The 129077-nt window shown below is 35.1% G+C and overlaps 13 protein-coding genes, 2 long non-coding RNA genes, 1 other non-coding gene and 1 pseudogene across 21 annotated transcripts; 7 read left to right on the top strand and 10 right to left on the bottom strand.

The window, feature by feature from the left end:
- The first annotated feature begins 17790 nt into the window (after positions 1 to 17790).
- Positions 17791 to 30943, top strand: LOC108838969 (uncharacterized). Its single transcript, XM_057004264.1, is given in 12 exon segments — positions 17791 to 18218; positions 18604 to 21098; positions 22251 to 22688; positions 22902 to 24074; positions 24477 to 26171; positions 26208 to 26894; positions 27279 to 27671; positions 27708 to 28091; positions 28458 to 28778; positions 28980 to 29372; positions 29877 to 30095; positions 30549 to 30943. Coding segments are annotated over 12 exon segments (8961 nt in total). The 3' UTR covers positions 30884 to 30943.
- Positions 30944 to 46213: 15270 nt separating this feature from the next.
- LOC108841074 (oleosin-B2-like) lies at positions 46214 to 47526 on the top strand. The gene is made up of 2 exons (XM_018613858.2): positions 46214 to 46593; positions 46988 to 47526. Exons 1-2 carry the CDS (start codon positions 46337 to 46339, stop codon positions 47346 to 47348), a joined length of 618 nt encoding a protein of 205 aa, XP_018469360.1. The 5' UTR covers positions 46214 to 46336; the 3' UTR covers positions 47349 to 47526.
- Positions 47527 to 47735: 209 nt separating this feature from the next.
- Positions 47736 to 49892, bottom strand: LOC108838958 (flavanone 3-dioxygenase 3). Its single transcript, XM_018611812.2, has 4 exons — positions 49610 to 49892; positions 49187 to 49434; positions 48301 to 48616; positions 47736 to 48114 (listed from the first exon to the last, which is right to left on the bottom strand). The coding sequence occupies exons 1-4, from the start codon at positions 49853 to 49855 to the stop codon at positions 47839 to 47841; spliced, it is 1086 nt and encodes a 361-aa protein (XP_018467314.1). The 5' UTR covers positions 49856 to 49892; the 3' UTR covers positions 47736 to 47838.
- Positions 49893 to 53799: 3907 nt separating this feature from the next.
- Positions 53800 to 56168, bottom strand: LOC108843703 (glutamate dehydrogenase 2). Its single transcript, XM_018616959.2, has 7 exons — positions 55876 to 56168; positions 55393 to 55506; positions 55025 to 55321; positions 54818 to 54934; positions 54472 to 54722; positions 54304 to 54379; positions 53800 to 54222 (listed from the first exon to the last, which is right to left on the bottom strand). The coding sequence occupies exons 1-7, from the start codon at positions 55981 to 55983 to the stop codon at positions 53950 to 53952; spliced, it is 1236 nt and encodes a 411-aa protein (XP_018472461.1). The 5' UTR covers positions 55984 to 56168; the 3' UTR covers positions 53800 to 53949.
- A 1817-nt stretch (positions 56169 to 57985) lies between these two features.
- LOC108843704 (probable pectinesterase 50) lies at positions 57986 to 59668 on the bottom strand. Its single transcript, XM_018616960.2, has 5 exons — positions 59371 to 59668; positions 59016 to 59294; positions 58674 to 58877; positions 58334 to 58572; positions 57986 to 58239 (listed from the first exon to the last, which is right to left on the bottom strand). Exons 1-5 carry the CDS (start codon positions 59572 to 59574, stop codon positions 58080 to 58082), a joined length of 1086 nt encoding a protein of 361 aa, XP_018472462.1. The 5' UTR covers positions 59575 to 59668; the 3' UTR covers positions 57986 to 58079.
- Positions 59669 to 63703: 4035 nt separating this feature from the next.
- On the bottom strand, positions 63704 to 65530 carry LOC108840707 (pectinesterase PPME1-like). The gene is made up of 5 exons (XM_018613535.2): positions 65327 to 65530; positions 64945 to 65220; positions 64642 to 64848; positions 64073 to 64314; positions 63704 to 63996 (listed from the first exon to the last, which is right to left on the bottom strand). Exons 1-5 carry the CDS (start codon positions 65528 to 65530, stop codon positions 63831 to 63833), a joined length of 1095 nt encoding a protein of 364 aa, XP_018469037.1. The 3' UTR covers positions 63704 to 63830.
- Positions 65531 to 66178: 648 nt separating this feature from the next.
- Positions 66179 to 70639, bottom strand: LOC108817154 (uncharacterized). Its single transcript, XM_018589770.2, has 12 exons — positions 69301 to 70639; positions 69088 to 69222; positions 68860 to 69004; positions 68467 to 68766; positions 68093 to 68333; positions 67856 to 68022; positions 67656 to 67766; positions 67505 to 67556; positions 67303 to 67409; positions 67087 to 67215; positions 66889 to 66978; positions 66179 to 66813 (listed from the first exon to the last, which is right to left on the bottom strand). The coding sequence occupies exons 1-12, from the start codon at positions 70482 to 70484 to the stop codon at positions 66265 to 66267; spliced, it is 3210 nt and encodes a 1069-aa protein (XP_018445272.2). The 5' UTR covers positions 70485 to 70639; the 3' UTR covers positions 66179 to 66264.
- Positions 70640 to 73405: 2766 nt separating this feature from the next.
- Positions 73406 to 78608, top strand: LOC108842330 (ribonuclease TUDOR 1). Of its 2 annotated transcripts, none has more exons than XM_018615204.2 (15): positions 73406 to 73564; positions 73912 to 74070; positions 74163 to 74237; positions 74328 to 74444; positions 74540 to 74647; positions 74728 to 74934; positions 75032 to 75244; positions 75322 to 75429; positions 75514 to 75684; positions 75776 to 75973; positions 76197 to 76784; positions 76873 to 77061; positions 77135 to 77410; positions 77705 to 78082; positions 78162 to 78608. In XM_018615204.2, exons 2-15 carry the CDS (start codon positions 73918 to 73920, stop codon positions 78348 to 78350), a joined length of 2970 nt encoding a protein of 989 aa, XP_018470706.2. In that variant the 5' UTR covers positions 73406 to 73564; positions 73912 to 73917; the 3' UTR covers positions 78351 to 78608. The 2 variants fall into 2 exon arrangements, with proteins under 2 accessions (XP_018470706.2, XP_018470707.2); XM_018615205.2 differs by having other exon boundaries at positions 73414 to 73564; positions 73908 to 74070.
- Positions 78609 to 93425: 14817 nt separating this feature from the next.
- Positions 93426 to 95585, bottom strand: LOC108843621 (calcium-dependent mitochondrial ATP-magnesium/phosphate carrier protein 3). The gene is made up of 4 exons (XM_018616852.2): positions 94974 to 95585; positions 94059 to 94841; positions 93893 to 93983; positions 93426 to 93823 (listed from the first exon to the last, which is right to left on the bottom strand). The coding sequence occupies exons 1-4, from the start codon at positions 95353 to 95355 to the stop codon at positions 93646 to 93648; spliced, it is 1434 nt and encodes a 477-aa protein (XP_018472354.2). The 5' UTR covers positions 95356 to 95585; the 3' UTR covers positions 93426 to 93645.
- A 356-nt stretch (positions 95586 to 95941) lies between these two features.
- Positions 95942 to 96027, top strand: TRNAY-GUA (transfer RNA tyrosine (anticodon GUA)). The gene is given in 2 exon segments: positions 95942 to 95978; positions 95992 to 96027. It is a non-coding gene; the product is annotated as a tRNA-Tyr (tRNA).
- Positions 96028 to 98968: 2941 nt separating this feature from the next.
- LOC108840966 (ethylene-responsive transcription factor ERF115-like) lies at positions 98969 to 100038 on the bottom strand (annotated as a pseudogene).
- Positions 100039 to 102949: 2911 nt separating this feature from the next.
- Positions 102950 to 104563, top strand: LOC130507936 (uncharacterized). 2 transcript variants are annotated; one of them, XR_008942580.1, is made up of 4 exons: positions 102950 to 103252; positions 103377 to 103522; positions 103787 to 104153; positions 104294 to 104563. It is a non-coding gene; the product is annotated as an uncharacterized LOC130507936 (long non-coding RNA). The 2 variants fall into 2 exon arrangements; XR_008942579.1 differs by having other exon boundaries at positions 102952 to 103252; positions 103787 to 104563.
- Positions 104564 to 106054: 1491 nt separating this feature from the next.
- On the bottom strand, positions 106055 to 110622 carry LOC108838704 (protein MEI2-like 4). 2 transcript variants are annotated; one of them, XM_057002781.1, is made up of 14 exons: positions 110289 to 110622; positions 109928 to 110007; positions 109710 to 109824; positions 109126 to 109520; positions 108886 to 109044; positions 108692 to 108808; positions 108473 to 108609; positions 108284 to 108366; positions 107840 to 108187; positions 107164 to 107764; positions 106998 to 107082; positions 106860 to 106928; positions 106597 to 106776; positions 106055 to 106502 (listed from the first exon to the last, which is right to left on the bottom strand). In XM_057002781.1, the coding sequence occupies exons 2-14, from the start codon at positions 109976 to 109978 to the stop codon at positions 106380 to 106382; spliced, it is 2463 nt and encodes an 820-aa protein (XP_056858761.1). In that variant the 5' UTR covers positions 109979 to 110007; positions 110289 to 110622; the 3' UTR covers positions 106055 to 106379. The 2 variants fall into 2 exon arrangements, with proteins under 2 accessions (XP_056858761.1, XP_056858762.1); XM_057002782.1 differs by having other exon boundaries at positions 109710 to 109815; positions 110289 to 110621.
- Positions 110623 to 112617: 1995 nt separating this feature from the next.
- LOC130499491 (uncharacterized) lies at positions 112618 to 114260 on the top strand. Of its 3 annotated transcripts, none has more exons than XR_008938356.1 (5): positions 112618 to 112957; positions 113096 to 113183; positions 113271 to 113360; positions 113440 to 113864; positions 113961 to 114260. It is a non-coding gene; the product is annotated as an uncharacterized LOC130499491 (long non-coding RNA). The 3 variants fall into 3 exon arrangements; XR_008938357.1 differs by having other exon boundaries at positions 112628 to 113183; positions 113961 to 114092; positions 114201 to 114260; XR_008938355.1 differs by having other exon boundaries at positions 112626 to 113183.
- A 1572-nt stretch (positions 114261 to 115832) lies between these two features.
- Positions 115833 to 118704, bottom strand: LOC108822669 (E3 ubiquitin-protein ligase XBAT33). The gene is made up of 10 exons (XM_057002780.1): positions 118389 to 118704; positions 118229 to 118288; positions 117946 to 118017; positions 117684 to 117850; positions 117426 to 117586; positions 117260 to 117318; positions 117121 to 117167; positions 116902 to 117045; positions 116736 to 116824; positions 115833 to 116652 (listed from the first exon to the last, which is right to left on the bottom strand). Exons 1-10 carry the CDS (start codon positions 118563 to 118565, stop codon positions 116078 to 116080), a joined length of 1551 nt encoding a protein of 516 aa, XP_056858760.1. The 5' UTR covers positions 118566 to 118704; the 3' UTR covers positions 115833 to 116077.
- An 859-nt stretch (positions 118705 to 119563) lies between these two features.
- Positions 119564 to 120794, top strand: LOC108836867 (RING-H2 finger protein ATL57). The gene is made up of 5 exons (XM_057004263.1): positions 119564 to 119955; positions 120043 to 120080; positions 120183 to 120301; positions 120545 to 120653; positions 120753 to 120794. The coding sequence occupies exons 1-5, from the start codon at positions 119568 to 119570 to the stop codon at positions 120792 to 120794; spliced, it is 696 nt and encodes a 231-aa protein (XP_056860243.1). The 5' UTR covers positions 119564 to 119567.
- Positions 120795 to 121207: 413 nt separating this feature from the next.
- Positions 121208 to 126867, bottom strand: LOC108841305 (putative two-component response regulator ARR21). Its single transcript, XM_057004262.1, has 9 exons — positions 126744 to 126867; positions 125805 to 125981; positions 125084 to 125539; positions 124862 to 124938; positions 123417 to 124493; positions 123201 to 123320; positions 121663 to 121749; positions 121526 to 121570; positions 121208 to 121435 (listed from the first exon to the last, which is right to left on the bottom strand). Exons 1-9 carry the CDS (start codon positions 126865 to 126867, stop codon positions 121379 to 121381), a joined length of 2220 nt encoding a protein of 739 aa, XP_056860242.1. The 3' UTR covers positions 121208 to 121378.
- Between the last annotated feature and the right edge of the window lie 2210 nt (positions 126868 to 129077).

Below are 129077 nucleotides of genomic sequence, written 5' to 3'. Positions count from 1 at the left end.
TATCCTATTTGTCAGCCCTTTTTAGTTGACAAACAGAGAAAAACTGACAAAAGGTAGTAGGGACGGGTTATAAACTTGCGGGTAAGGACCAATATAGGAAGTAGTGCCTGGGAGAGAGTTCTGTCGATCTCCTTTCTAGATGATAGAATAAATAGTGAAACTCTCTTATGTTATATTCACCTAAGAAAAGAAAAGGTAACCTCATATCTTTCCAATGGCATAGTAAAAGAGACCATCATGAATAGACGAACATCCTGTCTAGCATATTTGATGCTGAAGGGCTGTGTTAAGAAACTATTATCTTTATCATCTATCTTCCACACTCCAGATGATTCGTTTGAGGTTGAAACAAGAGCTCTGATACAAAGGCATATTATGCAAAAAAAGAAAGAAAAAAGAGACTCCAAATACATAAACATGAGTAATAGTACAAAAGATAATGATACAAAACAAAAGGTGATTGAGAAGAGTACCTTCATACTGAACAACTAGTGAAGGAATCCCAGAGGAGTTGTTATTATCACCATCCTTCCATCTCAAGCTGATTTTTATTTGATACCATCTAACCAAGTAACATAATCGAAAATTTATACACATAATAGAAAAACTGCTTCAATATACACTCAAAGCACAAAATGTTACCCATGGACATAAACAGCAATTTCCTGAAACGTGTTGACCATGAGCACGTGCTAAACCCTGGCTACGCAAGTCTCTGCATCAAGCATCTTTGTTTGCCTACTTCTTGGGCTGAATCCAATATTAACCATTTGATATGAACCAAAAAGCTTACTTCCTCTTAACCTAATCTCTCTTAGAGATTAAGTTAATTCTTGGAAGCTTGTCTATTATTAATAACTAGATATGAGCCCATTGCATTGCAACGAGTTTTGTTTGATATTTTAATTTTATGAAAACCATAAAAATGAAAAATATTTTTAGTGAAATTGTATGATTTTGCATATATAATGTGAAAAACTATTATTTGCCATTTTTAATAGGTTCCATTTTCAAAATTCGTTTTTTTTAATATCACTAATATTTTTACAATTTTAAAGTAATGACAGATTTTTATTGACATATTCACAATCTAATTTTTTAATTGACACATTCACAATCTAATTTTGTTTAGACTTTTGAAAAAGTTAATATCATATATTTTAAAAATATAGAATTAAAATGTCATAAACCACAAAAAAGTAATTAAATCTTGGTTTTTCAAAGTTATTAATTTTTTTTTTGTCACTGAAATATTTCATTAGAAATAAAGATAGAGAATGAGCCTTAAACAGGCTCAATCAAAATGGTTCAATACATAAAGAAATGAGCTTGAAGAGCCCATTTTGCTAAAACGACGACGACAAAGTTTTCAAAACGAAGAAAATGCGAGAAAAGGATGTTTGCAAACTTAGAGGAGATCGATCGGATGTCTTTCACAATCCCCATGATTTCTTTGGACTGGGTGTTGCTGGATATAGCTCTGATGAGCGTTCGATGGTCGGAGAAGACCCTAAGGATAGGGAACTCCAAGGTTTGTGCCAAGCTCTCCTTTACTTCAATGATTTGGGGCTTTGAACTCTTCGCTGCGGAGGCAAGTAATAGGAGACTGTGTCGAAAATAGAGGCTGATGACAGGCCAGAGCAACTGAGAGATGACTGTAGAACCGTATCCAAGAGCTATAGAGAAAGACCTTAATTGTCTAGATTTGAATCCAAAACTCACGAGAAAAAGAGCAGAGACTGTGTAGACTCTACTGGCCTGTGATAGCTGAAAGGATAGTGAAACAAAATCAAGAGCAGCATCACGGTAATGGGCTAAGTGAACCCTGTAGACTGAAGCTGTGGGGCAGACTGGTTTGAAGATTGTGCAGCTGTATAAAGATACTCCAGACATGTCGCTCGTTATGGAGGCAAACCGAAATGCATCTGGTAACTCATCTCTAATCTTCCTCCATATCAGATGCAACCTGAGACAAGAACTCAAGAAAGGACGGTGATGCCATGGTGAGCCGGCGACACGTAACTGCGATCCGTGAAAGCACATTGGTAAGGACAGAACACCTACAAAGCAGAGCACCACCCATACTTTAACCATCAAAAGCCAGTCCTCATAGCTTTGATTTGTTGCGTATTGGAGAGAGATAAGCCTGGAGATGTTTCTTTCTTCAACCAAATTCCTCGCATCACTAAGCCAATCTTCAAGCTGGGTGTTGGTTGACGAAATGGTTTGGAAATAAAATTCAAAACCATCAACATTCATGGATCTGAAGAGATGAGAGGAAAGCCTGTTGGTTCGGAGCGGCGGCGAAGTCAGTAGATCTGGCGGGAGCGGTGGATCTGGTGGTTCTGGTGAACGGGGAGGAGGAGCAACGAGGTTCTCCGACAAGCTCTTCTTGTCGAGAACGGAACGTTGTTCTGTTGAGGCCATCAGACTCGAGGGGAGTAGCTTGAGCAGAGTCACATCTTCAGACGACATATGGAGCTAAACGGAGACGAGACGCAGAGGAACGAAGAGTCGCGGCGGTCAGGAATGGGAGGCGGAGGAGAGACACCGGAGGGAGAGGCTCATATTGAAATCTTCAATCTTGCGGCTGCTTCGTAAGTCGTGCCTGGGAGCGTCAAGCGCTAAGGCATTCACACGTTTTACAAAAAAAAAAAAAATTCTTTTCTAAATCTCTTTAAATCAACAAAAGAGAGTTGTATCATATTTTTCTACACATGTCACAATGTTTTTTTTAAATAACAAATAAAATTAACTTCCTTTTTACAATTAATTTTTGTTTAGATTTTTTTTTCAAATTGAAAATTACTATAAAGTGTTTTTAACAATATATAATGTAAAAGACTATTAGTAATTTTCCTTCTCCTATACCAAAATCAATTTTTACAATATTTAACACTAATTTTTATTTTCTAAAATCATAAAGAAATGATCATTGTAAAAAAATATTTGATTGTAATTATCCTTTTTAAAAATCTTAACCAAAAAATTGTAAAATAATGTTTAATGTAATTTTCCTTTATTCAAATCCTAATTAAAAGGTCATAAACCAAAAAAACTACAATCTTATTATGGACATATTAACACGATTTGTAAAACAAAGTTATAGTAATTTTCGTTTTTAAAAATGCTATATCAAAACCGATTTGTACAATAATATTAACATTTATTTTCCTTTTCTACAATAATAAAAAGATAAATTTTTAAAAATGTATCTTATGATAAAGCTAGTTACTATTATTTACAATACTTTTCTCAAAAAAGGAAAATTACTATTAAATAATTATTTATATGAAATTTTTTATTTAACATATGTCACAATCTTAAATATAAAATTGATATGTGTCACAATCATGTTTATTACTAACTTTAAAGAACCAAAAAACTATTTGATTGTAATTGTCTTTTTTTAAATCTTAAACCAAAAAGTTGTAAAAGAATGTTTAATGTTAATTCATTTATTCAAATCCTAATTAAAAGGTCATAAACTAAAAAAACTATAATCTTATTATTGACATATTAACACGATTTGTAAAACAAAGTTAAAGTAATTTTCGTTTTAAAAATTTCTATATCCAAACCGATTTTTACAATAATATTAACATTGTTTTTCCTTTTCTAAAATCATAAAAAGATAATTTTAAAAAAATATATCTCATGATAAAGCTAGTTACTATTATTTACAATACCTTTTCTCAAAAAAGAAAAATTACTATTAAATAATTATTTATATAAAAAAAATTATTTAACACATGTCACAATCTTAAATATAAAATTGACATGTGTCACAATCATGTTAATTTGTAACTTTGAAGAACCAAGCTTTATATAATAAGATATGAAACCCTTATATAGGGATACAACTTTGTAGAATATGGAAAACTCTTAACCTAACATAAAATTGCAAACTTCAAAACCAATTATTAAATAGAAAACTATAAAACTCTAATGGTAAAATATCATAATCTATCTAACCATAGTCACTTATCATTACATCCCTCTTCGACTCGGAACTTGCCCTCAAGCTCCAACTCTTCATATGCATATGACAGCCTTCATGTATCTTCCCACAAGTTATACTAATCTCCTTTTCTTTGTAGAACTTCATAACTTCATGTATGCCTCTTCCAACCATGTCGTTATTTTCCTTATGGTTAGGGTTTTCTTGTTCTGAAATTACCTTCAACGACATGTCTGATTTCAGAGTGATCGTCACATGATCCTTTCGAGGTTCCTCCATATTCTTCTCATGAACTTTCTCTAATGTTGCGTTGGTTTGCACGGGTGCTTCCTCATGCACAGCAGCGAAAGTTTCCATAGCTAACATGGCTTCTTCTTTTTTCTTCCTCTCTAGCTCCTTCAACGTTGCTTGAATGCTCTTTGCAATCTCCATTATCTCACCAAGTTGTGCTTTCATGCTGTTACAACTCACAGATAACGATTTCCAGTAATTCTTGTCTCCCATCGAATCGTTCGGCTCTGATACCAAATTGGTACGAGCCGACTGCGCTCGTGTAACTGGTGCCGTGATTAAAGGTAAGAACATAGATAACTTGATTGCAAAGCTTCCTTTAACCCTAGTCTCTCTTGAGAATAAAGTTAATGCTGGAAGATGATTCTTTATTGATAGTTAGGGCCTGACTGGTGTAACCGCAGCGGTTGCGGTTGCGGTTGCGGGAGTTTGCGGGTGTGGATGGTTACGGTTTTAAGCGTTTTCTAGAGATTTGTACGACTGGTACATCTGTTAGAAATTGTTGCGTTTGCGGAACTCTTATGACTGGTAAACTACCAAACGCAACATCTGTTAAATAATAATTTAACAATATTTACATTTTATGTAATTATAAAAAATATTAAAATCATAATAATATGATAAATATAAAATTTATATTTATAAAATCATATTATTCAATTTTAAAAATTTATAGAAAATATTTTAGTTTTGAATTTTTATAATATAAATTGAAATATAATATGAATACATTTTAAAATTTCTATTATTTCAATTGAAAATATTTATTGGATATTATTAGTATTATTTTTATTTATTCTGTTTTTAAAGAAAAAAAATTTACCCTCCCGCAACCGCCCGCAACCGCAAACGCTAGCTGGAACCAGCTTTTGATTTTAAGAGGTTCGGAGCGGTTTAAAGCGATTTGTAGCGTTTTCTGTGATTGTTTCGAAACGCCAACAACCGCTATGAACCGCAAAAGCTGCGTTTGCGGGTGGTAGCGGGAAAACCAGTCAGCCCCTTAGATGTCTTTATATAAGTCTATTACAAATCGTAGCCCTACTCAAGAATGGAAATTCACTTAAAACGTTTTAAAGGAAAAACACCAAAACTCTATTCTTCATGATCTGGTACCGAATCCACATCAAGGGTCCAAATCTGTTGAGAAATTCTAGGTTCCTGAGTAGACAAGGCAACGTCATACTCTCCTGGTGTCGTAAATACTTCGTCCATATCTTCTGAGAACCAATCCTCCAGCTGCCTAGTGTCGCAGCGAATGGCGTGCAGAGAAGCCTCCCCCTTCCCCCGAGTTATGGCTTCGCTGTGCCATGTTATCTTCTCCAGCCCGTGTTGAAACTCAACTGTTCTGTTCGGACCGTCCCATACAACTCTTCCCAAGGCGTTTAACCAGCGGATACCGAGAACCACATCAAACCCAGTCAAGGGAATAGCAAAACAGTCGGCTTTGAAACTGTGTCCTTGCACGTTCATTGATACTCCATGACACAGACCTGCAATTTGGCACTTGCCCCCATCGGGAAGCGATACAAACCACCATGGCCGTCGATTCATTGGGATGCCTAGCTTCTCCACCATACTACTCTTAATAAAATTATGGGTACTTCCTGTATCAAGTAAAATCCAACCAACATCTTTGTTTATGTCCGCTTGAACCTGAAACGTTCTCTCGGTGTTCTCCCCATTCATCACATTTAGTGAGATCTTAAGTTCCTCGTTGTCTATGAGTTCATCATCTTGGTTCTCTCCATCCAACACTATCACAATATGAAATAAAGCCGGACTACAGACGTGCCGGGGGTTGTAAAGGTCGTCACAATTGAAACAAAGCCCACTGGCTTTTCTTTCAGCCATCTCCGCAGCTGTCAATTTTTTCCAAAATTTCTTTGGTGGCGTAGCTGGTTTTGGAACCAATGGTCGGGTTGTTTTGATGTCACGATTCTCCTGCCTTGCTCCTTGCCCATAGTTTTTGGTTGGCGGAGCTAGATGGCCCCAAATGTCCTGGTCCTTTTGTCACTATCGATCTTATATTCGTTATCACGAGCGAACTCCATCGCCTCAAAAATCGTCTCTGGTCTCAAGTACTCAACCTACTTCCTTAGACTATCAGTTAATCCCGCACAGAACTGCCATAGTTGTTGATCACCTGAGAGCCTTGTTTGTCGGCTTAGACATTCTTCAAACTTACTGCAGTACTCATCCACTGTTCCGGTGTGTCTAAGATTTGACAATTCTCCGACGGGGTTTACTGCATCTGCCTTTCCAAATCGACTTTTGCAGGTCTTTTTAAACTCTTCCCAAGACAGCTTATGCGTTACCAATCGTCGCAAGTTGAGGTTCCAGTGGTACGCTTGCCCTGTTAAAACAAAGGTTGTGTGTCTCACTTTCGCATCATCACTGAATATCCTTTGATCAGCAAAGAAATCATCAAACTTTTGTAACCATTCCATAGCATCGGTGGTCCCATCATACGGTGGAAACTCTATTTTGGCTGCTTTCACACATCTTCTTTCGAAATTGTTGCTTCTGTCCTCATAGGTGTCGTGATACCTTCTCTCCATCAACCCTTCTGAGTTCCGATAGTCATGAAAATTTGGATATGAATCGTGTGGTGCAGCTCCAATTGGTCTGACATTCCAGTCTCCTCCTCCATCTTTTCTCCTATTCCCTCGTTCTCTTCCTACAGCTCGGTTTGGCCATGGTCCCCTGGAGAATCCAGATTGTTGGCCTCCTCCATAAGCAAGGGTGTTCTTACACGAGTGAATTGGTGCCTGGGGGATACCAGCTTCAACTGTTTGTAACAAGACCCCTTTACTTCCCTTGATCCCACTCAAATTTTCAACTTCGGACAGCTCCTCCGTTGAGAATTTGACTGCAGATCCTTGTTCCTGAAGAACTCCCTTCTTCTTGTCATCCAGCGCTTTTGGTGATGAAGGTCGTGCTTCAAGAATGGCGGTATGACTCTCCACTGTTTCCGTCAACGAACTCAACTTTGCATCGATCTTTTCCATCATGCTCGCGAGCTGCTTCAATATGTTGCTATCGTCTCCCATTGAATCGTTTGGCTCTGATACCAAATTGATATGAACCAAAAAGCTTACTTCCTCTTAACCTAATCTCTCTTATAGATTAAGTTAATTCTTGGAAGCTTGTCTATTATTAATAATATGAAACGCTTATATAGGGATACAACTTTGTAGAATATGGAAAACTCTTAAACTAACATAAAATGGAAAACTTCAAAACCAATTATTAAATAGAAAACTATCAAACTCTAATTGTAAAATATCCTAATCTATCTAACCATAGTCACTTATCACCATGCCTCAAGATATGGAGACACTCACATCACCATTGTTACAGCTCTGGATGTGTACGTATTTCAGGATGAAATCCTGAACCAGCTCTTCGAAATCTCATACTCTACAATATCACCCGGTGCAAACTCATTATGCTCACAAGCTAAACCGTGCAGATAAAGCCATAACAAAAAAAGGTTATGAGCATAATGAGTTTGCACCAGGGAACTTAAAAGGAAATGGCAAGGTTGTAGAACCCCCCTTATTTGGCCAAAATCTCTATAGAATCATGGCACCAACCAAAAAATGTATTTTGAAACAAAATATATTAGAAGTAGCCTTTATTATCAGAGTCAACTGTGTGAGAAGCTTATTATAAAAGATCAATAGGAGGGAAACAAAGCTAGAATTATGATTGCAGAGAGAAGAAGAGAGATCAAAGAGGAATCTGATTTCAAGTAGACGCCCAAATGATGGATGTATCACTGTCACACACATCGCATAACCTAAAGGCAAGCAAGCATGTTGTAACTCACAGTTTCAAAATTTATAGGATCCATTTTGCTTGAGCTTTTTCATGCAGCTGTTGCGGTGACCACCCTAAAATGAAAACTGAGAAATAGTCCCGCAATTGTTATACTGTGAATAGAGGGAGCTTGATTTACCTGTCTTATATCCTCAGAATCTGATTGTGTTCTTGAGCATGCCTTCTCGTCCACTAAGAATCCCAAGTTCATCTGCTGGTAGAATAATTTCGCTTAGGGAAAAGTAAACTCAATCATCCTTCGGTCTTGCAAGATCAGTTTAGCCGACACCATTTCGACTCACTTGAACTGCATATACACATTTATTTCTTTGATTCTCGGTAACTCAACTTTGATTCCGGTGGTGGTTTGAAAATATAGTTTGTTTATATATAGTGGAAAAAGGAGAAGATGAATGAGAGAATCGTTAGGTTGTTGTTCTTTTTCTCTGAAGAGGGGAATAATGGCTGCAATTAGTGTGGTAATGCAGAATCGTTTCAGTTGATGAATTGAAGATAATGGAGAAACTGGAAAGGGAGACGCATTTTACCTCTATTTTATAGAAAAAGAAATAACAATTTTATATATTTTTATAAAGAAAAAAAATAATAATCCTATATTTCTTATTTTATATTCAGAGACTGCTATTTTAAATAAATATTAGACCTTGATCCGCACGTCCGTGCGAATATTAGTTTTTATTTGATTTTTATAAGGATTTTAATTATACTTTTAAAAAAATTAGTTTTTAATGTTTTTTTTTAGGTTTTTATACATCAGAACTGAACTCATCCGAACCCAGAAAATCATGACTCTAGCTCCATCAGAAAATTTATAATATCCAAACGGGTATATAATTTCAAAACCCAAAAAAGACTTGATACCCGAAAGAACTCAATTATATCTGAATGGATACATAAATATTCATACCTAATTGATTATGTAAAAAAAAAATTCTCTGTTCAAATATCTGGAATTATTATGGTTAACGCATAATATGCTAAGACAATTAATAAAGTAGTTAATAAGTTTGAAAAAAATAAAAAGATAATAAAATAATTAAGATAGGTAAGTTATGTTTTGTAATTGTAAAATAAATGTTGTCAAATTATTTAAAAAATGTAATTAATAAGTAGTTAAGATGAATGAAAATAACGAAATAAAAAATGTAATATTTTTTTTGAAAATAAGGCTAGTTTTATTTTTACTTCAGTTTTAATAATATAGATAGATATTGTGTTTATTGTGTTTTTGGTGAAACCAACAAAATATGAAAGGGTAAGATTTTATAGTTGAAAGTTCGAATATTGTGTTTGTTGTTTAGTAGTTATATTTTGAATTTCATATATACTCTTCCTTGTTCCGAAATGGAATTCTAGTTTAGAAACAAATAAGTAGATTGTGTTATAATTTTTTTTCTCAAAAAAAAAAAACAAATTAGTAGATTGTGGGGTTATTGCAAATATTTCTAATTGATATTCGAAGTATAAGTAGAAGATTGTTTGGAGGCGGGAAAAATATTTTCAGTTCAAAATAATAAATTTTATGGTTATAATAATGATTATTAGTTATGTGTACATATGAAAGTACAAATAAGCTAAGGTTTGAACATAATTATCCAGTGGAATATAATAAGGTGGTTTACAAATAAGCTAACTATTGAATAAAATAAAATTTGAATTGAAATTATTCTAACTGTTATGAAGAATGGTTGTTAGTTTATATTTTTCTATGAATTGAATTATTTTTAAAGTTTATATAATTTGACGTCCGTGCAGGTTCAATGTGCTAAGGATGTGATTCTGAGAAGTAAAAGAAGTTTATGTTATACGCTTCTTATTCATATTATAATTTTTTTTTTGACGTTCATATTATAATCAATGTTTCAATGTTGCTAAGAAAGCAATGTTACATAATCGATGTTTTTAAGTTAATTAGTTTGGTGAGAAAGTGGAGTGTTATACGGTTCTCCTTTGTTAATGTAATATTTTGCAGTTGTAGTTATTTTTAGGAAATTATTTAATATTTAGAAAAGAAGAACATTATTTAATAATAGATTCATTTAATTTTTAGTGACATTTGATTGTAACTATTTTGCAAGTGTAAAGGTAAGTCTAAATTTGTACTTCTCTTTTAATAAAATAGTCACTGAAGCACAAATTATTTCTACGATTAAATTCTTTATTATTTCAGAGTTCAGAGCAACAAATACATTGAAAATCGTCTTATTAAAACATGGCCAAATACCTATATTATTTTTTTATCTGACTGGATGATTATTTTGGGTGACATTCATAGTTTAGAGTTGCCTCAATTTAGTTCTTTTTATTAGTATAGATCATATTTCTAAATTAAAATTAACTAGAATTTGATCTTCGTATATGCACCGATATGATATATATTTTTCATGATTAGTGTTATATACTTTAGATGTATCACTATATAACCTTGACTGAATCGGATAATACAATTATCTCGGTACAAATATCCAACTGCGTTTCAGATATAGTAGTTATATGGATATCTTAAATTCATATGCATAAGAACCGAATTCATCTAGATCCAAAAACTCGACTGGAAATTCACCCAGAAATTTATAGTATTTGAACAGGTCAAATTTAAAAATCCAAAAACTTGATACCCGAAAAAACGATCTATACATGAATGGCTGAATATCCATGCTTAACTAATTCTGTAAACAAATCAAAAAAATATTTATTAATTGTTTAGAATTTTTGTCACAAGTTAATTCATTTAAACCGGTCAATTTATTATGGTTTACATGTCAAATATATGCTGTTGAATTATTATGATTAATATAATAATGAAGTATTTAAAAAAGTGAAAACACAGATGTAAATAAATATATATATATATATATATAATAAAACACCTAAAAAGTTATTTCTACTTTTTAATTTTGTAATAAATGATATTAAATTATTTGGAAAAGACAGTAAATAAATTGGTTATAATGTGTTAGAAAAGAAAAGTGAAAGTTGTAAAAATCTTTATTTAGAAAAATATTTTTTTGTACTTCTGTTTTACATAGATAAATGAATTGGCTTTAATCTTTATATACTACTTTATCTCATATTTTAAGACATTTATATCTGGTGGAAAGGGTTTACTATGACAATTATATATAATGGGGAGAGTTATTATATCAGTTAGAGGTTTAGAATTTTTAAGATTTGAACTCTGATACCATATTAAATTAAAGCTTATTATCATGGGCTTCCATTTTTAAACCAATTGTCTATTAGTGATTTGCTCTAACAATTTATAAATTACTCTATTAGTTCTCCAACTACCTATATGGAGTTTTCATGCATTCAAACTATCCTTCACGCTCAATCACGAACAATTATGAGAATAATATTTACAGTGACCTAACATCGGATGGTTCAGATACCAACTAAAAGTCAATATACAACAAGTGAAATAGCTATAATCCTTGATACATATTACTTAAGGTTCTCTTAGCTAGGTTATAATATTTTATCCCTAGTAATTTAGGAAACCAAACCAACAAAAAGGAGAGGTACTGACGTTACATTGATCTATATATTCAATCACACCGTTCCGCATGGGATTATGCATGTCCACATCTTTTCATAAAAGTCCCACATTGAACCGATCAAACAAGATCGTTCTTTCTGTTCGGGCCATTGACAATGTTCCCTTGGAAGGAGATAATAACCTCTGAACATGTTGTTTTCAAGGCTTAGCATGTGCCGCGCACGCAGACGACATTCTCTTTTCATAAAATCTCACTGCAGTTGTTTATTGCAATATACATTGTTTATATAGGAAATTTATGCAAGAACGAAAGGGGAGTTTTCAGAAGAGTGACCCGTAAAATGTAAAAGTTTGTCAAGCTATGAGTTGTTTCAAAGTCCGTGAGTCAAAATGGTTGGAAGTGCTACTACACAACAAGTATATCTAGCATGGTAGCGAACATTAACAATGAAAACTGTCGATCTTGATTCATGACTAAGGTTTTCTTAAAAAGCTCAAGCTCTTACAAGAAAGAGAAACAAACCATCGGTACAGGACAACCCACACAAGATAATTAAGAATTTGCAAGCGTGGTTTAACGTAGATCTAAATTGCCGACAAAAGAAAACTAGATCTCTATTTACTCCCCAGTTTTGCATGGACGCATGAATGAGTACCCTACCGTGCACGATCTCACAACATAAAAACTTGTTAGCGATAATGATGTATATTATCTAGATAATCATGTAAATATTAGAGATAAGTACTCTAATATATTTGGTATATTCGGTTGTATAGATAAGGCCTATGTAATGTGTATATATTGAGCTTCAAGCTCACGATGAATCACACACAAATATTTTACCAACTCTTGTTCTACATGGTATCAGAGCATAGATCCGATTAAACGATCTACTCTCTTACTTTCTGATATTCTTTCATACGTTTTTTTATTCTTCTTCGTGAGTCACGAGTGCTGTAATGGGAGATGATAAAGCTGTTGTTACCGGCGTGTCCGGAGAGAAGGGAAAAATCACCCCTTACTCGATCTTCTCTTCTGACAATCCAGGAGCCTTGATCACCTCGGTTCAGTTGAAAGGTGAAAACTACAACGAGTGGGCAACCGAGATGATGAACGCACTACAAGCTAAAAGGAAGATGGGTTTTATTGATGGTACGTTGAAGAAACCAGGAGAAGGTCACGCCGATTTGGAGACCTGGCTTAGTGTAAACTCGATGATAGTGGGTTGGTTGAGGACGTCAATCGAGCCACGAGTAAGATCAACTGTGACGTTCATAACTGATGCACACAAGCTTTGGGAGAATCTCAAGGAGAGGTTCTCGGTAGGGAATAAAGTAAGAGTGCATCAATTGATGTCGAAGCTTGCCTCGTGTAGGCAGGATGGTCAAGCCGTAATAGATTACTACGGACGACTTGCAAAGATGTGGGAAGAATTGCAGACATATCGACCTCCACCGTCGTGTTCCTGTGATGCAGCGGCTCTGTATGAGAAAGAACGGGAGGATGAACGGGTTCATCAGTTCATAATGGGGCTGGACGAATCACGCTTTGGACATGTTGTCACTGCTATTATAGAAGCTGACGTTCTGCCTGATATTGGAAAGGTATACAACAAGATAGTCAGAGAAGAGGATCGTCTGAACTCAACTAAGGCACGAGAGCAGCAAGAGGAGGCTGTTGGTTTTGTTTCTCGACGAGAAAACAGCAACGAGTCCAACGATCGTCGTGGAGGGTCACGTGATGATCCGCAAAACAGAGGAAAAGACAGGAACTGCTCGAACTGTGGAAGGTCTGGTCACGATAAAGCTACTTGCTGGCAATTGATCGGGTATCCAGAGTGGTTCACAGAAAGAGGAGGTCGTGGAACTCGTGGTGCTAGCAGAGGAGGTGGACGTGGAGGACTGAGTAGAGGAAGAGGTCAGTCAAATGTAGCGTATGCTACCAGTGCCAATCCCGGTGGTTCTGTACCTGAGTTGACTCAAGAGCAGTGGAGAGCCATTACTCAGATCCTGCAAGACAGCAAATCCAATGGAGGGTCAGATAAAATGTCTGGTAAGGATATGGGAGATGTGATCCTTGATACAGGGGCTTCACATCATATGACTGGAGATATAACTCTTCTTACTAATCTCGAAGATATTTCTCCTTGTAAGATTGGGTTTGCAGATGGAAGTACAACCTTGGCAAAGAAGATAGGCGTGTTGCCTTTATCTGATCGGATTTCTTTATATGGAGTTTTATATGTTCCGAATTTGAATTGCTCATTGATCTCAGTCTCAAAGCTTCTCAAGCATTCAAATTGCTTCGCGTTCTTCACTGATACCTTATGTGTTTTGCAGGACCGATGTTCGAGGACGCTGATTGGAGCAGGTGAGGAGCGTGATGGGGTGTACTATTTTACGGATGTTAAAGTTGCTCGAGCAAGCAAGGCTGTGAAGGTTGAGGATTCAGTGTTGTGGCATCAGCGATTGGGACATCCGGGGTTTTCTGTTCTATCTTCATTATCTGTGTTTTCTGGTGTTAAAGTTTCTGAAAGTTTGGATTCTTGTGAAGTCTGTTTTAAGGCTAAGCAAGCTAGAGATTTGTTTCCTGAAAGTTCTAATAAAACTAAAGCATGTTTTGAGTTGATTCATGTTGACATATGGGGTCCATATCGTGAGAAAGCTTCAAGTGGAGCTTCTTATTTCTTGACTGTAGTGGACGATTTTTCTCGTACCGTTTGGACATACTTGCTTCTTGAGAAGTCGGAGGTGAAAGTAGTATTGCAAAATTTCTGTGCTTATGCTAAGACACAGTTTGGGAAACAAGTAAAGAAAGTGCAAAGTGATAACGGAACAGAGTTTCTATGCTTATCATCGTTTTTCAAGTCGCAAGGGATTATTCATCAAACCTCTTGTGTAGGAACACCGCAACAGAATGGTAGAGTAGAAAGAAAGCATCGGCATTTGTTGAATGTAGCACGATCTTTGATGTTTCAAGCAAAAATGCCAATCAAATTCTGGGGGGAGGCGGTTCTTACAGCCGCTCACGTGATTAATCTGACTCCAACCAGAGTACTGCACGGGAAGTGCCCTCATGAAGTGTTGTTTGGGTCAGCTCCAACATATTCACGGTTGAGAGTGTTTGGCTCTCTGTGCTTCGCGCATAAGCAGTTGAAAGACAAGAACAAGTTTGTTCCTAGAAGCAGGAGGTGTGCTTTTGTTGGCTACCCGTTTGGGAAGAAAGGCTGGAGGTTGTATGACATGGAGACGGGTGAGTTCTTTGTGTCTCGAGACGTTATATTTAGAGAAGGAGAGTTTCCATTCCCTGAAAAAGTTGCAGAGAACCCTCCTGCAGTTTTGGAAATGTTCGATGATGATCTTGTTACAAATGGACTAGAGGTTGTTGACGCCAGGGGGAGTAGTGGCGTGGAAACAGAGCCACCAGTTACTCAGGATCCTGCAATTATTGAGGTTGGGCCAGAAGTGTCGAATGTTCCCGATACTACTAGTGCAGAAAGTGGAGTTCCACTTAGTACTGCAACTGAAACAGAGAGTTCTCTAGGCAGGGGACAACGCGTCAAGATGCCTTCTGTTAGAATGAACGATTATGTTACCTACAAGGCAGCCTGCGCTAATAGTACCCCTCACGCCCTCGCCTCTGATCGCTCCTTCAGCGTCTATTTCGATCCGGTCTCAGGTAAAACATTGCTTCCACTCACTGAATACATTACTGATAAACATTTTTCGTGTGGGCACAAGGCTTTTCTTGCAGCGGTTTGTGCTGAGATTGAACCTAAAAACTTCAAAGAAGCTATGCGTGACAAGAGGTGGACAAAAGCTGTCTATAAAGAAGTTGATGCTCTTGAGGTTGCTAATACCTGGAGCGTTGTTGATCTCCCACCTGGACGAGTGGCTCTAGGCACGATGTGGGTGTTTAAAATAAAATACAATGCTGATGGGACAATAGAACGTTTCAAGGCAAGACTTGTAGTACTTGGAAATCGTCAAAAGGCCGGTTGCGATTATGATGAAACTTTTGCACCAGTTGCAAAGATGACTACAGTTCGGAGTCTTTTGAAGTTAGTAGCTACTCAAGACTGGGAAGTGCATCAAATGGACGTGCACAATGCTTTTCTCCATGGCGATTTGGATGAAGAAGTGTACATTAGGCTTCCGCAAGGTGTTTATAACTCAGACCCGACTAAAGTGTGCAAACTACATAAGTCCCTATATGGACTGAAGCAGGCTCCTAGGTGCTGGTTTGAGAAGCTTACAAAGGCACTAGTCAAAGCAGGTTTTGTTCAGTCTCTCTCAGACTATTCTCTGTTTGTGTACTCTCGAGGAAGTGTGGAGATTCGAGTTTTAATTTATGTGGATGATCTAATTATATGTGGGAATGATGGAGAGGCAATTAAGAAGTTTAAGGCATATCTTGGTGATTGCTTTCATATGAAAGATCTTGGACGTCTGAAGTATTTTCTTGGAATCGAAATTGCTAGGAACAAGGAAGGTTTCGTCTTGAGCCAGAGGAAGTATGCTTTAGACATTGTGAAAGAGACTGGTCTTGTCGATTCCAAGCCTGCTGCAACTCCGATGGAGCAGAACCATCACTTAGCTACCGATGACAGTCCGTTTACATCTGATCCAGCACGTTATAGAAGACTGATTGGAAGGCTTATTTATCTTACAAACACAAGGCCGGACATCTCTTACTCGGTTCATATATTATCTCAGTTTATGCAAAAACCAAGAGAAGGGCATTTGGAAGCTGCTTTGCGAGTCGTGAGATTTCTCAAAGGGACTGTGGGTCAAGGGATATTGCTTAAGTCAGAGACGGACTTGCAGCTATCTATTTACTGTGACGCAGATTGGGCGGCTTGCCCCTTAACAAGAAGATCGTTGACTGCGTACGTTGCTATGATTGGAGGTTCTCCGGTTTCATGGAAAACAAAGAAGCAAAAAGTGGTTTCACATTCTTCGGCAGAGGCAGAGTATCGCGCCATGTCTATTGCTACTCGTGAGGTTCAATGGTTGCGCCAGCTCTTGCGTGATTTGGGTTTTGCGCCGAAGACTCCAGCTCGTCTCTTTTGTGATAGTAAGTCAGCTATTTATATAGCTACGAACCCAGTGTTTCATGAACGAACTAAACACGTTGAGATCGATTGTCACCGGGTTCGTGATGCATTGAAGTCGGGTGTGATTGTTGCATCGCATGTTGGAACTAAAGAGCAACTGGCGGATGTACTAACCAAGGCCTTAGGGAAGGTTCAGTTCAACTATCTTATGTCCAAGTTGGGTCTTTGTCATACGCATCCTCCAACTTGAGGGGGAGTGTTAGCGATAATGATGTATATTATCTAGATAATCATGTAAATATTAGAGATAAGTACTCTAATATATTTGGTATATTCGGTTGTATAGATAAGGCCTATGTAATGTGTATATATTGAGCTTCAAGCTCACGATGAATCACACACAAATATTTTACCAACTCTTGTTCTACAACTCTATTCAGCCCGGCAACTACTAAAACACATTGAAATTGTTGCGTCAGTGTCACTATGTGATATCTTGAATCTTGCCACATAGAAATTGTTGTTTCTACTATAACCCTTTTAAAAACTCAAACCTACCTATTTAAGACTTTTATTCTTAATGAACCTGATATTATGTACGCCCTCCAGTAACCAATATATATTCTTGGATTTTTTTTTTTTCATAAAAATTGTCTTATAAACATGAAATTTTCATTTTCATCTTGCATCAGTTTTATTCTTGACAACCTTGCGAACAAACTATTATTTCCCATGTAGTTAACAAACCTTTAATTACCCTCTTAACTAATTGAGACTCGTTCATCGCACGTAACTCGATTTCGCATTCATTTTTAAAGCCTCTTAACGATCCCAATATTCCCAACACTTGAAGTTTGTTTCCCAGCTTAGACATATTGATTTCGTCGGATCCATGTCTACCAAAAATATAATCTTTCAATTAAGTAATCAGTTCATATGACATAACTTTTTTTAAAACAGTTCATATGACATTTAAAAAAAAAATCTTTCTTTGCGCTTTGATATTTCATACACAACGTAAGAAACAATTGCGATTTTACAAGAAAGAAAAAAGGTCCCAGAAACATGAAAAATAAACAAATGTGACGTGACGTGACGTAACGTAGGTCTCCATATACTCCAATCGTTTTGCATGGAGCATGGATGTGTACCGTGCAAGTTATTGACTACACAACTCCTTCATAAAACCCCCCTCCCTTCCCATCACCAAACCACAACCATCCAATCAGAAACACATGAAGGAAGAAGAACATCAAAACGAATTAGTTCAGACTCCCAAACAGAGAGCGGAAAATTGCTTCCGTTGCAATGTATTCGCGTTTCTCATCCCACTCTTGGAGGTTATCAAGGTGGTTGCTGCTCCCGTTGCCTCCGTGATCTTTATAGGCATCGCCGGGATAATACTCGCCGGTTCAGCCGTGGCATTAGCTGTATCCATGCCGCTTTTCATCATATTCAGTCCGGTTCTCTTACCTGCCACTATAGCCACTACTCTCGCATTCACTGGGATCGGCGCAATTATCGCATTCAAAGTGACTGCCGTGGGTCTCATCATATGGCTCATCAAGTAAATTTAATAAAACAAACTAAAATTGAATTAACATATCGACTCGAGAATTATGCTTATATATTATTCACATACGTGCTTAAAGTATAAAATATAGCTTTTCCTTATGTAAATCTCTCCTTTTTTCTTTCAAAGTTTCTGTTTACATTCTACCTCAACATTTTTCTTCTTCTTAAAGTTACAAATCAGTTACACCTCATTCTCATTGTTCTCATCGCTGTTCTACTTGAAGAAAATTTAACTTATTAGGTGTCTTTCTTCAGAAGTTTCTTTCCGTCTTTGGAAATATTTGTCATCGTAATTTATAAGAATACAGGTATCAGTTTGTTTTCTTGATCAATATCTAATGTAGACGTATATATGTATACTTATTTGTGTGATGTAGGCATAGGATGGGAGTAAAGCCAGAGCATAATCCACCTCCACGAGGAGCTCCGCCAACCGGAAGTGTACCTAGTGGTGGAATCTCACCAATTAGTGGAGGTTTACCAAGCGTTGGAATTTCATCTAATAGTAGAAATTCATCTAATGGTGTAAGTTCATCTAAAACTAGAAGTAAACACAAAGGTAAAAGCACAATTTTGGATAAAGTTAAATCCAAAATAAAAAATAAATTAAAAGGTAAAAATGGCTCCTCTAGAGGTGGAAGTGCACCTAGTGGTGGAATCTCACCAATTAGTGGAGGTTCACCAAACGGTGGAAATTCACCTAATAATGGAAATTCATCTAGCGGTGTAAGTTCATCTAAGGCTGGAAGTAAACACAAAGGTAAAAGAATAATTTTGGATAAAATTAAATCTAAGATTAAAAGCAAATTGAAAGATAAGAATGACTCTTCTAGTGGTGGAATTTCATCAATAAGTGGAGGTTCACCAAGCGGTAGAAGTTCACCTAGTAGTAGAAATTCATCAAGCGGTGTAAGTTCACCTAAGGCTAGAAGTAAACACAAGAGCAAAAACACAATTTTAGATAAAGTTAAATCCAAGATTAAAAGAAAATTGAAAGATAAAAGTAGCTCCTCTAGTGGTGGAAGCTCATCAATAAGTGGAGGTTCACCAAGCGGTGGAATTTCATCTAGTAGTGAAAATTCATCAAGCGGTGTAAGTTCACCTAAGGCTGAAAGAAAAGACAACAGCAAAAAAACAATTTTAGATAAAGTTAAATCAAAGATTAATAACAAATTGAAAGGTAAAAGTAGCTCTTCTAGTGGTGGAAGTTCACCAAATAGTGGAAGTTCACCAAATGGTGGAAATTCATCTAGCGGTGCAATTTCAACTAAGGCTGGAAGTAAACACAAGGGTAAAAGCACAATTTTGGATAAAGTTAAATCTAAGATTAAAAATAAATTAAAAGGTAAGAGTGGCTCTTCTAGTGGTGGAAGTGCACCTAGTGGTGGAAGCTCACCAATTAGTGGAGGTTCACCAAGCGGTGCAAGTTCACCTAGTAGTGGAAATTCATCTAGCGGTGCAAGTTTATCTAAGGCTGAAAGTAAACACAAAGGTCAAAAAACAATTTTGGATAAAGTTAAATCCAAGATTAAAAGCAAATTGAAAGGTAAGAGTAACTCTTCTAGTGGTGGAAGTTCACCAAATAGTGGAAGTTCACCAAGTAGTGGAAATTCATCTAGCGGTGCAATTTCACCGAATACTGGAAGTAAACACAAGGGTAAAAACACAATTTTGGATAAAGTTAAATCTAAGATTAAAAATAAATTAAAAGGTAAGAGTGGCTCTTCTAGCGGTGGAAGTGCACCTAGTGGTGGAAGCTCACCAATTAGTGGAGGTTCACCAAGTGGTGCAAGTTCACCTAGTAGTGGAAATTCATCTAGCAGTGCAAGTTCATCTAAGGCTGAAAGTAAACACAAAGGTCAAAAAACAATTTTGGATAAAGTTAAATCCAAAATTAAAAGCAAATTGAAAGGTAAGAGTGGATCTTCTAGTGGTGGAAATTCACCAATTAGTGGAAGTTCACAAAGAGGTGAAAGTTCACAGAGTAGTGGAAATTCATCTAGCGGTGCAAGTTCACCAAAAGGTGAAAGTAAACACAAAGGTAAAAGCTTAATTTTGGATAAAGTTAAATCCAAGATTAAAAATAAATTAAAACGTAAGAGTGGCTCAGCTAGTGGTAGAAGTGCACATAGTGGTGGAAGCTCGCCAATTAGTGGAGGTTCACCAAGCGATGAAAGTTCACCTAATAGTGAAAATTCATCTAGCGGTGCAAGTTCATCTAAGGCTGGAAGTAAACACAAAAGTAAAAGAATAATTTTGGATAAACTTAAATCCAAGATTAAAAGCAAATTGAAAGGTATGAGTGGCTCTTCTAGTGGTGGAAGTTCACCAAATAGTGGAAGTTTACCAAGTGGTGGAAATTCATCTAGCGGTGCAATTTCACCTAAGGCTAGAAGTAAACACAAGGGTAAAAGCACAATTTTGGATAAAGTTAAATCTAAGATTAAAAATAAATTAAAAGGTAAAAGTGGCTTTTCCAGTGGTGGAAGTGCACTTAGTGGTGGAAGCTCACCAATTAGTGGAAGTTCACCAAGCGGTGCAAGTTCACCTAGTAGTGGAAATTCATCTACCGGTGCACGTTCAGCTAAGGCCGGAAGTAAACACAAAGGTAAAAAAACAATTTTGGATAAAATTAAATCCAAAATTAAAAGCAAACTGAAAGGTAAAAGTGGCTCTTCTAGTGGTGGAAATTCACCAATTAGTGGAAGTTCACAAAGCGGTGAAAGTTCACATAATAGTGGAAATTCATCTAGCGGTGCAAGTTCACCTAAGGGTGGAAGTAAACACAAAGGTAAAAGCACAATTTTGGATAAAGTTAAATCCAAGATTAAAAATAAATTAAGAGGTAAGAGTGGCTCCTCTAGTGGTGGAAGTGCAACTATTGGTGGAAGCTCACCAATTAGTAGAGGTTCACCAAGCGGTGGAAGTTCACCTAGTAGTGGAAATTCATCTAGCAGTGCAAGTTCATCTAAGGCTGGAAGTAAACACAAAGGTAAAAGAACAATTTTGGATAAATTTAAATCCAAGATTAGAAGCAAATTGAAGGGTATGAGTGGCTCTTCTAGTGGTGGAAGCTCATCAATAAGTGGAGGTTCACCAAGCGGTGGAAGTTCACCTAATAGTGGAAATTCATCAAGCGGTTTAAGTTCACCTAAGGTTGGAAGTAAACACAAGAGCAAAAGCACAATTTTAGATAAAGTTAAATCCAAGATTAAAAACAAATTGAAAGGTAAGAGTGAGTCTTCTAGTGGTGCAAGTTCATCAAATAGTGGAAGTTCACCAAGTGGTGGAAGTTCACCTAGTGGTGGAAGTTCATCTATCGGTGCAAGTTCACATAAGGCTGGAAGTAAACACAAGGGTAAAAGCACAATTTTAGATAAAGTTAAAGCCAAAATTAAAAATAAATTAAAAGGTAAGAGTGACTCTTCTAGTGGTGGAAGTGCACCTAATAGTGGAAAATCACCAATTAGTGGAGGTTCACCAAGCGGTGCAACTTCACCTAGTAGTGGAAATTCATCTAGCGGTGCAAGTTCATCTAAGGCTAGAAGTAAACACAAAGGTAAAAAAACAATTTTGGATAAAGTTAAATCCAAGATTAAAAGCAAATTGAAAGGTAAGAGTGGCTCTTCTAGTGGTGGAAGCTCATCAATAAGTGGAGGTTCACCAAGCGGTGGAAATTCATCAAGCAGTGTAAGTTCATCTAAGGCTGAAAGAAAGCACAAGAGCAAAAACACAATTTTAGATAAAGTTAAATCCGAGATTAAAAGCAAATTGAAAGGTAAGAGTGACTCTTCTAGTGGTGGAAGTTCACCAATTAGTGGAAGTTCACCAAGTGGTGGAAGTTCACCTAGTAGTGAAAATTCATCTAGCGGTGCAATTTCACCTAAGACTGGAAGTAAACACAAGAATAAAAACAAAATTTTGGATAGAATTAAATCCAAGATTAAAAATAAATTAAAAGGTAAGAGTGATTCTTCTAGTGGTGGAAGTGCACCTAGTGGTGGAAGCTCACCAATTAGTGGAGGTTTACCAAGCGGTGCAAGTTCACCTAGTAGTGGAAATTCATCTAATGGTGCAAGTTCATCTAAGGCTGGAAGTAAACACAAAGGTAAAAAAACAATTTTGGATAAAGTTAAATCCAAGATTAAAAGCAAATTGAAAGGTAAGAGTGGCTCTTCTAGTGGTGGAAGCTCATCAATAAGTGGAGGTTCACCTAGCAGTGGAAGTTCACCTAATAGTGGAAATTCATCGAGTGGTGTAAGTTCACCTAAGGCTGGAAGTAAACACAAGAGCAAAAGCACAATTTTAGATAAAGTTAAATCCAAAATTAAAAGCAAATTGAAAGGTAAAAGTGGCTTCTCTAGTGGTGGAAGCTCATCAATAAGCGGAGGTTCACCAAGCGGTGGAAGTTCACCTAGTAGTGGAAATTCATCAAGCGGTGTAAGTTCACCTAAGGTTGGAAGTAAACACAAGGAGAAAAGCACAATTTTAGATAAAGTTAAATCAAAGATTAAAAGCAAATTAAAAGGTAAGAATGGTTCTTCTAGTGGTGGAAGTCCACCTAGTGGTGGAAGCTCTCAAATTAGTGGAGGTTCACCAAACGGTGCAAGTTCACCTAGTAGTGGAAATTCATCTACCGGTGCAAGTTCATCTAAGGCTGGAAGTAAACACAAAGGTAAAAAAACAATTTTGGATAAAGTTAAATCCAAGATTAAAAGCAAATTGAAAAGTAAGAGTGACTCTTCTAGTGGTGGAAATTCACCAATTAATGGAAGTTCACAAAGCGGTGAAAGTTCACATAGTAGTGGAAATTCATCTAGCGGTACAAGTTCACCTAAGGGTGGAAGTAAACACAAAGGTAAACGCACAATTTTGGATAAAGTTAAATCAAAGATTAAAAGCAAATTGAAAGGTAAGAGTGGCGCTTCTAGTGGTGGAAGCTCATCAATAAGTAGAGGTTCACCAAGCGGTGGAAGTTCACCTAGTAGTGGAAATTCATCAAGCGGTGTAAGTTCACCTAAGGCTGGAAGTAAACACAAGAGCAAAAGTACAATTTTAGATAAAGTTAAATCTAAAATTAAAAGCAAATTGAAAGGTAAGAATGGCTCCTCTAGTGGTGGAAGCTCATCAATAAGCGGAGGTTCACCAAGTGGTGGAAGTTCACCTACTAGTGAAAATTCATCAAGCGGTGTAAGTTCACCTAAGAATGGAAGTAAACACACGGGTAAAAGCACAATTTTGGATAAAGTTAAATCTAAGATTAAAAATAAATTAAAAGGTAAGAGTGGCTCTTCCAGTGGTGGAAGTGCACCTAGTGGTGAAAGCTCACCAATTAGTGGAGGTTCACCAAGCGGTTCAAGTTCACCTAGTAGTGGAAATTCATCTACCGGTGCAAGTTCATCTAAGGCTGGAAGTAAACACAAAGGTAAAAAAACAATTTTGGATAAAGTTAAATCCAAGATTAAAAGCAAATTGAAAGATAAGAGTGGCTCTTCTAGTGGTGGAAGCTCATCAATAAGTGGAGGTTCACCAAGCGGTGGAAATTCATCAAGCAGTGTAAGTTCACCTAAGGCTGAAAGAAAGCACAAGAGAAAAAACACAATTTTAGATAAAGTTAAATCCAAAATTAAAAGCAAATTGAAAGGTAAGAGTGGCTCTTCTAGTGGTGGAAGTTCACTAAATAGTGGAAGTTCACCAAGTGGTGGAAGTTCACCTAGTAGTGAAAATTCATCTAGCGGTGCATATTCACCTAAGACTGGAAGTAAACACAAGGATAAAAACAAAATTTTGGATAGAATTAAATCCAAGATTAAAAATAAATTAAAAGGTAAGAGTGGCTCTTCTAGTGGTGGAAGTGCACATAGTGGTGGAAGCTCACCAATTAGTGGAAGTTTACCAAGCGGAGCAAGTTCACCTAGTAGTGTAAATTCATCTAATGGTGCAAGTTCATCTAAGGCTGGAAGTAAACACAAAGATAAAAAAACAATTTTGGATAAAGTTAAATCCAAGATTAAAAGCAAACTGAAAGGTAAAAGTGGTTCTTCTAGTGGTGGAAATTCACCAATTAGTGGAAGTTCACAAAGCGGTGGAAGTTCACATAGTAGTGTAAATTCATCTAGCGGTACAAGTTCATTTAAGGGTGGAAGTAAACACAAAGGTAAAAGCACAATTTTGGATAAAGTTAAATCCAAGATTAAAAATAAATTAAAAGGTAAGCATGGCTCCTCTAGTGGTGAAAGTGCACCTAAAGGTGGAAGCTCACCAATTAGTGGAGGTTCACCAAGCGGTATAAGTTCACCTAGTAGTGGAAATTCATCTAGCGGTGTAAGTTCATCTAAGGCTGGAAGTAAACACAAAGGTAAAAGAACAATTTTGGATAAAGTTAAATCCAAGATTAAAAGCAAATTGAAAGGTAAGAGTGGCTCTTCTAGTGGTGGAAGCTCATCAATAAGTGGAGGTTCACCTAGCGGTGGAAGTTCACCTAATAGTGAAAATTCATCGAGCGGTGTAAATTCACCTAAAGCTGGAAGTAAACACAAGAGCAAAAGCACAATTTTAGATAAAGTTAAATCCAAAATTAAAAGTAAATTGAAAGGTAAGAGTGGCTCCTCTAGTGGTGGAAGCTCATCAATAAGCGGAGGTTCACCAAGCGGTGAAAGTTCACCTAGTAGTAGAAATTCATCAAGCGGTGTAAGTTCACCTAAGGTTGGAAGTAAACACAAGGGGAAAAGCACAATTTTAGATAAAGTTAAATCAAATATTAAAAGCAAATTAAAAGGTAAGAATGGTTCTTCTAGTGGTGGAAGTGCACCTAGTGGTGGAAGCTCTCAAATTAGTGGAGGTTCACCAAGCGGTGCAAGTTCACCTAGTAGTGGAAATTCATCTACCGATACCGATGCAAGTTCATCTAAGGCTGGAAGTAAACACAAAGGTAAAAAAACAATTTTGGATAAAGTTAAATCCAAGATTAAAAGCAAATTGAAAGGTAAGAGTGACTCTTCTAGTGGTGGAAATTCACCAATTAGTGGAAGTTCACAAAGCGGCGAAAGTTCACATAGTAGTGGAAATTCATCTAGCGGTACAAGTTCACCTAAGGGTGGAAGTAAACACAAAGGTAAACGCACAATTTTGGATAAAGTTAAATCAAAGATTAAAAGTAAATTGAAAGGTAAGAGTGGCTCTTCTAGTGGTGAAAGCTCATCAATAAGTGGAGGTTCACCAAGCGGAGGAATGTCACCTAGTAGTGGAAATTCATCAAGCGGTGTAAGTTCACCTAAGGTTGGAAGTAAACACAAGAGCAAAAGCACAATTTTAGATAAAGTTAAATCTAAAATTAAAAGCAAATTGAAAGGTAAGAGTGGCCCCTCTAGTGGTGGAAACTCATCAATAAGCGGAGGTTCACCAAGCGGTGGAAATTCACCTAGTAGTGGAAATTCATCAAGCGGTGTAAGTTCACTTATGAATGGAAGTAAACACAAGGGTAAAATCACAATTTTGGATAAAGTTAAATCTAAGATTAAAAATAGATTAAAAGGTAAGAGTGGCTCTTCCAGTGGTGGAAGTGCACCTAGTGGTGAAATCTCACCAATTAGTGAAGGTTCACAAAGCGGTGCAAGTTCACCTAGTAGTGGAAATTCATCTACCGGTGCAAGTTCATCTAAGGCTGGAAGTAAACACAAAGGTGAAAAAACAATTTTGGATAAAGTTAAATCCAAGATTAAAAGCAAATTGAAAGGTAAGAGTGGCTCTTCTAGTGGTGAAAATTCACCAATTAGTGAAAGTTCACAAAGCGGTGAAAGTTCACATAGTAGTGGAAATTCATCTAGTGGTACAAGTTCACCTAAGGATGGAAGTAAACACAAAGGTAAAAGCACAATTTTGGATAAAGTTAAATCCAAGATTAAAAATAAATTAAACGGTAAGAGTGGCTCCTCTAGTGGCGGAAGTGCACCTAGTGGTGGAAGCTCACCAATTAGTGGAGGTTCACCAAGCGGTGGAAATTCACCTAGTAGTGGAAATTCATCTAGCGGTGCAAGTTCATCTAAGGCTCGAAGTAAACACAAAGATAAAAGAACAATTTTGGATAAAGTTAAATCCAAGATTAGAAGCAAATTGAATGGTATGAGTGGCTCTTCTAGTGGTGGAAGCTCATCAATAACTGGAGGTTCACCAAGCGGTGAAACTTCACCTAGTAGTGGAAATTCATCAAGCGGTGTAAGTTCGCCTAAGGCTGGAAGTAAACACAAGAGCAAAATCACAATTTTAGATAAAGTTAAATCCAAGATTAAAAGCAAATTGAAAGGTAAGAGTGGTTCTTCTAGTGGTGGAAGCTCATCAATAAGTGGAGGTTTACCAAGCCGTGGAAGTTCACCTAATAGTGAAAATTCATCAAGCGGTGTAAGTTCACCTAAGGCTGGAAGTAAAAACAAGAGCAAAAGAACAATTTTAGATAAAGTTAAATCCAAGATTAAAAGCAAATTGAAAGGTAAGAGTGGCGCCTCTAGTGGTGGAAGCTCATCAATAAGTGGAGGTTCACCAAGCGGTGGAAGTTCATCTAGTAGTGGCAATTCATCAAGCGGTGTAAGTTCACCTAAGGTTGGAAGTAAACACAAGGGAAAAAGCACAATTTTAGATAAAGTTAAATCAAAGATTAAAAGCAAATTGAAAGGTAAGAGTGGTTCTTCTAGTGGTGGAAGTGCACCTAGTGGTGGAAGCGCACAAATTAGTGGAGGTTCACAAAGCGGAGCAAGTTCACCTAGTAGTGGAAATTCATCTAGCGGTGCAAGTTCATCTAAGGCTGGAAGTAAACACAAAGGTAAAAGAACAATTTTGGATAAAGTTAAATCCAAGATTAAAAGCAAATTGAAAGGTAAGGGTGGCTCTTCTAATGGTGGAAGTTCACAAAATAGTGGAAGTTCACCAAGCGGTGGAATTTCACCTAGTAGTGGAAATTCATCTAGCGGTGCAAATTCATCTAAGTCTGTAAGTAAACACAAAGGTAAAAGAACAATTTTGGATAAAATTAAATCCAAGATTAAAAGCAAATTGAAAGGTAAGAGTGGCTCTTCTAGTGGTGGAAGCTCATCAATAAGTGGAGGTTCACCAAGCGGTGAAAGTTCACCTAGTAGTGGAAATTCATCAAGTGGTGTAAGTTCACCTAAGGCTGGAAGTAAACACAAGAGAAAAAGCACAATTTTAGATAAAGTTAAATCCAAGATTAAAAGTAAATTGAAAGGTAAGAGTGGATCTTCTAGTGGTGGAAATTCACCAATTAGTGAAAGTTCACAAAACGGTGGAAGTTCACATAGTAGTGGAAATTCATCTAGCGGTACAAGTTCACCTAAGGGTGAAAGTAAACACAAAGGTAAAAGCACAATTTTGGATAAAGTTAAATCCAAGATTAAAAATAAATTAAAAGGTAAGAGTGGCTCCTCTAGTGGTGGAAGTGCATTTAGTGGTGGAAGCTCACCAATTAGTGGAGGTTCACCAAGCGGTGGAAGTACACCTAGTAGTGGAAATTCATCTAGCGGTGTAAGTTCATCTAAGGCTGGAAGTAAACACAAAGGTAAAAGAACAATTTTGGATAAAGTTAAATCCAAGATTAAAAGCAAATTGAAAGGTAAGAGTGGCTCTTCTAGTGGTGGAAGCTCATCAATAAGTGGAGGTTCACCAAGCGGTAGAAGTTCACCTAGTAGTGGAAATTCATCAAGCGGTGTAAGTTCACCTAAAGCTGGAAGTAAACACAAGAGCAAAAACACAATTTTAGATAAAGTTAAATCCAAGATTAAAAGCAAATTGAAAGAAAAAAGTGGCTCCTCTAGTGGTGGAAGCTCATCAATAAGTGGAGGTTCACCAAGCGGTGGAAGTTCACCTAGTAGTGGAAATTCATCAAGCGGTGTAAGTTCACCTAAGGTTGGAAGTAAACACAAGGGCGAAAGCACAATTTTAGATAAATTAAAATCAAAGATTAAAAGCAAATTGAATGGTAAGAGTGGTTCTTCTAGTGGTGGAAGTGCACCTAGTGGTGGAAGCTCACAAATTAGTAGAGGTTCACCAAGCGGTGCAAATTCACCTAGTAGTGGAAATTTATCTAGCGGTGCAAGTTCATCTAAGGCTGGAGGTAAACACAAAGATAAAAGAACAATTTTGGATAAAGTTAAATCCAAGATTAAAAGCAAATTGAAAGGTAATAGTGGCTCTTCTAGTGGTGGAAGCTCATCAATAAGTGGAGGTTCATCAAGCGGTAGAAGTTCACCTAGTAGTGGAAATTCATCAAGCGGTGTAAATTCACCTAAAGCTGAAAGTAAACACAAGAGCAAAAACACAATTTTAGATAAAGTTAAATCCAAAATTAAAAGCAAATTGAAAGGAAAAAGTGGCTCCTCTAGTGGTGGAAGCTCATCAATAAGTGGAGGTTCACCAAGCGGTGGAATTTCACCTAGTAGTGGAAATTCATCAAGCGGTGTAAGTTCACCTAAGGTTGGAAGTAAACACAAGGGCAAAAGCACAATTTTAGATAAATTAAAGTCAAAGATTAAAAGCAAATTGAAAGGTAAGAGTGGTTCTTCTAGTGGTGGAAGTGCACCTAGTGGTGGAAGCTCACAAATTAGTAGAGGTTCACCAAGCGGTGCAAGTTCACCTAGTAGTGGAAATTTATCTAGCGGTGCAAGTTCATCTAAGGCTGGAGGTAAACACAAAGATAAAAGAACAATTTTGGATAAAGTTAAATCCAAGATTAAAAGAAAATTGAAAGGTAAGAGTGGCTCTTCTAGTGGTGGAAGTTCACCAAGCGGTGGAATTTCACCTAGTAGTGGAAATTCTTCTAGCGGTGCAAGTTCATCTAAGGATGGAAGTAAACACAAAGGTAAAAGAACAATTTTGGATAAAATTAAATCCAAGATTAAAAGCAAATTGAAAGGTAATAGTGGCTCTTCTAGTGGTGGAAGCTCATCAATAAGTGGAGGTTCACCAAGCGGTGAAAGTTTACCTAGTAGTGGAAATTCATCAAGCGGTGTAAGTTCATCTAAGGCTGGAAGTAAACACAAGAGCAAAAGCAAAATTTTAGATAAAGTTAAATCCAAGATTAAAAGTAAATTGAAAGGTAAGAGTGGCTCTTCTAGTGATGGAAGTTCACCAAATAGTGGAAGTTCACCAAGTGGTGGAAGTTCACCTAGTAGTGGAAATTCATCTAGCGGTGCAAGTTCACCTGAGGCTGGAAGTAAACACAAAGGTAAAAGCACAATTTTGGATAAAATTAAATCCAAGATTAAAAATAAATTAAAAGGTAAGAGTGATTCTTCTAGCGGTGGAAGTGCACCTAGTGGTGGAAGCTCACCAATTAGTAGAGGTCCACCAAGCGGTGCAAGTTCACCTAGTAGTGGAAATTCATCTAGTGGTGTAAGTTCATCTAAGGCTGGTAGTAAACATAAAGGTAAAAGAACAATTTTCGATAAAGTTAAATCCAAGATTAAAAGCAAATTGAAAGGTAAGAGTGGCTCTTCTAGTGGTGGAAGTTCACAAAGCGGTGGAAGTTCACATAGTAGTGGAAATTCATCAAGTGTTGCAAGTTCACCTAAAGGTGGAAGTAAACACAAGGGTAAAAACACAATTTTGGATAAAGTTAAATCCAAAATTAAAAATAATTTAAAAGGTAAGAGTAGCTCCTCTAGTGGTGGAAGTGCACCTAGTGGTGGAAGCTCACCAATTAGTGGAGGTTCACCAAGCGGTGAAAGTTCACATAGTAGTGGAAATTCATCTAGAGGTGCAAGTTCGTCTAAGGCTGGAAGTAAACACAAAGGTAAAACAACAATTTTGGATAAAGTTAAATCGAAGATTAAAAGGAAATTGAAAGGGAAAAGTGGCTCTTCTAGTGGTGGAAGTTCACCAATTAGTGGAAGTTCACATAGTAGTAGAAATTCATCTAGCGGTGCAAGTTTACCTAAGGCTGGAAGTAAACACAAGGAAAAAAATACAATTTTGGATAAAGTTAAATCCAAGATTATAAATAAATTAAAAGGTAAAAGTGGATTTTCTAGTGGTGGAAGTGCACCTAGTGGTGGAAGCTCACCAATTAGTGGAGGTTCACCAAGCGGTGGAAGTTCACCTAGTAGTGGAAATTCATCTAGCGGTGCAAGTTCACCTAAGAGTGGAAATAAACACAAAGGTAAAAATAAATTAAAAGACAAGAGTGGATTTTCTAATGGTGAAAAATCATCAGTTAGTACAAGTTTACCAAGCGGTGAAAAATCACATGGCAGTAAAAAAGTATCTAGTGATACAAATTTACCTAGAGGTACAAATAAAAACATGGATAAAAGTAGAGATTTATTTGATGGTGAAAGTTCAGCGATGAGTACGAGCTCGCCAAGGAGAGAAAATTCATCTAGTGGTGGGACTTCAACTAAAAGTGAAAGTAAACACATGCGTAAAAGAAAATTCAGGGTCGAAAGCAAATCTAAGATTCAAAATGAGTTTGGGGATCAAAATGGTTCATCAATGAGTAAAACCTCATCAAAAGACGAAACAAGATCAGAAAGAGAATCATCTATGCGTTCATTTAGTGGCGAAAATTCACATGTAAGTAGAAGTTCATCAAGCGAAAGAAGTTCATCAAGCAAAAGAAGTTCATTTAGATATGAAAATAAACACAATGGATAAAAATAAACAAATAGTCTAAGATTAGAAGTAAACTTCGTTGTCATTGTGATTTGTCAATGGATAGAGATATACTAAATGGTGAAAGTAAACACAATGAAAAAATTCAATTAACGATCAAATTTACCTAAAATGTAAAATTGTGACTGCTTAGTACGATATAATATTGTCTATAATGTATTCCCTCCGTTTCTTAAAGAGTGTCGTTGTGACATTTTTCACACAGATTAAGAAAGTTGTTGAAATATATGTAAATTGTATTTAATTATACTTCTTTGACCAATAGTATTTTAGATAAATAAAATTATTTATAAAATCAATGCAGTTTGCAATTAATTTTCAGCTGAAAGTTAGTATAATTTACATTGGAATTGTAAAGTGACATTCTTTGTGTAACAAGAAAATGAGCTTAGAGTAACACTTATTATGAAACAGAGGGAGTAGTATAATATGTTAACATTTAGTTCATTCAAAAGATTGGATATTACCGAATCTGGCATGCCATATATTGTCGTCTAAAATAGATAATTTATACCCAACACATGTTTCAATCCAATACGAAAAATAATACAAGGATTAATAGTAACTAGGTGATGTCCAGTGGTCTGCACGGAGTGAGTAGACTAAAAAAAATTGTACTTTTATTCTATAGGTAGTGATAGGTAAAAGTGAAGGTAACATATTTTACATGTTATATTTTGACATATTGAACTGAATTGTTTGTGTTTATATTAGGTTAATTACAATTTCAAAAAAAATATTATTGATTAGGTGTAATTGAAGTTTAGTCTGTTTAATTTAATCTATAGAGTAAGCAAATATTTATATAAACTTAGTTGTGAATTTAAGAATTAACAAAAAATAGAATAGCTCTAGCCTCTATTATTGCTTTCATGAGATAAAATAAAACATTAGAAATTAAATGCATAGCTTATAAGGAAAAGTCTTTTTAAAAAATTAAAAAAACACAGCTGTCCTGAAAAGTATCTTCAGCCCTCTTCTTCTGCAATCCTATACGGACCAGTAAAAAAAAGGACATAAGTTTTCAAACTACACAGAATAATAAATAGAAAATCATTAAAGAAATGTATTACTTTTTTTTTTCTAAAAGCATCAATTTCTGGAACATTATTGGGCTCAAACACAACTTTGAAAAACTCATCATTATTAGTCAAGTTCTTGAATTGACCTTGTCATGATTAAAAAAAAATAATTTGAGCAAAAAATACAAATAATATCAGCTCTACAGTTTTGTAATAAATTAAAAAGTTTATTTTAGTACATTACCTACTCTCCAATTAATTTACCAAAACTGTAAAATACGGAGTACGACATTTGCATATGCCAAATTCTATAAATATTGGAAAACGTGAGCAAATGTTCCATAAGTAACAACTGTGACTTTCACATAGTCTTCTTTGGCTTTAAATCCGAGATGAAGTCCATGACATTCATTTTTAATATTTTTTTTGAATACGTTTAGATTGTGATGGCTATGTAAGAATAGTTTGGGAAGAAGATATATATATATATATATATTAATCGAGGATAGGGTTTTGGGGAGGCATGATTTTACATCATGATAATCAAATAAAGCCTATTATAAAAACAGAATATCAGTAGTTATGCATCTAAAATTTAGAATTTGGAAAGAATCAAGTTTGTGATTATTGACCATAAAGATTTGAAATCTTTGGTCACTAATCATATAATAACTTGATCAATTTTTGATTAAATGGCGAATATTTATTTCTAAAATTGGAAAGAAATAAATATTAGATTCCATAAATAAATATTAGAATCCATAAGTAATGTTACCACAAAACTAAGAGGGTGTTATTGGTTTATATATTTTAATAGATTTAAAAATACAAATCAAATCTAGTGTTATTGGTTCTCTTATTTTAAAATTTATAATCAAATTCACTGTTATTGGTTCTATGATTTTGAAATCTATAATCAAATTCACTGTTATTGGTTCTATGATTTAAAAATAGATTTTAAAATCATTTGTTATTTAATAATATTGATTTACTTAAAGATTTGATTTAAAATTGGATTTGGGTGGATTTATTAAGAATTTTAAGTTAAAAACTAGATCTTGACCCGTGCGACCGCACGGGTATTTATTTTCTGTTTTTAGTTTTTAGTTTGTATTAAATAATATATTTGTAATAATTGATCATAAATTTAGATCAAAAACTATTTTTCCAGTTAAAACAAAAATTAAAATTAAAATTTTAATAAGATATTCTTATATAAATTAAATTGTCCTTATTAAAATAGTATAGGTGTGGGTCATAATGCTTTCGAATTTCAAATATTTAGAATTTCTATTAATATAAATTTGTTAAAAAATAATCTCACTCGGTATTTAATTTTAAATTTTAATTTGTTTGTGTACTAAATGTTATATTTGTAAATGTAATCCTATTAAATTAAGTAATTTTATATTTTTGCATTTAACGTAAATTGTATCACCGACACTGGAGATCACCTAAACAAATCTAACATTTATATGATTAGATGTATGTGTAAATATATAGCAAACAAAGTTTTTGATGATAAATATAAAAATAGAAAATATTATTAGTATGCTATTGAACATGATACATTAGTTATAAAATTTGTAAGAAAAAATAATTGTTAGACTTTTAACAAATTTGTGACATATAAAATTAAGATTAAAATTGGTAAGAAAATGAAATGTAATATAATATATATATTTGATCTAACTGCTAATTTATTATAAATGGGCTTACGTGTTCAATAATTTTCAGATTGGATTTGACAATTAGTTTTCATAATTACTGTAGACTGATGAGAAAGTCAACGGAAAATAAATTTTCGAAAATAAATAAGGTGATTCAATTTCTATATATTGTAGTAGGGATGTACATTCGGATATCCATTCGGTTTGATTCATGTCTCTTTGGATTTTAGGTTTTCGGGCTGAAATGTTTTAGCCTCATTTGGGTATTTATAATTTCGGTTCATGTTCTGGTTCGGATAACTCATTTAAATTGTTTAAAAAAATTGAAACTCTTAAAATATAAAAGTAAAAATATATATAACAAATAAATTTGAATAATGTATGCCAAAAACTTAAACTTAACATAAAAATTGGTTTGGTTCGATACTAAAAGATAGTGAGTGCACAATAATTTTCCTACCATACCATATGTGATTTTTATTATCATTAAATGTGGTAAATTTAGAATTAGGAAATGTGTTTATTAAACTGAAAAGACATCATTAATAAAACTATAAATAATTTTGAAATTGATTTAATAGAGAAAGAAAGTTAAATTTTATATTAGGACAACACATTAACTCAACTTAAAAAGACAAACATTAAAATAGGTAACTTAATTTATATTAGGACAACACATTAACTCAACTGAAAAAGACAAGCATTAAATTATGTAATTTAATTTAATTCTCAGTGGCATAATAGTGTAAATAACTTTGAAAACTTAGGGGTAATTTATATGGGTACTTCTCTTTTAATAATATAGATACAAAGAAACAAATATTGAGTTGAACTTGGTTATTTTGATAGATTTGTATTACTGGTTACCTCGATATCTCTCTGCCCCCAAGTTTCACATACGTATTGAAGTTGAACACCTTTACCCTAAATAAAATTCTAAGTAAGCACTATGAGACAATCACCAAAGTTTCACCATCTCTATAATATATTGTGTACGTACAAAATTTAACCAACCAATCTCTAACCTAGCTAATTATGTACACCTTAACCAACCATCTCACAATACTAACGTGTATGTATAAGAACAAACTCCTGTTAACTTTTGAACATTTTCTATTTTAAAAATTTTCCGGTTTCTACAGTTTCCTAATTAATAATTCCCCATTTTCTATCATATGTATCCATCATAATATATAATATCTGTTATACATCAGTAAAGAAAAACTGCACAAAACGCAAATGGTGAAGAAATTCTAATCTCTCAAAATCAACAAAGAAAGCATACCAATCAAGTGAGAACGACACTAACAATAATTATGTGCGCAGATTTTATACAATCATAATAACATATGATAAAATATGTGTTGTAAGTTTTTTATATTTTATTTTGCTATAAACTTATTACAAATCCATTTGACTGATTTATAATAATCTAACTATTTTGATTTTGAAATCTATTTTATTGATTCTGAAATCTAATTGTTTGATTTTAAAATCAGTGAATTTATCAAATATTTCAAAATCCAAAAAAAATCTAAATCCATTAAAATACTAGAACCAATAACCCCCACTAATGAAAACATAAGTGTACTATTAAGATAACTAGAAAACAACCCCGTGCGTAAACGCCCGGGAATAGTGAATTTTTACTTTTCATTTTTTATTTCATATTTAACTTTTACTTTATTTAACTTTCTAATAACTGTTAAAAATTAAATTGATTTGTAATATTATAATTATTTTAGAAATAAATAATTATTCGTCAAACAAATACTTATATAATTTATGAATATTAAATAAATTATGTGCATGAGAAATGAAAAGAATTTAAGTTATGAGTAAGAAAATAAATAGTTGTGATGTGATATTGTAATATTAAATAATATATTTATCTTCAATTGTTTTTTTATTTTTCATTTTAGTCTTCTTATTTTTTTGATTGATTCTTTTATTGCATTGAGATTGGCATATGCCATTTGTTTTATGTTTGTAGCTATCAATGATAATTTAACTTTTCTTGTATGATTACCTTCTAAAGAATTTGCCATTGCACTTCTTGAAGCCTCGTGATTATTTCCATAGAATTTATTGATAATCTCTTTTGTATCATCCTTTATTATATTTTTTGTATGTCTTTAAAATTAAATACCAAAATTTTGTATATTAATCATTAATTAAAAGAATATTTTTCAATTGTAAAATTAAATACCAATTTTTTTTATTAATCATTAATTAAAAGCACAAAGTTTTTTTTCAATTGTATTGAACATCTTCCATATTAATTGGATTTCATGTGATTTATGTAACCATTAACCCAAATAAGTTGAATTATAATTAAAGAATGTGACTTTCACACTTAATTTGAAAACTTTACCAATATTTTTTCTGATATAAAGAAGATAATTGCCTTATCACTTGAATTATTTATTGATTGTTCATGCATTTAGGAGTTCTTTAAATATAGTCTTAGTTGATACACTATAAATTACAAATAATTATAAATAATAGACTTACCTAAAATAAAAATTTCTCTAGATGTTTATAAATTATTCTTAAATATTTATAAATTGTTTAGGGATTTAATTTAATATTTTTATCACAAATTTAAAGGATTTAATTTAATATTTTTATCACAAATTTAAAGAATTTATGATAATATTTAATCTTTAAAGATAATATGGTAAACTATATTAAACTCGTAGTGAAATTAAAAGTTTCTCTTCAATTTAGTAGTTTTTTCAAAACATAAATAACACTTCTGTTTGATAACGATTATAAAAACATCACTATAAAACATAGAAAATAACATCTCTATTATCTCCATGACGATTACATCAGGTTTTCATGGTAATTATTTCTAAAAGGCAAAATGGTTAAAAGGAATTCCTTGCGACTTGATTTTTTTATTTTGCACAAAGAAAAAGAGTAATCTATTTAGAAAAAGTTAAACACTTCCAAGAGCATACATAATATCATATATGCTGCTGAAAATTTAAGTCTTTAATTGAAAATTATTTATAATTCAGATATAAAAATAATGATAAATTAATTGAACAAAAACTAAAAATAGTACAGAAACGAAATCAATAAGCAATGAAATAAAGAAGGTTTAAGATCAAATTAAGAAATTTAACCTATATGAATTGTGTTGTGATTCAAGTGCGTAACAATATAGACAAAAGTAAACTAATTATATTCGTAAAGTATTTTGGAAAACAAATTGAAAATTAAATTGTTATATTATATATGTTAAAAGACACAAATAATAATATAATATGCGACTTCTAACAATCAATTATAAAATAAAGAAATTAAAAGATCGATGTATGAGGATAAAAAAGTAAGCTCCAAAAACAAAAAGTGGCGAGAAAGTGCAAATTATTGTAATCAAAAATATAAAAAATAACCTCTTAGAATAATTGTTTTTTTTTCTTCCATCTTTCCATTTATAGAATTCACAGCAATTTCTAAAACCATGACCATTTTAATCTAACATTCTATCAATGACATTTAGGATTAGTTGCTAAGCAAGACGCAATAGGTTGTTTACTATGATGTTAAAGAAAGAACAATGAGTTGGTTATAAATCTGCTGAATGAAAAATTCATCTTGCTAAGATTTTCTAACACATTTATATTTTGATGGATTTGAAATACTGCAAGTGAATTAATATTGAAAAATAAGCACACACCTGTTGTTGTATATAGCAAAACGATGCTACTTTATTACTCCCTCTGTACCATTTTAAGTGATGTTTAAGGTTTTTACATAATTATTAAGAAAATACAAAATTTTATGCACTTTACCTTGATTATATAAAAATCACATTAAATAAAACAAGTTTAACCAATAACAAAATAGTACATAATTTTGTAATTGGTCATAAAATTTGAATGACATTTAATTTTACCTAGAATAGTGAGAACATCACATATTATAAACCAAAATAAAAATCTTAAAACTTCACTTAAAATGGAACGGAGGGAGTATATCTTACATCTTTTATCTCCTTCTAATAAACTATTTGCAACAAATACATCTTTAAAAAGAAAAATTGGCTTTTGGTGAGGGAGATAATCTCAGGCGGCTCTTTGGACCTAAACCTACACACACAACTCTAAATAACATTGAATTAAAAGATAAACACACATTCATTGTTGTATAATCAAAACGATGCTACTTTATTATATATTTACATTTCTTATCTCCTTCTAATAAACTATTTGCAACACATACATCTTAAAACAAAAAATTTGGCTTTTGGTGAGGGAGATCTCATATAAGTAACATAAAATACCTTTCAACATTAGTTACGTAGATCTCATATACGGTAAAACCTCTATAAATTAATAATGTTGGGACTTTAAAATTTTATTAGTTTATAGAGATATTAATTTACACAAGTTTCATTTTAAGATTTTTTTCTATTTATGAATATTTTATTTATAAAATAGGAAAATATTTGATTTTAGTGTATATATTATTTCAATTTTAGAAATTTAACTTTCGTATTTTCTATCATCTTATTTGGTGTCTATTTTTTATGTTTCATAGAATGTTTATGTGGTTTTCGATATAATTTCACTAAATATTATCAAAATATATTGAAATGTTAAGAAAAATATAAGGATATTAATTGTGAATATAAAACTAACAATATAATATTTACTTTGTACTTATATAAAAAATATATAGATAGATTAGTAATTTATGATATAATGAGATTATATATTTACATAAAAGTTTTAAAAATATTATTATCTTATTATTTTCTCGATTTATATTATATTTTACACCGGCTCAAACTGGGACCGACAAAATTTATTAATTTATAGAGATTATTAATTTATAAAATATTAATTTATAGAGGTTGTACTATATGTGACTTTTTTGCTGGATTTTACTTAAACCAGTTTTCTTGATTGGTACAGATATTTTAGTTGGGTAAACAATTTATTACGCAAACTATTATTGTATCAAAATGTTAATTCTGTCTTCTAATTTTTTATACAAAAATAATATTATTGCTATGACAGGGTTAGTACAAGAAATGTTTTATTCATTTATTTAAGCATAGTAGAATAACTTTTGAATTAAAATATCATGAGATACATTTGCAAATTTAATATGTGCAATCAGTTGAACAGCATCTCAATCTAACATGCAAAAAAATGATTCAGAATATAAAACAGACAAAGGAGGTTAGTCAGTTTCGAATATTCATATGAACAAAAAATCAAAATTTTCGGTTGGAAACTTTTGTTAAATGGAACAATTTTAGAATACTAAGTTCAAAAAAAAACAATTTTAGAATATTAAGTTAAAACAATTCTAGAATATTAAAGATTGCGCTCGGCACAAGACATTCGGTTGGCCTGAGCATATCATTTAATCAATTAGGCGAAGTTTACTCTGAGACTAATGGAAATTTGATAATATATATTAAATAATTGCAACATCAGAAGTATGTATGTTGTCTAGTTGTTTCACGTGTCCTAACTGTCCCATGGTCTCGAGGGTTCGAAGCCATTAACGTTTTTATTTTTATTTTTACTTTTTTTTGGCTTTTGTTTAATGAATTAAGAATTTACCAAATTGCTTCCATCTCCTATCTAGATCCTGCGATTTCCTAACCTAATTTTCTGTAGTCTCTGCGTTTTTTTTCCATTGATTCTTACCAATTATTTTTGATTTTTACACAGTTTAAAAAAATGCATAATCAAACACTCGATTCCAAACTACCAAAACCTAAAACATGGAAATGGATTACACTGATATTCCTTATTTGTTGGCCGGATAGGTCAAAAACGCCACGAACCCACCGGACATCGCTTCTCCACCGCATGGCCGTCTTAACCGCGTTTTAGAATATACTGTAAATTTTATTTCTGCTAACTGGTGTTTAGACGGTGATTTAATCTAGAAAGGTACATTTTTGATTTGGTGACTCTGAAAAAAAAATTATAGGAAACTTTACCAGAGGAGATTGAAGAGTTTTTGAGAAAGAAAATATGTTCTCCGCAATTGAGTACTCAACACAAGCAGTAAATTTAGTAATCAATGAGTTGAGAGGCAGAACAAGAGTGGAAGTTATAAAAAAACAGAATATTAAGAGATAGATCAAGAGCATCAGAAAGTTCACATGGAGATCAGCTTCTAAAGCCATCTGTATTAAAGTGTCTTATATGAGGTTCACACGTGAATCGAGAAAAAAAAATGATTATAATATAAAACAATGAAGACCTCGTTTTGGCGCGTTCCTTCCGCGTGAACCCGGATCGTTACTGTTTAGCGGGCACCATGTCACGTGGCGGTCCGCTATTGGTCAGTATTTTTTATTAAAAATCAAACGAAAAAAAAATAATAATAAAAAATTCAAATTATGAACCCCAACCGGGGATTCATTAATGCGCTTGCCCTAAAAACAAAAGTACTCAAGTAGGTGTAGTGGTGGTGAAATGGCGGAAGGGATTATTCCATAATAAAAAAAAAATCCACAGAGCACTAGAGAAAATTGAAGAAATGATGATAACTTGAACAGAAGTAGGAAGAATGATACTGTGATGGATAAAAAACAAAATATATATAAGAAGTGAAAGGTTGTGTCTCGTAAAAAAAAGTGAAAGGTTGTGTCTCGTAAAAAAAGAAGCTAAAGATTGTGTCTTGTAAAAAAAAGAAGCGAAAGGTTGTGCCGTTTGTATAATATGATGATGTAAGACTTTTAAATAAAACTAAAATTTCAACCGTTAGATTGCATAGCAGCAGCAATCTCAACCATACAATCTTATTTTTATTTTACTATAAAAAAATAATGACGTCATGGAAGACAAAATTTTAGTTTGCTATTATATATAGATATGGCAATGACATTAAATCAGATTCTTTCAAAAATACATGGACTGATATAAAAAAGTTATTCCATTAACATTTATGGAGATTTCTTAATTACAAAGATAATGGTCATTAAGTATATGGATTGCATGAACATTTATTAAGAGAATAATTTTCTGTCTGTCAGTCAATAATTTTCGGCTATGTGTATTGTCATGAACGTAGTATGGACTGTCTCAATATAAACATTTTTTTCATTACAAAACATTCATCTGTTTAAACATAAAATATAAACACTTTTTCATTACACGTAAAAATATTATGTTTAATATGTTCACATTCATTTTTTCTATCTGATGCAAAACAATGATCATGTAAGAATGCAGTTTGTGAGATTTGACCATAAAGATTTAAAATCTTTGGTTACTAATCTTATAATAACTCGATTAATCTTTGATTAAACGGCAAATATTTATTTCAAAAATTGGAAAGAAAGAAGTATTACATTCCATAAGTAATATATTACCACAAAACTAATGAAAACATAAGTGTACTATTAAGGTAATATGACAATGGCGTTAAATCAGATTCTTTCGGAAATACATGAACTGGTATAAAAAATATTCCGTTAACATTTATGAAGATCTCTCAATTACAAAGATAGTGGTCATTAATTAGATGGATTGCATGAAATTTTATTAAGGGAATAATTTTCTGTCTGTCAGTCAATAATTTTAGGTGCATTGTCATTAACGTAGTATAGACTCCCTTAATATAAACACTTTTTCATTACAAATCATTCATCAATTTAAACATAAAATATAAACACTTTTTTCATTATAAATAAAATATTATGTTTTATATGTTCGCATCCATTATATTTCTCTTTATGCATAACATTGATCAGTTTTAAACATCTAAAACAATACACATTTATGTTAGTAATCACTTTTTAGTTTTATTTCTGTACTGTCATGAACAATATCTTGGTATACCGGTCACTAATAATTTCCTATATTACAATATCATTACAAATATTATATACTCTATAATATATCTAGTTGCGCGGAGTAAGCAAAACATTATTTTTGTTAAGTTTGGTTTTATCCACTTGGAGTAAGGAAAGATAATGGTTATGTCAAAATGTGGATTCTCGAAACATTTCACAGTAAACCAAAATATAATTAGAATATACATATAAGAAACAGTTATCAAACTATGGTTACTCCGGGTTAACATGAGAAGCAAGAAAATGCACATATATAATACTATAAAGAAGACCATTCTCTCAATTTCCAGCTGCCACGTCAGATAATGGCCTTTTCTGAAGGCGACACATGTCCTTTATGTTGTTAAACACGGCGTGTTGTTGCTTTTGTTTTTACCGGACGTCTCAAACCCTAAGAATACATACAATATTACAACATATGTTGCCGAACCCTAAACCAAATAATATCATGATTCACTACTTTCACTCATTAATGTCGAAGATAGTTCAATTTTATTATATCTTATTTATATCACTTAAGACTGTTTATAATTACATGATTTTAGTTTTTCACTTATCAAAATATTTTTTACAAAATTTATAAATTATTTTTAAGATCAGCTATACCAGACGATTTCCATGGACATCGTCTGGATGACTTCCGTGGACGTCGTCTGGACGACGTCCTTTATGTTGTTATATAATGGCCTTTTCTGAAGGCGACACGTGTCCTTTATGTTGTTAAACACGGCGTCTTGTTGCTTTTGTTTTTACCGGGGCTCTCAAACCTTAAGAATACATACAATACTACAACATATGTTGCCGAACCCTAAACCAAAGAATATCATGATTCACTACTTTCATTCATTAATGTCGAAGATAGTTCAATTTTATTATATCTTATTTATATCACTTAAGACTGTTTATAATTACATGATTTTAGTTTTTCATTTATCAAAATATTTTTTACAAAATTTATAAATTATTTTTAAGATCAGCTATACCAGACGATTTTTATGGACATCGTCTGGATGACTTCCGTGGACGTCGTTTGGACGACTTCCATGGACGTCGTCTGGACGACTTACAATATCTCAGACGACTCAGAAGACTTTCTGGGACTATATTCGTAAAAATGAGTTCTGGTTTTTTGTTTGGTCACAAGGGGCTGGCTGTAATTTCACAAGACTTTAAGGTTACTTTACATTTGATTCAAGTTTGGGTATATTTTTGCATTTATACTCAAATTTTAAGTCATATTTAGAAAATTCCCCTAGAATGTTTTTGCAACAAGAAATCATTTAATCAAATTAAATTGTTTTAGTGTGACTTTGAAAGACAGAGCCCTCAAAACCTACTAGAGTCCTTGTATCGTCCTTTCTCAAGAACGACATGTTACTTCCTATAAAATATCAAAATTAAACTGAATTATTCAAAACCTATTTAAATATAATTGTAATTCATTTTTTTGCAAAAAGCTGCTCCACTGTGGTAAAGTTTCATCTTGTGTGTTGGCCGAAGTGACAATAGTCACATTGAACCCTCTAATATGTTCGAAGATCTTGAAATGATCTTCCAGTTCTGGGGAGAATTCGCAAAACTCTGTTTCCTGCGAGTTAGCTGCGAATGCTGCGAGTAAATACATGAACAAGACGAGTGAGTTAGTCTCCGAGCGAACCCGACGGGTCTTGTCAAGTACCTAGATCCAAGATCACAATATCCGCTGTTGTGGTAATATCCGGCATAAAAGAAAGACACCGATGTTAAAACAAACTAAAGCATAAAACGGAGAAGATAAAGAGAGCTTCTCACTCATGGAATGAGATGCAAGTTCTTGCTCAACTTCCGGATACTACCATCGATCGACAAAGCGGAACGACCAGAAAAATAAGTGATGTTGGAAAGCCGTCTTCGTCATGTGCTATTACTACTCTTGCTTGTAAAGTTCTCTAAATGAGTGTTGAGTCTACTAACGTACGTCAACAGTCTCTTTCTTCATATACTATACCGTCCAATCCATCGTACTGGATCTGCGAAGAACGATTAGGATCATATTCTATACTCTCTACAATGCCCATGGGATAATGAACGACCCTTAACTATGAAATGTTACGCCTTTCCTCGTTTACTCACATTTGAAGAGTAAGAAGCGGAACTACAAGAAAGCTTTCGCCCTTTATGAGTCTGATTCCGATGCTAATTATCCACTTGATGAGGAATTGACGGCCCTTTCATTGACAAGTAGTTCATTCCACTGAAGAGGGAATATGTTCAACATGAAAGTCCTTTCGATCTAATCCATTCTTGGGGTCAAATAAAAAGGGCCGCTCTACGTAGCGATGGCTACCTTCCGTCCTTTATTTTGGAACAAAGTGCTAGCTTCGGTGCTCACCAAAGGACGGAGCTGTCGAGTAAGGATTGGGCGAAGTCAGTTACCTGGGAATCAGCAAAAAAAAAGACAAATAAAGCATGATCTGAGTTGGCAAAGCTACTAGTAGACACGGGGAGGGAAAGAAGACTGGAACCGTTCATCTTTGCTTAGCAGTCCCATACATCTAACCAGCTCGTGTGGTTTCACCGGTTCCACCGAAAACTCTCATTTGTTAAAACGGATCATAGTGCGCTTTAGGTGCCGAGCGAGAAACCAGCAAGAAGCAGCCCCGCCTACAAATGAAATCCAGTACTTATTGGTCGTGAATATCTGAAGAATGGTGAACCACTCTGTGGATATCTGACCTCGACCCGCCTACTCGGGTCTTGTATGGATATGCAAATCACTAAAACAAGAGCAAGTTGAGAGTAAAGTGTCTTTTTCAGTCGAGTTCCGTTGGATCTCCTTGGTACATGTTTCCTCTTCTATCGAGAACGGTGTGGTACTTCTGGTAAAACATCAAAATTAAACTGAGCTATTAAAAACAGAACTAAATATCAAACCTTTTAATAAAATAAATCCAAAATAAAATGAATTTTAATTTAAGATCAAGTACATCAAATCAAAAAGTTAATTAAACCCGAAATAAATTACATTTATCCCAATACATCAAACTGTTCAGATATCAAAATACTTGTCTTACTCACCTGCGATGGAGAAAAAAATGGGATGAGTAATATGAGAGTCACTCAGTGAAATATTAGATGCTAAACACGTAAACCACTGACTAAATTAAAAAACTCCAGTATAAAAGTTTAACTCTAACATGAACAAACAAGATGTTTATCCAATCACACAAAATAAATAATACGCTGATGGTACATAGCCAGTTTACACACCCAACCCTCTTCATACGTATATACGATATTATAATATGTGTCGCTAGTCTAGACATCTCAGCACCCCCGCACTCCGACACTATCCATCGATATGCATCCCACATCATACAATATACGTCGCTAGCTTAGACGTCTATGGACCTATGTACTCATCCACTATGCGTCGCTAGCTCAGATGTCTCTGTCCATGCACTGTATATGTCAGTAGCTCAGATTTCTCTAGCCTCCGAACTCATATGCGTTGCTAGCACAGATCTCTCGGGGTCCCCGCACTCACCACATAGTCTCTATTATACAGCTACATATATATATATATGTGTGGATTAACATCAAACAATGCAAAAAACAGTTGAATCCTCTAGATCATTAATTCTAGTTAACATCGAATATCCTAATTACCATGCAGAACTCAATTCAAATAGACGGAACATGCTCCAAATCTAAACAAACATAGAAAGTCTTCTATAGAAAGACAAATTTCTGACACAATTTAACCAATTTCAAAACTACAATGTTTATCAGAGAAGACTTCTCTGAAAGTCTATTCATTTTTTGTTAACAAGAAAAAGTTGTCATTTTCTAGAACAGTCTTTTCTATTAAATATACGGAAATTCAATTGCAAAACTAACATATAAATTGACAACAACATCTGGAAGTAGAAAAGACTTTCAGATGTCTTCTTCGCAAAACATATCTGGAAAAAATCCAAAATCACTCTTTGATCCGGTGAGATTCATGTTTAGTTTTTCCAAGCATACAAAACTTCTTAATGAAAGTTACTCACTTGTTCTTGACCAAAAAAATCGTGAAATTGAGTAACTTTAATAAGTTTATAAATTTTGAAATCAAAAGTTGAGGTTTTGGGATGAAACAAGAGAAAAAGTGAAAGAGAAATGGTTTTGTGTGTGCAAGAAATAAGAATATGAAACTGTAAATATTGATTTTAGATGCATTTAAAACTTGAAATTGATTGTTTATGGTGGTTAGTGTATTGATGATAATAGTATTGTTGTAAATGAAAGAGGAAGATGAGGATGATTGAGTAAAACATACATTTTCGAAAAGAAAAAAAAATATAATATTTTCGTGAATAATCCAAACTTCTAGAATTAATAAGGCAAATGAAAGTTTTTAAGAAAATCATGAATTATTTTTTCATTTAACTTTTTCAGTCATTTTTGAAAAAACCGATTATATAAATTAAGGTGAAAGTTTTTTAATATATTTAAATTTAGGGTTTTCTAAACACATTTAAATTTAGGGTTTGTTATTTCAAAAAACATTATATATAGTGTTGCTAACTTTTAAATTTAAATTATTATGTCGTATATATATTATTTATATGATATGAACATGACTTCAAAATATTTTGAGAAGACATAATTCCAATTAATGTTTGAGCTTTAACAAGAAAGAAAAAAAGGCTAGAAACATGACAACCCCCTCCCCACCCCACACACACACACACAAAGAAGGGCATGTGGCGTGACGTAATGTAACATAGATCTCTATTACTCACGTTATTGTGCATGTAGAATACACAACTCCATAAAAATCCATTTCTTCCCAACCATCCAATCTCAGAGTAAGAGTGAAGAACTCCTTTAAAACGAATCTCATTCCCAGTCATCAAAATTTAACATATTTTTCAAAATGGTCTCTTTTCTCATCTCATTGTTGGACATTATCAAGCTTGTTATTGCTTCCGTGACCTCCTTAGTCTTCTTAGCCTTTTCCGGTCTAACATTCGCTGGTTTAGCCGTGGCATTATTTGTATCCACACCGCTTTTCATCATATTCAGCCCGATTCTCGTACCCGCGACTATATCCACTACTCTCCTAGCCTCCGGGCTTGTGGCCGGTACCAGCCTCGGACTGACCGCCATTGGACTCATCATGAGGCTCATTAAGTAATATTAAATAAATTCTTTTGAAATCACTCAAGATTTTTGCTCATATTTTATTCATATACGCGCCAAGGTTTTGGATGTCAGATTTAATAAATATCTAATTAGAAGTCGCACATTATAATTAAGCGCTCGTAGCTTGTGATTTCTCAATTTTAAGTTCGATAAGCTCGCGCCAAATATCTCTTTCTCAAACGTTTCGACAATTTTAGTTGACTAGTTTTAATCTCTTACTCTCCTTTATCTTTTCGTTTTGAAATACACTTACTTTATTGTCTATGATTCTTTTTACATGCTACCTCTTTTTGGAATTAGTTACACCTTATTGTTGTTATTACCTCTGTTTATAGTTTAACTGATTAGTTGTCTTTTTGTTCAAACCATGTGTGTGTGGTAGGCCTGCGGGAAGAACTTCGTTGCTTTTTTCATCCCCAACACCGTTGAATTTGGTAAAATATTCAGGTCAATTTGAGGGATCGGTGTTAGGAAAAACATATACTGGAACATTCGATAACCAATCGGGAGGTGGAATTAAGTGGACTGTGACTTGGGGTAGTCGAACTTTTTCTGGAACAATCCCATTACCAGCGGCTGCTGCACCTGCGGCTGAAGCTGCACCTGCGGCTGAAGCTGCACCTGCGGCTGGAGCTGCACCTGCTGCTGGAGCTGCACCTGCGGCTGGAGCTGCACCGGCTGGAGCTGCACCTGCACCGGCTGGAGCTGCACCTGCGGCTGGAGCTGCACCACACGCGTGGTAAGGAACATTGTTCGAGCTGTTCCAGCATTCATGTAGCATACGTAAATTAATTGCGTGAAAAATTAATGATTTGTGACTCAAAAACAAAAGAAAACAAGCCTACGTAATGGTGAGTAAAAGTAAAAGACTTTTATAATATAAAGTTTATTGGAAAAACAATGAGGCAACACTTAATTGCATTTTGTCTGGAAAAGAAGTAACGATTTGTAGTAGATTTTGCGTGAGGCTGCGAAAAGAAGAAAAAATGTAATAAATATTTTTGGGTCGAAATTTTATTAATTAACAAATCGGTTTGGATTTGTTGTTGATAGTTTCATGTAATCGTTTGAGAGACAAGCTATTTAAGACCATGTGATAGTTTTGTATGAATAGTTTCCAAATGGTACTGTTTTATGGAGACATTTTCTTTTTAATTAAAGGTGGTCATACGCTAAAGCTGATGAAATATTACTCTTACACCAGTAACCACTGACCAACGTGTTAGAACTCGATCAGTACTTAATTTTAAGAGTGTCAATGAACCTAAACCCTTGAGAGATGTCATTCTTGACAAGAAAATCAAGAAAATCATTAAAGCTGCTCTCTCTATACCGAACCGGGTTTTCATCGTTAACCAATTGGCACGGTACGCTCATCTTATCGTCCATACCCAAGCTATGCAAACTAGCGAGGGAGATTCTCGTCTTCTCTTCGTTCAGATTAACTTTATGAATGACGCTCTTGTATAATCCATTGCTTAGCACCTCGACATGGTCACCAATATGGACCTATTATTAACTTATTATCAAAACAACTTTAAAACAATAAAATAAATAAAATCAGTCTGCTCAATATGGGATTAGGTTTAAAGTTTAAACCGATATTAGTGAAATACGTGAACCGGGCTGCCGGTTGATGTATAATTATTGTGATTTCCTCCGGCTTAGATGTAAACCGGAACAGTTGGAACGTACCATGAGTACACCTTTGACTTCTGGGACATGAACCCAGCGGCCAGAGCCATCGTGAGCCGTCAGATCAAAGATCTCGAGACCGGTCAAGTTCTGTAGAAGGATGGTGATGCAACTGTAGTCTGAATGCGGCGGCAGGCCTAGCGCCGTCTTAGGGTCCGGACACGGTGGATAACAGTTAACGGCCATGACTTGCATGCCGTTTTCGTCCATCCGAGACGACAGGTAGTCTCTTCCTAGTCCTAGGCTCTCCGTTATTGCTCCCATTATCTCGAGAGATAGAATCCTCATTTCCTGGCAAAACTTCCCCATTTTTTCCCTAAAACACGCAAGCGTGTTTATTCACACACACAAACACGATGACTGATCAATATATATACGAACGATGTGAAAGACATGGTAAAATTTTCTACATCAAATTACTATAGAAAATAGCAAATTTTGTATATTTTTCACTTCTTTATCAAAATTAATCGAATGTTTGTCTTAAACCAAAATAATAGTACTGATCAAAACTCATGTTTATTAATCTAAAGTACTTTTAAACACATGTTCAGTAACTGTTATTTTTATGCATAACGACAAAAATATGAAATTATATTTAATTTAACTTAGAAAATTATAAATTACTAAAATAACAAGAGAAAAAAAATATTGATGGTTCTTCGACCTTGATAAAGTTAGAGCAATCCAGTTGATAAAGTCCATTATGCCAACAAGAAAAGGAACAAAAAGCGCCGCTACATGTAAGCAGAAACTCTACATTGTTTTGCTTTATAGATGCAATGTATGATGACCTCCTAATTAGTGACATACTGACATATATATGGACAGTGGACTATATAAATAAATATGATAATGAATACGTATGTACAGTATATAATAATACCTGTATTCAGGTGGGTTTTGAGGCCAGAGGTGAATCCATCGATGGAGAGGATGTGCATAGTGCTTTAGAAATATCCTCCAGAACTGGATCTTGTCCATACCATCCTTGAGACTGGTAGTGTACCGAACCGGTGCATACACATCGTTCGACATAAATTTATTTTTCTCCTTCGCTGGCAGCTCAAAGAATCCTTCCGCAACCGCCAATGCATCGTCCAGTGTGCTCTGGTCAATTCCGTGGTTCACTATCTATATATATTTAGCGAGCCAAAGAAAACACGATAGTAACGTCACTTGTCACGTGTTAAAACTAAAATGAGTAAGAGAGCTGTTTGACCGACTAAATAGAAATATATAATAACAAAAGCTATGCTGGCTAGACAATAACCAATGGGTGGAATATTATTACATATAAAATACTTACCTGAAAAAACCCGAAAGATTGACATGCCAGTCTCATCTCTTGAATAACCCTTCGACGCTCATCATCGCTGTCTTTCAAGCGAGAAATATCGATCGTGGGTACGCTTTCAGATGTTGAATCGAGCGCATCACGTGGCTCGTATGAAGGCGGGACAGCGTAACAATCAGGCACATACGGCAAACTCCTCTCTTGTGCAGAATTGCCCATTTTGAATGTACTTGAACTCGCACTTTTCTCATTCTCCATCGTTGAAGTTTGAAACGAGCGTTGAGAAATCGTTTAATGTTATGATATGGAGAACTGAAAAATGAAAGTCGAGTAATTGCTCTATATATATGGGTTTAGACCGTCTAACAAAGAATAATGACATTCATAGTTGCAATGAAAATTTGACGGCCGAATTCTAAACTATTATTGTTCGCTTTTGGATGATCTAGATCATGTGTAACTGTCAAATGTTTGTGTACCAACAACGATGGCAGGATGAATATACATAGGTTGTAATAACTATATAAGAGTGACCAAATACATATATGACGGGGGACATTAATAAGATGTTGGGATATAGTAAAAACATATATATGATTTATTTAATTGATATTTCAGTCCCATTCGTAGTACCATATACAAAAGAACAAAGAAAAACTTTCCGCAAAAAAGCATCCTCTTGTCCGGATTTTAAGCTTTAGTAATCCAGTGTCGATATGAATTTGTTTTGAAGAAAACAAATTAGTCATGTTACAAAAAAAAAAACAAATTAGTTATAGTAAAATGTTTATTGCGTCGGTTTCTTCATGCAAGGGGAAACTATTTCCTTATTCTAAGATAGGCCTGCACATTTTAACCTGAACCCGAAACTCGATCCAGAACCAACCTGAAAATACTAGATCCGAAACCGAACCAAAGATTTATAAATATTTTTTGGGTCTAAATTTTTTATCCGAAAAAATCGGAACCGAAAATAACCGATTCGAATAAACCCGGATCCGAAAAGTACCGACCCAAATTGACCAAACCCGATAAAAACCGATTTATACCCGACTTAAAAACATATATATTCAAAACTATGCTATTTTATATATTTTTTTCTTTTATGATTTAGTTGAAATATCTTTTGCTAACAATATTTATTATTATTTGTAACATTTTAAATAATATGAATTTTAAAATTTAGAGTTTAAAAATGCTTTATTTTAATTATTAATAGTTTAATTTAAATTATATTGTAAAATTTTAGATATATATATATATATATGAAAATATTGACTAAATATAATATGTCATATCTTTTTCAGATCCTAAATACTCGAATACGATCTGGACTCGACTCGATATGGACCCAATATAGTCCCAAAATTTACGGGTATTTTACAGATATTAGAATTATAGACCCGAACCAATCATGACACGGCAAGACCCGGTCCTGAATCGATTCGGAAAATTATAGATACCTATAAAGATCCAAATTTTCAGTACTCGAACAACAGGACCTGATCTGAGGACCCGAATGTCCATACATATTACAATAGTTAACTTTATGAATCTAGAAACTTAAAGACAAACAATAACTTGTCTGATGTCACAGACATCAAAAGGACCATGATATCATATACATGAAATTTCGTGAATCATTAAAATATAATTAACATAACTAAAATTAAATATTCTTTCCATTTCTAAATAAATATCATTTTAAATTTTTTCACACAGATTAAAAAAGTGACGGAAATATATGTAAGTTGTTATTAATTAGACATCTTTGACCAATAGTATTTGAAATAAATAAAATTATTTATAAAATCAATACAATTTACAACTAATTTTTAGCTGAAGATAAATATAGTTTGTATTGAAATTATAAAATGACATATTTTTTATGTAACGAAAAAAGAGTAGAATAGCCCTTATTATAAAACAGAAAAAGTAAATAATACGACAAAAAATCCTATTTGGTATGATATTGTAACAGTACTGAATTACTGATGCAGTTATCTTTTATATCATTACGTTTAGTAGTTGGAATGATATTAATTTCTAAAGTTAAAGTCTAAATAAAACTTGCAAGTACAAAAGTTGTTTATAAGTTAAAAACAGAAACTATATTTTCAGTATAAAACAATTGTTTTCTTAACATCGACTGTATTTTCACTCTTTGTATTAAAAATATGCACTTTCAAAATGAGGAGTTACAAACAAGGGCAATTCTCGGAAAAAGGCAATTTTCTAGAAGCCGGTTAGGTGGATTTGGTGAAGAGAATACTCCCAATTAGTCGAATAGTTGAACACCTCTTCGATGCCAATACCAAGCCCAAGCTAGTATCTTCGCAAGATTAGTAATCCTGTCGCAATAGCCTAATTAATAGCTGCATTAGTAATCCTGTCACAGTAGTCTAATAGCTGCATCTTGTTTACAAAATCAGTTGATGGTTTTTTTCTTTATTTTTAATTAAAAATTACACAATAATCACAATTTTTTTTTAAATCTTTGTACGATTAGTAATCCTGTCAAAATAGACTCCAAATTGATTCAGCCCAAAACAGTGATAGAGTGACACACAAGTTGAAAATCGAGTAAAATAGATGTCATACAACTGGTTAGTTAGAGAATGGTTTGACTATACAGATAAGTCGCGCTAGCAACTTTGGGTGTTACATCGTAATCGCTTTTTGGTTGCTGTTAATCTAGGAAGGAACCGGAACGTCCTCACTCTTACTAACACTTGAAGTCTAGAAAGATTTGAATCTGAGATGAGCCTAGTACATTTGACCAATGGATAAGAGAACTGAGCTGGCCCAAAAAGCGCTGGGACGCTCTACGTACGATGTAGGCTCCATTAGATACATATCGATTTCTTTCTGATGGATCAAGAATAGATAATTGTCTCATCAATAGATAGAAATAAGCTCAAAGACCTTGTTATCGATTCCTTTTTTATTATCTCTCTATTTCTGTCAGTCCCGCATTTTTTCAAAGAATCATGCACCCATGAGCATATGGCTTGGCAGGCTTTCTCTTTCCTCCAGAGCTTCATGGGTATTGTCTCGTTCCCCAATCAGATATGATATTTGGATGTGAGCTATACTCCGCGAGGAGCCAAACGACACTTAAAAGGAAACAAGCAACCCCACCACCATTTAACAAGTGCAAAATGATGGAGCTGGGAAGAGTTACCCGAACCATTGGAGCCACTGACAAACACACTGCAATCAGAGACAACCAGACCACTTGCTTCCAATGTCAAACGCCCAGACTTCGAGAACCGTAGGTGGGTCCAAGATGTGATTGTAAGAACTATTCTGATGGCTAAACGAAGGAAGCACCAAATATTGAAGACCACGAAACCATATACTTCCTGAAAAAACCGTCATGTTTCGAAGAGAGAGAAGACAACAAATCTCGGGTAAGGCAAATGAAAGATAAAGAGAATGTGAGGCCACAATACATCATAGCCATAGACAACTAAATGGTGCAGCTTTACAAAACCTCCACACGTAGAGCTCAGAAAAACAATCACCACAACACAGCAGAAGCTGGTATATATATGTGACATTGAGTAGAGGAATCTCTCAGGATATTTAGCGAAGATGATCACAGCTTCTGAACCAAGATGCCTTGAGACAGACCACTACAACATCACCCACCGTTACATTGTAACATATCAGCTACTAAAACACTTCAAAAACCCAGAAAGAAAAAATAAGGAGAAACAATCAACGAGATAGAGCATTGTAACTCCGCCATCTTCTAGAACCAGAAATCCAGATCTGAAATCTGGAGACCAAACTCTAAAAGCTGATCTCTTCATGTACATTGGGGGTTACAAGAGGGTTAGCATGGAAAATTTTGTACTACTTTCGTTTCAGAAAGATAAAAGTTTTGGAAAAATTGTTCTACAAAAATAAAAATTTCCTGTTGTCTATAAATTTTCTGTTGTTTTATAATTATATAGTTAAGTTTATTAAAATTATATTGCTTTAACTGTATTGAAAATGATAATCATAGAAATTGATACGTTCATGATATAAATCTATGTGTTTTTAATACGTGTGAACAAATGAAAATTATTATCTTCGTGAAATGGAGAGAATATATTTAATTGTTTTTTAAATTTTACTTTTCCATTGATGTGCTCTTATATAAAGTAACAAGTTAACAAATAAAATGAGAGTTTTCATATACAGAAAATAAAAATCGGTAAAAATATTTTATTCATTTTTAAGTTATTCATTTGTTTTGTTTTCCATTTCGGAACATCAATGATCAAGAACAATGAAACCAAAGAAAAAAAACAGGGCAAAACAGAGAAAAACAGAGTACAAGAGGGGAAAATTTAATAGAATCAAGCTTCCCAACCACGCAACTGAGTGGCTCTAGCAACACGGTTAACTCCAAGAGTGAAAGCTCCCATACGGAGGTTACAGGAATGAGTATGGCACATTGACTTGATGTTGTGAAAGGCTCGAGTCATGTACTTCTGCAGCTCCAGGTTCACTTTTTCCTCTTCCCACATGAACCCTTGAATGTTCTGCACCCACTCAAAGTAACTCACCGTCACTCCTCCTGCGTTTGCGTATATATCTGGTAGTATAATCACTCCTTTCTTCGACAGAATCTGCCATAAATCAAAACACATTAGGATTACATATTAAGAGATGGCTTATTTGTTATCATGCTGCTGCTGCTGCTGCATTACCTCATCAGCATCTGGATCAGTTGGATGGTTTGCAGCCTCTATTATGAACTTTGCCTTCACATCTCCAGCATTTTCCCTAAACCAAAAGACATAAACAATTACGAATCAGAAAGTTGAATCTCTATAGTTAGTGTTGCTCTGAAGAGAGAAAAAGTTTTTTTTTTTTACTTGTTCAAGACACCACCAAGAGCACAAGGAATGAGAACATCACACTCATGGATAAGCAGTTCGTTTGAGTCCATAGCGTCTCCACCACTGAAATCAACTAGACTTCCAGTTGCCTCTTTGTGACTCAGAAGGGCGTCAATGTCTAGACCTCCAGGGTTTCTCACTGCACCTGTAATGTCGCTTACCGCAACCACTTTCCCACCTTTCTCATGGATCAGCTTGGCTGCCCATGTTCCAACATTCCCAAAACCCTGTCACACACCAACGAAATCTCTCTCAGCTTTTTCATTCCCATTCTCACATAAACACAAACATTAAGCTTCAGATGTGAAGTAAGCTTTTTTACCTGAACAACAAATGTCAACCCCTTAATCGATTTGCCGTATTCAGCAAGAAGAGCTTCGGTGGCATAGACTACACCACGTCCTGTGGCAGCTTCCCTACCAAGCGAACCACCAAGATCCTACACCAAAGTGATCAAAACAGTTATACACCAATAAAAAAAAAACTCAAAACTTTTGGCAACCACACAATCGTAATCAAGAAGCCTTACAATGGGCTTGCCGGTGACAACAGCAGGGGAATGACCATGGAACTTGGAGTACTCATCAAGAATCCAAGCCATGGTCTGAGCGTTTGTACCCATATCAGGAGCAGGGACATCGGTGTGAATACCGATGAGATCATGGATCTTCTGAGTGAAGACACGGGTGAGTCTCTCGAGCTCGCTCAAGCTCAAGTCACGTGGGCTGCATCCGATCCCACCTTTGGCTCCACCGTATGGAATGTCAGCAACAGCTGTCTTCCAAGTCATGAGCTGAGCCAATGCGTTGACTTCATCGGGATCAACCTTACAAGAACCAAAAAGTTTAAAAACTATAAGAATCTCAAGATCCATGGAGATTGAAAGAGAGTAAAAACCTCGGGGTGATATCTGATTCCTCCTTTCATGGGTCCACGAGCATTGTCGTGTTGAACCCTAAACCCGACGTAGGAAACAAGAGTTCCGTCGTCTTTGGGGATCGTGCACTCCACCTGAATATCAAACTCTGAGGTTAGTACACGAAACAGAGACGAGAAGCAAAAAAAAAACAGAGTGTTTGAGATCAAGTTAAAACCCGAAACAGAGACGAGAAGCAAAAAAACAGAGTGTTTGAGATTTAAAACCCAAAAACAGAGACGAGAAGCAGAAAACAGAGTTTGAGATCGAGTTCAAACCCAAAACAGAGACGAGAAGCAAAAAGCAGAGTGTTTGAGATCAAGTTAAAACCCGAAACAGAGACGTGAAGCAAAAAACAGAGTTTGAGATCGAGTTCAAACCCAAAACAGAGTGTTTGAGATCAAGTTAAAACCCCGAAACAGAGATGAAAAGCAAAAACAGAGAGCTTGAGATCAAGTTCGAACCTTGATTTCTCTGAATGGGATCATGAGACTCTTCTCGATCTTCGAATCCAAACCGAGGATCCGAGATGCGTGACGGAAGTTCCTGTTCGTTGCGGCTAAAGCATTCATGGCTCACTATCGAATCAAAAGTGTGGTCGGAAGGAAGAAAGATCCAAACTTTAAGAACACAAAAAGAAATCGAGAAAAGGGTTTTAAATCACTTTGATCTGATAGTTTTAAGGGTAATGAGATGAGATGATGGGAGGAAGAAGACGAAGAATGGAGTATTTGTAGGGAAAGAAACGGAGACAGCGTTTTTTGAATGGAAGATTATTTTCTGACCAAGACCAAAGAGAAACTCTCCTCTATCTTTGTAATGACCATTTTGTCCCTAGCTATCTAATTTGGCTTTCTCTTTCTTTTTTAAAGTCAAACATATCTCCAACTCATTAACATGTCACAGTCAATATAAAAAAAAAATATATGCGTGTCACAGAAAAGTTCAAAAAACTAATGACAGAAAATGAGGAAACAAATAAAAATTTAATAAAATATCTATTTTTTTGTACGTGGAACCCCCAAAAAGTTTGGGGGTGTGACAGATTGTTTATTTTTGACTAGTAGTATTTTTCTTTTTATCTTGCTTGTTAACAACTAGGGACGGCCTTATTTGATCACTTCTAAGATTTTGTTTCAATGTTAAAAGACATTTTGATGACTTCTCTTTTTACCAAATGTTACGTGACATTTAATTATATTAGATACTAGATATTGACTGATGAAGCTTGGATAGAGATCTCACATAAGGTCCACGTTGGAACTAACACAAATATGCATCAAATCAACGGAGTCCCACTCTTCATTCTTCATTTATCACAATATCAATAATGCATATACCATCATCCTCATAATGAAATACATGTGACTCATGCCCATTATATTTATAGATAATATAATAAAAGAGAAATTTTATTTATTTTAATAACTGAAAATTAAAATGTATATTCTTTTGATGAAACAATAAAAAATTCCTCGTGATTATATGAATAGGATGAATCATATTAAACTGAATATAAAACAATTATTATGCCAAGGGCATTTTAGGAATATCTCACCAAAGTTGTGAATTTGGTTTTAAATTTAATACGACAATTGGTGAAATTATATAAACGATTTAAATACGAATATACTCTAGAATATGACAAATTGGTAAAAATATAAATTTATAATTAAAAAAGCGTTGTGTAATTTATTTCAACAAAACGTGAAACAAATAAAAATTGACCGTCAATTTGTATCGTGTGTAAGATGCGGAAAACAAGGAGTGGGTCGACTTTCAGGGAGCGATTCGCTGCGGACGTGACAATGTCGTACCAATGCTGCTACACAATCTGAGCCGTAAAAATCGGATGGTCTTAAAATCGTAGGAACCAGATTCGGAATCATAAGTCGGGCCGAATCACGTTACTTACTATCCTCTGTCCTTTTGTTTAATTGGATGGCGACTATTTGCTTACCTGGCTGTGACGCGGCTACTCGGCGGCTTTGTCGTCCCTATCCCAAATTTTAATTTTCTTTTGACCTTGTGGTCTTTACTCAATTTAATGTTAGTGCATGAATCTCGTTCTGATTAATCATACAACCTAAATTAGAAAATTGTATCAGTTGAGGTATATGAATATATGATTAACGACAAAGAGTTTATCAAAACATAACATTTGCATTTTAATTGAAAGCAATTTTTCAAAAAAAAAAATTGCAACTAGAACTACAAAGAAAAAGATGACAGTTTGCAAGCTATACGTAATTTATGACAAATGATATTGGTTTTACAATTTTTTTGTTAAACCAATCAAAATTCTTGTATCCAAATTAAAATAAAATAATAACAATTAAAATCCTTATTAAAACATATCATGGGCCGATGGACCGACTCTTATCTTTTTGTTGGGTACGTCAAACTTATCATGAACTCAATGGTATGTGTGTCTGTGAGGTTTGATAAATTTTACAATCACAATCAAGTTTTACATATTAAAATATCGTTTCAAGATATATTCTCAGTTACATTATATCATTGACTTATAGGATTTTGTAGATAAATAGCGAATAATACCACGGGCAACGAAACTGAAAGGAATGAATTGAATTTTTATAAAAGATGGGGAACATTTCGCCAAAAGGACTGTTTTACAAATCAATATTTTATCTTTAAAGAAAATTTCTCAGTATTTAGGAGGAGGAAGTAGCCACTTGGAGCCCTTAATGTAACCAAGAGTGAGGAAAGGCCTAACTTCGTTTTGGTCAACATCTTGTGTGTAAGGCACTCTCTTCTCTTGGTGTGACCCTGGTCCAAAACACTTGTACTCTCCATAGAAGACCGTCCTGCGTTAATTTAGACAACATAATAATATCACACTTGTGTAACTGACATATGACTAAATTATATATATGTTGATGAGATATTATGAAATGTTACTTGTCATATCCGCGGTTGAAGTTTTCCCTCCAGCCAGCTGGGTTGACCACGCTGGTCATCTCTGTGAAAGCATAAATGACTTTGGGGTGGCTCATCCAAGACCGGCCCAAATAAATTCCGGTTCCGGTTCCAGTGATTTTGCAGTGCACGAATGTGTATCCATTTTGTTCGGTGTTACTTGTTCTGCTTTGTGCCGTAATCACTCTTAATCCGTCTCCAACAGCGTGTAATTTCGTGTTCTGATTGATTTATATACGAATACATATTCATTATGCATGTTATATATATACATATAAATTTATAAATTTATAAATTTATGTATGTAATAGTATAAGCTTACCAAGTACAAGGAAGCTCCTCTTCCGAAGATAAAATCATAGGTTCCTTCGATGTAACAGTCCTTGAAAAAATGGTTGCCTTTGTCGTCGCATAGAGTATCTTGAAAACCGTAGAAACTACAAGTGTAGAAAGCTGCATAATCACCGTTGATCCTCATAGCTAGAGCTTGTCCTTGTGAGCCTGGTTTCGGCATAGGAGAAGTATTCTATAGGATAACAAAAATCAAATATATAAACATACATTAGATTTTTTTTTTTGATCAAAATAAACATACATTAGATTAGTATAGCAAGTAATCTTTAATGTAGTGCACTAGCATACGTATATCGAATATATTACGTACTTTAATGATGAGGTTAGCTGCCATGAAATAATCAGACCAGACAATAAGAGTTGCACTCTCTACGGTTCCGTACTTAGCGGCCGTCCCGTGGTAAGTTAAGACCGTTTGTGAACCAGGTTGAGCAAGCAATGTAACGAATGGTCGACCTATGTCGATCGTGACCTTTTCATAGTATATACCTGGAGCCAACTTGATGATCATACGCTTCTTGTTTCCTATCGGAATGCTCTTAATCGCTTCGTTTATTGACTTAAAGTTGGCACCTCCTTTTGGATTAACCTACAATGAAATTTTTCATTTTCACATTAGAAATAACACACAATGAAATATACCTTGTGAAGATTAAGTAGCTTACGGTGATAATTTGTCGTGCAGCTTCAGCAGCATCGAGTGCAGGGTCTAGAGTTCCCTTTCTTTGGGAATAGGGTGCAACGTTGGTCTTGAACCATTGGGGAATTTGGGATCTGACTTCTGGAATCGGTGCTGTATCGGTGGCTAGAACCACGGGTAAGGCAAATGCGACTAGAAATGCAACTATAGACGGCGAAATGTAACCCATCTTTTATTGTTATAATATTTTACACTTTTTTAATTATTTTCTTTTATTTCATAAAATAAAAGAAAATAATGAAAAAGAAAACAGGAGAAAAAAGGTTCACCCTTTTATTTACTATTGAAGAAGCATCGAAGGGGTTTATATACTTGTCTTGCTCGTCGATGTCTAACCGAACAGATCTACTTTTTACTATTCTCGTTTGTGGTTTATATTTCTTGGAGTATTTCTGACAATCTGACTAAAATAGTAAATTTAGCTATCGTCATCTAACTTTTCCAATAAGGGGAAAATTATACAGGTAACAAAGTCAGCATGTTGATTGACCCTTCCAGCAAGAACTCTATTATTATATACTAGAAAACAGTCCCGTGCGTTAACGCCCGGGAATAGTAAACTTTTACTTTTTACTTTTTTATTTTTTGTTTCATATTTAATTTTGCTTTTCATTACCATCGTGTTTTACACAGCTTTATAATTCTAATGGTAAAAGGACAAAGGCAAATTGGCGTAAGAGACAGTAGAACTCACTCACGACGTTCCAAATCTATTAGTAATTATATTTCTTTCAGGTCATAAATTGTCTAAATTAATTCCGAGCTACGCATCAAAAAAATCATAATGGTAAAGTTCGGGTTGTTAGCCCAATTAGTCTGATGCCTCTGTTGATGTGTGTCCACATCAGTATCAATCACATTACAACAAAATATTTGTGGAAAAAACTATTTCATTTATTTGTGCTCTCATCCCAGTTTACTTGAAGATTCACTGAGAATTGAAAAATATTGCTTCAAAGTTCAAATTAATTAAGATAAGATTGTTTATACCAAATGTCATATATAGAATGTACAAGTCAAAAATATATCTAGTAGGTGGACAAGAACCAAAAAGGAGTAACACATGAGTGCACATATACTCTAAAATGCTCATGAAAGGTTATTAAAATCTTGAAAACAAGCTTATGGGGCTCCATTCCTTGTGCAATGAAAACTTTGTACCAAATCAAGTATTCAACTTTGAAACTGCCTCAATTGCTTTGATCAAAGCTCCGTCCACAACCTTCTGGCCGTCTTTTTCCCTTGTGTAAACACTTTCTGAGAATGAAGAGAGGAGCTGTATTATGTTTTTCATCAGAAAAGTTGATATATTTCCCAACGAAGATTGTTACCTTTCTCTCTGCCTCAAAGACTGATAGACCTTGGAGTGTATACGTAAGGACACGAGAGGAAGGCAACACGTAGATCAAGAGGACAGAAGTGAAGAAGTACAAGGGAGAGCTTGAGATTGAAGCGTAACAGAAAACAATAAACTTGAGTAATATAAATAGCAGACTTATTTGTATTTTGCTTTTGGGTTTTTATGGAGTTCGTTTTGGATATTTAAGCAATTTGCTTAGGATTTGTGCTCAATATTGTACTGTTTACAATCTGAGAGTAATAAAAGGAAAGTATTATTCAGATAAAATACGTCCAGGGCTCCATCAGAGTCTCCTCTCTTGCCTTGAACCTACCAGCAAGGATGATCAGCACTGTCCCAGGGTGATGCTAGACCTGCGATACAATCATATTCACAAGAACAAGCCTACTCAGACTACAGCGTATAAATATTCAATATCTTGATTCTCTGTGGAACCAGCCTAATAACATGTAACCGAAGTTGAGAACATGCAAGAGATTAAAAAAAGACAACATGTTAAATAAGGAGTAGATAATTAATTTGAAGCAGTATTAACCGCCTTCTCCTGAGCATACATTTACCATCTATGCAATCTATTCACTGACATCTAGAAACATCGCATCTCTACGTTCATAAGCTTTATAAACGTAATTTAGAAAGAAAAACATATGTTATTAGAGAAAGACATGCATTGACGTCTGCCCCCTGTAGCTTCCGACCCTAGAAACAGCGAAGCTTTAACAGACGAAGCTTCCAAGTTGCGTAGTTGAGGCTCAACATCGGATGACATGATCTATCCTCCGTATCTTATTTTCTCTGACTTTGAGATTTTCAATTCCTTCCATGGCAGCGTTGTCACCACCACAACTTTCTTCTTCTTCTTCTTGCTCTTCTCTCTGATCAACTTTATGATGTTGGTTTCTCCTCTCCGTGAACGGTGACAGCGGTGGTGGTTTAGACTCGTGGCGAGATCTATTAGAAATCAACTGTAGGTCTGTAGCATCGAATTGGCCGGTTGTGGCAGATTATGATTATGATCCAAAGCTTTTCCTTGGGACTTGGATTAAGAAGCGTTCTTAGAACACAACGACTCAAATCAGTAATCAGTTTAAAAAGGTACCAAAAGAGGTCACCATAAAGGATGCATCAATTAGAGAAAGGGTGCGTCGATTATAGAAGAGGTGCGTCGATTTGTTGAAACAGTTAGATGACGTAAGATTTGTGATTATAAAAAAATCTTGTCCGTCGGATTAGAAGCAGTGATAAACTCAAACGTATGATCAAACTTTTTTTTTCCTATAAAAAAATGCTGATGTCATAAGAGAACAAAATTAGGTTTGCTATTATATATAGATATCCCTATTAATAAATTTAATTATATAATTCGATAATTTTCCTCTACAACGTATTCACAATTTTCACCAAAGTTGCGATTTCATAATTTCCAACCAATGATATAGTTTCACAAAAATAGTGTTATTACGTTATAATTCCAAACAAGATTGCATGTACATCTGCTAACCATAACGTGGCTTCTAGTTTTTGTCAAAAAAAAGTAAGTTAAAATGGTGTTCTACGGCAAACTGAAAACTAATGTGTTAAAGGAAAAATCAATGAAATTTCATTTTGCTGAAAAGATTGCAGAATCACATTTCTTACTTTGGAAATAAAAATTAACCAGTGAAAAAAATATAATTATAAAAGTAGGGTCTATTTGATAATTTTACTTGCAAATTACAATAACCTCTAAATAATTTACCATTTACTATTTTCTAGTTGATCAGTCACAAATATATGTGCATTTATAATATATACCAGTCACATCTTTCCGCATTCGAATCACATTTCAGACCCGTCGTATGTAGGTTTTGCAGGTCCAACGAACCCAATTTAGAAAAGAATTAATGATTTGGTTGTTAATATAGGCATGGGCAAAAAAGCCGGAACCAAATAACCTAATCGGAATCGAATCGGAACGGAACCGAAGATTTTCAAATACCTGAATAATTCTTATATTTTTATATCTGAAATACCGAACCGAGAACTGAACAGGTATCCGAATATATAAAAATATTAATTATATATACATATAACATAATTAAATATATATTTATAACTAAAAGTTTTCTTAAAAGAACCCAAAAATATTTGAAGATAACTACATTATTATAAAATATCCGAACTATCGAACTATCCGAAAATATCCGAATAATTTTGTCCGAAATATTCAAAGTAATTCAAAATATCCATTTTATCTAAATCATAACCAATATTTTATCCGAACTATCCGAACTCAATCTGGAACCAAATGAAAGCCAAAATTATTTCACGTATTTTCCGATTCTTAATTTTACTATCTGAATCGAACCGAACCCGAAACTATCCGAACCGAACCAAAAATAGATTAAATAGTCAGTGGATCCTCTAAGCCCCTATCCAAACTACATAAAATCCTAAATACCCGAACCGAACCAAACTGATACCTGAAATAGCCAAGCCTATTATGTATTTGTATTTACTCATATCCGCCTCTACGTTATGAACCTTGAAGTATTTTATTATACTCTAACCAAACTACAGAAGTCTCGACTCTTCCATATCAGACATGTATTTTCAATGGATTCCTCATAAAATCATTCAATGGATTCCTCACAAAAGCATAAAAGATTTAGAAAAGTACTAACATCAATATATGTGCACAATATTTTGAACTACTTATATAGACGTCTTATGACTAGTAATAGATCCGATTTGTTTAGCAGATTTGTGTGAGTATGGGTATAGCCTATACGGTATAGGATGTATGGTATCTGTATAAGACCGCATGTTCGTGATAATAATGGCGTAAACATACAATTCTGAAAACGTGAAATAAGAATAAAATTGATGATATTATCTTATGTTCCTGTAAAGCTGTATATCAATATATTAACAAATAATTCTCGAGACAACTAATAAATTATACAGAACCCGGACCGCCCTTTTATTGTCATGAAACCAAAATTACACAAGCCTCTCAACTAAGAAGAGAGGACTGTTGGAAAAGAAAATACACCGCTATACATACAGTTTTGAATAGCTTAATATTAAGCCTTAAAGCCGGAAGGTGGGAGAAGCCACGAGGATCCTTGGATGTAGCCGAGGGAAAGGAAACGTTTAGCTTCATTGTCGTCAATGTCTTGTGTGAATGGAACTCTCTTGGCTGTATGTGATCCTGGTCCTATGCACTTGTACTCTCCGTAGAACACGGTCCTGTCCCAAAAAAAAAAAACAATTAAGACCAGACCATATGGATCATCAAGATAAGTAAAGTGAGAATCAGACTTACTTGTCATGTGCGGCCACCTTGTTTGCTTGCCATCCGGTTGGGTTGACGACGCTGCTCATCTCGGTGTAGGCGTAGACAACCTTGGGGTGACTCTTCCATGATCTACCTAAATAGATTCCACCACCATCACTTCCAGTTACCTTGCAGTGCACGAAAGTGTATCCGCTCTTCTCTTCTGCGCTCTTTCCCGCATGCGCTGAAATCACTTTAATACCATCTCCCACCGCGTGTAATTGTGTTTCCTTTTGAAATAAACATCATATATATGAAAAAACAAACAAACAAACAAACATCATATATATCAAGAGGTTTCAGAAACTATGTATAAGATGAGGTAAGTTCGGGCCGGTTTTGGACACATCCGGATGAAACATTTACATTTGGCCCCTAAGTTTTAAAAAGTTATTATACATATATAGTCGCATGGCCTTCGAATTTTTGAAATTTTTATTTATTAAAACTAACCTAAAAATGTTTTTATAAACCTTAAAATGTTTATTGCCTCTTATCGTAAGGTTTCAGAATCTATGTATTAAGAATGTATAAGATGGGATATAAGGTAGACGTACCAAATACATAGAGGTTCCACTTCCGAAGATGAAATCAAATGTCCCTTCAATGTAACAATCCTTAAAGAAATGGTTTCCAGCATCGTCACAAAGTGTATCTTGGAAACCGTGGAATTTGCAGTTGTAGAAAGCCGCCTTGTCTCCAGAGATTCTCATAGCTAAGGCCTGTGCTCCCTTCCTCTTACCATCTGGTTCCGGCGCAGAGTTCTATATACGTATGTAACAGAATATATATAAAGATTACACATTTTGACGACTACTTGGACACTCGTACCATTTGCATTAAGTTGTAAATATATATACCTTAACGATGATGTTTTCGGCAATGAAATAATCGGATAAGATAATGAGAGAGGCGCTATTTACGGTTCCATACTGGGCGGCAGTACCGTCGAATGTCAGAACGGGCATGGCCTTGGGATCACCCATCAATGTAATAAAGGGTTTCTTTTTGTCGATAGTGACCTTCTCTTTGTATTCACCAGGAGCCATCTTGATGATCACACGCTTTGTGTTCTTTGTAGGAATGCTCTTTAGTGCGTCGGTTAGTGTTTTGAATTCACCTCCCTTTGGATTCACCTGTGTGATTAATCACATCGTTTCAAATTTTGTAAATTAATATCTGTATTTATTTAAGATTTGTTTCACTTTTGGGGAGACAAAGTTAGGTTAACTTGTTTCATACGTTGATGGTACGTGGTGAAGCCTCAGCTGCTACGAGAGCAGGATCTAAACCTTTACGCGAAGACAAAGGAGCTACGTTGGTTTTGAACCACTGCTCCACTTGAGGTTTGGTCTCTGGAATTAGTGCATTATCATCTGCCAACACCATCGGTGTAACAAACACCCCAACCAGGGCAAATAATACGGACACATTTATGTATCCCATTTTTTATTTTTTATTTTTTAAAAACTAAAAAGTTTTTTTTTTTGTTGTTGTCTTATTATTCCTTTTTACTGTTTTTTTTTTTTAATTTTCTGGATGGTTTAGTGAGAAGATGGCATTGGGGTGTGTATATATATAGTGTTACAAAAATTGGAGATTTTTGAGTTTCATTTCTTCGTTTGCTATTATTATTTGTGGTTATCCATTTTTATATCTCGCTATTATTTCTCTTGAAATGTTGTTTGTTTTGTCTGATTTTTTTTTGAAATATATTTAATTTGTCAACGAGATTTATTCTACACATTACACATACAATGATTAGCAGAAAAAAATAAAAGTCGAATTACTCAAGTTTACTTTTCTCTCTATTTTTAAAATATAAATGTTTTAAAAATAAAATTATATTTCAAAAAGATAGTATATGTTTTATATTTCTATGCAAATTTATTCGTTAATAATGGTAAATTATATATTTTATAAAGAATAGTTATATTTATTCAAATACTATTAGTTTAAAGTTATGGAAAAGGGCAACACAAAAATGCATCATTTATTGGAGGGAGCGTCTTTTATGTACTGTATGGTTTGCTTCTTCACTATTGACTAATGTAGTTACCGTTTTAGCTTAAAGAATCAGTTTCATTTGACAAAAAGACGACAAAAAAAATCTCATTTTTATTTCTTACCCTTTATAATTTCAACAAATGATTATACAGGTTTCATACAATAAGTAGTTTTCAGGGGCTGGGGGAGGAGGACTCGACCTGGCTCCACAACGCCTCAGCGTAAGCCTTCTCTTCTTGCTTCTCCTCTTCTGCAACAAACTCTCCTCTTCCTTCAGCTTCAGCTGCAGCCTCTTCTTCCTCTTCCTCTTTCTCTTCTACTTCTTCCTCAGCTTCACTTTCTCCAAAGAAACTGCTAGAGCCTTCCCTGAACTCGGCCAAAGCTTCCCTCAAAGCCAAACCTGTAGCCGGTCTATCACTCCATCCATATTTTGGAGCCGGTACAACGAACGGCAACACAATATCATCAATCTTAGACCCATCACATGAGTCAGTTCCTTCACGAGGTGGAGGGAAAACAAATACAATCCCGAGCTCGTAGTTGCATACACGAAGCTTATTAACTGATCTCATGGCATTGTGGAACTGGTCCTGGTTGTTCCTGGAGGATCTGGAAATGGTCTGTCCCCAAGCAGCTGCACTGAAATTATGTGAGCCGCAGTAAACCCAACCAAATGAAGAAGACCGTAAACCTCTAGTGGAGGTGAAGCGTCTTCTAGCCACCTGTTCATAGTATAAAGACATTCTACTACAGTGTAAGAGTCAGTTTTGGCCAATGCAATTCTAATTAGCTCTTACCTTGATATGCATAGGGTGCCCAACTCTGTCCTGAGGATTAGGAACTGCATCGTGAAGCACGTTGTTATATCTCAACTTTTGCCAGGTTTTCTGCACAAGATATTCAGAAAAAAAAAACAATTTACAAAGTTCATATTTTCAATCACACTACTGCTGAATCATATTCCAAAGGCTTGATTATGCAAAGTTAGCAAGTACCTCGGAGAAGCAGAGCAGACGTCTTGAAGACAGAACACCATGCTGGCCATTCTTCACCCTTTCAATGGTAGGGAAGATGATTTTAATGGAAGGAGCTTCCCGTTCTTCCCTAGCACTCCAGCATCCCCACTGATACAGAACATGGACCAAAACGTTTCATGCACACTATAGACTTGTAGTGAGAGCTTTTAAGGGTGTTTCGAAACAAAACCGTACCTCAGGATCAGACTCCTGGGAGTCAAAATCTTGAACTTTTTTACCTGCAGCTGATGCAAAATCAGCTTGAAAACCTGCAGTTACTGAGCCTCCAACCGAAGATGCACCTATAGTAAATTAAAAAAAAGGAAAAAAACCTTATTACCCTGCAGTATTACTGCTAAAGGTATTTGTCTACCATAGCTATTGGAAATGCACTTACTGTAGACGAAATCAGATTCTTGAGATTCAGGCCACTTGTAGCAGCCTAACACCTTTTGATGAACAATAAAGAGAACCGCATAGTTAAAGTTTGTTGATACACTATTGTTAAAACTCAAGGGTTTGAAAGCACAACTAGTCATCAAACTTACCTCTTGTAGCCTCCAAATGCCAGTACATCTCTGAAGTGAAGCAATCAACGAGCTCAGCGCAACGACATGATGTGGTTGAATTAGCTTTGACATATCTGAAATGGATACTCCCTGAAAAAGTAAAGAGAGATTTTGAGATGTATACATGGCCTATTTATGCAAAGTATCTCGTTAACCTATGATGAGAGTTACCAGCATACCTGTAATACATGCAGCATCAGTTGCACCTTCTGGTTGCTCCTACAAGAAGCAGCTGCAAGGACTTCATCCCGATACACATACCCCACAAATTTAAAGAACCCAATATCCCACAGAGGAGAAACCCATTTTGCAATATTCCGCGGCAAAAAGCCTAGTTGGACAAACTCTGTCACAAAGCACTTTGAATGAGTCACAGAATGAAAAATTTCATGTTAAGGACACATGAAACCACTTACCGTCTCTCGAATCATCATCAGGGTTAGGGACAAGGACGCTCACCGCATTCACGTCAGCAGGCACATTAGTATTCCTTCTCATAACAAGTTCCAACATTCCGAGAGAGTTTTCACGGGTTCTGCTAATATATGAAGCCAGCCGTTTCAGTTGTGCTCCTGTAGAATCACTAGTAGATCGGAAAAGGTAACTGAGGCCAACGACAGACGCTTCAACAGATCCTAGAAACTCTTCATTGAAATACTGAAACAAGGATCATATGGATTAGTCAGGACACAATCAAACTAAGTGAAGCAGTAAAAGATGAGTTCGAGATATTGATACTAATCAGAGAGAATCCAAACAAAATAAAAAGACGGAAAGTGAAGCTACTCACGGTGCTTGAGCGAACAGATTCTGTAAGATAAGACGGCTTATAAGAATGAATTCCAGGCACCGAAGCGACAAGATGACCTGCTGAGTGTTCAAAGTTGTATTTTGTGAGCTCGAGAATCCAATGGGCTTGGCTTGGAACATCAGCCAAAAGTGTCGCAGCAAATCCAGCCAGCTGAGCACCAAAATCTGATCTTAAACCACCATTGGTTTCCTTTTTGAAATGGCTGAAAAGAGATAAGAAATCAGGGTTTGCTCTTCGTGGAAAGTCTTGCCACCAAACTGTGTTGGTCACGTCATCCCACTGGAATTAGAAAACGAAAAGTGATTAAAGTCTCTGAATATATCTAAAACTTTCTAGCCATATGTGATGCCCCAGACCCATATACATTCTTACCTGTCTTGCTACTAAGTTTGCAGACGTAATAATTACACGAATACTATCTTCTCTTTGCAAAATAAACAGCTTGGGGTGATGACAAGCAATGCCTCGGTTCTTTCGGTCTTTCCCAAATGCTATTTCCTCAGGAAATGGTGGAAACCTAAGACAAGATAAAAACTCGTTAGGAAAAAAGTAGTGAAGCAAATAGTAACAAACAAGAAAATATAATCCGGTAGTACGTACACCATAGCTACATTTGGGTAATTTGGCAAAGGAGTAGTTGTTCTTGCATCAGGGCTTGCGCTCCAACATCTCTCAGCATGGTGACATGCAACAGTCACAGGCAAACGACTCGGTATCTCACAACCGGTAAGAAACCTGCTGATACAGCTTAGTCAGACTCTTGAATCCAATTCTTCTGTTTAAACTAATAGAGGGAAAAAAAAGTCGACATACCATAAGATATCACTTGTAAATGTTGCAACGAAGATTTGTGAGATGCTTTCCACAGGGTAAAGAAGTTCTGGCAAAGAAACCACACGTTGACTACCAGCTAGGTCTTGTTCAATATACTGAAGGCGATTCAGATAAAAGTTCTTCCCAGGTGATTGTAGAGAACATTGATAGCTTTTATCCTTATTGATGTAACTATTACCAGGAGTGTTTTCTTTCTCCTCTTCCAAAGGAAGCATTGTCCTCGTCTTATCGCTAGCAGAAATACAAGCAACACCGTCACTTTCTACTTGGCTAACCAACTCTGAGACAACTAAATTTGTACCTATATTTAATTCTGGGCTTGGTCCCTCATCCCTCACCTTTAAACCAGACATACCATGACCCATCTCATTATTTTTCTCATCTCTCTCGACTTCTCTGCCTACTTTCGACCTTAACATTGTACAACAGGATATACATTCTTTTCCCGAATCTGATAGCCTAAGGCAAGATACAGGATCATCACTATTCAACACATGTCTACAATAGCTTACAAGAGAGTTCAATCTCTCAACAACACCAACAGCTTTAGCAGGAAGATAAAACCCAGAAACCAGAGAACTGACTTCATTTTCCATCGGAGCAAAAACCCTTCTGCTCCTCTTCCCACCGGAAAAACTCCCCCTAGAATGTCCTGAAGAGACCGAAACTCCAACCCCTTCAAAACCAATCTCCTGAACCACAAACCCAACTCGTCCATCTTTATAACACAGCCCTCCCTTCCCACAAACAAACAACACCTCGTCACCAGCCAAAACCTCTCGAACTCTACCTCTCCTAACCCTAACACGATTAACATACACACCGTTCAAAGAAACCCTAAATCTCAAACTTTCTTTCTCCACTCTATCAACGCCAATCAATCTCTTCCTGAACTCATCGAAATTTTGACTGAACACACCGTCGAAGATATAAAGTTTGCTACTTTGTGAATCGAATAGAATCTGGCAGTGGTTTCTACTGATTCCGCCATGATCGAGGACGAAATGGCACGACGACCCGTTGTCGATGCTTCGACCAATCGTGTAGGGTCGATCTGAATCGATGTGGAGTGACTCTACGGGTGAACCGGAAGACGTGGAGATCAACGGTGTGCCGATGCTGTGGATACGAATCGAAACTTTATCGCTATGTCTTCTCTTCATAGCGCATTAAGTTTTTGACGAATGAACTCTCGAAAGAATCAAGATGAGGAAAGGAGTTTCCCCCTTCCTAAATTGATTTTCCCTCTCAAATCGATGTGCTTAGGACAGCTTCGCTTTCTGTTTGGACGGCAAGATAAGGCCGCACTTCGGCTGAATAGTATAACTTTCCCGCTTTTGTTAAACTTTTTTTTGTGGTTTTGTTTCTTAAGAAGGGGCCTTGCTAAAAAATAAAATTGTCATTTAGACACTTTTACAAATATTAAGAAAATCGTTAAAACACATTTGTATCTTATTTACTCCATCTGTATAACCAATAGTATTTTAGATAAATAAATATATTTTTAAGATCAACGTATTTTATAATTAATATTAAGTTGAAAGTAATTATAAATTATAATATTATGAATGACATTTTTATGAAAACGAGAAAAAAATATTAAAATAATATTTATTTAGAAAGAGTGAGTATTATTTTTCCACATCCATAGACACAAGAGATCAGGGGCTGAAAAAAAAGACACAAGAGATTAATTGGGCTCAATCGTGTTTTGGACCCTGTGCAGATATTAGTTTCATAAGAACAATACACACATACTTTGTTCAGAAAAGAGCCCCAATTTTTTCTTTTGAAAAAAATCATAACTCAACTAAAAACTGCAAAATAAGACTTGGACGGAACTTAGGCACATGAGAATGAGAAGAGCCGGGTCCAAGTAATTTCCTTCTGACCTTTCTCTATATGAAGCATTGATGCATTTCAACTTAAACATTGTGTAGAAATCCGAAAAGAATCGTAAGGAAACACAATCTCTGATCAGTGTTCCTGATGAGAAACCAGCGCAAGCATTAATATAAAGCCAAAAAACTGGCAAGAAAAGTACATGAAATGGGGCGGAGACGTCGATAAATCAAATTATTGAATTGACAAAATGCCGTCCATTGAATACTTATGAGAATGTGGACAAAACCAAACCATAACCAAACCCACAAGTTGACAACTATCAGAGATTGTGAAAATATGTTACTATTCAGTAACTTGGAAATCAAGTTCGTTTGGTAAAAAAAAAAGAAGAAGTTGGTTTGGTACTTTCTGAACTATCAAAAAGTATTTATCGTCATTGATACAATCTTCAATGAGTTTTGTTCCAAACCTTTGCGTGTGTGTTACATTACTACATTAGGAGATAGTTAACTCAATGTTGTGTGTTTGTTATTACAAGAGTTAGGAATACGTGTACAAAGCTGCGTTGACATATTTGTATCAAGTCGATGCGAATGTGTTTCTATTCGGTAATGTAGTGAACATTAAGAAAAGCATTTTTGAAGGGCAAGCGAGTGACATATTGCGATCATGCTTCGTAGTGGACAAAACCGGATCGTATATTTAATGATATAAAATAATTCTTATCAGGATTTTCCTTTCGTGTCATGATTTATCTGTGTGAAGGAAAGGGTTTTGTTTCCATATCGAACGTGACGGACGGTGATTGGAATTTTGGAATAGCTAGTGGTACTATAAAGAAATATACATGCACGTGTTATTTATCTAGTTGTTTGTTTTTGTCGCTGTCGTGTATCGGTGTGTGTGTGTGAAATTTTGCATTATTTGCTTTCCCAGAAGAGGAAAATGGAAAATGCGTGTGTATATAATTTGGTACGTTAGTATTAGTTAAGTACTCGTATATAGACACTTATTTCACCTTGATGGGCTTTGCGTTCTATATTCTAAAAATCAGTAAGTATGCGAAAACAATAAAGTTTGATCCGTAATGAATTTAGTTTTTCTTTTTGTATAAATGTTAAGATTTTTACTTTATAGTTTCCCCGTGAATGTTAATCATTCATTTTCTACGATATTCCATTAAAAAGATATTTAAGTTATCATCTGTAGACTGTAGTCACATGCATTTTAGTTCCTATCTTACAGATTAATTGCCCTATAACGTAACCTTCAGAAGATAGCTGATGATACAAGTATAAAACTCCAAATCATTAATGGAAATTCGGAAAATGGAGTAAAGATTAAGCACAAAAGAATCGAGATCTGTTTTAAGTACTTAACCCTATCTCCCGTTTATACCATCAAACCAAACGTTGTTAATTTTTAAATTAAGTTAATATCAGAGGCAAATCTAGAAAATTTTATTATAGCGGCAAAGTTTTCAAACTTTACAGATGAGTATACTTAACCCTATGTTTGAAATTTATGAGGGGCAGATTTATCAAATATCTCCAAAAATTATTATAAATAGTAAAGAAAAACTTATCTCTTAAAAAATCCATAGGGGGCAGATACCCCACCCTTGTACATCAGCCATTGGTTAATATTTGAAAGGAGAAGAGTTTTTGGGCACAAAAGAATCATCCTTATCTAAAAGAACTCTATTTCATTTTCTAGCAAAAAGAAAAAAAATTCTACCAAATCTGTACTTGTCAGAGTAGGTGAACATGTTAAAAGCATAGGATATACATGAATGACCTTTTGATAATTATCTTCTTCTTTTTTTTGCTATGGTATCAGCCATTCCCAAAATACTTATTTATTACTATTTTGATAGTTAACAACAAAACTATTTTGTCAAATCTGAATGTGGTGGTGGTATATTGAACAGAGAGTATATAAATATAACGTCCAAATTTATAAATGAAAATAATCAGAAGGACTAGGTATGCAAAATCAGGAAAAGTAGGCTTTTTAGGGCAGATCTCTAGTAGTTAACTCCAAAGTGAAACAGACAATGTGATTTTCACTTTTCTCTGTACGACCTCAAACCCAACTCTTTTCTGCAAACAAAATCTAATCAAAAGTCATTTTAAAACGGTATCACACGTAATATATCCATAACAACGAGGGTAAAATAGTCAAATCATTATTACCTCCCTCCGTAACTCTGTTATTTATTTGACCTTCTCTGCACAGATCCCCCTGAGCTCTTCACCTCTCTAATCTCGAGATCCGCCGTTAGAGCTTTGTGTCCTAAACTCAGAGCTTCTGTCTTTTTCTCCTTTTCTTCTCATCTGTGGAACCAGATAAGGGATCTGCAGATCTAGTTCGTGTTCCTCTCATTTGGTTAATCAAGGTATATGTGCTTCTTAACAAATTCATGTAGATCTATACGTTCGTTGACTCAATTACTCGTTTCTGATTGTTACAAGATCTGATCGAACGTTAACGCTTATCATCTAGCTGGTTAGAAACGTTTTTCTGTTAATGGTGATTAGTGCAGATCTAGACAAATGTACATTTTCATGATTCATTTTGGTTAAATCAGACGCATGCAGCTCTGTGCATTAATCCGATGGGGACAAAACGAGCCTTGATCATATTAGTAGTAGTCATAAAAGCAGCATTGAATAATTATTATTAAGATGTCTTTGAATTGTTTTTATGTCTGATATGGTGTCTTTGTCTTTTGGTGCAAGCTAGTGAACAATGGCAACATCAACTGAGAACCAATGGCTCAAAGGAAGAGTGAAGGCTGTAACCTCCGGAGACTGTTTGGTGATCACCGCTTTGACCCACAACAGACCTGGAGCTCCACCGGAAAAGACTATCACTCTTTCTTCTCTTATGGCACCTAAGATGGTGAGCTTACTCTTTGTATTTTCTAAAAGTCAACTCTTCTCTGCCTCCATTATCACTACTTTTTTTTAATTCTTTTTTTTTTTACATTGTAGGCTCGTAGGGGAGGTAGAGATGAGCCTTTTGCATGGGAGAGCAAGGAGTTTCTGAGGAAACTCTGCATTGGAAAGGTACCAGAAGTCTAAATTATTCACTAATAAGATATTGTGATTAACAATATTTATTCTCCTCTTATGTATATGTGTTTCCTCTTTGAACAGGAAGTTGCTTTCAAAGTGGATTACAAAGTGGAAGCTATAGCTGGAAGAGAATTTGGATCTGTTTTCCTTGGGAACCAGAATCTTGCAAAGCTTGTTGTTCAAAATGGTTGGGCAAAGGTGATGATCATTAATTATAAATCATTCTATTTTCCATCTGGTTGTGAATGATTACGTCAGCCGTTTCTGACATAATAGTTGTGCTATATGGACAGGTTAGGGAGCAAGGTCAGCAGAATCAAGGTAAGGTTAGTCCTTACATTACAGAGCTGCTTCAGCTCCAAGAGCAGGCTAAGCAAGAAGGATTTGGTTGTTTTAGCAAGGTTTGGTCTCTGTCTTCCTTAACTTTTATTCTCCAAAAGTCTTTTAGTTTGTTATTGATTTTTATTATGGATTGTACCAGGTTCCTGGTGCTGCTGAGGCATCTATCAGAGACCTCCCTCCTTCTGCCATTGGTGATGCTGGAGGTTTTGATGCAATGGGGCTTCTAGCTGCTAATAAGGGCAAGCCTATGGAAGGTATCGTGGAGCAAGTACGCGATGGAAGTACTATTCGTGTTTATCTTCTTCCAGAGTTCCAGTTTGTGCAAGTCTTCGTTGCTGGAATCCAGGTGATTTACTTACTACTAGCTTCTCTGTTTCTTTGTTGCATGGCGAGGTTTCACTTTTTTTTTTTAACATTCACTCTGTTTTTTTTTTCAATGTTAGTCTCCATCGATGGGAAGAAGAAACGCAAATGGAAACGTTGTTGAGACGGTTCCTGATGAGACGAATGGAGATGCTTCTGGTGGTGAGTCAAGAGGTCCTTTGACGTCAGCTCAGAGACTTGCTGCCTCTGCAGCATCCTCTGGCGAGGTTTCTCCTGATCCGTTTGCAACCGAAGCCAAGTACTTCACTGAGCATCGTGTTCTCAGCAGAGATGTAAGTTTTTGGTCGATGAACTTGCTCATGTTTTTGGCATTTGAACGGTCTCTTAACTTATGCTGGAGATTTTGCAGGTTCGCATTGTTCTTGAAGGTGTTGACAAGTTCAACAACCTGATTGGTTCAGTCCATTATTCTGATGGAGAAGCAGTTAAAGACTTGGGTTTGGAGCTCGTTGAAAATGTAAGTGCTTATATTTTCAACATATTATATTATATGTTGCTGACAAAGCTTAATGACATTTGTTTTGTTATAATTTTTCCTTAGGGTCTTGCTAAGTATGTTGAGTGGAGTGCTAACATGATGGAGGAAGAAGCCAAGAGGAAGCTGAAAGCTGCTGAGCTTCAATGCAAAAAAGACCGTGTGAAGATGTGGGCAAGCTATGTTCCTCCAGCTACAAACTCTAAAGCAATCCATGATCAGAACTTTACTGGAAAGGTAACAACATCTCCGTACCAAAACTCTTGGGCTAAAATACTTGTCCTCCTCCTCCTCCTCTGCTTCATTTGGTTCTATCTATCTTTTTTAGGTAGTGGAAGTGGTGAGTGGGGACTGTGTTGTAGTTGCTGATGATGCTATCCCATACGGGAGCCCAGCTGCAGAGAGACGTGTCAATCTTTCGAGTATCAGATGTCCAAAAATAGGCAACCCACGTAGAGAAGAGAAGCCAGCTCCTTATGCTCGTGAAGCAAGAGAGTTTCTGAGGCAACGTCTTATTGGCAAACAGGTAATGTATTAGAGACTATATGCAGTTGGTTTATCTTGGCTTAGAAAACCATTTAATAGAGATTCATTGTAGATAACTTAGTCAATTTTGAACATAAGGAGAAAGTTTAATATAACAATTAGGCTTGAGGGTTCGGTTAAAATTCCTAATGCATGAACCTTTTTATCATATGGTATGATATGCATATTGTGTCTCCCACTCACATTCATTGCCAACTGTACAGGTTATAGTTCAAATGGAATACTCAAGAAAAGTCACACCAGCAGAAGGTGCTACCACAACTGGTGCTGCTGATAGGATCATGGACTTTGGCTCAGTGTTCATTCCATCTTCTCCCGCCAAAGGCGATACCGAGGAAGTGGCTGCATCAGCCATCTCCGGCACTCAGCCGGCTGGAGTGAACATCGCTGAGCTTCTTCTGTCTCGTGGTTTCGGAAACGTGGTCAGACACAGAGATTTCGAAGAGAGATCAAACCATTACGATGCTCTTCTCGCTGCTGAATCTCGTGCCTTGTCTGGAAAGAAAGGAATCCATTCCGCTAAAGAGTCTCCAGCAATGCACATCACTGACCTGACCGTGGCCGCGGCTAAGAAAGCCAAAGACTTCTTGCCGTCGCTTCAGAGGATCAGGAGGATACCGGCTGTTGTGGAATATGTGCTGAGTGGACATCGGTTCAAGCTTTATATCCCGAAGCTGACGTGTAGTGTAGCGTTTGCGTTCTCTGGTGTTCGATGCCCTGGCCGTGGAGAGCCTTTCTCGGATGAAGCTATCTCTGTGATGAGACGGAGGATCATGCAGAGAGATGTTGAGGTAAGTAAAACACACACATCTCAGTTTTCTTCTCTGTTCTTCTTTATGGTTTTTTTTGCTAATACTCTGTTGTAATCTATTTGTATAGATTGAAGTTGAAACGGTGGATAGAACCGGTACTTTCTTGGGATCAATGTGGGAGGGGAGGACAAACGTGGCGACTGTTCTGCTTGAAGCTGGTTTAGCGAAAATGCAGACTAGCTTTGGTGCAGACAGGATCGTTGAAGCACATATTCTTGAACAGGCTGAGAGAACCGCTAAGAATCAGAAACTGAAGGTGACATTACTTATACATGTTTTTTTGGTAATAGATTATGTTTTGCTAAAACCGTTTTTGGATCTTTTTGCAGATTTGGGAAAGCTATGTTGAAGGACAAGAAGTCTCAAACGGAAGTACAACAGTAGAGACCAGGCAAAAGGAGACCTTAAAGGTTGCTGTTACTGAAGTGCTTGGAGGTGGTCGGTTCTATGTTCAATCTGTTGGAGATCAGAGAATAGCTTCTATTCAGAACCAGCTTGCATCTCTTAGTGTTAAAGATGCTCCAATCATTGGATCCTTCAACCCTAAGAGAGGTGACATTGTTCTTGCACAGTTTAGCCTTGACAACTCCTGGAACCGTGCAATGGTAAGTCCAGTCCACTTTCTTAGTTTCTGCTCCCTCAATTTCATTTCAGATATCGTTTTAGATTTGTGCACAGAAAACATTTAATTTTGTATATTTTCTAAAAAAAAATATCACTAGTTATACATGTAACCAAAATAAACTAGAGAATATAAAGAGTCACAATGTCACATAAAATATAAAGTTAATAAATTTTGCATTAAAATTCTAAAACTATACTTATTTTGTAACAACACTTAATATGAAATGCAAGGAGTATGCTGGTTATTCATTTAATCTGATACCTTTTATCTTCAGATTGTGAGTGCACCCAGGGAAGCTATTCAGTCTCCAGATGAGAAGCTTGAAGTGTTCTACATCGATTATGGAAACCAAGAGTTAGTCCCTTACAGCGCAATCCGACCAATAGACGCTTCTGTGTCCTCAGCACCAGGGCTTGCTCAGCTATGCAGGCTTGCCTACATAAAGGTTCCAGGCTTGGAGGAAGACTTTGGTCCTGAAGCCGGAGAGTATCTGCATACCGTGACGCTGGGAAGTGGTAAAGAGTTCAAAGCAGTGATTGAAGAAAGAGACACATCTGGAGGTAAAGCCAAAGGACAAGGAACTGGAACTGAACTTGCTGTCACTCTCATTGCTGTTGATGAAGAGATCTCTGTCAACGCTGCAATGCTTCAGGTAGGTTTCTCCTCTCTCACCTTGTCTCTCTACAAAAACATGTCTTAAGAATCGGTATTCATGATGATGATGGACACAGGAAGGAATAGCGAGAATGGAGAAACGTAGGAGGTTTGAGCACAAGGACAAGCAAGCAGTTCTTGATGCTTTAGAGAAGTACCAGGAGGAAGCTCGCAAGGCTAGAACTGGAATCTGGCAGTACGGTGACGTGGAATCAGATGATGAGGATACTGGTCCGGCCAGGAAGCCTGCCGGTGGTCGCCGGTAGATCATCGGAAATTAATATGCTGGTTTCAAAGGTACCATGAGGTAGGGGAACAAGTGTTCTGTCTGGTCGGTTTCTATAAGAGGGTTTAAAGACCTGTCATCAGATTTTTCTGAAACTTTTTTTAGATTGTTCACTTTCTTTTTTTTCTTTTTAATTTTTATACTTTTTGAGTTTTAAAGAGGACTTTCTATGTAGGGCTTGAAATAAGGGAAGTTTGAACTATGCTTCAACAGTTTTTTTAATACTTTTTCACAATCAGATTCAACTGAGAATCAAAGCATACAAAAACCACAGTTATGATATTGTCTTATCACAGCCTTTATAAAACGAGTATGCATCCATCGGTTGAGAGAGTGCACCCCAGCAAAAGACGTTTTGCGAGGGTTCGACCTTTGAAACGGACAAGATAAGTTTCTGCAGCAAAGATACAAAAGGAATATCAACATCTGTGCAACACTTATACTTGATCAATTGTAGTAGAAATTGATTTTAACAGAGAACTTTATTAGTGTATTATGGGTAATGTTCGACTGAAATATATGTAGCCATGGACTATTTTCTTTTTGAACACAACTTCATTGATATGTTCGTATCATCCAAAGTGCAAGGCCTCATGGCCGAGTCAGCAATGAACCAACTAGAGCAATAAATGAGTAGCCTATTCATTAATTTTCTAGTGAAACCAGAAAAAATAGATAATAATAACATTTAATTTATATATAAAATGTAAGGTTATATATAACCTTTTTATTGTTGTTAAACCTTACTATTAGGGCTGTGACAAAAAAAACCTTGCTATTAAGTATATATCAAAATGAAGTATCTGGTTCAACTCAACTCAATTCATAGTAAATTCAGATCTTTCATGAGATAATTCAATTTAACTCATTTATTATATGAGATTTAATATGTAAACTCAAATTCAAATCATCTAAATCATGAATTAAATGAATTAACTTTTGATCAAATATAAAAAATAAAACTAAAATATAGAACAAAATAATTTTCATAATATAATTTAAAATCTAAATATTAAAAATCCAAAACATTAATATGAAATACTGTATAAAACCAACACCTAAAAATAAATTAAATCAAAACTAAATTAGTATTCAAAAATCTATTATACATAAGAGTCTTGAAACTATCCGTCTTCAAAGTCTTCATCTATTCAAAACATAAAGATGTATATTACATAGGAGAATTTAAGAATATTTTATTTTATATTTTAATTCTAAATAAATGGAATATGAGGATTGATATCAATATTCTTTTATATTTTTATATATGTTTAATTTTTTTTAGTTTACATTTTAACTTTAGAAGATAAATATGATTACTATAAAAACTATCTTTTATATAAGAAAAATAAAAGTTATTCATTAAAGATCGTTCATGATGTAATTTAAGTTTATTTATATTTATTTATATAAAAAATAAAAAAATTAAGTTCATGATGTTAAGTTTATTTATATTTTTTGACATCTATTATCTTAATTTTTTATATTCTCACAATCAGTTAAAAGTCACTTAAAACATAGAATATTGCGTATATAAAATGTTCAGTACCTTTCTATTGTTTTATATTTGAGTAGTACATTCAGTTGTGATCAGTATTTTATAAAACTTCAAAAGAAATCCACCATTTATGATAAGAGTAGCTGAAGTGGTACAAAGCTTTCTCAATAAGGAATTAAAAATATAGTTATATTGTTGGAGATAAACATGAAGTTAATTTAAGGAGCAAGGCAAAGCAATCCTAAGTGAATTAGGATTAGGATAGTTAATACCTAAGAGTTTAGGAAATCTATTAGCTATATATATTGATATGCAAGAGTATTGCATAAGGTGTGAGTTTATGAGTTTTGTTGTAAATAAAGAAGAGAAGAGAAGAGAAGATAGGAATTGGTCTGTCTTATTCATTGAGTAATGTATCCTTTATATAGGTATACAATAGCTTGGAGACCAAGTAGAACTTGGTGAGCAAGTAAACTTAGGAATCAAGTAAATCTAGAACATTCCATAATAGACATCACACAATATTCATAACACTTCCCCTTGATGTCCATTATGCGTGTAAGATGCTATCTCGTTAAAAACCGAGATTGTAATGCCATAACCGTCTAGAGTTTGTAATGCGTTTGGAATACTGCCTCGTTAAAACCTTTCCATGGTAAACCCAAAAACCCAATGTGGTAAAAACGGGAAGCCATGGATAGGAAAAAGAGTACAGCCGCATTACTTCCCCTGAAGTGAACATCACTGAAGGCTTCTCAGTGATCGCATACCAATCTGCTGCATAAGCTTCCTGAGCGTGCATGTTGGTAATGCCTAAGTGAAGAGGTCGGCTGAGTTCTCGCTGGATCTGACTTAGAGTACCTTGACCTCTCCTTCTTTCTGAAGATCGTGGGTGAAGAAGAACTTGGGGAGAACATGCTTAGTCTTGTCACCCTTGATGTAACCATCTTTGAGCTGAGCTATGCAGGCCGCATTGTCTTCGTAAAGAACGGTCGGCTCGTCTTTACCATCCGTGATCCCACATACTGTCCGAATATGGTGTGTCATGAGTCTCAATCAGACATACTCTCTGCTTGCTTCATGGATCGCCAATATATCCGAGTGATTGGATGATGTGGCTGATATAGTCTGCTTGACTGATCTCCATGAAATGGTCGTGCCTCCATATGTGAAAACATAACCAGTTTGGGACTTAGCACTGTGTGGGTCGGATTAGTAACCTGCATCAGCAAAATGCTTTCATGATATTCATGGTCCATTTGGATCATGTGGTTTATCTCTCTTAGATAAATTCGACCATGAATGTCTTTGTATGTCCATGATCTGTCTGGATCATGACATCATCCATAATCCATCCGGATTATGTTCTTGTCCACTATATATCTTATTCATATCCTTTGACCAAAACTCTTTATGAACTTTTAGTATATGTCCACGGCCTGTTCATGAAGTGGCTATTGTGTTATAGTTTGAAGTTTAATCAAAACTAAGCCACTTTTTGGTCAATAGGACGTTCCTCTCACTTGGATGGTTTAGGTCGGATTTAAGACCTAGAGGAACTGGTCGGAACAAGCTGGACGGGATGGATTGGTCGGGACCAATGATGATTAAGGTCGAACTAGGTCGGACATGATCCTAGTCGGTATTTTTCCCTTTGGTCGTGAATCTGATGGATTCTCAGACCATTTGATCAATCTATTCTTGGTATGTTGGATCATAGATTCCAACCTTTATATACGGCTAATGATCTCTACTATAGATCATCGTAGTCTCTTCATAGCCTCTCCAAGAATCAATCATCTTAATCATCCTTTCTTTAAGTATAAACACAAGGAATATATTGACTACTATATGGACTGATCAGAAACGTTCTTATAGAACTTTCTACTAAGCATCACTTAGTCTTATCATATCGTGTGTACATACACGCATGCAGCTGCATTTCAGTCCATGAACAACGCAGGAACGATGTTGTTCTATGAGAACTTCTTTCTCATCTTTCAAGGTATCTTATATTACCTTTATATCCAGTGAGATATCCAATGTCTACTACATCTTTCTTAGATGTCCAGATTTCGATATTGGGTAGTAGCATTCACCACATTAGGAATTTATTTCCTTGTTCCTTAGTCCCTGTGAGTATCCTTGTGTGATCAAGCCATTCCATTGAATGCTTTATGTAGCAACATGTACGACCACTTGTCTGTACTTTCATGTTCTACTGCTCACGATTTTCTTTTCCTCACAAGACTCATCTGTTCACTGGTTAGATGGCGTCTCACTTATGTATTTGGCCAATACGCCCATCTCATACATTCTTTGGGTTTAACTCCACGTCTCATTCTATGAGTACTCTTACGTGGGTTAGTGATCCTCGCATATCTCTTATGCTCAAGTGCTTTCTCTTTATCACTTATGAGTGTGTGTATGTGTCGACACCTTATATAATGTTCCATCGCGTTCTATCGCGTTCTAGACATGATACAATCGATTGAGATTTTATTATTATCAGGATCATTGAATACTTTGTAGTTTGCAAGGCTACATTGTATGATACCTGTACCTTAGGACCGGCCGGTCTTATCTCATTGTCTAGTATGGTTTCTTTTTCATGAACCCGGATCTATCATTATGAGCACCTTATCTCTTTCTATCCGAGGTTCCTTATATATGGAACATACTTGTCTATCTTGTATAGACTTCTACAGCAACTTGATTATGTCTCTACTAGGACATTTATATAGTGGTGCTAAGCTGGTATGACTTAGTCATTCTTTCGGGTCTGTCTGGCTATCATTCTTTCTTTGTTTATGGACGTCCAGTACATATATATCTGGTCCGAGGATCTTTGCCAAGACTTGGATGGTTAAAACCATTCCACTTTCACTTTCTATTTACCAGCTTATAGCTTTCTCCATGATGTTGGATAGTCGGATTCATCTTGTATGTAATCCGTGTACCTTGGCCACAATATGATCACCTTTGTTTGGCTCATGGTCTCACTGAATTCGTGGGAGAAAGATCATGTTCTCTTATCCAACATATATTCCCGATTTTCATCTCATCCTTAGATGAGGTATTCCATCCTAGATGGCACATAGGTATGTGGTGGTTTATTCATAGACTCTTAGGATGGTCTATATCTGGATTATGACCCTTTATCATCTTTAGACGGGAATATCTATGCTCACTTTATATGGCCTGATGTATCTTATCTTTCATACATGTATTCTTGTGGTGTACCCAAGCTTATAGACTTTTGAAGTCTCAACCTTATAGGTTATGCCTTATACGGCCAAGCTATAATGTCTTATGGCCTTTGGCCAGGCTTATCATGTTCGGGTTTTATAGTATGGTCATGGACCATACGGAGTGTTTATTCTCCCCCTCATGAACATGCTATAAAATACATTTGTTTGTCCTCACTTAAACGTAATGCTTGGACGGCCAGCATGGTTTTAGACCATGTTACACGAATTTGTGGTCTGGTCATGATCACGGGTTTTGTCCTCACTACCCTTATGATCAGATTATACTTTCGTGTTGCTTGGAACAATGAAGCCTACTGAGTTTCCCTTGTGTACATGTTTCACAACGTGAGATCTTATGGGATAACTCTTTGTGCCTTAGTAATTTTAAACTTTGCATCAAGTTCGGACCAGGATGGCTAATCCGGTCATGCTATAAAGTGTATAAATTTGTTGGTGAACCTTACTGGTTACCTAGGCTTTTATGCCTTATCACACTGATCCTTAGCATAGTATTAGATCAGTAGGGAGAATGTAGTCTCGACCTCTCTTATATATATGCCTTTGGCGATTTTCATAAGCTAAAGGGACATTTCCTTTTGTTTTACTTTGCCCATTGGTTTATTATTGAAACCATTTTGATGTGGCTTGTAATGCCATTTCGACCTTTACTCCCTCCTCGACCATGATTGGATCTACAACCACGGTTATTGTGGTATCCTTGTCCATGGCCAGTGGGGATTTTGGGTCTCTCTCAATGGGTCTTAGGTGATAAATTTCGTGCCTCTTAAGGCCATGCCTTAGGCGTGGTGGTCTAGACATACTCTTCTCGAGTTTTCATTCTCATTTGTCAATCAAAAATATTTTTCAAGCAAATCAATCAAGATAAAAGAAAAACTTTTATTAATGCTATGAAATTTGAATGACAAATTATATTTAAAAGAAAATACCAAATCATAAGTATGAAATCAGAATGTCAAAAGGCTTAAACAATAGCCGGCCAGTCCATAATAACATCTTGGACGTGGCTCACATTTGGTTCTCTATTCAATGAATAAACCAATCTCATCATCTATATGAGTCCACCCGAATTTTCTTTTCTTAGCTTCTTCAGCATTACCGTATATCATCTCACATTGATACTCGGCACTTATCTCCATAACATAGTCGAGTTTGTCGAGGTTGACTTTCCTTTTCTGCTTCTTTTCCTCAAGAGCTGAAAGGTATGAGAGAAGGTCGTAATAGGTTGTGAAACCTTTAGCCTTCTGTGATAACAACACTTCCTTTGAATGGATCGTGTCACGAGTCTTGCTTAACAAGTCATAGTTTGTTATCACTTCACCACATAGTTTAAGACTATAGGTGATTCTCATAAGATCAAAGTGATAGTCATCCACGGATTCATAATCCTGGAACCTCAGAGCCTTCCATTCTTTCATGGACTCATCTAGTAATGGCTCGAAGAACATGGTGTTCAATCTCGACCAGAGATCGTAAGGATCGTTGATGTAACTGTACTCATCATACAGATCCTTCACGAGATGCTTTCTCATTATCAAAACAGCTCTACGCCTTTCATATGCAAGGGTATCATTGCCGTATTTGATACACTTCCCAAGTCCTTTAGACTTTAAATCAGCTGAAGTGTTCATTGCCCAATCAAGGTAATTGTCTCCATTGAGATCAAGGGCTGGGTAATCCGAGTGATGGAGTCTCGACATCTGAATCATATCAAAATGATTTGTGTTAGTACATACAATTTCTGATGCCATTGGCTATCCAAGAAATAAAAGGCACTCAGCCAGTATGTAAACAATAAAGCCATATGGCTTGTGTGACCAATGCCATTCGGCTATTACATAATTAAATCACATTGCCAGCAAACAAATAAGAGGGCTATACGGCCAGTTTGCATTCTCTTTAGAAATTTACTTTCTCATAACTCATCCATCACTTAATCAACTTATTTGATTTATAAATCCCTTGAAAATAGTGGGATGGACGAGTGCATGGTCTAGCCATAACATATGGTATGCTACATCGCCCCATGCGGTTTAATGGTCTAGTAGTACCATTCGGTACACTTCCTCGACCAAATAAAACAGATCGTGATTTAGCTGCACTGTGGTGCGCATCATCCATCACCGGTGATTGTGGATCACTGTGGATCATCGAGGATCACCGTGGATCACCTTGGATCACTGATCATCGTAGATCATCGCGGATCATCATGAATCATAGATCAACGCGGATCATCGTGGATGATCACCGTGAATCACGGGTGAAAAATCTAGTTGCACCTGAGGGTGAACATCATCGACCATTGATTTTATTTTATGGTCTAATCGTACTTAAGAGTACGTATCATCGACCTTTACTTCATATGGTCTAGTCATACCTAATGGTATGCATCATTGACTTAAAAGAAAAATCATGGTCTAGCCACACTATGGTGTGCATCATCGACCAAAAGATGTGGAAAACATTAAACTTATGTTTTGTTTGGACATATAGCGTGTCATCCTTAAAGGGGTATCACTTGTTGTCCATTCAAAACAAAAGTCATGTAATCACATGCTTTATATTTTAGGGTTTAGGGTTTCTTAAAATCAGATTTAAACTTTAAGGATTAGGGTTTAAAATTCAAATCTGTTTTTAGGATTAGGTTAAACATTGACCTTAAATTTTGTTTGGACATATAGCGTGTCATCCTTAAAGGGGTATCACTTGTTGTCCATACAAAACTAAAGTCATGTAAAACTATTAAGGATTTAGGGTTTTGATTTTAAAATAAACAAGAACTAAAATCAACCAAATCAAATCACAAAATTTTTAAATCGGAATTTAGATGAAGAGAAGTTTGAAATCCGAATTGCTTGAACCACAAGTAAAGATTAGGGTTCTTGAGATCTTACCTTAATCTTTGCCGATCTTTTCTCCTTGGTTCCTCTTTTAGAAACCTTAAATAATCAACAATGAAAGTTTCAAAGTTGGATTAGTATGAGATCTAAGAACAATAGAAATCGAAATTAAGAGAGATAAGGAGTTAGCGGCTATTAGGGTTTTGGATGATCTTTGACGGCGCGGCTTGCACTGGGAGGTGACGGCGCGTCTGGAGTCGGATTGATGCGTGGTCTGCGGCGCTGGATTCGTCTCGTCAAGAGCTTCAATTTGATATATTACTCGCCGTCTGGATCCTTACGGTTAGGGAGATATGACGGTTTAAAGTTGCGGCTGAAATTATAGTTTTTTTTTTGTGGTCGCTGGATTTTAGCTAGGGTTTATAGTCTCGTGCTGATAACGTGTTGTAAATAAAGAAGAGAAGAGAAGAGAAGATAGGAATTGGTCTGTCTTATTCATTGAGTAATGTATCCTTTATATAGGTATACAATAGCTTGGAGACCAAGTAGAACTTGGTGAGCAAGTAAACTTAGGAATCAAGTAAATCTAGAACATTCCATAATAGACATCACACAATATTCATAACAAGTTTGTGTTTGAGTGCTTGAGTTTTGAGAAGTTTCTTAAGCTAATAAAGAGAGTTCTTTATATATTGAGATCTTGTGTTCTTATACAAACGACTGTGATAATATTTGGTATCAGAGTCAAACTTGAGAAAGTTAATCAAGAGGAGAGATGGGAGATATAGTTGCGACTAAAACCGATAAAGGAGGCTCATCCTCCATCAAGTGTCCGATGTTAACCACCACAAATTATACAGTATGGGCGATTCGCATGAAGCTACTACTCGATGTCCATGAAGTATGGGAAGCTGTCAAAGGAACTAACACCGAGAAGAGGAAGAACACCATGGCAACTGCTCTGATTTGTCAATCCATACCTGAAACCTTAGTTCTACAAATTGGGAGTCTTGACTCTGCAAAGAAGGTATGGGATGCAATCAAAACACGTCATGTTGGAGCTGAGAGAGTTCGAGAAGCACGACTTCATACTCTAATGACTGAATTTGACCGTCTAAAGATGAAAGAAACCGAGAAGATTGATGATTTCGTCGGAAAACTATCAGAGATGTCCTCGAAAGCAGCCACATTAGGGGAAACTATAGAAGAAACAAAGCTAGTAAAGAAGTTATTGGGAAGCTTACCGCGCAAGAAATATATATTTATGGTTGCCTCTTTGGAACAGACGCTAGATTTAAAAACAGCAAACTTCGAGGACGTCATAGGACGTTTAAAGACATATGAGGAACGAGTAAGTGAAGAGGAAGAAGATACGCAAGATCAGAGCAAATTAATGTATATTAATGCTGAATCACAACGAGATTATCAAGGAGGACGAGGCAGAGGTGGTAGAAATTATAACAGAGGAAGAGGACGTGGGAGAACATATTGGGACAATAGAGATAATTCACGGTCTTACTGGGAAAGTCAAGATACCTCGAAGATAACATGTTTTAGATGTGATAAGCAGGGACACTTTGCAGCAACGTGCCCTGACAGATTGCTGAAGTTACAAGAGACTACAGAGAGCAAAGATGGTGATATAACTCAAGAAGCCGATAGACTAATGATGCATGAGATCGTCTACCTAAACGAACGGAATGTAACGCCTAAGATTTTTGAGTCTAATACCGACAGTGACAGAGTATGGTACTTAGATAACGGAGCTAGTAACCACATGACCGGGAACCGAAGATACTTCAACTCTCTAGATGATAAAATTACAGGGAAAGTTCGGTTTGGAGATGACTCAAGAGTAGATATAAAAGGAAAAGGATCGATTCTATTTGTTAGTCAAGATGGGAAGAGAAAAATACTTGCAGATGTCTACTATATACCGGATCTTAAGAGTAATATTATAAGTCTCGGGCAAGCCACAGAGTCAGGATGCGATGTTAGAATGCGAGAGGATTACCTTACCTTACATGACAAAGATGGGAATCTCATTGTGAAGGCACCAAGGGCAAGAAATCGACTATATAAAGTAGTAATGGAGACTGCAGAACAGAGATGTTTGAAGACGGAAGGATTTTGCGAGTCTTCTCAGTGGCATGCGCGCCTTGGACATCTCGGAGCAGATGCACTAAAGATGATGGTAAGCAAGGATCTTGTTCGAGGTCTCCCTGAGCTGAAGATTGAGAAAGAGATTTGCAGCTCCTGTCTACGAGCCAAGCAAACAAGAAGACCGTTCCCACAATCAACATCATATCGTGCAAGTAAAGTACTTGAGCTAGTACATGGTGACCTCTGTGGGCCAATAACACCACAAACTGCAGGAAGAAATAGATATATATTCGTGCTCATCGACGACCACTCGCGCTATATGTGGTCCATATTATTAAAGGAGAAAGGAGAAGCATTCGAGAAGTTTAAGAGTTTTAAACACATAGTTGAGCAAGAGGCAGGAACAAAGATAAAAACACTAAGAACAGATCGAGGAGGAGAGTTCACTAGTACAGAGTTCCGACTGTTCTACGAGAAGGAAGGAATACAACGACATCTGACTGCTCCATACACGCCACAACAGAATGGGGTAGTAGAGAGGTGTAATAGAACGTTGCTAGAGATGACAAGAAGCTTGCTGACACACACGAGTGTACCAAATCACTGGTGGGGGGAAGCAGTTAGGCACTCTACATACATAATAAACCGTATCGCGACCAAGACGTTGGTTTCTCAAACTCCATACGAAGCATTCAAAGGAAGAAAGCCTAATATTGAGCACATACGAGTATTTGGATGCGTGGCTCATGCAAAGGTGGAGACAGCAGGATTGAAGAAGTTAGATAGCAGGTCTCGTACTCTGGTGCACTTAGGAACCGAGCCCGGTTCAAAAGCCTACAGGCTGCTTGACCCCATGCATCAAAAGATTGTGGTCAGCAGGGATGTCGTATTTGAAGAGGACAAATGTTGGGATTGGAATAAAACAAAAGGAAAAGAAGCAGAGGAACCAGGGAGTTTCAAAGTTATCTTTGGAGAATATGGTAACCAAGGCCTCGAGGAGATTACAGATGATGGCTTTAAAGATAAAGAGATAGTTAAAGAAGAGAGTAATGATGCAACAGAGGAAACAGAGGAAACAGAGTTAGATGAAGAAACAGAGGGAACAGAGGAAACAGAGTTGCAGACTCGGAAGTCCACCAGAAGGAGAGCGTTTGCTAATTCTCTTGGACGAAGAACCGTGGGATTTTAAGAGTGCAATGGAAGAGCAAGTATGGCGTGATGCGTGTGAGGATGAGATTAATTCAATTGTCAAGAACAAAACATGGAACTTAGTTGACCTTCCACCAGGAGCTAAAGCAATAGATTTAAAGTGGATATTCAAGATAAAACGAAACGCAGATGGAAGCATAAATAAATACAAGTCAAGATTGGTGGCAAAGGGGTATATTCAAAGACACGGCATTGATTTTGAAGAAGTATTCGCGCCGGTTGCTCGCATTGAAACAGTGAGATTTCTAGTTGCACTTGCAGCATCAAAGAGTTGGGTGATCCATCATCTAGACGTAAAGACCGCTTTCCTCAACGGTGACTTAAAAGAGATCGTATACGTCAAACAACCCGAGGGATTTGAGGTACAAGGAGAGGAAGACAAGGTTTATAAGCTTAATAAAGCTTTATACGGACTGAGACAAGCACCAAGAGCCTGGAACGAGAAGCTAAACAAAGTGTTGGAACAGTTGCGTTTCAAGAGATGTTCGAAAGAGCCAGCATTATATCGCAAGGAAGAAGACGAGAAGCTTCTTCTTGTTGCTGTATACGTTGACGACCTCTTGGTCACTGGTTCAAACGAGCTTATGATACACGAATTCAAGAAGCAAATGTCTAACAACTTTGATATGAGCGACCTTGGATTACTAACTTATTATCTCGGCATCGAGGTAACTCAAGAGAAGGGGAGGATCACTTTGTGTCAAGCCAGGTATGCGAAGAAAATCTTAAGCGAAGCAGGTATGGAGGAGTGTAATGCTACTCATACGCCTATGGAGTTTGGTCTATAACTATCAAAAGCAGAGGAAGAGGAAGACATCGATGCAAAAGAGTACAGACGGATGATTGGATGCTTAAGATATATACTACACACGCGACCAGATCTTGCCTTCTCTGTTGGTCTTCTTAGTCGCTATATGCATCAACCAAAACGTTCGCACGGAGCAGCGTTGAAACAGGTACTAAGGTATCTAAAGGGAACGACAGGAGTAGGTCTCGTCTATAAGGAGGCAAGTTCGATGGTGTTGGAAGGTTTTAGTGATTCAAGTCACAATATTGATGAGGATGATGGTAGAAGTACCACTGGACATATTTTTTATTTGAATGATAGTCCGATTACTTGGTGTTCTCAGAAGCAGGAAACGGTGGCGCTATCTTCTTGTGAGGCCGAGTTTATGGCAGCAACTGAAGCCGCGAAACAAGCCATATGGCTGTAAGAACTACTTGGAGAAATCGTTAGAGGCTGTGATGATCGGGTCACTATAAGACTTGATAATAAATCCGCCATTGCACTTACAAAGAATCCGGTCTTCCATGGTCGCAGCAAGTACATTCACAAACGCTACCACTTCATAAGAGAATGCATCGAGAATGAGATAGTGGATGTTCAACATGTTCCCGGAACAGAGCAAAGAGCTGATATTTTGACTAAAGCTTTGGGAAGAACTAAGTTCAAAGAAATGAAAGATCTAGTAGGAGTTCAAGACATTGAGGGAATTAACTTCAAGTTTAAAGGGGAGAATGTTGGAGATAAACATGAAGTTAATTTAAGGAGCAAGGCAAAGCAATCCTAAGTGAATTAGGATTAGGATAGTTAATACCTAAGAGTTTAGGAAATCTATTAGCTATATATATTGATATGCAAGAGTATTGCATAAGGTGTGAGTTTATGAGTTTGTGTTTGAGTGCTTGAGTTTTGAGAAGTTTCTTAAGCTAATAAAGAGAGTTCTTTATATATTGAGATCTTGTGTTCTTATACAAACGACTGTGATAATATATATAACATTAAAATATGATTAATTGATACGAGTTGAACTGGTGATGGGTGCTTAGAGCATCTTTATCAGCATATTTCAATGTATCTTAGAGCATTATAATAAAAGGAAAAAATTGAATAAGTGATGAAAGATATATATTTTGGGTTCTACACAAGAAGCATTTTGGTTAGATTCCCCCACTTATCCTACTACTAATTATTATTAAATTTTATTTTTTATATTATTTTATTAATCTTTTACACTTAAGATATATCCTTCCACTTATACCATTAAGGATACTCTTACTAGCTCCCACTTTAATGGGACTAGTGTTTATTCGACGTGATTATTGTCCGTTGCTATTTTTGAAATAAAAGAAAACATTGTACAGAGCTTTATGAATTCTATATAAAGAAAGGCATACACTACACATTAGTTAAATGTATTCAGATTCATTCAAATAGTTCGTAAGCAGTGATGTGCCTCGCTATAATTGTTGCAAGTCGTAAACTTTAGGTAAATGACCTAATTTTTTAAAGTTTTGTTGGCATATGCACTATGCAACCAACTTTTTAATTATCTTAGCTTTGTGAACTGAAAGATTAAATAACATTCTACAAATACAGTTTTTTTTTTTTGAAAAATTGATACAAAGCTCAATGTTAGTTAGATGAACGGATGAGCTAAGTGGTCCTCGTATGACCACTAAACTGGATCACCTTCATACACAATGAGTATTTTAATTCTCCGAAAAGTATGGTTGGTTTATTTGTAGTTAAAAAAGGATAATTTATGAATTTCTAGTGGAAATGACGACATATAAATTATATATATAAACCCCTCTTGTGTTTTTAATTATCACTGAAAGTTACAAAAGAAAGTTACAGAACAAAAGACGATTTGGATGAAGGAAAAAGGACAAAATGACATGTTGCACCATAATTTATAGTAATTGAGAGCTAGCTAGCAGCTAACATTGTTTTAAATTATTATTTGGGATTGTAAAAGGAGATGCAAAGCAATCGCACTATGGCGCGCATGTGGTCTTTTATATCTTTGTATTACTATTTCGGTTTACTAACTACATAATCATTTAGATAAATTTTTCAATGCAAGGATAAGATTATTGATATATACATTCTTATTCTTTATATTATAAAATCCTACAATTTTGTACTCAGACTGGCTTATGTATTTTTCATACTGTCACGCTTAATATTATACACCATGCAATATTGAAGTGTTTATCAAAATTTTACTGAAGTTAGAAATAAAATTTGATAGAGATTCCCTGGGGTTTAATTAAAACTGAATAAAACATGTACTTATTTGAAAATAACAAAAATAAAAAATTAACTAAGATTTGGATATGGGACCAAATGAAGTATTATAAATGGGTTAAAGATAGACGTAGGAGAAGACTAAAAGGAACACTAAACATTTTATCTCTTCTTGTCACTAACCAAAGGAAAAGAAAAGATATGGAGGAAGAAACGGAAACGGAAAATGAAGACGCCGTTAAGAAGCTTTCGAGCTACGGTTAACCGGAGTTTACTCAGTTCCGTTATCTTTCTCTGTTCTGGTTAACGGGGAAGTGATACAAACGGCAAGTCATCAGAGGCAAAGGGAAGGCTACGCCTTTCTTCTTTTCGTACTTTCTCTTTATTTCTTTTTAATGTAATTTTCTTCTTCCAGTGCTTCTCCCGTGAACTCTTCGGTGATGTGTTGATTGGTGATGAGAAGTATTCCGATTGCTCTTGATAGTTTAACAATATTAATTGTTGTTTCACTTAAAATTATCTATATAAAGTTGCCATTCACAAGTTTTTTTTTATTGCTTATATATTGATTGTTATTATTGATTCTACATCGATTTACCAGTTCCTGAGTTAGCTATTGAACCTTGACGTATGAGAAATAGTTTGAGCCAGCCCTGTGTAAAACTGTAGAAATTTACAACTATATAGTTCTGAGGTCTGAGCAATTAGTTTTTTACAACATGTCTATTCATATATTATTATATAAAAAGTCTAGTTGAAATGCATACATCTTTTTTTTTTGGTAATCGAAATGCATATATCTTAATTCACAATCAACCATCTTTCACCAATTACAAGCTATGAAAGCATCTACAATGTCCATAATTAACCCAAGAACTTGTTGTTAATGTGCTTTTGTTCGTGGTTGCTATAACAATCGATTTGAAGTGTGACCATTAAAGGCATTAACCAATCACACACATTCAAAACACATACATATATACAACAGATGTCATGCATGTTAGTATTTAAGATACTAAAAAACCAGTATAAAATAATGTATACATCCTTGTTTGAAATCAATAAACCAATCAACATTAATTTTGAGAAATGAACCAAACCGTAAATTTAACCCATCCAATATCCGTTTTGAATATGTAACTTTACAGACTCGAGTCTTGGATCATGAACACATCAAAGACCAGACATATTACAGTACCGGCTTGTTTATGTTATCTCGCATAAATCTAGAGCTCAAGAGTCAAGAAACCATCTGCTTCTCGAACCAAAAAAAAAAAAAAAGAATGACTAAACCCCAAGAAAAATGTGTATTTTGGCTCTAATCAATCAAGAGCCATGTTTTTCTTCATAGCTTCATAAACCATGTATGTAATGCTTGCAGCTGGAACTACTTTGAGAAGATTAGGTAAGAGTCCTCTGTAGAATCCTCTCAAACCTTCGCCTCTCATCGTTTTCATAAACTCTTGTCTCATCGTCGTCTCTGAACTATCTGCTTGCATTCTGACAGGACAAGAATCAAACTTGTTAAGCAAGAAAACAAAGATACAAACATTTTGAGTTTTTTTTTACCTTGTTCTTACAACCTGTAAAGGGTAAACGCATGATGCTCCGAGAGCTCCTGATGTCATTCCACAGCTAAGCTGTATCAGTGGACCCGGCTCTGCAGATTTTGAAGTTAACATCAGTATATATCACCAGAACCATCATCTAAGGGTTAGTTTTTGATGCAACTAACCGGTGTCTTCAAGAATGTATGTTCTAGACAAGTCTTTTAACGTTTCATACGCAGCTAGGTCGATCCCTGCATAAGGTATAATCCCAAGAAGAGACGGAAACAGACCCTTATAGAACGCCCTAGGTCCCTCTCTCACCCATATATCCTTCGTGAGCTTCCACAGCTTCGGCGCCTTCCCACCTTCGCTCACACAACAAGTCTGCAACCGAGTCTTCACAAGATCCATAGGGTAAATAGCGGTCTGAGCCACCGCACCAGCCATCCCACCGGCCAAAAGCCTCGCGCTCGTACCGATATCACCACCTCCCTCTCCCCCACCAATCATAGGTTTCAGCATCTCGTAAGCACAGAACTTGATGGCGCTCTCAGGAGCAACCTTCATCACATTCAACCCGTTACCTCTGAAGAAACCTTTCAGCTTATCTTCCCTCCATATCTTCTTGACCGTCGGGAGGACACCCGCGTGCCCTCTCTGAACCTGAAGAACGACTTTCAAGCGGTCGAGAGGCGCGGTCGCGGTTCTAGAGATGGCTCCTGCTAATCCTCCCGCGAGAAGCAACCTGCTTCTTTTGACATGTTTGCTTATACCGTCAGGTATAACGGCTTGCTCTCCGATGTCTATCAAGCAGACTCTTTCCCAGTGATGGTATATGTTCTCGATGGTGGCTTCGTGAGGGTATAACAGAAGAAAATCTCTCCAGTCCTCGAAGGTTATGGTCCCGTTGTTGTCCTTGTCAACATGCTCCACGAAACGAGCGAGCTCCTCGTCATCTATTTCGATGCCTATACAAAGAACATAACTGTGGGGGCTTATGTAGGTTTGAGATAATACTCCACAATCAAAAAGCCAAAAACATTATTCACTGTTACAGATAAGCCGACAAACTCAATAAAGGTTGGAACTTTATCACGTACCAGCCTTAACGAGAGCCTCCCAGAGCTCCTCGGGCAAAATGCAACCGTTGTGAGCGACGTCGATGGCCTGAAAAATCCTGTAGAGCTCGAGCTCCTTGGCGTCGATGTAACGGCGAAACTCGTGGTAATCGACGCGGCCGTCTCTGTTGGCGTCGCAGACCCTGAAGAGCTCCCTTGCGTACTTGTACTCGGGAGGGATCTGGAGCGAGGCCAGGCCCTTTTCGATCTGGGCGTAGTCCAGGAACCCTAGGCTCGAGCCGTCGAAGAAATCGAACAGGCTTCGGATCCGGACCTCCCTCTCCTCGCTTGTCTCGCGTAAGGCCAGGAGGACGTGGTCCATCGTCACGGGTACGGCGGGCTTCTTCTTCTTCTTCTGAGTCATTGATTCGATTGAGAGAGAGATTGCGATGAGAAGAGAAGAAAAAGGAAGAGTCTTTGGATGATTCTAAGGATCGTTCATTGTTGTGTGGAGAGAGAGTGGAGAGTTTTGGGGTTTTGAAACGACGGCCGGTGATGGAGACTCTCCGGCGTCGTTTTTGTGAAAACCGTGAGTGTGACGGTAACAAACACACGGGCACCAATCTCTTTCTCTATCTTCTTCTTCTTCTTCTTCTTCCTCTGTATATCGCGGCGGGTTTTCCACGTGTGATTCTTCACGGCACGTGCGAAATCAGTTGAGTTGAAACCGGCCGTGTGTATTCCCGGTTTGAGTCAAACCGAATAGGGTCAATTGTACGTGTGTGTACTGTGTTTTTGATTCATAGCTCATAGGGTTTGTTGTAAAAGAATGTTTGACCGTTGATTTGATTTGTAACGCAAGAGACGGTACAAATTAGTTTTAGGTTGGTTCGTAATTTGGTTAGCTATGTTCCTGGACCGGTGGTTCTGTTCTCCGGTTTGCAAATTGGGAAACAAGACTCGCAGCATAATTTGTATATTATATGCTCTGTGTTATGGTTAGTCAACAACCGATCTTAGCTCAGTTGGCAGAGCGGGAGACTGTAGTCTGTGACAGATAATCTCTAGGTCGCTGGTTCGACTCCGGCAGATCGGATTTTTTTTCTTTTATTAATTTAAACGCTTTTCACTTATTTTTTCTCTAATCTTGCATGTTTTTTTGAAAAAAAAATCCCAGGGGCTAAAAACTGCAATTTCTTGTCGTTCTAATTTTCGAATGTGAAATCTCAAAAGAATCATATATGTATGGCATTTTTTTTACAGAATATTCGGCTTTTCGTCTATGAAAAAGAAAAGTGCTTTCATTAACATATTACTACAGGTTTATAAGATTCACTTTCTTGATTGCTTCTTCCCTTTTACAGACATATTCTTCGTTCCCCCATAAAACTTGTTTCACAGACAAAACCAAAAGTTATGATTCTACATGTTTCTCTTCCAACACAAGGTGACGAATCTCAAGTTTTCAACTATCCTCACCGTGATTACAAAAACAAACTAATGGTTTGATCCGTTCTTGAAACATTAAAAACGTGGATTAAGAATTTTTTTTTTAAAAAGAAAAAACTTATTAGATGTGGTTGTCTTAAAAAACGATTTGGGTTAATCTATAATGACCGGGCTATTTGGGAAACTGAAATGGCTGCGTTGTAGTGTATACAATGAGTGTGAGTCGGTACATTTTGAACATCCCTAGACGAAGGAAACAAGCGAAACATGTAGAAACATGATATAAATATTTATACATACTTTTATTTTTAATTTGTGTAAGATAATATATAAGTAAGTGCATAGTTTGCATAGATACGTCTTTGGGCCCATAAATTTGAAAATGAAGGAAAAGGAAATGGTTCATATTTGTGAGAGCTTAGAAGGCCGCAAAGGTTGAAAGAACCGGACCAGTGTGCGTGCGTGTGCGGCCATCACTCACTTCTGTCAACGTCCAGTCTCGATCATCACTCATATTTTGTCTGTCGGGAACCTCGGGAGTATCGATAATAATTGTATCTATGTTTAGTAATTTGAATTATTTTGCAAGAAACGGTCGATATCTGAACTTTTGTTTTCTTTTGGACAACGGTCGATATCTGAACTTAACATCAAAGAATTTGAGTCTTGTTGGCATACTATGGCATGTTTGAATGTCGATCACTTGACATGCCTTCGTATTACATACCAAAAGAAAAAAATGTTTATAAAGATTGCTGACAAAATTTTATCAAATAATCAACAAATTTCTGACAAAATATAATCAGGCTTTCGGATAATCTATTTTATTAGGAGAATAGTCATCTACTCAGGTTTTCTATATACAAAATTTTAAGGATATGTAAGATAAGGTCCGCCATGAAATTATAAAAGTTTTCTTTAAAAAAAAGAATTGTGAAATATTTAAACAATTTAGTAGTGATTTATAAAATTTTAACACTCTGGGAACTTACATTTATATATTAATTTTTAAAAACTAGAAATCTAAAGTTAATGTTTATTTGGCTATATTTAGGAGTGGTGCAAATAGTTTAAGAGAATGATTTTATGGCCTTTTATATAGAAAAAGGTATTTGTGAAATAATAAAAAGAAAGTTGATAAAAAAAAAAAAGAGAAAATAGATTTGTAATAAGAGAGTAGAAAAAGAGAAATTAAGGAAAAGAGAGGGTAGTGGTCTGGTTGCTTAATTTCCCCCCAAAAAAAGTTTTATGTAGTATGTGTTTAGAGAAAAATTAATGAGTTATAGTTTTTCTTGGTCATTTGGCCTAATTTCTCAACAAAAAAAAACAGTTTTGTACTAGCATGTGTTTATAGCATGTGTTTAGAGAGAGTCAGTAGACATAGTTTTTCATCCTCATATTAATGACATTAACTGCAAAAAGTAAAAGTAAAAAGAATTAGTGCATAGGTGATTAGTCTCTCTGCATAAAAACTATTTCTGACAATTAAGAAATTCAAATGCAAGGTGTCTCATTCCTATTGGTTTGCTTTTTTATTTTAAATTGTTATAATGAAATTAAACAATATAATTACTATGTATACTAGATACTCTGAAATGTATCTACCAATAATGATGCGTACTGCGCGCCACATCCGAGCGTTTCAATATTTAAATACGTTTAAAGAACAAAAAATCTAATGCCATTGAAGAAGTTCCACGAATGTCTCGAAAGTACATATTTTTGTCGGCGGCTGAGATTCATATACCAATAAGTTTCAAGCACTAACCATTTACAGTAGATAAGTAAAAAATGAAGAAACGAATAAATCAACAGAAAGGTTCCAAAGAGACAAAATAAAGAGGAGGTAACGCGTTGGTCGGGAAGTATTTTAAAATAACGAAATTCATTAGCGTAACCATCATTTCAATTGATATGATGATGCGACAAACGAGTCTCTGAGTTTCAAAACCGAATCGTTTTTTTTTTCATTTCTCAAACACATGTACATTTAATCTAACTCAAAATGGTAATGTCTTGTACGATTTTCATCATGTGTAATATTTATATGAATCGGCATTGCACGTTCCATATGTATACGTACATTAACTAATGTTTATACTTCTTATTAAAGGAGAGAAATCAAAATAAGTAGAGGGATAAGAAAACATGGGTCAAAAGAAGTCAACCTATTTGGATTGACAAAGTCAAGGTCTCATTATACTGGCTACGACAGAAAAATCAACTACGTTTGGGACCCTGACTGTATATATTGGAAATACATTTCCAATCCTTTAAAAAAATATCAAAGTGAACATACTACTGATAAAACATTCTAACTGCGATGGACAGTGCTATTGGATAATAAACGTGACTTTATATTGGTTTTGATCACCTACGTTAGACGACACTCCAAATGATATATCCATTACCATCATGTACTGAGACTCAAACCACTGAATAATATGTATGTATAAGTGTGTGTATTTTTATTTTTATTGCTTAAATAAGTGTGTATTTGAGACTACTCCTCATAACATTAAACGGTAACTTTTTGTAGCTATGAAAGTAAACCCAAGTCCAAGGGTTGGTAACAAAGAACCTGAAAGCTCTTGAAAATAGAAATAAACAAAATGATCACAAACAATACACGCACAATGAAAATACAAAAACACTCAAGAAACATATGATCTCTCAATAATAAAGTCACCCGATATGAGGATCTCAAAAACCCGAATAAGGAGAAGAATCTCCAAAATGCAAAAATCTGGTGTATTCTTCTTGTTGCCTTGAAGATCCATCAGAAGCTGAAGAATTTGTAGTAGATAATGTCTGATGATTATACATTAAACCTCCGGTTTCCTCGCCGGCCATATTATAACTTAATGTATCGTTACTATTTCCCCCTTGCTGAAGATACTGGTTATAGTAGTATTGGTTATCATATGGTATGGTTTGTGGATTTGAGTAGTAAACTTGGTTATTATAGAAGAATAATAGTTTGGTAGACCGGTAATAGTACTACTATTGTTACTTGCTAGTTGAGCTCTCTCAGGGAAATTAAGTTTGGCTTTGCTTCCTTTGAACTTAAGAGCTGCTTCATCATAAGCTATAGCTGCAGCTTCAGCTGTCTCAAATGTCCCGAGCCACACGCGTGCTGCCTTTTGTGGATCCCTGATTTCAGCAGCCCATTTTCCCCATGGTCGTTGCCGTACCCCTCTATAATGTCTCTTACTCGAGTTTCCTTCATAAAATCAACAATGGAAAAATAATTAATATATCCTTATAAACAAGCTGTTACTTGCAATAGATATGCTTATATATATGCTTGCAAATCAAGCTTTATGTGCATATACATAAATCGTTTTTATATATACCTTGGTCTTGTCTAGGAGGAACATGTTGGGAAGGATCTTGTTGATTATACTTATCAGGGTGATGTTGATAAGTATTATCATGAGTGTTGCTTTGGTTTCCAATGACTTGAGTCAAGGCTGAGACCATGGCACGTGTGTCGTATTGGGACTGGTCTGAGAAGAAAGGAAATATGTTCTCCTCATCTTCAGCTTCTTTCTTTTCAGATTCATCGGCTCGAAAGGGGCTCTTCCCATAATTCCTCCGATTCGCCATCTTTTCAGACTTGACTTAAATTGTAGGGTTTTAGAAACAAAGAAGACGAGGGAAAGTGGACGTAAGATATTTAAGGGTTTGGAGTGAGCACAATTGTGAAGGTATTTATAGAAGGATTTTTGTCTGTGTGAACATTATAAAGACAAAAAAAAAACACAAAAACAAAAACGTAAAGCTGAAGTTTTGCATATGCTTTAGAAATTTATTTTGTTTTCTAGCTATGATAAAATTCGAGACACATATAATCATGCACTTATATTAGTATACTTGTTAGAAACTGTTGAAACGCGTTTTAAAAAATGCCTTTTGATTTGCTTATAGCAGACAATGCGTACGTGTGAATCAGAACAAGTTAAGAAATGGATATCAATAAAGATAACTGAAAAGCTCTACAGAAGAATTAAAAAATACATATGAACGATATAAAAAGGATCAAAATGGAAGGGAGAGAAAAATAAAGAAGGAAAATGCATGCATGTACATATTCTTTACTGGTTTCTTTTCGGGAACTCCTGCATGGATTCGAAGAAGAAGACAAAAATAACAAAAAGTTCTATTTTTGAAGGTTTGATTTTAAATACAAATATATATTATTTCTGTGTAAACTATACCGATACTCTCTGAAGAATAAGAATTTGATAAAATTATTTTTATTAATTAAAAATAAAAAATAAAATAAAATAAGAGTTACGTACGTCAGTACGTGTGAGTGGGATTCTTTTCTCTGAAGTGGAAAATTCACTTTTGCTTCCTAAAAGAACATTTGGATAGAGATTGAAAAGGAAAATTAGTTATATGTCCAAGAGATGTGTACACACAGATCACTAACTTGAAAAGAAAACGTGTGAACCGTATTAATGTCAGCTGATCCCAGGACTGAGGGGATTAGTTAGACCGAAGGTCTAGATACCTCATGATTTACAAAAAGAAAACATGTTGTTTTGGAGTCTGTACTAAGATGTCTTTTAGGGATGGGTAAAATATATGTAAAATTTAATTCGATCCGTTATTCATTTCGATTTGGTCTAATTCGAAGTAAATATTAAAATTTAATATCCGTCAAATAAAAAGTAAATTACAAATACTCATTTAAAAAAAATAAATATCTGATTCATAATATATATATATATATGTATATACATGTATATAAAATTATATATAATTTAATATCTCTATATAGATTTTTAATTATTTTATCCACTAAATTAATTATTTGGTTATTAATTTTTTAAAATATGTAGTTTTTAAATAAGCTTTAATGAAATATTATTATTTTATATTAAAATTCCTTTTCTTTTAATATATTTGAAAAATGATTTTTATTATTTTTATCGGATCGACGGATCGAATCGGATATCCGGTAAAATATACTGATTTTCTCAGATATCTGTAATATCGAATATCTGAATCATTACGGATCAAATCAAATCTAAATTGATTATTCGTCCGTAGTAAATCAGATCACAGATATCCTTAAAATTTCAGATATCCGCTCTGTGTCCATCCTTCTAGTTTCATCTATAGCATGGAATGATAGTTCAGTTTAAACAGTATGTATAATTATGTGGAAGCTTGATCCAGTGATCATCTAAACGGTTGTGCCTGTGCCTGCTTAGTAATAAAAGAAACTTTCACTTAGGGCATCATTTTCTCAAAAGGAATCAAATCAAGCTAGTCTTTAGTTGTGTCATAGTATGCAGTATTGGTCACGGTTAGTATTCATAGTTTCATACTATTAGCTTTTTAAATACTGTTGTATTTAAATCAAATTTGTTAAAATAGGACAAATAATAAATGAATAACATGCACTATTGGCCGCTGTTAATATTTCTACCATTAAACTTTTAAATATTTTTGTTTTAAATCAATTTGGTTTAACTGGGACAATTAATAAATAATTAAAATTTACAATTTACATAATTAGAATTAGTTTACAAGTTATCAACATTTTCTCCTCGTATTTTGATGATTAGAAGTATAATATATTATTTATCAATATTTATCTCAAAATTGTAGTTATATTTATTGTATAATTTATTTTAAGTTTTTATAGTAATGCATTAATCTTCGTTTGAATACATCAATGAAAAACATTAAGTCATTTAATTATTTTATCTATACAAAATAATTATGAAGTCCATTTAAAAAGACTTTTTATTTATTTTGATTATGGTTTTTCAAAGATCGATATATAAATGTTATACTTAGAACTATTTTAGCTAATTTAGTTCTTTAGGTGGTTTGTTATATAAAGATGCTGTTTTTTTGTCAACAATTATCCTATTTACTAGTCTAGATGTATTTCTTTTAAATTATTTTATTTTAGAATTTTTCGCTTGGGGCAGTAATAAAAGCTCGCACGGCTCTGATATAAGTCCATGTGCATGTGAGAAAGTAAAATCAGATTATTACAATCATGGCGTCAGTCATGTAAATCATATGTATGACGTACGAGTTAGACACTTAGACTAATCCATAAACTGATATACTCGTGTTTTTCGCGAAAGATAATTAGTAATGAAACCTTTTTTTTCTTTCCCAAATTGATATATTATAAAAGCCCAAAGGGCACAAGGGACTAGCCCACTTACAAACAGACCAAACCAAAAGGCCCACACACACACATGGGTTACAACAACAACACAAGGTCCACGGCCCAAATAAAAGAAACGAATAACCGACAGTCGAAACTCGGTTTCGACACGAGACCCGAGACCGCTCTAACTCGCCACCGATGATCGAGCCTCCGCCGGAGAAGACTAGCATCATTGCAGAGGCTGCGCCTCACCGGTCAACCGCGTGCGTACACCTATGCCGCTTTCACCACCATAGTAATGAAACCTAGACGCATGTTAAATTGACTGTAAGATATTTTTAAAACGCATCCGTCACGTGATTTAATTGCTTTGGTCCAAAATGATTTTTTGGGGATTGACCGATGAAAATGGTCAAATTTTCTTTTCGTAGTTAGAGCGTCCGCAATGGGAGAACAACGGAATCCTTAGCACTTAATCATATGTCAGGAAAAATAAAATAATAATTTTTTGCTTAATAAAACTTAAGGATTTGTCCTTAAATAGAAGGTTTAAGGATTTGATCCTTAAGATACGTGGCATTCTGTGAATGGGTCAGAAGTTCAACAACGAATCAACTTGATGACACCGAAGGCTTCACGAACGAAGGGAAAGACGACGATGGAAGTCGGAGGCGATTGCGTTGCCGTCACAACACTCATCAACCCTCCCGTCAATTCTCATTCGACGGTACTCTCTGCTCCTTCTTCTATCTGATATTTATTGGATTTTATTGAATTTCAGCTTCCGATCAAATATATGATCTGATTATGTGAACTGTTTCCATCTTCTCGTTGGTCGGAGCGTTTCTCAGCGATTCTTACTGGTAAAAAGAGAGAAGCTGAATAAAAGGTTGTGGAAGAATCTGGGCTCTGTTTCTAAGGATATGTGTGTTTGTCTTGAAAGTTTCAGGGATTCAACTTGAGAAGATAAATAATTCAGAAGATTTTGTCTTATACGGTGAGTTCTTTTCCTCTTCTCTCTCTGTCTTTTAGGTTTTTTTTTGTAGTGTTCTTATTTTGATGTTAGCTTTTTTTTGTAGTAGTATGTGATCTGTTTCTGAATCGGTTTGATTTTTGAATCCAATTATCATTTTGTCTTAGTCTCCTTAACTGGGTTTGTAGTTTGTATTCACCAGCGACTGAATCATTTCCAAAGGTTTAGGCTTTATGATCGAATTGTCTCTACATTCTTATTCACAAGATGTCTCTTTTTACTTTGCAGCTACTTTCATCAAGGAATGACGTAGAACGGTTTTGAATCGAGTCTCTGTTTAAAATAAAGTTTGTTTCTTTCCATCTCAAGAGTTGAGAAAGTTTGGAACTTTATGGCGCTACTACAACATGTTTGTGATGATAACCAGCTTCAAGCAAAGACCTTCCGCAGCAGCGACTGATAACTCCAACTCTGAAGAAGAGCGAGGATGAGCGAGAGTAGGAGAGGGAGTCGTCGTTCTTAGCTATGATAACTCCAACTCTGATGACAGCTCGGTTGCATCGGTAGAGTTTCCGGAGTATAGAGTAGATGAGATCGATGATGAGTTCATCACCACCACGAGTGGGGTAAACAGAAGTAGCTCTGTGCATCAAAGGTCAGATTCATCTACATTAGATACAAGTTCTTACACAATAGGTGTTGCTCTCTCTCTCTCTCTCTCTCTCTCTCTCTCTCTCTCTCTCTCTCTCTCTCTCTCTCTCTCTCTCTCTCTCTCTCTCTCTCTCTGGTCCACAGGTTAAGAAGGCATCGTTCCCGTTTCTATGAAAATTAGGTACCATTTTTGTGTATCTACGCTCTTGGTTCTATCTTTTTGTCAATCAGCTGGAGATTGAAGCGAGGTAAGTGAAGCAGACAATGACGGATGTTCTTGGTTTTGGACCTCTCTCTTTCCGTTGTTTCAGTTACATGATTTGATTTTAGGTTTGTTTGTCTTGTGACATTTACTTGCGGTCGCATTCTTGTACAAAAACGTAATCAGGAAAAAGGTTTTTGTCTCAATACTGATCATGTGGTTGTTTGAAACCTAAGAACTCTTAACTGTGAAACACCATTGCACACATTTATTTGATTAGAGTCCTTGACTATTCAAAAAAAAAAAATTACTATAATAATCTTAAGGATTCCAAGAGCAAGTCCACCATTGTGGATGCTCTTAGGGATATGAGAGCTCATACTACGATGCCAGCCATGGTCATTGTTTATTGGAGTATTAGATATTCAAGATAATTTTGTTAATATAAATAGGTATTATTAAGAACATTTCTAATGTATTATTCTACTTTTTATTTTTAAAATGGAATAATTTCAAAAAGAATCAAGTTTTTACTCAATTTGTATTTATCTTTCTTACCTTTTCTAATACTTAAAAATTGAAATTTTTAATTCATTTTAGAATAAAAATAAATAAAAAATAAAAAATAATTAGATTATTCTAAAATGGATAAAACTCACTCTCCATTTTTTTGTACACTAACTCACTCTCCATTTTGGAGTATGAAATTAGAAATGAAGGAGGATGGAAATATATTGTAATATAAAATAAATTTTGGAATAGAAATAGAATAGGTATAAGTATAACTAAAAAAAGCCGTATTAAGGAGAGAGTAGACGGTTATGGCGATTGCGAGTGCAATAGTTCATTTTCATTTTCTCAAAACCTAATCCTGATCAAGCCATGATCAAATATTTGACGCTTATGTGTCATTTTTTAATTTTTCTTTGAGAAAGATTCTATTTAATACGGATTGAAGGTTACATTGTTTTCTCTTTAATTCGTTTGTGCAATTTCCGGCATGGAATGTGTGGTCATATTCGATGACAAAACAATTAATCTAATTATGTTGAACTTAGATTCAAGTGATAAGAAACTCATCCTAATCGCTTTACTTTTTAAAACAAATGTTATAGAAGCCCTATGGGATGTCATTGTCATGGAGATAGAAAAAAATGAACAACCTCAGTTTTATTTCAAAATCAAAATTGCGATTTGGTTACGGTAAAACAAGATGATATTTTATTGATTTTTCATTGCAATTGTTTTGTCGTATGACGATATTTTTAGAACCCTTAAAAATTGGCAGTTTTAATTTTTAGTCTTTAAGAAAAACCAGTTTGTTGGATTTATCGATGGATATGTATAAGTCTAAATTGGAATTTAGTCAATGTTATACAACAAAGAAAGTCACAATAGAAAATCTAGAATATCGGTTTATATGATTGCTGAAGGTAATTACATTGAAAATTCTACTACCAAAAAGATGGACCAGAAGAAAACTTCTTCAAATTTTATTTTATCTGCTGTATTATATTTTCTTTATTTTAAATTTGCATCTGGTTGCATTTTTATCTTCTTTGTAATGTTACATCTATATAAATAAAATAGTTGTTAAAAAAAAATTAGAATAAGTTGGACATGCCGTGTCAGAAGGTTTACATAAGTCGCCAACAGAAACTGAAAGAAACACTAGAAACGAACATGAACATGGTCCCAACACGTTTGGAGAGAAACTGAACACATCGATTTTATGAAGTTAAAGTTACATTTTGTAAGCAAAGTACAAAGAAAGATCCTTCTAGAAACAACCCAACAATATTTTCTCTGGTTGAAAACGCAAAACTTGCCAAATAAAAACAAACCAAAAAAAAGCCAGCAAGATTTCTCTTGGGGGTTTGATGATACAACAGAACTTCTGAAGCAACCTGAACAAGTATATTTACCATCGTCTTAATCTTTTGGGTCTCTTTTCTTTTTCTTCCTCTGATAGCAGAAGATCCCTAAGGTTAGTCTGGCTTATGCACGAAAACTGTCTAGCTCATCAGGTTAGAACGAGTCTGTCTCTTCTCGGTTTTCAAAGCTGCTGCTAAAGTTGGTGTAGTTGTCGATCCTACTTGTTCGACGCTTGCCTGGTCTTGACCTGATGTTCGAACCCATTGGAAATGGTTCCTACACATCACATATGTAACAAGAGGTATGATTACATGCAACCTACAAAACAAAAAGCATTTGGGTAAAGGGAGGCCTTGTGTATTTGTTATACCTGCTCACCAGCATTTGGACCAGTGGTGTGGAAGAGAATAGGCCGGCAACGTTTGTCTTCGCTCATCAAACTTGAGTTCTGGAAATGAGCAATAAGAGCTGATTGTCCCTGGATCCGACCATATGCAAGAGATGCCACCTTCTCGCTGTTGAATTTTTCCCATTTCTTACCGTTGAATGCCTGTTCAGGGTTTTTCTCTAAAACTTTGTAACGAATGCTTTTTCCCAAACAAATTCGTAAGCACAAATCAATCATGTATATACCTTGTACAACGGGACAATGTTTTCCGGTTTGGTAAGGTTGATGAAAGCATATCCCACATTGCATTTGTTCTGCAAAGAGAGAGCAGGTCATTGACATAGACATTACCACAATAGAGAGCACAAGAGGCATATGCATACCTTGAAGTCAATTGGCAAATAAAAGAAATCATATGTTCCTTTACAGTACTCATCAATAGCAGCTAGAAGCAACTTAGAAGTATACCTAAACCATTACAAAAGAACAAAGAAAGAGATCAATAATTGCACTATGATTTTTTTAATTTTAAAAGTGGAAGTCACTTACTTATTAGGAATGTTTTTAATCATCAACGTTGTTCTGCTGTTTTCCCCACGTAGTATACGATCAACATCAAGCTCATACAGTTTCTTTTCAGCATTACTAGAGCTAGAATCGCTTCTTCTGTTAGAGAGATTCCTGTACCGTTCATTAGGCAAGGCAAATGAGCTTGGCACTGAAAGCCTTGGGCCCCTTCCAGAATGGAGGTGAGTATACATCCGTGGCGATGATCTCAATATAGCATTTTTTGAATTGGCACCACCAACATGAGATAACACCTTATGAGAACTCATTTCCATTGGATGCGAGGGAGAAGAGCCAGCTACTACATAGGCCTGTCTTCTATCCCAAAAAGGAGAGTCTAATACAGGAGCAGATCCAATGTGGTGGTGATGCACAGGCGATGATGCCATGTTCACCATTAGAGGAGATGCTCTAGAGAATGCAGTAGTAGCAGGTGGGATGCGCTGAGGAGGAATGCTGTCGCCGCGAGATGGTGAGTTAGGCCACATCATGCCACCTGACGGATTATGTTGCTGAGTGTTGGAGCTGCTCCTTAAGTTGAGGTTAGCACGGAGGGATCCTTGATTCATGGGAGATCCTATGACTACAAAGGACAAATGAGAAAACTTAGATATAACTTGCACAAGCCAGAAAAGCAATAAGAAGAACATGTACTTACCATTAAACCCATCTACGCTCATCATAAAGCCTTCACTTGCTTTTTGGCTATCACTGACCATTTCAGAGAATGTCGTAGAGGATTTGTATGGACTACCACTTGCAAAGTACTCATGAAAAGAATGAGGATGAAGATTTGGCATGCTTTGGATCCCAGTTTTTGAACTGTCAAAGGGGTTTCCAGACTCCTGAAGATCAACAGGCTTGCTGCTAGCTGAGATGATTCTTGTCGATGGTGGCAACCCATTAGGACTCTGGTGCGGTTCAGTGAAGGAGTTCACAGGTGATCCAACAGAATTATGCACACCATTAATGGAGGGCGAAGCTAATATTCCTGGGAAATGACTTCCTGAAACAGAGAGTTAAAAGGATACGTATGAGTTGTGTGACATGATGCTCAATCATTCAGAAACGAATAACCATAAACCGTGTTCACTATTATTACCTATCTGTGCTGGTAATAGATTGGTAAAAGCCATTTTAGATAGACCCCGCTCAACATCATCAATAGCAAACTGTGGCGTGAAACTGAAAAAAAAAAGGTATGGTGAATCATGAATCATAACATTCAACACAATTAGCGTTCATACTGATACTTAAAAGAAATCAGAGGTTTCAAATATTGATAAACCACCTTGTACCCCCTGGACAGGATGGCGAAAGTTGAAGCTGCCTCCCAGCAATCTCAAGCCCATTTAGTCCTCGGAGAGCAGCATCTGCGGCTCGAACATCAAAGAACTCTATGTATATCTGTGACTTCTCATAACGAACCTGCAAACAACAGCAGTAATAGCATAAATACCAAAACGCCACATTACCAGTCAATATCACAAGGAGATAGCTAGTGAGAAACCTCTCTGATTTCTCCGTATGAATTGACTATTCTGTGAAAATCTTCATTGGATACAGAAGAATCAAGATTATTAACCAACAGAGCTCCTTCGCTGGTGTTCTCTTTTATAGTGTTTTCCTGATATGAAAAAGGGAGTTATAAGCAAAAGATATAAATCGCAAAAAACAAGGGGAGATGGGAACAAGGAACAACACCTTTGGGATAGGAAAATGAATATCAAGCTTCCTTCCCCTTAAGAGCCTACCATGGAGTGCTCTCATCGCATTCTGAGCAGCCCTTATATCATAGTATGATACCATGATAAAGCCACGAGTCTTGCCAGCTGTCTGAAGAGCCCTGACGTCTCCATATTGCTAAAAACAAGTAGTAAATATATATAGTGAATGAGAAGCGAGTACTTCTAAAAATAACATCTTTTGCCATAAAATAAGTACCTCAAAAAGGACCCTAAGGTCGCAGTCTTCAATGATGCTATCCATATTCCTAACAAAAAGTGTTCTGGATAATAAAACTTCTCCTTCAGGAAACTCGCCAGAAACAGAAACGTTGCTGCTTCTCTTGCCGTCTCTCTGACTCAGGGTGGAAAAAACATCGCCATCTAGTTCCATGCCACCAACACTGCTGAATAAGTCAAAGTCGTCTATATCGCTGAGACGAGAGTTACGGCCAACATCACCAACGACTCCTGCAAAAAAATCATCCTCGTCTGGAAGAAGGTTTCCAATAGTCCGTGCCTCAATCTCTTCTAAGGACTCAAAAGGTTGTTCTTCTTCCTCGCGGTTTACAGACATGAAAGAAGCTAAATTGTCACTTCTTCTTGGTAGTCGTACTGCAAAACAAGCAAATGGGGAAACACACACACACACAGAATAAGTACATATCGATTGTTTTCAAGACCATGACGGCTTACAGACTGTTATCCTGTCTCCTGCTTTTACTTATCTAAGCATGAGAGGTATTGTCTAAGCCATGACGGATTATAAGTTACCAACATATCAAGAGAATCAGAAAAGCTTACGTTTTCTAGTAGATAAGTCGGAGAGAGAGCTGGAAAAAAGACTGCTCTCCCAGTGAGTACCATTAGGGGGAATAACAGAGGGAAGCGTCCCAGGCAAGCTTGGTTTCTGAGACAGCTGGTAAGTGTCAGATGGCGTAAAACTAGAGGGTACTTGCATTGCAAATTGTTTATAGAAAAAAGAGAGAGAGAGAGAGAGAAGTGATGAGGAGTTTAGTTACCAGGGAAGGTGAGGAGGGTACAGCTCTGGGTTCAAAAATATCAGAGGGCATTGTACAAAAGAGGTGAGAGACACCAAAACCTACATTAGAGAAACAAACAGCAACATCTCTCAGTAGGTTTGCAGACCCTTAAGAGTAATGATTAAAGGGACCCAAACCTTTTATTTCACCAAAAGAGATTACTTTCAATGAGTGTTCAAAAAAAAAAAATATTTACTTTCATAGCATAATCTCAAAATCCAAAATTTTTAGGAAATGAAAGCAATCTAAAAAAACAGAGTTTGACTTAAAAAGTAAAGATCTTTGGGTGCATTCAAAGGAGAGAGAGAGAACCAAACAACTCCTTAAGAAAACAACTTACCAAAAGACACAATTGTGATTCTTCTCTAAACCTTCTTCTTCTTCTTCTCCAGGCAACCAAACAAAGGCACAGCAGAGAGAGAGAGAGAGAGAGAGAGAGCAAGCAAATTCTCCTTTTTGTTTCTTTCTATCCACTTGTACAAAACTGAACCGGTGTTCAAATTTCACGAGCAGGGAATACGGCGGATGTCACCGCAATTGTATAATTCCGGCGAAACACTGATCACCTGAAGCTTTGATTCCGGCACTCACTCCAAGGAGAGAGAGAGAGAGTTTGGTTTTGGGGTTAGTTGGGATTTAAAACAAAATGGATGGAAGAAAAGACAAAAGAATGAGAGAAAAGAGATTTTGGTAACGATGTTTCTGCCATCGATCTAGGCCTTACGCTGTGACCCTTCTTATAATCTCAGCCCTTGGTTTTTGGATTACTTCGCTTTTTTTTTTATTCTATTAATATACGGATATACTTTTACTAACACGCGACGAATATCTATTACTGTGATTTTTCCCTTGTAAAATTCAGAAAATATTTAATCATCTCACCTACGTGCCCATCCCTAATCTCAACTCTCAAGTATCTCAAGTTATTAAATACAATAAGAAAGAAAATTTATAGTAGGATTTGACGCCAAATGTGAAGAAAGAAAAGGAATAAAAACGCATTACCAGCGAAAAAAAGCAGGATAAAACATTCAATGTAACGTTTTGTTTTGTTTTCTATACCATTAAGATATTTATCTTTGATATTCCTTTTTTTCTTGTTACAATCTTCACGTTCTTTCTCATTCTTGTCCTTTTCACGTATATGACACTACTCAGAAATCCAGTTAATTACTTACCTATATAATCAATTTTCAAGAGGAACCTTCCTCCTGTAAATTATCTTCTATATATACTAAATTGGAATGGATGACAAAAAAATTGGAAGATAAAGAAATAAATTATACCTAGATCAGATAATAAAGAGTAATTTTTGCATATAATAAAAAAAAAAGAGTATTGTTTCTACATCATGAATTTAGTTAGCTGTAAATATAGTGACCAATTTATAAAAAAAAACATTATTTAACACCTTTTAAGCATCTCTTATCCTATTACATTTTTTATTATTTCAAAATAGAGTTTGTACTAAAAAAAGTTCCAATTATATTTTCTTTTTATTTTATAATTAAGTGAAAACAAGGCTACTCTACAAATTGATAATTTTTTTTTGTACTTATTATTCTATTTTTTTCAGTCCAATATAGATTCTAGTTGAAATAAAATTTTATATAGTTATCCCATTTGAAGTAATACATTGGTGATACTCTTAACAGTACAAACATATGTGATTAGCAAAAATTTCTATTAAGCTATGATAGATGAGCCACCTGAAAGAGATATCAGGAACAAAAGCGAATTTTGTTCGAACCTTTTTTCCTCGCTAGACGCGGCGTGAAGGATTAGACAAAGTATTTATATTTTTTTTCTTTTACAGGAAAACATTTAACCGTTTAATAGTAATAAACCAGAAAAGCATTTTATTCTTAACACCCTCTTCTCAATCTCTCTACCTTGACGTCAAAACAAGAAGAGCATCAAAGAAAATCCTATGACTGTTCCGATCCTCTACCCTTTAATCTTCTTATGCACCTTTGTCTTGCAAGCCCTTGGATTGATTCATCGCATCTCCTTCATATTCTGGAGACAAAACGATGGTAGGTGATAGGTATTACTGAACTAACATCATGTCTAACCTAACCTGACCGATCCTGAACCAATCTCCAAGCCGGTCCCAGTAATAGCATCAAGCTATCAACCAGCACAAGCAGACAATCTTATGGTTTATGAATTGTACTTAGGCTGTCATCTGATGTTACTTCAAATGTAAGATTACCGTAGCTATCAGTGATATTAATGTTTCTATCTTGGAATCTTTTATAGGAATGTTTATGCTATAAAGTTAACATCATATAATATATATATATGAGATATGAACATTATATTTTTCTTCTTTAAAATACTCAACTCGTGTCTATTCTTATGTGATAGAATCTCTTGCAAACATAAGTAGCAATGTGTACTATCTACTTCCATTGATCACATGCCAAGTTTACCCAAAATTATTTAATGCTTTTGTAATTTTCTACACAAATAAGCTTAGAAACAAAAAAATTAAGCACCCCTTATCGTACATATAGGATAAAAGTTCAAGCGTGCCCGCAATATGAGACACCAACACGTCTAAAAATCACACACATCTTTATATATAAAGAAGTGTTTAAATCCCTCCCATGATGCCACCTAGGATTCCAGCTTGGAAATTGATCAATTATCCTGCTGCCACATAGGATACGCTGCGTTTCATTAAACGTGAAACCATCTGATTTTGGGTCTGAATTGGGCTTTGCTTTCAGAAACCAGAAGCTCTTCGCGTGAGGCCCATCGATCTAGAGTTTCGAAAGCGTTCTTTCATCTTCTTCCTAAAAATCAGAGAGAGTTGATTTAATCCTGCAGACCGTTTCATAATATCTGACTCGATTCTTAGTTCTCAGAGTTTTAGAGATTCTAAGTTTTTCGCTTCTTAAATTTTTGTGTTCAAAAAAAAATTGTTTTTTACAGAGAATTTGAAAGTGGAAGGGTAAATTAAGAGGAGGATCATCGGGAGTAAAAGCAAACAAGATCATGATTGTTATCCTTCTCTTTTCTCTCCTCTTTGTTATAAGGATCAAAATACAAATCATCATCATCGTTGATCCTCCTCTTAAATTCACACATAGCTGAGTTTTTCTTTTTCAAATAAAGCAACAACCGATTTTCTTTGTGCAGGTAACGATGTTCGAGAATAGGTATCCGTTCAGAGGATCTTCTTCCGCCGGCAAATACTCTTCGCCACCGCCGCCACAGACTGTCAATGGTAAGAACTGAAAAACCTAAGTTTGCATATTCTTCTTCTAGCTTTCTCTAATTTATTTCTCTGCTTGGTTACAATGGCACACCTAAGAGTCGGATCTTATTACGAAATCGATCACTCTGTTCTCCCTCTCAGAGTCTCAGATCGCCACAGCAACTCAAGTCCATCTGAATCGTCATGGTATCAATACTACACCGTTTCTATGTTACTTTATTAGTTTGTTCTTCTATCGATGTTCCGTTGGGTTATTACTTTTCAGGTGAGCAAAATCACTAGAAGCGATTAACTCTCCTGGTGGAGAATGTATATGTGTAATAATCAATGTTTTTCCTGGTGGAGTACTGAATCATTAACTCTCCAAGCAGGAATCTATGTATATATGAGTTACTTTGCCCATGAAAGTGAAAGCGTGCCTTAAGGTTTATGGTTTGTATTTTTTTGGTTATTCTCGGGATTTAATGGTTTTTGGTTTTCTCAATTTACAGCGAGAGAAAGGTTAGCTTTTTACTTGATGCGGAGGACACTATTGCTGAATACGAGAATAATGCAAAGGCGAAAAGAACAGAAAAACTGGAGAAACAGGAAGGCTAAGCACTTGATCGTTTGAACAATCTCGACCATGTAACTAAAGTTGAGTTTTTACACCGCCTCAATGACTTAAAAGATGGGTTCCGGAGTTTGCTGGTATACATTTAAAAGAACTTTGATTCTCCATGAATCCTCTTTGATCCACAGCTTTCAGAAAAAGACAATGTGATGATCCTTTTGTTGTTTTTGTAGGAGTCTGTTGGTACTTCAAGGGCGATAACGTCTGAAGATGTTGAGCAGATGTTCTCAAAGATGAAAAATAAACGGAAAAGGATGGAGTGAGTTTAGTAGTCAATGATCAGAGGAGGTATGAGTATAATAAAGGTATTAAAGTCGTTTCGTTTACACATAAAGATGTGTGTTTCGTTAGTTCATCTCTGCTCTTTTAACTACCTTTAGCTCCTAAGTTATGCAAACAACTATGTACTTCAGGTATGGAGCTTGAAGCTTTTGTGTAACTGCTCTGATTAATTGATGTTATATTGGATTGTGCTTGGTTTGGTATTAAAATTCAAGTCAAATTACTGTAGAATTTATGTGTACAAATTAAAATAAAATTGAGTTACACTACACTAGCAATAAAACAATAAATATATATTTATATATGATGTTAATTAAATTTAGTTTACGATACTAAATTTAGGTATGCCTTTGACAAGAAGTACCTAAATTATGCAAAATTATAGTGAGTTAAAAACTAAAACGTGGTTCGGTGTGTTGGCGTTCGTTGGAAAGTGACCAGTACACCCACCTCCACGCAGATATAATAATCAGTTTTCAAAACAATTTAATTTGGACATGTTATCCTTCAGTAACAGAGGCACATGTTGTGAAGAATAAAATAGATTAACTCATTGGATGGTCCGAATGCCCTTTCTCAAAAAAAAAAAAATTTGATTGGAAGATCTGTATACAACACCAACAATAAAGAAGTAAGTTTCTGAAGTTAAGATTAACAAACTAAAGGTATAATAACATTTAAAAGAATAATATTCGATATCTGTACTTATCTTCACAATAAATAGTTTGTTCCATGCTTTGGAACATCTATCCATGCCACAACAGATTTTGTAACCAAATAAGGCTAATAGGTTACTAATATGATGTAAACAAAATACTTCATCTGTTCCGTAATATAAGATGTTTTGGAAGATAATATTATTAATAATATAAACTGAAAATAATTTGACCAATCATAAATAAAGTAGTTAAGTATTATTGGTTAACCATTTTTCAATAAAATTAAAGTATCTTAAAACTATCAAAATATCTTATGTTTTGAAACATCAAAATTTCTTCAAAACATTTTCTATTATACAACGGAGGGAGTATGATATTAAAACAAGAGGATACGAAAAATTGTTGTGGCTAACAAAGAAGAAGAGTTCATCTAATTCCAAATGATGATGTAAAATAAGCTAAATAAAGAATGAAATCCAGATTTTTAAATTAATCTTATATGTAACTAAACTTAATACTTTTCAATCAAATAAAAAAATAGCCATTACACTTTCAAATTGTCATGCATATGTTCAAACTTAGATTATCCTGCATATATTTAACATTAAAGTTTCGTGCGTATATTTAAACTTAAATTTATTTTATAATAACCTCAAAATTAACTATGTAGAGCTATTAATTTGATTGAAGATCTCTATATCATTGATTTCTAAATAATATTGATACATGTTCTGAATTATAAAACCACAACAAAGTCATATTTAGACTTAACAAAAAAACAAATTCAGAGCTAAACTAATATTTAAATTTTAAGTTAATAAAAATTATATTAAATATTTACTCTAACTATTTTAACTATTTTTTAAATAACATCCCGCCCGTAGGGCGGGCCGACCCTAGTATATACAACAATAAGACAAACTCAGTTATAGATAAACAACACATTCTGCAAGTGTTTCCTTTGATTTTTTTACCATCCAAATATGCAATTGCATTACTATCCTAGGAAGAACATGGGTGGAGAGAAGAGAAACTTTAATTGACAAATAACCAAACAATATTATTTAGAGCAAAAAGACTGTTGACAAAAAAAAAGAGAGCAAAAAGACTAATACTAATCTAAGATATATGATTTTGAATAATAAATCAATCTACAAATATAGCATTACAATAAAGCTGGGAAAGAAAATGACCCCATCATTATAATTGATAATTACAAATCTCCCCACCATAATTTTTTATATCTGAAGCCTCTCAAAACTCTAAACAAACAAGACTGTGTAGGAGACATCGATTCTCTCCCTCTCTCTCTCTCTCACACACACACTGTACATAAAAAATGTTTGTGATCAGGCATTGATCTCGGCGTTGCATTGGTTCTCTCTGCTACAGCTTCTTCTCCCCCAGAACATGTTCGAGCAAGTCGTTGTCTTCCCAAGTCTTTGCCCTTCTCCTATCTTCTCCTGCTCAGTCGTCCCCCGAGGAGGAGGAGAAGATTCGTCTCGTTCTTCTTCGCTATGTCTCTCTGTTCCATGCGTCTCAAAGTTCGGACACGTTCCATCGCTGCATGTGAGTGTGAGCATAGGAATGTTGACTGAAGGGAACGGGCTGCATGTTACAGGACAGAACATATCAGATGAAACCGAGGCTGTCCGAGTCTTGCTACCACGCTGTTGCTGTTCTGTGGTCGGTGAAGATTGATCTGTTGCGTCGCTTGTGTGAAGCATACACGGCGCACATAACCCGAGTGACATTGGTAGCTTCGTTTCTTTAGCCAAGGAGGTTGGGAGACGTTTAAAGGAGACTATGCCGTGTCTGCAAAGAGGACAAGGAATTGAACCGGGCGGATCAACTGTCAGTGAGGGAACATTGCTCGATGAGCAAAGGTATAACGCGCATCTCACACATAGCTGATGCTCACAACCTGAAAACACACAACCCACGGCTTCCGTTATTTCAAAGTTAATCAGTTATAAAGGGTGTGACATCAAAAAATTTAGAACAGACCTTCAGCAGCAACAGTGCATGTTCTTTCGAGGCAAACCGCACAGATTTCGACTTCATCTGTGATGGTCGCAGACTGCAACCCGAACTCTCTGCAGACAAAGAAGAAAGTAATAACTAAGGTCATAATAGTCTAGTCCTAGAAATTAGAGGAAGGTTTCGTCATTACCTAGCGATGTTGAGTATACTAAAAAGGGGCAATGATAAGTAACTGGAATGAGGGAAGCTTGGAATGACGACATCAGAGTCTGGTGAAAGTAACGGTTCTAACCAATGACGACTCCACATCCGTGCTATGTCTATTGGTAGCCACCTACATTAATTTTTTTTTTTTTTTTAAAAGAAGATTTTTTGAACACGAAACAAGACAATAGAAGAGACTTTTTACCCATTGCAGTTCAATGTCATCTTGCTTGCACCTCTTGCAAGGAGAATCTACGGATGGAGAAACACAGATAAAGGGAGATCCCCTCATAAAAAAATTTGTATCCAAAACAGAGAATAAAGTTAGTAGTCCTGTTTGCTACCTGACAACATTTCAGGTTCCCACCACAAGCCGCATAGTGCAACGGTGTGCTTCCTGCTCCTGTAAAGGATAATTAAGACCAAGATCGTTTATCATCTAGAGAGCAGAATTACAAAGAATGTTCTAGTAATCTTGGGAGAGGATAGAGGGAGAGAGAGAGCTGATACCAATCATATCCATTGTTGTTCCATAATGAAATGTCACGGCGGAAACATTAGCTTCAAGATCAAGCAAAAGCTGAACACAATCAAATAATCCGTTTAAAGCAGCCATGTGAAGAGCTGTGATTCCACCGTCAGCCGCCTTGTTCACAAATTTAGACAATGCACTGCACCAGAAGAGATGTTTTTTTTTTGTGATCAATCCATCAAACCCTTACAAAAGTTACAACACATAGAATAAAAAAGAAAAAAGAAGAGAAAAACCTTTGCTGGGATTTGTTCCTGGGCGTGATGACACCAGTCTGAGGAAGAGGGTTAAGTTTCTGACTAGGTACGAAGTCAGCTAAGACGAGTCTAATACACCTGGCGTGACCGTTCACAGCAGCGAAATGAAGCGCTGTTCTACCAGTTAAATAATCAGCTCTTGTAACCTTCACAAGAAAAAAAACAAAGATGTTTATTAAAGAAGGAAAAAAAAACAAATCTGAAACAAAGAAGATAGTTTTTTTTTGGTTTCAAAACTCACATTGCATCGGAAGAGCAGAAGAGTTTGCACAACTTCCCAATGTCCGTATCTACATGCTTGCATCAATGCCGTCTGTAACAAGATATTAATTTACCCAATTTACCCTCATTACTACGGAACTGAATCTGAATCTCAAATAGCTCAATCTTAGCCAAATAAGTTAAATAATACAAGAAAAAAACAACAAAGCCAGGAAAGTATCGAACTTGGATCCTCTAAATCAATTAAAAAACTGAAACTTGGAATATATATATATATATATATATATATATATATATTAAACCTGGCCGCAATAGTTTCTGGAATTGACATCAGCTCCGTTATCCAGCAACAACCCAACGATCTAACAACGGAGACAAAAGTAAAGAGAAACAATTTAAAAAAAAAAAGAAAAAAAAAGGAGAAGTAGGAGGGGAGGGAGGTTTTGATGAAGATATTGAGACCTCGTTATGGCCTTTAGCGGCAGCGAAATGCAAAGGAGAATTGAGACCACCGAAGGTAGAGTATTTGGCGAGGCAAGGATTGCAATCGAGCAGCATCTTCGCTTCCACGTAATCACCATCTCTCGCCGCCGATACCAATCTCTCCCCCGACGCCGAACAACCAAACGAGTTTCCCATTTCCTCTCTCTCTTTCTCAGATTCGATTGGATGTGACGATAGAATTAGGTCAACCTTTCTGGAAAGTTCAACACATTTTTAGAGCACGCGAATTCTCTCTCTCTCTCTCTCCGATTTTGTCCGGATGAGACAAAAAGAAAGATGCAGGCGGAACATAACTTTGACTTTCCTATTTTACCCTTAGATCTCCTTCCTTTTGCTTCGTCAGACTTCCACTTCTACTTCAAGTCCCCACTCAGCCCTCGTGTCGTTTAAAATAAATTTTCCAGATAAATATACTACATAAATAGATTTAGTATTGGAAAATTATTAAGCCACAATTAGGCGATAATTAAAGATTTATTAATTAGAAAGACTATTAAATCGATTTTTTGAACGTTTTAAAATGATTTTTTTTTGAATAATCATTTTGTTTAATTATGATTTATCTAAACGGACGTTTAGATATATATACTATATATAAACTTTTTAACTAGATTTTAATAAAATTATCTACATTTTTCTGTTGACAAAAAAATCTACATTTTTAGTATTATTTATTTTAATTTAACCGCGTATATTTTAATCATTTTGTTCGTCTGTGACAAGAATTTGTGTTTACACTTAAGAAATAGACTACCAAATGTTCTAAAGTTTCAAAATTACTAAATTTTAAAAACTCATGAACAAAAAATTGCGGTTATTATATAGATAATTATAAGAAGTTGAGATAAATATGAGTTATTATCTTATATATTTTTACGTTTGAATTACCTAATCAAAAGGAATATATAAATCTCTACTTGATCTCTAACACTAAATCTTATATATTTGTAATTAATTAACAAAATTCTTTCTGACATCCGTCTTAAAGCTTCTTACATGCTTTAATTTAAGACTTGATCAATCACGATAACTAGCAATTCAACGAAATAGTATGATATATACATATAAAAAATTATACCAAACAACAATATCAACGCATCTCTAGTTCTCAAAATATTATATAATTTTGAATATAAGATGAGTGATTCCGAAAGTTTACGTGGATACAATTACTTGTTCGGTGAAGCTGATGAAATCACCAACAGAATTGAGGAAAATCGCAGGCAACATGGTAGAAACAATGATACTCCAACGCTCGTATCACCGGGGCATTTGTCTGAAAACATTTCTCCTATGATGAATTATTACCAGCCTCAAAGCCAATCTACCATGTCTATATCTTTTAATCCCAATCCAACGGACAATCATCAGTTTCAAAATCAACCTACCATCCGAAGAACATTCTGCTTGAGATGTTTCTTGTCGATGCTAATATCCTGGCTGATGAGTTTTTTTGTACCAACAAATAGTCCGAGACCAATACGCAGGCCTTTGCCCTCTAACACGCCTTCTCCTTCTACCTCAGGTCTATCAACTTTACAGTTATTCATATGTTTTTGGAAGCATAGTTTATCATCTTATGCAGTTACTAACCTCTAATATACGTTTGCAGAACGTTCTGGGGATCGACCTAACCAAGATTCACTCGACGTAAGAATATAAAAGAGATTCTACTTTAATTTTTTTTCAATAGCATTTTCTTCAATAACCTTTGGTCTGAAATAGGAAATGTTGGTCGTTATTACATCACAGGAAATAATCCAACGGAGTGTAGTGCCTGAAAGAGTATTAAATTTTGGTATAGGATTAACGAAGAGACAAATTTCTCAATTGCCAATCATCAAGTTTCAACCTTCTATAGAAGATGAAAAGTATTCTTACTTTCTCTCATATTCTTTTATTTTTCATTTAAAACATACATCTATTCTGATTTAAAAATTGGAAAAGATAATATTATTATCTTTAATTATACATTCACTCCATATAAATTAAGAATTTAGTTTTTCCATTTCTAAGAAAAAATCACATGCAAGTTCCAAAATGGAAAAAAAAAATAAACAGTTCGATTATACAAAATGTCGTAAAAAGTAATTACAGTGTGATTGGGGAAACAGGTGTTTGATATGCCAGTCAGATTATGTTCGTGGAGAGAGAATGATAATTTTACCATGTACTCACAAGTACCACGAAGAATGCATTCGTACCTGGCTCAGAAACAGCAAGGCTAGTATCGACTTTTCTATCATTTTCTTGTAATACTTGTATCAAGATTTACTTTCAGCTCTGATGCAGTATCCCTTTTTCTTTTATCCACGTGTGCAGCTTTGCTGCGTTTGCCAAAAGGAAGTGGTTGTATCAAACTAGCGCATATCAACGAAATTGACCACATCAATCTATTCTATCAAGACATGTTGTTCTCTGACAATGAAATTAATGTGGTCACCAGAAACTGACTTTTGTTCCAGTGCTTGGTTAACACTGGTTTATAGGTCCCCCTGATATGGTTTTTGATCGTAGCTTATATAAAGAAAAACAGTATTTACTTCCACTTACAATGTCGTCGATTTTTACCATTGACGCAGATATAGATTATCTGTTTTAATAGATATGCATATGTATTATACTGTATATCTATCACTTTGAAAATATTATACTATTCAACTTAGAACTCATATATGATCGCATGTGTCTGTATACTATAGCACAAAATAACACATGACATTTCTAACCATATAGATTACGATATATATTGAAAAGTTCTAAGGCATAGCATAATATCCAACACTTGCTGAAGGAAAAAAAAGAGACATAATATCCAACACTAAGAAATATATTATACAACCATAACCATACTTCTATAGAAAAACTCTTATTCTTTATAAATATTTTCTTAGAAAACTACTTTGCATGCATTGCCGGTTTAGAGAACATCTTCGATCGAACCCTTTTCAATTCATGTCACCGGTGAACATCGGGTCCATGAACTCGTATTCATTAGCCAAATTCTACACATATATAAGAACAAATTTGATCAAAAATATTCCATGACCCATAAACTTCAATTTAAATTATAGAAAAATAATTTAAACTTTTACCTCTAAATCCAACAACGACCAATCAAAATCTGAAACATCTTGTTCCTACCAAATATATGCGAGATTTCAGAGTTAAGAAATAATAACGTTGTTGGTATATCATGAAAACATTTTAAAATAATATAACTAAGAGGTACCTGAGCATGATTAGGGTTTTTGTTGAAAGTTGGATCATTTATCTCCGGAGCAGCAAAATTGTTTGATGTTTCTTCATTAGAATGACCCTTCGCAACAAAGTCAAATATATTATTCAGAAAGACATATTATGGAAAATACTCCATCTAAATGTAGATATATTGAACAGATGTCTAGATATAATGCCTATCTAATCTATTAAAAGTGAAGTACAAATAAAAATTAACCTTTAAACTTGCATAATATTTACAATCATATGCCACTGAATTAATTAATAAATATAATTTAAGTATTTATTGTATTTTCCTTAAATGACTAATATTAAAACTACTACTTGCTATATTCTAGCTAACCAACAAACTTACCATATTTTGATATTCTATGCAATTAATTAAAAATAAATTTCTATTATTGTTATTATTTTAGTGTTGTAACTAAAAATAACATAAAATTTAAATATATTGACATACACACACAAATTATTTATTTAAATCCAGTATAACAATGTAAAACGTTAGATAGATCAAAAAAGTTGAAGAATGAATAATGGTTACTTACGTTGTTGTTTTAGTACATTCGGTCTCATGCATTGATGATGATTTAAATTTTGTGAAAATATGTCGTAACTATATGTAATTAGACATATGCAGTAATAATAATTATTATGCAGTTGAATAGAGAAAAATACAATACTGTTTTAAAATTACATACTTATATTTTACCTTATTTATTAATAATAAATTTATGTATCTATTTAATAAATTTAGAATGCAATATTTTTGAAAGCTATGTAGTTATATTTTTCATTATTTATTGGTGATATCTAAAAAATAAGAACCACATAAAAGAGTTATTTACATGATATATAATTAAAATATAAGTTAGTATGTAAATATATTAGACATATGCATTAATAATAATTGTCACGCAGTTGACAGAATACATATTATTAGTTTTGGTTCGGATTCAATCATGATGTATAGGAACCTAAAATATTCAAATAACCAATATCATTTAGTTATATAGTGACACATCTAAAATATATGATACTAATTATAAAAAATCAAAAATCAAAATTAAAACCCGCACGGGTGTGCGGGTCAAGCTCTAGTATTTGTTTATAAGAGTAGAAGAAATCTAAAGGTCTAATAGTAACAAAAATCTAGTTAGAAAATTTCCTAAATAGATTCTCAAACATATATAAGATAATATATATAATCTTTGATAGGAAGTTAGGTTCAAATACAATCTTGTAATTGCTAAAATCCCCTAATAATATGTATGTACATGATTTATGTTCAGAAAGATCTAGTCACCATCTTCTTCTAAATATATAGATATACTGAACAAATGTCTAGATACAATGCCTATATTTGTTTATAAAAATAGCAGAAATTTACTAAAGTTCTAATAGTAACAAATCCAGTTAGAAAAATTCTCATAATAATTTCTCAACCATATGATAAAGTATAATCTTTGATAGGAAGTTGATTGAAATACAATCTTGTGATTGCAAAATCTCCTAATAATATTTATGTACCTGATTTATGTTCAGAAAGGTCCAGCCACCATCTTCTTCAAGAGAAAAGGTCTGCTTCACTTCAGTCTCAAAATTTGCAGGGATCTCAAATTTGTTGGTAGAAGCCACTTCTTCTTGTTGCTGCTCGCATCACATATCAGACAAAAAAATCTCACAACATACACTCATATATTGTATATACATAACTGAAACATTCTGGGATGTGAAGACATATACCTTGTCGTGATTGAAGTCAAAGTTACTTATATCGCAAGGAAGCTCGTTAATATTGCCGAGGTCATAGTGCAAGCAGAGATTATCCAGTTGAGTAGTTTCAAGATTTGGTTGTATAGTTGTAGAGGCATGTGTTTGAGGCTTATATGCAGTGTTCTCATTGCTTAATAGCAATCCGTACGAGATATTGCTGGGCCCTGGTTGAGTAGGATTTAAACTTTCATAGCTAACCATTCCTAGATGATTAGTTGTTAAACTTCCAAAGCTACTCATTCCTGGTTGAGTATGAGGTAAGCTTCCGTGGCTGCTCATTTCTGGTTGGTTAGGAAATAAACTTCCATGGGTGCTCAATCCTGGTTGATTAGAAGTTAAACTCTCATAATTACTCATTCCTGGTTGAGTAGGAGAAAAACTTCCATGGCTGCTCGGTACTGGTTGATTAGAGATCGAACTTCTATAGCTCCTCAATCCTGGTTGATTAGGAGTCGAACTTCCATGGATCATTCCTTGTTGGTTAGAAGTAGAACTTGCATAGCTGCTTATTCTTGGTTGATTAAAAGTTGAACTTGCATAGCTGCTTATTCCGAGTTGATTAGAAGTTGAACTTCCATAGCTTCTCATCATGTTGTTGTTGAAATTATTATCATTGGTAGCCGATATTCCATGTTGTCCAAACCCAGGAACTTGAGATGTTTGGCCAGTTTTGTTCGCCATCACGGTTGGTTCAAGAAAGCTTCTATTTCCTTCGTTTTGCAATGGCTGGGTTGAAAATCTGAAGTTGCTTTTGATGGGCATGGTCAAGTTTGATCCAGTACGGTGCGGCTCATAGGTAGATAACCGGTTCATGTGGCTGTAAGGCATCTGGTTGAAGCGGACGGGTTCACATGTGTTGGATAAGAGTCTTGACTGTCCATGACCGGGTGTAGGTTTTGAATAGAATGATTTATTGTTAAGACCTTTGTTGTACCAAGAAGAAGAGGTTGTGTAGTTACTATGGTACGGCTCCATGCCTCTTCCATGCAACGTGCCTGAACATAAAGAACCTCTTTCTGCGACTCTCCTCAAAAAATTTCGATATTTCTGTATGGTAACAATTTTTAGTTAATTAAAGGTGAGTCATTTACAATCTATCAATTGATCTATCGTCTTTAAACATGGATAGAAATAAAAAATATATATATAAACACAACTTTAAACGAATATATCAGAAGCAAAATTTCTAACTATCTCAAGAAACATAAAAATCTCTAAATTTTCATTTAATTTACCGATTTAACATTTTGTTAACACTGTTTAACAGAAGTCTTTTAGACTCTTTTATCAAAAATACTATTATGTTTTCTAAAACTTCGTAGTTTAATGTTGACTAACATAAATTGTTGTTAAAAAATTCCCGTTTAAAACATCCAAAAAACATTAGCGAAAAAGAGATATATCGATGATCAAACCTGTAAATGGCTGGCAACGTTCTCTCTTGTCAAGTATGATACGTCCATGAACTCTAAAATTTTCTTTGGCACAGCCTCTTTGAAAGATTCAAGTTTAGTAAAGAAACGTAGAATATTAGTCTTCGTGTGCATATATAAACATGCAAAATGTAAAAAATAAACAGTATATTGTGTATTGTATAAAATGGTTTTATAATTAAAAAAAAAAATCAAAACACTTACTGTCAAGACCAATATGTTGGATAGCTTGTAAGAAAAGGTCATGAAGATAATCCGACCACGAAAGCTTACTCTTCTTGGAAGGCTGCGGCATAGACTCAGCATCATCACCAGAATAAAATTTTGATTTTCTTTTTCTATTTTTTCGTGAACTTTTTGTACTATCGCAACTTCCATTTAAGTTGTTCACAGATCTTGAATCTGATTTAGATAAGAACTTGTTCTTCTGGTTCTTCGAGACATTAGCTTGTTCAGGAACCAGATGGATTTGCTGAGGGATGCTAACATTTGTATCCTTGTGGTTTTTCTCGGTCCTTAATATAGACATACTATTCCTCTTATAAGTTAAAGCAACTTGGTAGATATGTGGTAGGTCTGTTGGTTTGATGGGTTTTGGAAGGAAACACAATGCTCCACAAGCTAAACTCTCTTGTTCTTTGTTGGTGTCCGATGACATAACTTTCATATTTTAGAAAATATAAAGAAAAATAGTTAAAACTTAGAATTATAGCAAAAAATCACAACTTTTATAGAAAAATATCAAAATTTTTAGAAAAATATTACAGTTTTCTGAAAGTATCAGATTTTTATAAAAAAATATTACACTTTTTGTAAATAAATAGTACATTTTTACTTAAAATATTACATTTTTATTAAATATATTAATTTTTTATCAAAAAATATTACAGTTTTATGTAAGTTGTAAGAAAAATAAACAACTTACCTATGACCGGAAAATTGCCAAATTGTCGAGTGATTTGTTGTTTGAGTTGTAAACCATTCATGCCAGGCATGTAATAGTCTGTGACTATGAGATCGATGTTGTTTCTTTGGATTTTAAGATTAAACAATGCTTCCCTTGCGTCTCTTACAGCTATAACTGTGATCTCCATAGATGGATCTAAAGCCATTAAACCAAAATAAAGATTCAAATGTAATGTGAAAATATTCAAGTACAAAGATGATTACTTTTAATTGGTTTAACCTTTTTAAAATGAGAACAAAGAGTGCAAAATAGATGCTAGTTATATATCCATAGTATTTTTTTTTTTGCTAAATCATATTTATATATATTCCATTATCTTTTAAAAAGGGTATATGCATATTCCAATATAGTTATGAAATAGTTCACAAATTTTGAGAATGTTGATAGCATCAGCAAAACATTTTCGTTGGGATGGCTATAGATTGTTTTATTTAATTGATTGATTACTTTATAAGAAAAAATCGATTTGAAGAACTTCCATTAGTTTCAAACTTTGAAAGCAAAAGAAAAAAAATCATGTTGTAACGCCGGCACAATGTACATACATATCATTTGTGGTAAAAATATCATATTTTCTTACATTCACCAATAAATTTTAATTCAATTATTGATCGGTATACTTTTGAAAATCTTACATAGTATTAGTACATTGGTTGAAATTTTTGCATCAACCAAAACTATTAGTTTCAAAACCATCAAAATAGGGATAGATCTATATTGAATTTAGGTGTGCGGATGTAATTGGATTTCACATCTTAATGATTAAGAAATATTTTTTGAATCTCAATAAAATGTAACTTTTGAAAGGGCTTTTACAATCTTTCACTCCGCTAATTGGTTTCAAATATCAATGAAGGTAAGAAGAACATAGTAGCATATTGTATTTGATAATCTTACCTCCGTATTTGGATCTTTCAAGCATGCGTGACATAATTTCAAGGGAAACACGATCATCGTCAACAACCATAATATTGATTCTTAAGACAGAGCGTTGGTTGTTAAGAGATTGGGCAAGAGTCATTCTGCTAGTTTTGTATATTTTTGGTGTGTTTTTTCAAGACTGTATAAACTACTTAGGCTACAGAAATCTCAATTTAAAGGCCTAAAGTAGACACGCTAATATAACATCTGGCAATGTTGTAGTGGTGCATATGTAAGTTTATGTAGAAAGAAATAATAATGATAATATAAGATAAATACCGTGTGCTAATTTATGTAAAAATAATAATAATATAACATTTGGCAATGTTGTAGTGGTATCTCTTTTTTTGTTTTACTAATTTAGAAAAAAGAGATACAGCAACAAAATACCGTGTTCTAAATTATGTAAAAATCTAGACTAAAGTAAGCAAAAGTTAATGCTATATACCAATATATCTTTTTTGTTCTACAAAATATAATCAATTGTTTTTTTCTCGTGATCTTTTGTTTCTCATTTAGGATTGATTTTGAATAAGATTCTTTAAATCTTCGTCTGGATTTGGGATAGAAAGGGACAAAATACTAGAATATTGTATGTAAAATAAAAAATGTTATTATACATGTAAGTTAATCTATAAAAAATAATGTGATAATAGTCAAATTTACTGTCCAAACTAATTATCTTAAACGATGAAAACGGTAAAATGTTGTTTTTGTTAGATGAAGCTTGAAGATTAAGGATTTCATTTACACCATCTATAACAATGTTGTATCACGACATGAATGATCTTCACATTTACATGATGTAGCTTAAAGTAAGATTTGATATACAATTATATTCTTCGGGTTTCCTGATTAAAAAAGATTATGCAGACTAGCTGATAGATATTGTTCTCCTAACAACAAAATTACTTAAAGTAACATATGTACTTGTTGATTCTTTTTTTTGCACTTGTTGATTCTTAATAACTCTTGGCAAAGCAAAAACTGTTTGTTATTGTCTTTCACATACGGAACCACAAGAATGAGAAAATTGAAGATACAAACACCTCTTTCAGTTTAAATTGTTTGATCAGGCTTTGAACGATTTCACACTATAACAAAAGAAACTCCATAAAAATGTTATAACAGTTTAATGTAGAAATAAAAATACGTCATTTAATTTTATTCACAAATTGTGGAACAATATGTAAATATACAAATGATTTAATTCACGAAAGTAATATTATTTAACTACTAACTAAATTTACGAAAAACATCAAATATATGATTATATGGTATTTCTGTTGTATAAAATGAGGATTGCAAGTGTTAAAAATGCTATACATATTTTCGATCGTTAAAGAATAAAGTAGTATTTTACCTACTTACTTAATTTATGAAAACATCTAATATATATATATATATATAATATTTTTGATTGTATAGCATGAAAGTTATGTGTGTTAAAAGTATTGTACAATCTTAAATATTTTTGATCTTTAAAGACAATAAACCATATAAAGATATTTTTGTTGTTGTTCGAATATTGGAAATTATTTTTTAGTATATTACGAGTACGTACTATAATATAACAGTTTTAACGATAATTTTGTCGTTGTTACAGTGAACAAATTAAAATATGAAACAAAAATATAACATATCAAGGCAATCATACTATTCATCAGTTATATTTAATTTTCTTGTAAATTAAATTAGTAACTAATTTATTTATTTCAATTAATAATTAAAATTTACTGTAAAAAGAAAAAAATATTTTACTCTAAAGTTTAGATTCATCATCATTAAAAAATAGCCTCGATTAAAAAGTGAATGCTAAATTTTAACTAACAAATTTTTAGCAATGAATTCTAACATCCTATTTTAAAAATAATGTTCAAATAACAAAATAAAGGTTGACGAAAAATATCATAATAATATATTTTCGTATTCTAGAACATGATAACACTTTTTACCATTTTGTCAATCTTCTTAATCATTTTTCAAAGATTCTTGTAAATAGTTTTCTACAAAATTTTATTTGTTTATATTCATGTATAAAATAATCACTGTCTGCTATTAAAAGTCAACATTTTTTTTTTTTTTGGTAAAATGTCAAAATTTATACCAGATTTTCAGTTTATGAGTTACAACTTGTGGTGAAACCATATAAAAATACAAGAAAAGGAAAAGAAAAAGAACGAGAAGGAAAATTAAGGTACATCAAACAGGAAAGATAAATAAAGCAGCAGCAGCGATGGTTGAGAAGGAGATGGAGATGGAATAGAGAGCAGCCTGTCCCTAACCATGCGATCAATCTTGGAGGCCAGC

The sequence above is a fragment of the Raphanus sativus genome, chromosome 2 (assembly GCF_000801105.2).
Source record: "Raphanus sativus cultivar WK10039 chromosome 2, ASM80110v3, whole genome shotgun sequence".
Lineage (NCBI taxonomy): Eukaryota > Viridiplantae > Streptophyta > Magnoliopsida > Brassicales > Brassicaceae > Raphanus > Raphanus sativus.
The sequence above is the reverse complement of the archived record's forward strand: the minus strand, read 5'-3'. Positions and strand labels throughout refer to the sequence as shown.

Excerpts from the sequence above, each read along its gene's own strand:
- LOC108817154 (XM_018589770.2), bottom strand. The coding sequence starts at position 70,484 with ATGAAGAGAAGACATAGCGATAAAGTTTCGATTCGTATCCACAGCATC. Across the intron at positions 67,557-67,655 it reads GCATTTGGAGGCTACAAGAG|GTGTTAGGCTGCTACAAGTG; the intron begins GTAAGTTTGATG and ends GTTCATCAAAAG. Across the intron at positions 67,216-67,302 it reads CCCAGGAGTCTGATCCTGAG|TGGGGATGCTGGAGTGCTAG; the intron begins GTACGGTTTTGT and ends GTTCTGTATCAG.
- LOC108838958 (XM_018611812.2), bottom strand. The coding sequence starts at position 49,855 with ATGGAGAATGAGAAAAGTGCGAGTTCAAGTACATTCAAAATGGGCAAT. Across the intron at positions 49,435-49,609 it reads AATCTTTCGGGTTTTTTCAG|ATAGTGAACCACGGAATTGA; the intron begins GTAAGTATTTTA and ends AAATATATATAG. Across the intron at positions 48,617-49,186 it reads CAAAACCCACCTGAATACAG|GGAAAAAATGGGGAAGTTTT; the intron begins GTATTATTATAT and ends TGCGTGTTTTAG.
- LOC108841074 (XM_018613858.2), top strand. The coding sequence starts at position 46,337 with ATGGTCTCTTTTCTCATCTCATTGTTGGACATTATCAAGCTTGTTATT. Across the intron at positions 46,594-46,987 it reads CTCATCATGAGGCTCATTAA|GCCTGCGGGAAGAACTTCGT; the intron begins GTAATATTAAAT and ends TGTGTGTGGTAG.
- LOC108836867 (XM_057004263.1), top strand. The coding sequence starts at position 119,568 with ATGAGTGATTCCGAAAGTTTACGTGGATACAATTACTTGTTCGGTGAA. Across the intron at positions 120,081-120,182 it reads CTAACCAAGATTCACTCGAC|GAAATAATCCAACGGAGTGT; the intron begins GTAAGAATATAA and ends ATTACATCACAG. Across the intron at positions 120,302-120,544 it reads CCTTCTATAGAAGATGAAAA|GTGTTTGATATGCCAGTCAG; the intron begins GTATTCTTACTT and ends TTGGGGAAACAG.
- LOC108843621 (XM_018616852.2), bottom strand. The coding sequence starts at position 95,355 with ATGACTCAGAAGAAGAAGAAGAAGCCCGCCGTACCCGTGACGATGGAC. Across the intron at positions 93,984-94,058 it reads ATACATTCTTGAAGACACCG|AGCCGGGTCCACTGATACAG; the intron begins GTTAGTTGCATC and ends CAAAATCTGCAG. Across the intron at positions 93,824-93,892 it reads TTACAGGTTGTAAGAACAAG|AATGCAAGCAGATAGTTCAG; the intron begins GTAAAAAAAAAC and ends TTGTCCTGTCAG.
- LOC108840707 (XM_018613535.2), bottom strand. The coding sequence starts at position 65,530 with ATGGGATACATAAATGTGTCCGTATTATTTGCCCTGGTTGGGGTGTTT. Across the intron at positions 65,221-65,326 it reads CTTCACCACGTACCATCAAC|GTGAATCCAAAGGGAGGTGA; the intron begins GTATGAAACAAG and ends TTAATCACACAG. Across the intron at positions 64,849-64,944 it reads CCGAAAACATCATCGTTAAG|AACTCTGCGCCGGAACCAGA; the intron begins GTATATATATTT and ends ATACGTATATAG.
- LOC108842330 (XM_018615204.2), top strand. The coding sequence starts at position 73,918 with ATGGCAACATCAACTGAGAACCAATGGCTCAAAGGAAGAGTGAAGGCT. Across the intron at positions 74,935-75,031 it reads TCTTCGTTGCTGGAATCCAG|TCTCCATCGATGGGAAGAAG; the intron begins GTGATTTACTTA and ends TTTCAATGTTAG. Across the intron at positions 77,062-77,134 it reads CTAAGAATCAGAAACTGAAG|ATTTGGGAAAGCTATGTTGA; the intron begins GTGACATTACTT and ends ATCTTTTTGCAG.
- LOC108838704 (XM_057002781.1), bottom strand. The coding sequence starts at position 109,978 with ATGCCCTCTGATATTTTTGAACCCAGAGCTGTACCCTCCTCACCTTCC. Across the intron at positions 108,188-108,283 it reads TCTATTACCAGCACAGATAG|GAAGTCATTTCCCAGGAATA; the intron begins GTAATAATAGTG and ends TCTCTGTTTCAG. Across the intron at positions 106,503-106,596 it reads GTCCAAATGCTGGTGAGCAG|GAACCATTTCCAATGGGTTC; the intron begins GTATAACAAATA and ends TGTGATGTGTAG.
- LOC108843704 (XM_018616960.2), bottom strand. The coding sequence starts at position 59,574 with ATGGGTTACATTTCGCCGTCTATAGTTGCATTTCTAGTCGCATTTGCC. Across the intron at positions 58,878-59,015 it reads CAGCTAACCTCATCATTAAA|AATACTTCTCCTATGCCGAA; the intron begins GTACGTAATATA and ends GTTATCCTATAG. Across the intron at positions 58,240-58,333 it reads TTCAACCGCGGATATGACAA|GACGGTCTTCTATGGAGAGT; the intron begins GTAACATTTCAT and ends AAATTAACGCAG.
- LOC108843703 (XM_018616959.2), bottom strand. The coding sequence starts at position 55,983 with ATGAATGCTTTAGCCGCAACGAACAGGAACTTCCGTCACGCATCTCGG. Across the intron at positions 54,935-55,024 it reads TTGTCACCGGCAAGCCCATT|GATCTTGGTGGTTCGCTTGG; the intron begins GTAAGGCTTCTT and ends ACTTTGGTGTAG. Across the intron at positions 54,723-54,817 it reads GGTTGACATTTGTTGTTCAG|GGTTTTGGGAATGTTGGAAC; the intron begins GTAAAAAAGCTT and ends GGTGTGTGACAG.
- LOC108841305 (XM_057004262.1), bottom strand. The coding sequence starts at position 126,867 with ATGACTCTTGCCCAATCTCTTAACAACCAACGCTCTGTCTTAAGAATC. Across the intron at positions 124,939-125,083 it reads CCAACATATTGGTCTTGACA|AGGCTGTGCCAAAGAAAATT; the intron begins GTAAGTGTTTTG and ends AATCTTTCAAAG. Across the intron at positions 124,494-124,861 it reads ACGTTGCCAGCCATTTACAG|AAATATCGAAATTTTTTGAG; the intron begins GTTTGATCATCG and ends GTTACCATACAG.
- LOC108822669 (XM_057002780.1), bottom strand. The coding sequence starts at position 118,565 with ATGGGAAACTCGTTTGGTTGTTCGGCGTCGGGGGAGAGATTGGTATCG. Across the intron at positions 118,018-118,228 it reads CCAGAAACTATTGCGGCCAG|ACGGCATTGATGCAAGCATG; the intron begins GTTTAATATATA and ends ATCTTGTTACAG. Across the intron at positions 117,319-117,425 it reads AACAACAATGGATATGATTG|GAGCAGGAAGCACACCGTTG; the intron begins GTATCAGCTCTC and ends TATCCTTTACAG.